Genomic DNA, 139,608 nt, shown 5'->3' with positions numbered 1-139,608 from the left:
CTAGATGAGATCTCGTTGTGAACAACGAGTGGGTCTTCCGTTCGATTCTTGATGAGATAAGATGAGATTATAATTGAGATTTTTTTTACAATGATAATTTTCTTAAAAAAACGATTGTGCTGCCATAATGGAATTTTTTTAAACATTGAACGTTGAATTGTCATTTATTAAAGTCTGGCCCCTCTTGGCCCTTTATTTAAGGGAGCAGCCCTTTTTTCTTCAAATAATCTTGAAGATCTCATGCTATTTAACACTTTTTGTTCAACAAGCGTTCAGAGATTCTTTTTCGTTTTCGAGTTATTCGCAAAAGAAATATTAGGGGCCAACCCTTTAACTCCCTAATGGGGACGTTTAGCGAAAAATGAAAGGTTGCATTTTGTTCAGAACATGATTTTGAACATCTTTTGTTCAATATTACTTATCAAAATATTTCTCACTCTCGAGATATAAAGCATCAAAGATTTCGCATTCCAGCCCCTTGTGGCCCCTAATTATGTACCATACGACATAAGAATCATAATATATAGTTGTAAATGGTTGAGATAAACATCTTTGCTTCAGTAATGTTTTACAAAATATTTAAAGATAAAGAGTTATCGATTGAAGACTTTTGGCCCCTCTTGGCCCCTAATTTGACTGTCCAGCCCCTTTTTCTTTATTTTGACTTAAAGCTCTTATGATTTTATGCACTTTTTGTTCAACAAGTACTCAGAGATTCTTTTTCGTTTTCGAGTTATTCGCAAAAGAAATATTTAGTGGCCAACCCTTCAACTCCTTAATGGGGACGTTTAGCAAAACATGAAAGGTTGCATAACGTTTATAACATGATTTTAAACATCTTTTGTTCAATATTGCTTCTCAAAATATCTCTCACTTACGAGATATAAAGCGTCAAAGATTTAGCATTCTGGCCCTTTTTGGCCCCTAATCATGTATTATACGACATTAAAATCATAATATACAGTGGTAGATTGTTGAGATGAACATTTTTGCTTCAAAAATGTATAACAAAATATTGACTGTTAAAGAGTTACCAAAAAAGACTTTAAGCCCCTTTTGGCCCCTAATTTGAGTGCCCAGCCCCTTTTTCTTGATTTCATCTTGAAGCTCGTAGGATTTTGAACACTTTTTGTTCAACAACTATTCAGAGATTCTTTTTCGTTTTCGAGTTATTTGTAAAAGAAATATTTAGGGGCCAACCCTTCAATTCCCTAATGGGGACTTTGAGTGAAAAATGAAAGGTTGCATATTGTTCAGAACATGATTTTGAACATCTTTTATTCAATATTACTTGTCAAAATATTTCTCACTTTCGAGATATAAAGCGTCAAAGATTTAGCATTCTGGCCCCTTTTGGCCCCTAATCGTGTATTATATGACATTAAAATCATAATTATTAGTGGTAGATTGTTGAAATAAACATTTTTGCTTCAGTAATGTATAACAAAATACTGACTATTAAAGAGTTATCGAAAAAAGACTTTAAGCCCCTTTTGGCCCCTAATTTGAGTACCCAGCCCCTTTTTCTTGATTTCATCTTGAAGCATTTAGGATTTTAAACACTTTGTGTTCAATAACTATTCAGAGATTCTTTTTCGTTTTCGAGTTATTTGTAAAAGAAATATTTAGGGGCCAACCCTTCAACTCCCTAATGGGGTCTTTGAGCGAAAAATGGAAGGTTGCATATTGTTCAGAACATGATTTTGAACATCTTTTGTTCAATATTACTTGTCAAAATATTTCTCACTTTCGAAATATAAAGCGTCAAATATTTAGCATTCTGGCCCCTTGTGGCCCCTAATCATGCATTATACGACATTAAAATCATAATATACAGTGGTAGGTTGTTTAGATAAACATTTTTGCTTCAGTAATGTATAACAAAAAATTGACTGTTAAAGAGTTATCGAAAAAAGATTTTAAGCCCCTTTTGGCCCCTAATGTGATGACTCAGCACTTTTTTCTTGATATCATTTTAAAGATCTTGTCATTTTGCACAAATTTTGTTCAATATGTTTTAACAAAATAATTATACTTTAAAAGATATGATGCAAAATGTCTTTAAAAATCAGTCATGATTCGTGTCCTAAATTTTGACCCCTACCGCTTCCATACTAGATACTTCCGGAAAAAATCCTGACCCAGGTGCACCATGGCAACATGTCCTCTATTATCACTGAAAATTTAAGCGCTCTAGCTTAAGCCATTATTGAGTTCTATCACAGACACGGAGGTCATTTGAATTTCAAGAAAAGGGCGATAACTCTAGACCGGAAGTGATTTTCAAAAAATCCTTCAGCCGGAATTAACTTCAGATAATTCTACACCAACCCTGAAAAATTGAAACAAATCGATCCAAAGATCTCTGAGAAATCGTCGGCACAAAATTTGTGCAGAAAAAAAGAATAATAATAATAACTAGAGCAAAGCTCGTTGCAAAGCAACGAGTAGGTCTTCCGTCCTGTTTTGACCGGAAGTGACGTCAACAAATGAGAGCAATGAGCTACGTCGTCTCCATTGACTCTATACTATCAATTTTGCGTCCAAACCTTTAAAAATTAGCCATTTTTTACTTCCGGTTTGACCGGAAGTGACCTCAACGGCCAAAAATCCAGTTTTATGCTTCCAGTGACATATGTTACCCAAAAACATATCAAGAACGGCAAAAATATGCATTTTCTGACTACTTCCGGTTTGACCGGAAGTGACGGCGCCGGACGTATTTTGATGACTCCAATAGATAAATCTTGACATTTTAAACTACTTTGCTTCTTTGACGTATTACAAATTCTCAATACTTTTTGAGATATCATGGAAAAACATTCGGCCCCTCTAGGCCCCTAATATAAGGGGCCAGCCCTTTTTTCGAGATATCAATTGAAAGATCTCTTAATTCTGTATAAAATTTGTTCTATATGTTTTAACAAAATATTTACAAGTAAAACGATATAATAGAAAAAGTGTTGGAAATTTTGAAACGCTCAATATGACTTTTTTCAGACCCTACCGAGAGTTAACGTGCAGTGCTTCCGGTGAAAGTTAACAACACAATGCAAATCTACATATGTTGCTATATCTTCCAGAAAAGGTTTCATCTTCCTGTGATGAGCAGTTTTATAGAAGAGCGACGGACAAACTGACCCTAAAAAATCAGTAAACTGCAAAAAACTTCAAACCGGAAGTGACGTCATCAAAATAAAAAAAAGGGTATCGAGATTTTTTAATGTTCTATCAGACCTGAAAGTTTCATAAAAATCTAACAAGCCGTTTCGAGAAATCGTGTGCACAAAATCGGTAAGAAAAAAAATAATAAGAAAAACAGTGGAAAAGAAACAAACGAATAACAAGAAGGTCTTCCGCTAAAGACGGAAGACCTTAATAATAACTAGATACGATCTCGTTGCGAGCAACGAGTGGGTCTTCCGTTCGATTCTTGATGAGATGAGATCAGATTTTGATTGAGATTTTCATTCCTAAGTAATGATTTTCCATATTCTGTAAAAAGACATTGAACAATAAAGACTTCTAAAATCGACTTTTGGCCCCTCACGGCCCCTTATATTAGGGATCAGCCCTTTTTTCTTCATAACATTTTAAAGCTCTCAGGATTATGAACACTTTTTGTTCAACAAGTATTCAGAGATTCTTTCTCGTTTTCGAGTTATTCGGAAAAGAATTATTAAAAGACTAGCCCTTCTACTCCCTAATGGGGACATTTAGCGAAAAATGAAAGGTTGCATATTGTTCAGAACATCATTTTGAACATCTTTTGTTCAATATTACTTATCAAAATATTTCTGACTTTTGAGATACAAAGCGTCAAAGATTTTGCCTTCTGGCCCCTTGTGGATCCTAATTATGTAATGTACGACTTAAAAATCATAATATACAGTTGTAGATTGTTGAGATAAACAGTTTTGCTTCAGTAATGTATTACAAATTATTGACTATTAAAGAGTTATCGAAAAAAGACTTTTGGCCCCTTTTGGCCCCTAATTTGAGGGCCCAGCCCCTTTTTCCTGATTTCATCTTGAAGCTCTTAGGATTTTAAACATTTTGTGTTCAATAACTATTCAGAGATTCTTTCTCGTTTTCGAGTTATTTGTAAAAGAAATATTTAGGGGTCAACCCTTCAACTCCCTAATGGGGACTTTGAGCGAAAAATGAAAGGTTGCATATTGTTCAAAACATGATTTTGAACATCTTTTGTTCAATATTACTTGTCAAAATATTTCTCACTTTCGAGATATAAAGCGTCAAAGATTTAGCATTCTAGCCCCTTTTGGCCCCTAATCGTGTATTATTTGACATTAAAATCATAATTATTAGTGGTAGATTGTTGAGATAAACATTTTTGCTTCAGTAATGTATAACAAAAAATTGACTATTAAAGAGTTATCGAAAAAAGACTTTAAGCCCCTTTTGGCCCCTAATTTGAGTGCCCAGCCCCTTTTTCTTGATTTCATCTGTAAGCTCTTAAGATTTTAAACACTTTGTGTTCAATAACTATTCAGTGATTCTTTCTCGTTTTCGAGTTATTTGTAAAAGAAATATTTAGGGGCCAACCCTTCAACTCCCTAATGGGGTCTTTGAGCGAAAAATGAAAGGTTGCATATTGTTCAGAACATGATTTTGAACATCTTTTGTTCAATATTACTTGTCAAAATATTTCTCACTTTCGAGATATAAAGCGTCAAATATTTAGCATTCTGGCCCCTTGTGGCCCCTAATCATGCATTATACGACACTAAAAACATAATATACAGTGGTAGATTGTTTAGATAAACATTTTTGCTTCAGTAATGTATAACAAAAAATTGACTGTTAAAGAGTTATCGAAAAAAGACTTTAAGCCCCTTTTGGCCCTTAATTTGAGTGCCCAGCCCCTTTTTCTTGATTTCATCTGTAAGCTCTTAGGATTTTAAACACTTTGTGTTCAATAACTATTCAGAGATTCTTTCTCGTTTTCGAGTTATTTGTAAAAGAAATATTTAGGGGCCAACCCCTCAACTCCCTAATGGGGTCTTTGAGCGAAAAATGAAAGGTTGCATATTGTTCAGAACATGATTTTGAACATCTTTTGTTCAATATTACTTGTCAAAATATTTCTCACTTTCGAGATATAAAGCGTCAAATATTTAGCATTCTGGCCCCTTGTGGCCCCTAATCATGCATTATACGACACTAAAATCATAATATACAGTGGTAGATTGTTTAGATAAACATTTTTGCTGCAGTAATGTATAACAAAAAATTGACTGTTAAAGAGTTATCGAAAAAAGACTTTAAGCCCCTTTTGGCCCTTAATGTGATGACTCAGCACTTTTTTCTTGATATCAATTTAAAGATCTTGTCATTTTGCACAAATTTTGTTCAATATGTTTTAACAAAATAATTATACTTTAAAAGATATGATGCAAAATGTCTTTAAAAATCAGTCGTGATTCGTGTCCTAAATTTTGACCCCTACCGAGCTTCCATACTAGATACTTCCTGAAAATATCCTGACCCAGGTGCACCATGGCAACATGTCCTCTATTATCACTGAAAATTTCAGCGCTCTAGCTTAAGCTATTATTGAGTTCTATCACAGACACGGAGGTCATATAAATTTTAAGAAAAGGGCGATAACTCTAGACCGGAAGTGATTTTCAAAAAATCCTTCAGCCGGAATTAACTTCAGATAATTCTACACCAACCCTGAAAATTTGAAACAAATCGATCCAAAGATCTCTGAGAAATCGTTGGCACAAAATTTGTGCAGAAAAAAAGAATAATAATAATAAGAAAATTGAAAAAGAAACATAAGAATAATAGAAGGGTCTTCCGCTGAAGACGGAAGACCCTAATAATCTTAATCATCCGAATCAGTAGAAGGTCTTCCGTTGGAAACGGAAGACCTTAATAACGAATTTAAGATTTCTCGTTAGTTTACTATTATTATAATTATAGCAGAGGAGAAGTGTCACTGAATAAAGATTTCAAGCTCATTAGTCATGTTAGTTTCGTACTCTGCTTTTAAATGTCTGAAGTTGTAAACAAATTACTGCTTGGATTCACATATACTATTTAGCCAATCAGGGTACGCTTTACAAAAGTTATTGGAAAAACACAACATAAATATTAAAGTCAAGGGGACTATTTACAAATGGCGAGCCCAGGTATTGATATTTTTGCGCTTATTTTCAGTAGTTATATACAAAGTTGCACACGAGTTACTGATAAGGCACATGCACACCATATTTACACATGACGTATATAAATATATTACTTTTTCTAAATTTGATACACTGTTAGCTGCAGAATTGTAGGCTGTGGTTTTGAATAAGTCTCCTTTGACTAAGCCACTAAGCAAATACATATATGTTAAAACAACGCAAATAAACAGTTCTGCAGATAGGTACATTTCATTTGTTACACCCGAACGTTTCCTAGCAGTTGTTTCCTATTGTCTTAATCATATCAATTTATCTGTTGTTGCATTTTCACTTATTTGTATGTATTAGTCTGACCTGTTCATGTTGCTTATTAAATCTTGCTTACTTTAGCTGCTGACCTACGTGACAGACAAATGCAGTATAAATTAAATATACTTGTATTATAATACAATATTGTTTCTGCAGCGACTGTAACCATTAACTTCTGCGTAAACGATGTAAACGAAGAAACAAATTTTCGTGTATCTGTTTCTTTGTCTGAAAACGCGTTCCTGCTATCATTTACACGATTAACGAAGAAACTACACTGCAAATGTAGCACTATCACAAACCAAATTAAACTATAGCATTGAAAATTGAATACTAACTGCATAGTAGATATACATGTACAAAGAATTGAAAAGTAGAAGAATTTCTTTTTTATATCTGCAATATAGTGATAGGATTAGGGAGAATGATTATCAATGATTATTTTAGGTAAAAACAACCATAATCAACGCCAAAGCATGATGGGAAATAGTTCATCATAAATTTTCACCTGAAAGTATATAATATTACAGGAATAATATAGAACAAAGACAAAATTATATATGCAAGTCATTGGCAAGGGAAACCGAATTGAGGATATTGCTGAAGAAGGTTGTGCTTGTTCTGTTTCATGATACAAGATGGCTTGCTCCTCTACTACAGTAAAGTTTATGAAAAGTGTTTCACTTATTCTGGACATAGGTACCTTAGCCCTTTCTTGCCGATTGAAAGTCGAAGTTCAAAAGTCAGGCTCAAATAATTTCCATCAGTATTTGAATACCCACAAACACAAGTTGTTTCACCTTCATGAAAAGAAGAATTGTTGTCGATGTGTAGGAGGGCAAACACAAAGAACTTATTTAACAAAGAACCAATGGAGTATGCTTTTTAACGCAAATTTAAAACCTTGCGTTAAGAATAAACCTTGCTTGTGTCAGTATGAACCGCAACCAAATGTATCTGAAGATGATTTAGACCTTACATTACTATGTTGCATTCTGCAAAATATATGCTCACTAAGCCCAGCGGAGTATCAAGATATTACAAATTTAAGGGACAGGAGAAATATCATTGCACATTCCAAAAATGCTCACATGAACGATGCAACTTATGTAAAGGAAATAACGGCAATTAAAGACGCCATCGAATCCATTGCAAATCGCTGTGGAAAAAGTGAACATGACAAAGTTAAAAGAGAAATAGAAAATGTTATGAAAAGCCAGCTAAACGACAACATGGGTCGATTTGTTTTGTCCTCACTTCATAATGTGGAGGAAACGACAGAAGAGATTCGGAAAGATTTACTCCGCTTCAGGAATCATTTGGGGATTCACAATAATAAAGATATGGATCCTAACAAAGTAATTATAGTTCTTAACAACCTTTACATTTGATTTATTTTAACGTAATTTTTTGGTTTTAAATTTGTAATACTTGTAGCCATGTTTCAATTGTCTGAAGCACATTTAAAACCAATGTAGAAAATCAGCTAAATTAATTTTCTCGATAAATGTTAGTTCAGCTGCAAAAATGTACGTACATTAATTTTGCACATTTCCGAGTTTAACAAAGATGTAAATATACATTTGAGCACTTGAATTAATTTCAAATGTTTTATTAAGGTCTTCCGTTTCCAACGGATTCTGTTGGTAAAGATTTTTATTCTTTTTTTTTTCTTCTACTTCCTAGACGCCAACTTTGAAAGCTCATATCTCACTCATTTCTTAATTGATTTCGCTCAAATTTTCAGAGGTACTAGAAGTTACTAAACTCTATCAGAATGCTGTCGAAAATTTCAAAAAGTCACTTCCGGTTTTGAGTTATTTCCCTTTAAACGAAAATTTACAGGCTTTCGTTTCCAGACAAAGGCTCGGAGACGGCTAAAGCTGGAGCAGAAATTCTACTGATTTTAGATAATAGAGGGATTGAAGTTGTGCACATCGGTTTTTGTTTTTCGATTTCTCTATTCAAAATGGCGCTATATAGGGGTCAAAAATTAGAACGCTTAAAAGAGCCAAAAATTACTCATATTTTGCTTTTTATCTTCTAAACTAAAAATATTTTGTTAAACTATATAGAACATAATTTGTGCAGAATTAGAAGATCTTTCAAATGATATCTCGGAAAAAGGGCTGGCCCCTAAAATTAAGTGCCAAGAGGGGCCAAAAGTTTTTCCTTTATATCTCAAAAAGTATTGAGAATTTGTAATACGTCAAAGAAGCAAAGTTGTTTAAAATGTCAAGCTTAATCTATTGAGGTCGTCAAAGTACGTCCGGCGACGTCACTTCCGGCCAAACCGGAAGTAGTCGGAAAACGCATATTTTGCCATTCTTGACAAGTTTTTGGGTAACATCTGTCACTGGGAGCATAAAAATTAATTTTCCGTCCGTCGTCGTCACTTCCGGTCAAACCGGAAGTAGCAAAAAATGGCTGATTTTTGCATTAAATAACATAGATTTAGAGGATTTAAACAATTTTAGGACGTTATTACTCATTTTTGTAAAAATAAAAGTTACTTCCGGTCAAACAGGACGGAAGACCTTCTCGTTGCTTTGCAACGAGCTTTGCTCTAGTTTTAACTACATTTATTATTTTACTCTTTTTTTATCATCCTAGGAAAGCCAGTCAGTGGACAAAAACCAAAAGGGACCGTTTGAAGCCGAATCCTGGGAGGTGGTTTTATTTTATGTCGACGGTATATTTTCTGTAGGATGTCTTATTGGAACAATTCTGTATTGTTATCTGTATATCATGCCAAAAAGATGATTAAATTATTCAAACATTTATACCTTGCGATCAGGTATTTTAAAGATGTATGAGTAAATACAGACCAGCTTTACTGCAATATACACATGAGTTGTAGTATAAAAAGGTATAGCGTAAATGAAAAAAAAACAACTTTTTATTTGATTTTTATTTCACGAAAGAACATTTGTATCCTTTTGAAAATTTGTTGAATATATTTTTCTTCGTGTTTTATATGAAATAAAAAACAATATCAACCATAAAAACATAAACAGCTTTGATGTGTTATACCAATAACCATTAAAGAAAATACTCGTTAAGAAATGGGAAGGATTGACTACATGTATTAAAATTTTGAAAACCTCTGATTTTGTGTTCAATGTAAAAGACCGTTCAAATAAATGCTCATTTTCTTTTTTTTCTTATATCTCTCAAATATTTATGTAATATGATATAATTATGAAAAACTGTGATTTTTTTGTTGTTCAGACATTTATACCTCATTTTGATTTTTACTTTAGTTTTTTAATGTATTGAATTTATGTGTTATATACGGTTTATTTTTGTTAAAACTTTTTTGGGATTATTTTACACTAATATCTATGAATATATAGTACTAGTTCACTATATATATATATATATATATATATATATATATATATATATATATATATATATATATATATATATATATATATATATATATATATATATATATATATATACTAAAAAACCAACAACACTGTATATCCTAATTAAATGTCGGATCTACCAAGTAAATACAAGGTCACGGATGGAAATTTATATAAAGCACAAAGCACTAAAAATGACCAACGACACGAACAATAAAAATTGTCAAATTTTCGGGACGCCCTGTCCCTTCCTCAGGACAAAGAAAAAAGTTAAAAAGTCATAAGAACAAAGGAAAAATAGAAAAAAAAACAACTAGCACTACTACTAAACTACTAAACACTAGATGTTTACATACTTAATTACATGTTGAATTCGAAATTTTTAAGAACAATAATAAAGAAAGAAATCCGGACCGCTATGAAATGCGTCCGGTCTATCGGGTATACCCGAGTATCGTATTGTAGAGCGAAATGAAACGTAAACAGTCATGGGGTACACTTAGGGGTAGGGTTCATGTAGCAGATGCAAAATCCGTATATAAATGTAGCTAAACTTCTACTATCAAGGTTAATTGTTCAATTAAAATAGAATTGAAGCTAAGGATTTTAAAACTGTATACATTGCATGTTTGACAAAACAACTTGTAAACATATATTGTATACCCCTTAAAGGTGCTCAAAGCTGGTTTTGTTGTCTTCCACACGGAGTTAAATTACCACTTACATGTAACATTGGAAAGTGTGCTGATTTAATCAAGATCTCTTCTGCGACACCCGAAATAAGTGCCAGATCAAAAAGTACAATAGAAGGTGCACAATAAAGCTATGAATAAAGAATCTGTGAACGTGTCATAGTTTATTTTGTGGTATAGAAAGTGTTGCGGACAAGAAATGGGTACCCTGTAATATTATAGAAAGAATGACAGTGTCCATATTTTGAAATCTCAAAATATGTGCCAGATCAAAAAGTAAAAGGGAGATGCAGAATGATACTGATGTAACAAATTATTCTATGAAGTGCCATTAAATTTCCCTCAGAGGTTTAAGAAGTCTTGCAGATACATGTAAGAGATGGACACCAGGAGTGGATAAAGAAATTTCGTAACGGGGGGGGGGGGGGGCGCAGTAGAAGGCAGGGGAGGGGGTTCAGGTGGCTGTACTGAAGCCCCCAGTGTGTCTAAGACAAGATCCTTTTTGCGCCCCCGGAAGCTGAAAAGTTCCTACAAGTAAGAGATGTTTTTCCTTGACTTTAGGATAATTGACATATAACTTTAACATACAAAAAACGGAGAGGTGGGGGGGGGGGCACGCACGGCACGCCGGCCCTGGATCCGCCTTTGGGCACCCCAAAGCGTAACAGATTGACGAACAGACAGTCGGTTGGAAGGATGGATGGACATTTCAACCATTTCATTGTCTTGCACAAGTCTCTATGTTTTTTTGTTTATTTTTTTTTATAAATATATTTTTTAATTCTTCGTTCTTATTTGTATTGCTGTCCTCTGCTCTATGTCATAGTTCAATGTTATCATTATCAAAAAGTCTGAAAGAAAGCACTAACACATAGAGACTTGAGCAAGACTAACCATTCCACTTTTCTACAAAAAATAAATTACAACCCCCTCCCTCATATTCAACTTCAAACTACACTAAATTTATTCTACAACTGAAACATGATATTTAAACTTTAGAGAACAGATAAGTGTCACAGATGGCTTGCTCTTCCACTGCAGTAAAGTTCCATAAGAGTAATTCTCTGGTTCAGGATGCAGGTACCCTAGCACTTTCCTGTCGATTAAAAGAAGAAGTTCAAAAATTGGGATTCAGTAGTTTCCATCTATTTCTAGAGGCCAAAAAGCACAAACTATTTCATCTTTACAAAAAGAGAAATTGTTGTCAATGCACTGGAGGACAAACGCATGGAAACCCAACATTGACAAAGCATCAATGGAATATGCTCTTCACTGCAGGTTCAAAACCCTGCAACAAGAAAAAACCGTGTTTATGTCAGTGTGAACCAGAAAAGAGTGTATCTGAAGATGATTTAGACCTAACTTTACTATGCAGCATTTTGCAAAATTTGTGTTCATTGACACCTGCAGAGACTCAAGATATCTTAAACCTGAGAGAAAGAAGAAATACAATTGCTCATTCAAAAAGTGCTCATATGGATAATGCCACGTATGAAAATGAAATAACAGTAATAAAAGACTCTATCGAATCCATTGCAAATAGTTGTGGTAGAGATGCACTCATGAAGATAAGGAGAGAAATAGAAAATATCATGAACAGTCCGTTAAACGACAACATGGGACGTACTGTTTTGTCCGCACTTCACAGTATAGAAGAAAAAACAGAGGAAATTCAACGAGACCCTGTATATATGAGGACATGTTTAGGAATCTATTCTAAACTTAGTATACTACACATAGCATGTCTCTGCAGACAAGAAGACATGTGTCAATATATTTTATCGAAGTTCCCAAATATAATTCATTTTGTAGCTGAGGGTGGATGGAGTGCAGCGCATTTTGCGGCACGTGGGGGAAATGTCAAAATTCTTAAGTTACTCACACAAAAAGGGGTACCAATCTATCACATCACAGACGATGGTTTCACTTTTCTTCATACAGCTTGTGAAAATGGTCGATTAGAAATGACCCAGTACATTTTATCTGAACATCCAGGAATGATGCACCAGGTTTCCAAAAATGGACGTACGGTTGCACATGTCTCTTCCATTGGAGGACATCTTGATGTCCTACAACTGCTTCTCAAAAATGGAATAAACATAAATCATTTTACAAATCACAAGTTTAATATCCTTCATATTGCGTGTGCAAGTGCCCATTTTAAAATTGTTCAATATGTTATATCAAACTTTTCAGATATGCTTCATGTTGTCAATACATATGGATGGAATGTAGCACATTGTGCTGCACATGGAGGTGATATCAGTATTCTACAGCTTGTTATAGAAAAGGGGTTGCAAGCATATCAAGTCACCAATGCAAACGAAAGTGTTCTTCATATAGCATGCTCAAAAGGGCACTTTGAAATGTGTCAGTACATTATTTCAAAATATCCAGACATGCTTCATTTGATAACTGATGAAGGAGAAAACGCTGTACACAAAGCTGCAATGGGAGGCAATGTAAAAATTTTACTTGCACTTGAAGAGCAAAAATGTCAAGTATTCAAGACCAATGAGAAAAAAAATGACAATTCTTCACATAGCACGTGCTTGTGCTCAGTATGAAATGTGCCAGCACATTTTAACAATGTATCCCAATATGCTTAACATGGTTGACAAAAATGGAAAGAGTGCTTTACATTTTGCGGCTGAAGGAGGAAACATAAAAATTTTACAATTCCTTATAGAAATGCAATTATCAGCAACACACTCCACGACCAACAAGTTCTCAATACTCCACTCAGCATGTTTTAGTGCAAGGTTTGAGATGTGTCGATATATTTTAGCAGAGTATCCAGACTTGTTGCATATAAAGACTATTCAAGGATGGAATGCAGCTCATTGTGCTGCTTTAGGAGGACATATGAAAATATTACGCCTGCTTATAAAGAAAGGAATTAAAGCTGATGAGATAACCAATGAAGGGGAAAATATTTTTACCCTTGCCTGTACCAAATCTGGACTTGAAATGTGCAAATATATATTATCGGTGTATCAAGAAATGCTTTATTCAGCTAACAACTGCGGCCATAATGCTGCACATTGTTCTGCAATCGGAGGAAACATCAAAGTTCTTAAATTTCTTAAAGAAACAAGATTTCCTGCCCATCTTACCGCTTTCTGCAATTTAACTATACTCCATTTAGCATGTGCCAACGGTCACAGCGAGATGTGCCAATATATTGTACATAGCAGAGTTTCCAGACATTTTGTGTCTGATCAGTGAAGATGGATGGAATGCTGCACATTTTGCCGCAGCTGGAGGAAATGTAAACACTCTAAAGGTACTCATTGAAAATGGTGTCCCAACAAATCGTTTGGATCATTGTGGAAAAGATATACTTGATATTGCATGTTTATGTTCGAACTTTGAAATGTGTAAATTTATTCTTTCGGAATATCCTTTTATGTTGTGTAAAATTTATGATGTTTGGTCTAATCTTTTATTTAATGCTGCCCGAGGAGGAAATGCCAGGATTATGCACCTTCTTACAGTGAAACATTTAGATCCAATATTTGGAAACAAAGAACAATGGAATTGTTCTGTACACGACACTTTAAATCTATGGAAACTCAAGCACGTCTTGATTCAATGGCCTCTAAAAATTCTCAAAATCTGAGTGAAATATTAGCCCAACTACTAATCGATGCTAATAATATTGAAGAAAACTCTTAAAAACATTGGTAAATGAGAGGAAATACGAATTAATATTAACGTTTCTCAAGACAATATATCATTTAGGTCATAAAAATCAAAATAATATGCTTTAAAATAAAGTTGATTTCATATATATTTGTATCTGATCTTATATTTAATTAATGTTCAAATAGCAGTAATCTCACTTTCATTCTCAATGATAATATGTTTGTAGGGCGACGCCATGAGAATTCCATATATTGAATATTTTATTTGCTCTTAAAAATATATGTTTATTATCATGTACATTTTGTATTAAAGGATTTTCTTATGTAATAAATTATGTAAATACCCGAGTGCATTATGAATTAACACATTGTTTTTTGTGATGCAGTTAGATAAATCATTTTTTTTCGATTCCATTGCAAATTCGATATAATGCAGATGAGCTTACTTTTACGACATTTATGTTATAATTAGGTGTCATAGTTGATAAAACTTGTGACAATATGAAACTTTATTGTTAAGACTGGCATGCAAGTTTCAAAGGATTTGCCTTGAAATGTAAACGAAAATATGAACAGGTTTTTGGAATTCTTGCCCTTTATTTCCCTTTCTGACTTTATTCAGGTCAGAGTATTTGCAAAGAATTCTTGTTATTTATATTAAAAAAAAACCAATGTATATGAAATAGTAAGACCGTTTTGATATTTGACCGTGAGTTTACTACTTACTTGCTTTTACACACCAAAGGATGATTCAGCGTACTTGTACCTCGTCTTAATAAGAACGTGCAGTCACGTAGCTAAAGAAATGATACTGAGTTTTGAGGAAGGAGTCAATTGAGCTTACTAGTATTTTAAGGCATATGTCATACTAAAGCTTTAAACAAACTTACCCATGTAAAAGTTCATTTATATTTTGTCTAAAGGCAATACTTCTTGCACAAATATAGCTTGTATTTACGTTGAATTTCATGGTTTAATAACGACCGTAGGTTCTACGAAATGATGACTTTTAATGGGGTTGTTGAAATTCTTGTATTAGTGGCTTGTTTGTCAGAAGCTGTCTTGGTTTAAAATCAATCTTACCCATGCATGCCCTTGCGTAACGATTGATTGACTGATTGTATATTGTTTAACGTCCCTCTCGAGAATTTTTCACTCATATGGATACGTCACCGTATGCCGGTGATGGGCTTCAAATTTTGACCTTTACTCGGCACTCAGGGCCATTGAGCAGTGAGGGATCTTTATCGTGCCAACGCCTGCCGCTGACACGGGGCCTCGGTTTTTAAGGTCTCATCCGAAGGACCCATAACGGAAGAAATAAACACTTTATGCAGGTTATGTTGAAAAATTACAACAAATAAGAAAAGGAATTTGTGAATATTAAATCCTTTCCGTTTATCATACACTTTCATTAGTGGTTGAATATCATTGTCTTTAGTCCGTTAGACACCCAAATAAGAAACAGAAATGGCAGACTCTGTAGTGTCTTCTATTTCAGGTTCACCGGATATGTCGTCTATGAATGAAGGTAGCAATTGTTATTAAGGGGGCCGACTATAGTTTCCATTGCGCAATATTCCGCGCATCATTGTAAAATGAAGCGTATTTACTGTTTTAATGCAACTTATTTTGCTTAATTATTAAAATTAAACAAAATTAAGAAATTATAGGTATAAAACATGTAATTACAATTTGATATAACTTATTTTTAAACCGATTTTGTAATTGATAGCTAGGTTGACGTCGTTGCAGTGTGTTTTTGACGTTATGATAATCTGTAGCTCTTAAAGAAAGGGGTAATAAAAATATTATTAAGGAAAAAGTAATGAACATATGCTCTTGAAATTTAAAACATAGAAATTTGAGAGTATCTACGATATTTTTATCATGTTTTCATGTGAATCCATTGTGTACGTCATGTTTTGTAATACTCTATAAAAATAGTAAAATTTGCTAATTTTTTGCATTTTCAGATGCCCCCTCTGGTAACAAGACGGTAGAATTTTGTGTTTCTTACATATATTGCATAATATAGTATTACGCATCAAATATTATAGTTTAAACAAAATGTCTATTGTAGTATTTGTATAATTTGCTTTAAAGTGCTAAAAATTGGCATTTTCCTATATAATCCTATAGTAAATGTACCTGTATTTTGAGACGGTCCCTCAAAAATACCTGGACGGTAGATTTCCCCCAAACTCTGCATGTACACTAAAGTTAATGTAAGTTATATATGGTATAAAAAATAAAGAGTTTTACTATTGTAGTTTTCACACAATAAAACTATAGTCGCCCCCCCCCCCCCCTAAATGTGCAAAAGTTGTCTGAATATTTAAATGTTGAGTTGAAGACCACATCAAGATTTCTTCTTCTCAAGTAGAAGTATTTGAATAATTCTACTTTATTGAAAAATAAAAAAAAAACAGTCGGCCAGTAACGGAGAACTAAAAGTGTCCCTGGTATTCCAAGAGATTGTTGGAAGATCCTGTCACCAAAGACTAAATATACATTGTCAATGAGGAACTGTAGCACCTCCTAATATCATATTCAGAGTATTTGTGTGCAGAATCACACTATTTTTTACAAAGCAGTTTCGTAGATGACCAGTAAAAAGATTTAAAAATTTTCGATCTCCAGTTTTATGGTGGAAGCAGTTGCCTATGATGTCCAAAGGTTTGCTCTGTAATCAATTTAAAGAATGTTTGCATAAAGCGTATTGAAAAGTGATATGTTTTGAATAGATGTTTGAAATGTTTTCAGATAATGATTTTTTCAAATGTTCAATGGCGTCTTTAACAATCTGCATTTAATTTACATCACTTTTTGAATATGGAGCTTCGTCGTCCAAACGAAGGAGTTTTTAGAGGGTTTGCTCAAAAATCTCGGCGTAAGGATGTGATCTTTACCTGGCAGGTTCGAATCTACTGTGCGATGTGAGGACCGGTCCTTCGGATGAGACCTTCTGTTCCGAGGTCCCTATCGCAATAGATGCTTGCACAAACTAAAAATCCCGTACTGTTCAAAGTTCATAGGTACCACATACAAGTCTAAATTTTTAGCCTTCACCTGCAAATGGTGGGATCTTAATATAAAGTACATAATTTCGTAGAGAAGTAAAACAACCAGTCAAGAATATGTTGTTTAAAATAATACATCTTATGTTTCTTCTTCAGAGCCGTTACATGTAATACTTTAGTGAGGAGTAAGTCAGAATATTATCTACTTAACCTTGTAATATTGTTTTTTGATTCTAAGAATTTTTATGAAGTTTGAATCTGGTTAAGGTACGATGTATCTTAAATTGACTGGAATGTTAAGAGTGTTTAAAAATGAAACGTAATGTAAGGGGACGAAGGACACACGGTCACATGACTAAGTTTAATTGCGTCATAATCTCCGGTGATATATGTACAAAACCTAATTAAAACCATAGTATTTGTATAATTTTTTGACAGTTTGACTTCACCATATTGTATGAAAATATTTGAAAAGTTTCAAACTTTCTTGTAATTATTAACAAATTACGGAATAGATTCATCCACTCTTCTGTTTCCCTACTCTGCGCGTCCAACCTGGTGTCCCTATCGAGAATTTTTTACTCAAATGGAGACGCCACCTCTTGCCGGTGGAGAATTAAAAATTTTATCCTATAGTCGGCACTAAGGGTCATTGAGCAAGGGGGGGGGGTATCTTTTTCGTGCCAGCCCCAACTGCTACGCGGGACCTCGGTTTATACGGTCTCATCCGAAGGCCGGTCCCCACGTCCCACAGTACTAGTAGGATTCAAACCCGCAACGTAGGGATCAACTCCTTATTCCGCGACTCTAGAGCAGACATTCTAACCACTGCGCCACGCGGGCGACAATTTTTATATTAGGAAAAGTAGGAGAGGAATAGTACTTTTAAGTAAACACTTATATCCCTTTTGAAGCCAATTTTGACTTGAGGGGCTATAATTTGGAAAACAATGTGCCGGTGTAAGCTATTGATTTAACAAGCGTAAAATCTGCTATTAAGTTAGAATTTTTGCACTATTCCAGATGAGTTCAAAATTCTAATTTTTCAATGAAAAGTCGTAAGAGACTTATTTCTAAGTAATATATATTCATGCATGATCATATTTCATTAAAATCAAACATTATAATTGTACATTCCCTGATTGTCTTAATTATTAGAAGCATTTCTTCTTGACTTTGGCGAATACTCAGAGAATACTAGTAGCTTAAACTGAGTAAATCATTCGTATATTAGGTTAATTAATAATAATCAACTTGTAGGTTGATTACCGATCACATGTAGCCATTTAGGGCTATAACAAAAAAGACAAACTGACTTTTCGTCTTCAAAAACTTTTCCATTGAAATGCCTTAAACTAGAATCTTATAAGAATTTTTGTCATTTTTGTACTGTCATAAAAGCATTTGAACGTATTTTAGGAGTTTAAACAAATTGTATGCAAAATCTGAAGAACTAAGTCAAAAGAAAATGTACAGTGGACCCTCATTTATCCGGACAGTTTGGTTCCCAGTCAATTTGTCCGGATATGTGAAGCATCCGGATATCTGAATCAGCAATTAAACAAGACAAAATAACATTTAAAAATTTTGTTCCGAAGAAAAATCGTCCGGATACTGAAGCATCCGGATATCTGGCGTCCGGATATCTGAAGGTCCACTGTATTTTCCTAACTTGAAATTTCTAATTGTAAAATGTGTTTTTAAGGGACTCCGACCCTCTGCCAGGAAGGACAACCCTTTTATCTATAATTTAAATCCAAAAGTCTTTAAATGAAGCTTGAAAATTAAATCCTTTCATGCAACAATTTTATTATAGGCCTCTCTATGTGTTTCATGGTTCTTTGCAAAGCTCCATTTAAAGACTTTTGAATTAAATTATAAATTAAAGAGTTGTCCTTCCTGGCTGAGGGTCGGAGTCCCTTAAGGTCAAGATCTAGTAAATGACTTTTGAATAACTTTTCAGTGCTAAATCCAATATGACGTCATAATCACTTTCAACTTTCTTTTTCCCGTACTTTACGGCTCTTAAAAAATTATGTACAAAATGATGCATTTTCATGGAATTCAATTTGAAATCACATGAAAAGAAGTCCCGATAGCTATTTAAAATTTGAAATTATTTTAAACTAAAGACTAAGAACATACAAATTACCGTTTTCTGAAAAACTGTAGGCAATCTAGATACATTTTCTTTGTCTGGTATGGTAAAAACTTCCATTTTTCTGACTGGTTTTCTTAATTTTTCATTGAAAATGACAATTTAAAAATGGTTTTTCATCTTTTTTTTCTACAATTTGTGCCCCGAAAAACCTTTTTTGACCAAGCTAATGTTATAAAGCACCATTAAAGAATTTTTTTCTTAAATGTGATAAATATGTAGGCACCTTCCATTTACTAGATCTTGACCTTAATTAATAAGGGAATATATACTGATTTTAACGCTAAAATTAGGAAAAAAGAATAATTTAATGATAAGAATGAGTATAGGTTATGCATATTTAAACAAAAGCCTTTGAGATTTCTAAGTCTTTTCTTCCCAATAAAAAACTATAGGTATTGTGAGCTATGAGTTCTCAAAAATGATTCTCCCACCTCACATATGATAATAATGGCAGAGGCTATGTTTTGTTATGGGAAACCCGAAAGTGTCAGATTAAAAAGTAAAATAGGAAATGCACAGTGGCACTTAGTAATAAAGAATCTGTGAAAGGATCATTACAACCATTTAGTGGTATAGGAGGAGCTGAGTATAAGGATGTCTGGTCTGTTTGAATAATTCCTAAATTATTAATGAGACGAAAACTGGAAAAAATGAAATGGAATAAGTTTATCTTTAACACGGCTACATCACACATTATCCAATAATTAACATCAATACATGTATATATTCTTTAATACGTAGTGTATAAAATAGAAAATTCAAATGTTTTCATTTGCTATATAATATTTTTGGTTCTCTTTGAAATATGTACCACAAAAATACATTTTCTATATTCATTTACGGGACAGTTGAAAATTCAATAATCATTTCAATTCTCAAAAAGAAGGTCAGATATATTGTAATGGCGAAAAGTATTTTGAAAACAATTTACAGAATATAATATAAGGCTATATTAAACATAGTACATTTGTGAATTTTTTGCTAAAATTGGATGGATAAGATGCACAAGCTTGTACACCAAACGAGTGGCAATATTCACCAATATAAGTTAAATAACTTCCTTATTGTATAGCTTCAAAATCTCCGATTGGTTTGTATTAATATTTCAATTAAATAAATCAAATAAACGGGATTTTTTTCAGTATCGATCTTTGAATCAAAGCCTGTCTTTTAAGTGTCCAATGTCGCATCAGACTATTTTAAATAGCTATGTAATATATCAGCAAAACACTAACGTGTCACAAGGATTCTTATTCCCTATTGCATGTTGTATTAAAAATATTGTTCTCCGCTAAAGATGTCTTAAGTCATACCTGCTTCACCTAACGTTTGAAATTTTAAACTAATTTGACAATGGAGTTAATTTGTACGATATTATTTATTCTAAATCTTCGTAATGATTTTCATTGCAGGGGATCCGCACAGCCTCATATTGCACCTTCTGTTGGTCTAACTCCATTCCTTCTGAAGGTTTGTTGTTTTGTCTATCTTGTTTGTGATCTGCTCTTACATTTACATACATCGATGAAGGTTTATCATAAATATCATTCTTCTTTGTTACACGAAATCTGCAGACAATATGGAAAAGATGGAAAATATTATAAGTATTTTCTATACGAACTCAAAACATCTTTCTGATTGAAATATATATATATATATATTTTATCAAACATTAAGATGAATCTTTTTAAAATTTTGATTTTCAACAATGGTTGTTAGAGAGGGAGAGAGATATACCTTATAATACACATTGCTGCGAATAGAATATTCACTAGCAAGGAAAGTGTCAGTGCAGACCCCATAGCATACACGGTCGTTTTGTTGAAGTCTGCAGAAGTAAGTTTACGGGTATTTGTCTCCTCTAATAAAATAAAACACTTTAATTATTGAACAGTCTTTGACTGTACATTATTTGGAAGAATAATTAAAAAAAGTTCAAACAATGAAATGAATGCTTTCTTTGGTTGTTAGTTCAGGAACTAATTTTGAAGCTGTTGCAGAAAAAAAATCCATAACATGCGTACTAAAATATCTTATTCATTTTTTTAAAAAAATGAAACAATTAAAAACTACATGGTTGTGTTGAATACTGCACTATTAATATGTAAGTCATTATAAGTATTATTTAAAGAACTCTACAGGTTCTGAATCGTATACAAATTTGGGTGTGGACGAGTGTGTCCCACGAGTCTCCACCGCCAAATTTGTATCTAATAAGGACCTGTTGAGTTCTCTAAACGATTTCCCTGGCACCTGATCCCACCTCTGAAGTTTCGGGGGTCCGTGTTTGCTCTGCTCTTATTTTAGTATTGTTTTATGGACTTTGAAATTGAATACTGTTCGTTATCTCCATATCCTTCTTTTTACACAATCTATCACAATAAGCACCTCCTACTTTTAGTTGGGCAGCATCCCCAGTATATATTTCCAAGATATAGTCAGATTAGGTTTCACATCACAGTAAATGTAATTGCCTTGATTTCAAAATAGATAACGTAGAAGTGGACAATTTTACTTTCTATGTAACTTTTTATGACACTATAGAGATTGATCCTGATATATTTGAGGGCTATTAAAATCTGTGTTTCAAAGAACAGACAGCTCTTCAGTGGACTTTGATGTCGCAGATGTTTTTTAATGGAAATTCAACATTAAAAACGGAGAGATGTGACTCAGTTGTCAGCGATGAGAATTTAAGAAGAAATTTTAAAAAATCAAAACGTCAAAAAACGGACTCGAAATGAATTGAAACAAGTTTGGCTTTCCAGAAAGCCTGAAATGTCATCTCTTTGGTATCAATAATTTCAAAGAAATAAAACAGAAAGGGAAATATTTTAATGCAATGAATAGATGGATTATTACACCCGAAGTTCCCAAATGACTTATTCAGCAAACAGAAAACTAAGCTGACAGGTATTTTATCATAAGCAAGAGCAATCCAAAGATTATTTCTACCCACGTAGCTCAAGTATTTAAACCTTCCGAAAGAAGCCACCTTTACCTACGTTTTGTTCACTTACATTTTAGGGAAAATGAGGGGCAGGGTAAAACGCAGTTATTAGATATGGATACTACCTATATATTTATTAATGCCTATAAAAGTGATTTTTCCTTCTTATTGTACATGCTGTACACTAATCACAGACTGCTTTTGATTCATTTTACCGATATTTATAAAAAATGTTCAAGGATTTCTAAGAGAGGTATGAAGGAAGTGTCTGACAATAATTATCATTTAAAAGCAGCTAATCATTAAAGTTTGACAGGAATTAAATTAATAAATCCAATTACAGACTAAAAAATTAACATAAAATTAGGCATAACGTTAGCGTTGACCACTCTTCATTCATTTTTTGCAGAATCTAATTTAATCTTTGAATGAAATGCTTTGCATATTTATTTGTATTTATTTCTACTGTAAAGCATGCATATAAATTTAAGCATCGCAGTCCCTGCTGTGAGGTTTATTTAACCTGGATTTGGTCTATTGATCGCACACCTGTAAGCTTGTTCTTTTGTGCGAGAAGCAGTTTTCCCTTTGCGTCAACAAATCTATATGTAAAAATCACGTCATTGTCAATTCTCCTTGTGTGGCTAACCAATTTAATAAGATCAATATATATACGACACACCGAAATATAGGTATTTATAAGCATCGTACTTCTTTTTTAAATTTTTCTTGCCTTTCAATAGGCCTAAACCGAAAGTAGATCACACACTTCTAAGCTAGTTCTTCTAAAATAAAACCAGTTTAAAGGCTACTTGGAACTCCTTGTGTAGATTCTCACTTTAGATATTGTAAAACATCGAGGATTCCCGAGAGATTAATGGAGGCTTACACTAGGACTTCACTCCCGAGGGAGATGACAAAAATAGGGGAGGAGGCGAATTTAACTAAAGAATGCCGCATTTTTTTTTTACCGTGAACCATTCTGCACAGGCAAAAGTGGGAGGTTGTCATTTTGATAGATTTTGTCAGAAATCCTTTAGAGATCTCGACAGGTTTTGTATCGTAAATATAAATTTGGCGGCGGAGTGCTACGCATTCGTCCGCCACAAAATTTGTATCTACGATACAGAACCTGCCTCGTCCTCATAATAATACTTATCGGATACAGTGTACAAACTAATAATGTTTTAATGAATATTGGGCCTAAGTTACACTTTTGGACTTGGTAATATACATAGATACAAAAACAAATCATTTTGAGAACTATTAAGTAATAATTTTCTTCCATGGGCTACCTGCGTTTCACCATTACTCTTACACTTGGTACGATCGTTGTGCTTGCTGAAATATAAAATGTACGAGGGGTTATCAAAAAGTCCGTAGACTAGCGGCATTAAATCAAAACCGCTTTAGGTACATCAATGAATTGTAAAAAAAATCGAGTTAGTATCTTCTTTCTATCTAAAGAATAAACAAAAATTCATAAATTTCATTTATTAATAGATTAGTAATATTTTTGTAAGCAATGGTACGTCCAGGCGGCGCAACCTCGAACACAACTTAAGTGTAACTAAGGAAAACTCTTCTGATTTGAACATTTGACATCCAAAAATTCCGTTAATTGATGTATGTGTTGGGACACAATTATTCTATAAAAATGGAACTTTGACTTTATTCTAACATTTCTAAGAAATTTCATCGTACATTTTACATCGCGTGTCCAAACAAAAGGGCCTTGACAATGACGTCAAAAAGGGAGAGGGGTTTCCTTTTTCAACATTTTATAAAGTTTTGATCCTACAAAAACTGTTTAAGACCTAGGAAATGTTTAAACTGGTTACAGATAAATAATATGCATCCAGAGTACTTTTCTTTTAATGCCAATATAGATTTAAATAGAAAAGGGATGCACAATAAATTCAATTTTGTAGTCATTGTGTAAAAAATCAGTCAAGTCAATGTGTAAAAATCAGTCAAGTCAAAAAATGACCTTGATCATCTGTTGTAGATTTTGAACTCCAAAAAGCAAAATATGCTGGCACAATGAAGCAAATGTCTTTCCAAATGTACAAATCTATTTGTATTATTAAATGCATGAAAAGTCGTTGTTCATGACATTCTAAAGTCATATAAATAAAGCTGGTTTAAGTAATTACTCAGCTCCAAGGAATCTCATCAAAATTAGTGTATGAGGTAGAAGAAGCGGGCATTGCAAAAAAAGAACGTTATTGGACGTCATGAGACTAAACGGCGACGGCGCCAGGTGATCATATAATGCCGTTTTTATTCTATAATAATTTGGCAAAAAATGAACGTATCAAGATAAATTTTTCAACATTTCTTTATTTGTTGTTGTTTTATGTTCCATATAGATTTTGAAAGCACAGGTTACTAATTCTATAGCCTCAGTCCACGAACTTTTTGATAACTCGTATTTGGTATAATTTATACAACCTGGTATACTTTGCTGTTCAGATTTATATCCACAGGTCATATTGCAACGGTCAGAACATTCTTTTCCGTAAAATCCATATGGGCATTCTGCAAAAATAAAATTAAAACAATGCAAAAGCTTAACATCCATGAAAAAAAAAAATTATAAATACAAAACAAAACTTTTAGACAGAAAATAAGTAAAAAAATACAAAAAAAGTGTAACATTTTAAAAACAGAACCTTTGTCACATTTCAATCCCATTGATCCCTCGGCACAGCCACCATTACAATATCCGGTCTCATGGTTACAATTCACAATGTCTTTGCAATTTCCACAAGATGAGTTACATTGGTATCCATAGGTTCCATTGGGACATTCTTTATTTGTCAAAGAAATTTTATATAAACTTATTAATTCAATTTATTTATTTTGTAGATTCCATCCCCGTTCTTGTCCAGCAATACTCACAAACTTTTATAGAAAACTGTTTGCACTAGGGAAATGGGAAATAAACGTGTACAAATAGATACCCTTGTGACGGTTCATATTATCGTCGGTGACAATATGTACCTAACCTCACTGCACATTTTGTCGTCAAGCAGTACATATTGTCGCCAGTGACAATATCTGTCAGGACTTGGCTTATTTTTTTCTACATAATTGTTGACAAAATGTACGGTAACGCATCAACGCATTTTGTTGTCGGCGATATATACATGTACACAGTAAAAATTTGCACACATTGTCATCGATATTATGTTTTGAAGAATAATTACTGAGGTAGAGAAGAGAGAGAGAGAGAGAGAGAGAGAGAGAGAGAGAGAGAGAGAGAGAGATGTGGTAAAGAAGTTCATATATTTATTCAGCATTATGTGCAAGTCGCAAATTTGTAGGAAGAAAAGGTGTTGATGTTGGACAGAAACTTGTATGTAGCGTTTGTTTATATCACTTTGATACATTTATGCCAAAAAAACGTTAAAAGTGATATATCTGCCTTTTCGTTTTCTCATTTGTTTTGCTCAGCTGTACATGTAATGATAGTCTAGAAATTATTTTTCGTTATTCTCATATTTGTGCCGCTATAATTGACGCTGGGTAGACTTTTTATCTCATCTAACCTGGAAGATCTAGTGGCCTTTTCGATCACATTTTGTCTTTTTTCCATCTGACCATCCACATACGCTACGGAGCATGTCACCTGACCCTGTCTATATCACGTGATCCGCGCATGGACAGAACGGTTGAAGACGCGCATTAAATTAAAATCAGAGAGGACTACTTTGAGACAAAAGTCAACACTTTAACCCTATATCACTTCTTTTATGGAAGTTATTTAATTATTTCGCGAACTTTTTGACCACCCCTCGTAACTATATGTAGCAACAAGAAGTAAAGCATTGCAAATTGCTTCGTTTCCTGATACTAGTATTATTAGGACTAGCTATTTTTTGTGTGATATCAAGGTTAACTTTTCCTGTATAACTTAAGCCACGCCGCTTTATGAAGCATTAACAATCCTGCGTATTGACATATTATTCTTGCATAAAACTATTGACCCTGAAATACTTATTTTATATATTTTGACAGCATTATTATACTAATGGACAATTAAGGATGACATAAACTTAGATAGAAAAGAAATAAATCCCATGAAGATCGATAGTGAAAAAAGTGAAAATTTGCGTATTGTACATAGTTGACTCAGACTATTTTTACTTTCCAATGTACATCTTACTGATCTATTTTTCATATCAATTTTAGTATTTCTAAAAAATCGTGGAAAATTCTGGAAAATCTTTAAATTTTACGATTCATACACAAAACATAAACATTAAATCTAACATACTTTGATTACAGTCCTCCCCTTGCCAACCATCTGAACAAATTCCGCTCGAACACTTCCCATCCAAAATGTCGCATGATTTTCCCAAACAGTTTTCTGAACAATTCCCGGTGCAGTTCTCACCAAACCTCCCATTTTCACATCCTGAAGCAAGGTAGTTATGTTTCAAAGGATATCAGCAAAATCATTTTTTATGATAATTTTTTTGCCCCAAATAGGGAATTCAATATATACTGTAGGAGAAGCATTAACTAGTACGTGTATATTACATTATTTGTTTTCAAAAAACCTTCACACATTTTAAATATGACAAAAAATTCTAATCAGAAGTTTTTAAAAAATAATACTAAAAAAATATTTGATAAATTTATCACACGCATGTGTGAAAAGGATTTCTGATTTAAACTTGAAAAGTGTTTTTCTACTTTGCTTTACTGAAATGCAAAAGAAATGCATCAAGCAGTAATCTACAAATATTTGAATTTTTATCAAATGATTTTCAAAAATGAACCCAGTAAGGCTAAACTTACTTTACAAAGCATTAGATATTAAATGATTATCTGTTAACTTTAAAAAGTCCCACATGACTGTTAAAACACCCCCTCTCAGATATTTAATTGAAGCGTGCAAGATTAACCTACACAACAATTGCAGCTTTATTTTTTCGATGCAATAGGTTCATCAATATAGAGATCTGAGCAAAGGAAATATTCTTTGGTATTTTTAAATGCCTATTTTTCAGGTGATAAGGTCGAATTTTCTCTAATCTAACGCAGTTAAGAAACACTTGAACTTACGGTCCACGGACTGTCATTAATGCATATGATACGCAAGAGCCTGCTGAGGCGTAATGTAGTGCATTTGTCAATCAGCAACTCTCCATTACCAATATATCTTGATGTGTATTAATGAAAAATATTAATACTATAATCCAGAAAATTCAGAGTAGACATGTTCGAAAGCAAAACAAACACACAATATTGTAAGTCCGTGCGTTTGTGGTGAACAGACTTTGGCGATTAAAAGCACCCGGTGAATCGTAAACATCAAACAATAACATGTTTACAAAAAACTGTACATAACACGAGTGTGATCGATTCGCAAAACTCTGTACACAACGGAATGACGATGCTTGTGAAGGAGTTCTGCTTTCTAACATTTCTACCCTGAATAAAAATATTTTTTTCTGGATTTAAGTTTTAATATTTCTCATTTAAACACAACAAGATTGCCATTTTTCCAAAGTATTAAGAATAAAGTTAAAATTTGTGAAAGTACAAGGATGTGTCAATCAAACCAGCCAAAAAATTTAAAGTTTTAATAACTTTTAAATGAAATAAGATTTTTAATTAATTTTTGTGTGAAATGCTATTAAAAAATATAATTCGTGATATTATACAGAAAATATTAACTTCAAATATGTGTCCAAGTACCTTTAAATTCACTCTTGCTGTATTACTTAAGATGTTATGAGGTAGTGTTATATATCGTTCCGTTTAAAAGGTATCAGTCTCTAAATACATATGGACTTCATTTAAAAAGACAAAAAAGCATGGCGTTGGAGGACGTCACGGAGCAGCGAGTAGCAATAAAATTTTGTTTTCCATTCGGGAAATCTCCTTAACAAACTTTAAAAAATATGTATAAACCAAGAAATGTATGAGAAATAAGTCGTGTATTCGTATAAAATGGAAAATACATTTTTTGAGTGGTAGCAAGTTTAAATCAAACGATGGAAGGTCTGCAAAGAAACAGGTTATAGTTGAAAATCTTGTCAAAAGAGTTAGGACGTCATTAAACGTGATGTGCGCTTCACTGCTACGGAAGTAATAGAGTTCCGCGGTAGGCCTAAGGAATTTGAAAACAATGACAATCTAGTTCAAGCTATTTGCACAGTTGTTATCTGGAGGAGACGCCACGCAGTCTAATTTTGAGAAACTTTCGCAATGTTGTTTTGACGTTACAATGTTGGTTAACCGTGCTCTGTGGTATCAAAACATGTTGCTTTAAAAAATGGCCAGCATGATTTAATTTAATGAAATTGAATGAAACTTCACACATCGACAAGTTAAATGTTTTTATTTACGAAAATGTGTTGATCTATAATCTTTTTATAATAATATGAATATAATCAGAACATTGTCTTCGTATTTTTCGAATGACCCTCGTATTACGCCACATAACATAATCACTGTTTACACATTAATCATATTTATAATTCTGTGATTTATTGATATGGATATTAGTAGCTCATTAATAATTATATAGATTTCCATGACCAATTATTACATATTAAATGTTTACCATTATTTTCAATAAATAAAGTCACATCAGTGGCAAAGTGCAGCATACTGATATTTTTTTTTTACGAGTTGATGGCATCAACTCAAGTTATGTTACTGGTAAGGGATTCCCCATGTATCGAAACTAATCACATTTTCGTTTGAGCATTTTGCCTACAGATTCTTGTATAATTTTGGCTTATTTACATATTCATGATCTACAGAATAAGAATATGTTTCCTGATATGATTTGAAGTGTTTATAAACTTAAATACTTATTATTTTATTTTTTGGAATTTGTGTCAATCCGCGAGAGAAAATAGTGCAAGGGGCATGCAGTCAAAAATTGTGACATGTCGTGCAAACAAAGTTTTGATTTTTAAGTCTATAAATACTAGTATTTTCAACTAATTCAACTTATTTTAAGTAATTTGAAAATAGATTTTGAAAGAAAATTTACGCAATTAGATATTGTACAAACCACGTTATTTTTACAAGACTGCATGACGTATTAGTGGTATATAAATAAACAAGCTAATCCTTGCGCTGATCCAGTATGCTAATGACCAGTGCAATTTTCCAGCGATAACTAGTGATGAAGTGTTTATATATAGAACACTACTTATGTTTGTAAACAAAGCGAGAAACACCTAGTTAGATAGTCGAAGTAAATCAAATATTAATCTGAAAGGGAAGAAATGAGCTGTACCAGTTGATAAAATATTTTTATGTAAATGCCATTACTTCTTGTGCAAACAGTAAAAGAACCACTGTCTTCCACAATTTAGATCTGCATCACAGCAAGTTTTAAGGAGGCTGGGGGGTCAACAAATTAATCATAAATTAACCACCAGATTTAACTTATTTTTTTACATATGGTATCTTAAGCTGTCAACTATCATTTGACAAAGAAAAAATTCATATATTTTAGTTTTAAAATTTGATCATTTTTTATATCTTTATATGGAGCTCTTCTTTTAAAGGAGATAAAAATAGCCTGAAAATGGCTGCCACACCCCAGCCTCGTTAAATACAGTAAAGGTCATTTAACATGCCTGTGATTCTTATCTCATTGTCTGCGCTACTCTGGAAAGAGAGTTCCTTTACTATATCCAGCTGTGTCTTACTATCAGATGCTGGCAATGTGATACAGTAAATTTAAAGTCAGAAGACAGTAAAAAAATAATAATAAAAAAAAAGAAATACAGAAAGATTAGATCGGATGTTATTCATAAATAAAATGAGAAATGTTTGTTTATAGATGTTAATCAAGAGACTGAAAAATCAAATATATTCAATAGTAAATAGATTATGTAAACGATTAATATACCATGCCATTGTGATAAAGTTTTAGTCTTCAGTCAAAAAGCCAAAAAGAATTGAAATATTAATCCTTCATGAATTTATCAAAAAAGTCATGTAATTGAATTAAAAAAGAGCTAAATTGATAGAAATGAAATATTACATGTGCAAATCAATGAATTGAAGTCAGGTAGATAAATTTCAAGACTGTCTAGACCAAACGAAAAAAAACATAAAATTAAAATGTTCATTTCAACTAAAAGTCAAAAAGCGTTGAATTTTAAGAGCAGCTAAATCGGGAGAATTGCCGTTTTTATTTTGCATATCAAAGACCATACAAGACAAGGAGTTGAATTTCACGAGTGGCTAAATTAGGAAAATACTATATCAAATATGCATGCACATTTTGAAAGACGAGGAGCCGAATTTCAATAACCATATTAAACAAATCAAAATTTTGAATTTTGTAATATGCAAATCAATGAAAATAGAGGATTTGAAATTTAAGAGTGGCTCAATCACGAGAAAAAACATATTGATGTGCACTGAAAATGTCAAATTATTTGTCAATTTATGAAAATAGTGAACATATTTGATGTGCATATTATTGTGCATATTAATGATTTTATTCATTTGCGCTCTTTGTAAGTTATAATTCCCTATTGAAGGTTGATCCTCTTAGTTTGAAATATATGTGTGAAAAGCTGCTTAATTTATTTTTTTCATCAGAGCACATAATACATAAAACCGAAATATGTATCAGTGACCTCAACTCATTTTAACAGTAAGTAGTTGATCCTTACATCGTGCGTTCGAATCCCACTATGGGACGTGGCGACCGGTCCTGGGCTAGTTTTAGCATAAATTTTGGATTTTTCAGTTGTAATACTTTGAAAATATATCATAGAAAAATATTTTATTAAAAAAAAGTCAAAGAATCCTTGGGGTACGGAACACGGGGGGGGGGTGTTCCTGTCCCCAAGCACCTGTGTGTTAAACAACGTACAAACAATACCATCAACTCGTAGCAGTACTTTCAGTACTTTGATTTTACGAAAATGGAGTATGAAGGCAGGTTTCTCGAAATTCTGTGAAAGTACAATAGCCGTGAGTTGGGTTAATGACAGTACTCAGAAATGTTAAGGACTCAGAAGTTCCACAAATTAGTTATTTTATCAAAATGAATTTGGATTGACAATTGTACAATGTACATAAATGTAGACATTTAATGTACAAATACAATTTAACAGGGCATTGCTTTAAGTAAAATGTATGTATCAAAATTGTTCAGTGCTTTCTACAATGATTATTAAATATTGGTTTGTAATGGTTTGCATCAAACTAATACAAGTGTAGAGAAAAGATAAGTTATAAAATCACCTTTACCTGTTATACTGATGTCACAAATGAAGAGTCGGTATTCACGTCCTCCATCCAACCAAATTTTCAACACGATAAAACGCCCTTGATCCATGCATTTTCTTTTCACAACATAAGATCTTCTGTGTGCAACGTCCACGTATTCTGAACCACACAGAGATCTATCCTTCACAGAAGTTGAATTACTTACATAAATTGATAATCGTATTATATACATGTCGTCGGGATACCATGAATCTAAAAAATCTAAAAAAAAAAAAAAAAAGATAATGAAGTAAGTCTTTTCACACCAATTCTTTAACCGTGTACAACAATAAATTGTTTACAGATTTTCCGTTCGTCCGATCATACAAGGAGCACACAGCGTGTGCAACCATTGGATCGAAGAAGGATATGGAGATAACGAACAGTAGGCAATCTTAAAGTCCATAAAACAATACAAAATAAGAGCAATGCAAACAGGGACCCCGAAACATCAGAGGTGGGATCAGGTGCCATGCAGAAGTGAGCATCCCCTGCCGACCGGTCACACCCGCTGTGTGCTCCTTGTCATACTGGTATAACATGTGCTCATTGTCATACTGGTATAACATGTCTTACTTTCTATATGGCACCTGATTAGTTTTTTCTCTTCTCCTTTATTGCATAGTTCCAAAAACTATCCAGTTTGATAACTTGTACTGTTCAACATTTCTGTATTTCTTGTAAGCATCACAAATGGCATTCTTCGGCGTTGCTTCTTTTGTGATTTGGTGATTTTCACAATAAAATTATCTCTCTTTGATTTCATACCCATTGAAGGAAAGAATTTTAGCTCTACATTTCATTCTACATATAAAATATTTAATTCAAAGAATTTTGTAACTTGAATGACTTTCTTAGCTTCGGTACATATCATAATTTTGCGTGTACAAAATAATAAATGCACCTGGGAACCTACACTGTGCGATGGGTTAGTTTGCATTGTTCACAGAACATGGAAAACATTCAATATAAAAATTAAAAGAACTTGTTACCAAGAGAGACAGCAACTTCGTAGAAACTCTGCACAATTGTGAAGTCAAAACACAATATCGATCTGTAGAATCGTTCAGTGTCTAGACATGTAGAAGGATTCCCATCTATGATATTCTCCGCTCCATAGACCGGTCGTCCCAGTTCAGTAATAACAAGCATTTTGCTATTTTCTAATAGATTATCTGCAAGAAAGATTTCTGAAGCTACTACTTTTGTCCACCACTTTCGCAAAAGTGGGGGGATAAAAAATCTTATTCGCTGTCTGTCTGTCTGTCTGTCACAAAAACTCATAATTTGAATGAGAACAGATTATAAAACTTTTATGTTTAACATGTACATAACCTATAACAAAACCTTTCCAAATTTGATAAAATTTTTGACCTTACTTTTCAACAATTTTACATTGCTTTAAATTGGCCATGCCTTTTGAAAGAAAAGATATAAGCCATTCATATTACACATGTATATTACTTGTCACTATTGGTATCATTTGAAGACAACATTATTATTCTAACAAAAAATTAGTAAATATTTCTTTAAGTAAAATATGTTGTACGTATCAATTAAATCTGTCAACATTTATTTTTTTTTTTTTGTGTGTGTGAGAGAGATAGTTTTGCGGGTTGCATCTGTATTCGAAGAAAATGAAATCAAAAGTTAAAGCTGTCCTCATTTGCTGACATTTTTATGTCATTAGCTATTTTATGCTGAATCTGATTCCATTCCATTCTTTCTCGTTTCTCTTTTCTCATTTCATGTTTTACCCAGTCTATAATTATTCGAGCCTGAAATAAATGTCCATATCTTTGGAAAATTAAAGTACAAAAATCTATGAAATGATTTAAGAGTCCTAAAATTTCATTCATAGGTCATCCGTTGACGGGTTCAGCATATTGCCCAAATTTCCTTTGGAAAACGCAATCTGCAAGTTGTCAATCGCCACCAAAAGAAAATCACAGAAGTTGAATATTGTACAAATATGCGATAAGAAAATAATAAAAAATATGGCAGTTCTCTTCAATTTTTAATTTTTTTAATACAATTAAATACATTGACCAAAATTAAATTTTTAAAGATATAAATCAGCAATTTTAAATTGTTCTGAATTTCTTTTTTGACAAAAAATATTATTAAAAACTTATATTTATTCCTTTTACGAAACATTTCCTTCTCAACAAAGAAATAATGTGTAGTAGAGCTTATACTACACAAGAGCGAAAGAGCAATTGCAGTCATATCAGGAGCAGTTGCTTCTATAGTGTTACGAATGCAGTTGAAGCCGGCAGGTTCATAGTGGGAGAGAGCAGTGGATATGCAAATATTATGAGATATATATTCGAGATATAATTATTGTAGATTGTGACGTCACAATGCCGCTGCACGCGCATTGATCTCCCAGTGAATTCGACTTCAAATCCACTTAATATGTTGTATAATGAACTATAAGTGTTTATATTAGATTATATTTGGTTGTCATTTTTGAGAGGAAATTCACTTTTCTAGTCATAAATAGTGAATTAGTGATTTTCTTTGGGGAGAAATTTACTCTGTAAAGTCTTGCTATCATCAGGATGGTTGGTTTGGTTTCGAAGGACTTTATTCGGTTATTACCAATATTTGCCCCCCAAAAATCAAACTCTGACGGAGAAATATTTAATTATGTTCTTAAACAGGGGGATACATGCTAAACTCAAAGCACTACATATTTTTATTTGCAATGACGTCATATGTTTGAAATGACGTCAGGAAAATGACGTTAATTTAAAATTTCCGTGATTTCTAAAGAAAATGTAAATATTACGTCAATATTTTGAATAAAAGTCACCGAGCGCAGGTATGCTCAGACTCAATATTTTATATAATGTGTAGAATGATAATATCAATCAAATATGCAAATATTGTTCCTGAGCAGACCTGCGCTCTATAAATTTTGTAGTTAAAATTGTAGAAAAATTTGTCCAATCTGTCCTCTTTCTAATCAATAATGCAAAATCCAACTATATTGTGACGCCATAAAAACAAAAAAATGTGAACAATCTACTTTGAAACTATAATATGTTTTGTTAATTTATATTTTTCATACAATTTATACAATTTAACACATTTTAAGAATTTTCCAAACTTTGACTATTGTGGGGGCAAAGATACTGAATATAGTTCTTTCTCTTTATATCAATGTCATTATTGAGAGGAAATTTACCCTAAAGATTTTTGCTATCAGTTTCAGAAATGGTCATAGACTGCGAAAATTACATGTATATATAATTGATATTTAACGGTAAAGAATATTCTAGTTCTAAAACATATATACATATTCAAATTTACTCCTGCCTTAACTATATATCTCATTTTCACTACCATATACTTACTATCCTTACCATGAGAGTCGCCCGTCTGTTGCAGATGTCGGAGCGTTTGATCTAGACTCACGTGGTAAGGAGTTGATTTTTATATCTGTGGGTTTTGATTACACGGCGGGACATAGAGACCGATAGTTCGAATGTAACTGCATCAACCGCTTGCACGAAGAAAGCACCGTCACTATTGAAAGTGCTGAGTACAGATTTACATATGCACCCCTTCACCGGGAAGGAGTGGTGTTCCAAAATGAGCGAAAAATGTTTTGATAGGACGTTATGAAACAAACAAACAAACAAACTTACCATAAGCCTTACTATTCGTTATTAGAAGAAGCCCGAGTAATGTACCAGACATAGATAGAAAAGATTCCATTTCAACAAGATGAACAGCTTACACTTCCTCAATTTTAACTTCTCTATCACGATTTGCTGCAACTTGTAAGAAATAAGAAGAAAATATGCCTGTAATTTTTGTAATCTTCTTTGTAAGCTTATTTCTTTTCGTGTTGCCATGAATGTGCTGTTTATGAAGAATACGTTTATAAGAACCAACTAATTTGATTCTTTATATAACAGCAGATGTCAATGTGTAATGGAATGGAATAAAATTTGCTTATACGGATGATTAATAATAAGTTATATTTATGGGAAAATTTCTTTTTAATCATTCCTGTTTCAAATTATATAAAAATGTATTAATGAAAACACATTGATAATTTTTACCAAAGCATTTTATTTAAATTTGTTAAGATTTGTGTAGCAGTGACAAATTACAATTAAATTCAATACAGGTATATGCATAGTAAAAACCAGAAAAATTATATAATAATGAAAACCGATGCAAATGCGTATCTTTCCAAAGCATAAAATAACACAATATCTGGAATTGTTATGCATCAAAGTTAATTGTATTTGCTCCACGACCATTAGTTAAAATTATATTTTTCAATCGTTCATAAAGGTACCCTGACATTGAAAATGATACGTAAAAGTAAAAGAATCATCTTACACTCACTCGATAAGACTTTTATATAAAGTTGCTCCTTTCGGCCTGGTTTTTTAAGCCCTAGGTTGGCTTTTCCAATTTTCACAAACCAAGATATCAAAATGTTGATACAGTATGTTTATTATGTTGCATTTCAACACATTTAAAACAACACAGAATATATATTACGAGACTCATTTTCTTATTTGATGTTAAAGCAAAAGGCAATAAAAATGAATGGGATTAACAAACAGGAAAATGTTCGATATGAATTAATTACCTTATTCATTGTGTGTGCATCGCTAAATAAATGTTTCTCATAGGTTTTTTGAATGAAGAAAAACTTCTCCTTTCTGATTGGTAAATTAAAAAGCATATAAAAGAAGAGAAAGAAACTGAGCAATAAAAGATTTTAGTTTACTTCCTTTTCAAATACATAATAAATACTTTGTCTAAAAGGTAGATTTTAATGTTGGATTCCCGCAGCAATACGTGTACACCATGCAATTTACAATACACTAGTACGAGGAGTTATTAAAAAGTCCGTGAACTGAGGCTCTAAAAATTAGTACTATGTAGTACTATGTAGTCTGTGCTTTTAAAATTTGTATGAAACATAAAACAACTAAAAATTTTAAAAAAAATTGAAAATTTTAGTTTGATAAGTTTATTATTTGCCAAATTATTATAAAATAAAAACGACATTACATGATCACCTGTTGAATCGCCGTTTAGTTTCATGACGTCCGACAACGTTATTGTTTTTCAATGTCCGCTTCTTCTATCTCATGCTCTTATTTTGATGAGATTCCCTGGAGGTAAGTAAGGACTTAAAACCGCCTTGTTTAAATGACTTTACAAGGCCAGGAACAGCGGTTTTCAATGAATATAATATAATATTCCGAACGGATTTATAAAGTGGGAGAGATCCTCGCTTGATTTTGCCAGTATATTTTGGGAGTTCAAAATCTACAACACATGATTAAATTCATTTTTTGACGTTATTGATTTTTCATACCTTGACTACAAATTGGAATGAACAGAACATCCCTTTTCTCTCTGATTCTATTTCACTTTAAAAAACAAGAACTCTGGATGAATAATAATTCTTTGTAGCCAGTCTAAACATTTCTTAGGTCTATATTAGTTTTTTTAAGGGCAGAACTTTATAGAATTTTGGAAAAGGAAACCCCTCTACCTTTTAACGCAATTTTCAGGGCCGTATTTGTTTGGACACTCCATGTAAAAATTTAGGATAAACTTTCATAGTACTTCCAGAATGAAGTAAAAATTTCATTTTTTATGCAACTAATTGTGTCCCAATACATACCTGAATTAACGGTTTTTTGGATGTCAAATGTTCCTATCAAATGATTTTTTTTTCTAAATTACACTTAGGTCGCAAAAACGTCCTGTTCGAGGTTGCGCCGCCTGGACATACTTACAAAAACATTACTAATTTATCAAATAATAAGATTTATAATTTATGTTTTTTTGTTTAGATAGGAAGGATGACACTAACTAAATATTTCAAAATTCATTGATGTACCTAAAGCGGTTTTAATTTGATGGCGCTAGTCCACGAACTTTTTGATTACCCCTCGTACACATGCATGAACACAAAGTAATACATATGTAATACATCAAAAAAGAAATTGATTAGCATGTAATTTAACAATCTTTTATTTTTTATGTGTCCTTTCATTTTAAGTCAGTCGCCCGTGTGGTGCAGTTTTAGACTTATTCGCAGTACTGTGCGAGTCTGATTAAAAAAAAAAAAAATTCTAGACTTTTCTAGTACATTTATTTTTATGTACTTTTAAAAAATATATATTTAGTGCTAGAATATTTTTTCAAAGTCTTACGAAATAATTCAGCAATAAATTCACGCATCTGATATGTACTACATATGAATGCATACGTACAAGAAACAAAAACGATCTAATATGAACAATTTGAAAGAACACGGTTAAAATTAAAATTGAAAGTAAAGGCATCCACGTAATTAATTTATGAACCTAATTTCATGTCTAATATAATTATTATTTCGAAACGTAATGTACACATTAAAGATGTTTTCCCCCTTTTTTAGGGCTGGACACGAGCATGTTGATATACATGTATATGTTAGGGTATCTTATTAGTTTAAACGACTGTATATTGATAAATTACGAATATTTATGGAAAAGTACAACAAATTTGTCAAATGGAAGATGATTTAATCAGCTAAAATGACGAAAATGAGAAAATTTTTTCTCAATTCCGAAATTGGGAACTGTGATACACCGTATTACACGGCCACGGAAACGCTGATTACCAAGAGGCCGACGTGATTCTAGGTCCACGCATATGCGTGGACTTTTGTTTCAAGGGCCCATATTTTGGGGTGAACTTGTGGCCTGTACTGAACGTACGTTCATTATTATCTCATAGGTCAGACTATATATCTAATACATACAACTTTGTATCTCGACTTATTTTTTTTGATTAGCAGCTATACTCTTCCGTAAAGTTTACAAATGAAACCTCAAAATTTAAAATTTTGCAGAATAGACAATTGAGTATGACCCTTCGTATACTGGAAAATGGCAGATCCTATGATTTGCTGTGCTTGCTTTTTTCTTTCTGAAAGGTGTTTTCCTAAGTTTGGGAAATGAAACAAGTCAAAGATTGAAAGATCTGGCGAATATTGTTGAAGTGATAAAACATAAACTTTCTGTTTACCCCAAAACTCCTTAAAATTTCATGGCCTGTGGGTTTGGACGCTGTCAGGAAGACATTTAATGTAGTGAATTCCTCATTCTGTTTCCTTCTTCTCATAAACCTTTCAATTTTTTGGCAAATATTTTGCTTACTAGACTCCTCCAGAAATTGAACTACCTCCCTATATATGTATTTGAACAACAAGACCGCTAATACGAGGGGTTATCAAAAAGTTCGTGGACTAGCACCATAAAATTAAAACCGCTCAAGGTACATCAATGAATTCTAAAATATCTAATTAGAATCATCTTTTCTATCCAAAGAATAAACCACAAATCATGAATTTTATTTTTTAATAAATTAGTAATGTTTTTGTAAGCAATGGTATGTCCAAGCGGCGCAACCTCGAAAACGACGTTTTTTCGACTTATGTGTAACTGAGAAAACCTCATTTGACATGATTATTTGACATCCAAAAATCCTGTTAATTCAGGTATGTGTCGAGACACAATTTTTCTATAAAATATGAAATTTTCACTTTAATCTGGAAGTTCTATGAAATTTTATCGTAAATTTTACATGGAATGTCCAAACAAATGAGGCCTTGAAAATGACGTCAAAAAGGGGGGAAGGGTTTCTGTTTCCAACATTATATAAAGTTTTGCCCCTGAAAAAAATAGTATAGACCTAAAATATGTTGAAACTGGCTACAGAGAAATAATATGCATCCAGAGTACTTGTCTTTCAATGTCAAAATAGATTCAGAGAGTAAAGGGATACACAGTTAATGTCGATTTGCAGTCAAGGTGTGAAAAATCAATCCCGTCAAAAATGACGTTGATCATGTGTTGTAGATATTGAACTCCCAAAAGCAAAATATGCCGGCACAATCAAGCGCGGATCTCTCCCAATGTATTAATCCATCTGGAATATTATATTCAGTGAAGGCCACTGTTAATGACATTGTAAAGTCATAAAACAAGGCGGGTTTAAGTCCTTAATCAGCTCCAGGGAATCTCCTCAAAAAAGTTTATGAGGTAGAAGAAGAGGACATTGAAAAAACAATGACGTTATCGGACGTCATGAAAATAAACGACGACAGCGCCGGGTGATCATATAATGTCGTTTTCATTTTATAATAATTTGGCAAATGAACGTATCAGGCTGAAATTTTCAACATTTCTCTATTTTGTGTTGTTTTATGATCCATATAAATTTTGATAGCACAGACTACATAGTACTAATTTTATAGCCTCAGTCCACGAACTTTTTGATAACCCCTCGTATTTAAGAAAATAGCGTATAAAACTGTTTTTGTGTTCTTGCAAATTTTTGCTCTTCGTAGGCCTTTGTAGTTTTGTCAAGGACTTCTTATTCTAAATTTGTTTTGAGGGTTCAACGAAAAATGGATTCAAATTTCATGATCTGTTTGAATTTCATAAAAACGTGGATAAGAACAATTTTTGGTTTTTTAAAAATAATTGTTTAGATTTTCTGCACGCTCTCGTTTTCACTCATATTTTTAAATATATGGTGACATTTGAGTATTAAACTTTTTTACAATTAAATGTTTCTTTAAAACAGTGTGAACTACCCCCGATATGATGTCTATCAAATTTGCTATGTAAGTTAAAGTCAATAAAACATAATCTGTGATAATTTGTTGAATTAACGCTAATATACATTGGTTGTTGAATGTCCTTGTTGACAAGGAGGATACCCATTTTTGATGACCATTATATAATTTTTGTTAATTGAAATCCACCTGTTAATGTGTGTATGAAACAGACATAAGTTGCTGTCAATTTCACATATTTCAGTTAATATATTGTTGTGAAATTAAGAAGGTTTACAGCAGCTTTAATGACGCGTTCAATTTTACTCTAATTTACTGATTCTTGACCATTCATTTTTAACGCAGTGTCTCGAGTAGCCCTTGTTTTCCAGCTTCTCACAATGAAACTACACTGTATTTAATGAAAAGTGGTCACATAAACTGTTATCTATTCATTACAGATTCAATCCTGAGAAGAAGTCAAGCTTAATGTCATATTATTTCTATGTTGTTTGTCATGGAGCTGATGACATTATTTATTGAACGCCCCTCGTACTTTGCTGCCTTTTAACGGAAAATGCCAGCAAGGGGTTACTGGTGGTACTGAAAAAGAGGGTGACAAGCACGGACACAGACAAACAAAGAAAGCTTTAATAGCAGACAACTTACATATAATCTGCATTAAAAACTTAAAATTATTTATTTTTTTTAGTTTTTGAGAGGATTTTAGTCAGAAACTATCCTCAGCCACCTTTAATTTTCAAAGTTTGTCTTGCATGTAACAAAACTTTATCCTTCACATGGAAATATAAATATTAATTCTGAAAACAATACAAGTTCAGAAGAGAGGAAAACACAATCTCTGAAACATCCTAAATAAGATCAGGTGCTTGAAACGAGTAAGCATCCCCTGTCGACATTTGCTTGAGCCTATGTCAAGATGATTGCATACCTTTAACCAGTAAAATTTTTAGATCTGTGGTTGCACCCCATAGACAAGGCTGAATGAAAGTCCTTATTATTTTCTTGAACTGTTTCCATAATATATCTAAATCGCCGACGACTTCTTGCACATGAAAAGTTCGTTTCCGGCAACGACATTGCTGGTGGTTTAGTACGTCTTGGTAGAGAAGCAGACAAGCTTAAAAGATACTTCGGGTTCAAATCAGCATACCAACGATCATTTTCAGGCTGTTCTTTTACTGATGGCTGTTAATGCAATAAAACATTTATCATTACTTGAATAAAGAAGGTCAAGGACTGATTTTATTGTTTAAATATACAGTGGCTTCCAGCAAATTTTATAAATAAATTTTAGAAATGGATGTCATAGTCAGAAACAAACAGAATTAAGACAATTTTAACCAGAAACGTGGATAATTTACGAGTTTTCCAAAATACATGTTTGCAAAACATTTTATGTCACTTTTAATATCAGTATAATTGCATTTAGTAAATATTTTCTATGAAAAAAGTATGTGTAATATCTGTATACATAAAATAGAGCTACTGCATACTCCAATCGAGATTGTCATATGGTCATTCTTATAAAAACTAGATACTGTGAAATTATAAAGTTTCATGGTGCAATTGATGGGTAACATTCATCAACGAATTTACATTATCAACGAATTTATATGATAAATTTTAAAAATGATCAGACACTTGTAAGTACAAGTCTAAACTAAAAATACATTCAATGAAAATAAATTTATTCGTCTGCGCACATGTCTCTAGTTATAGTTGTGCTCCCTACCTCTTGGGCTTATGATTTGAACAAACTTGAATTTACACTACCTGAAAATGTTTGTCTATAAGTTTCATCCTTCCTGGCACAATGGTTCTTGAGATCTTTATAGAATTTCCCTATATATTTCTATGTACAACTCTGATTGGTCATTGTGGTCCCGCCCTTACCCCGGGGATCATGATCTGAACAAACTTGATCTACACTACCTAAGGATGCTTCTCTATTAGTTTCATTCTTCCTGGCACAGTAGTTCTGGAGAAGATTTTTAAAACATACAACCAAATTCATTTTTTTCATTATTCTTAATTATCTCGACTCCCCCTTGAATAATATAAGGATGTGGCCATTCAATTGAACAAACTTGAAATCCCAAGGATGCTTTGTGCCAAGTTTGGTTGAAACTGGTCCAGCGGTCCTTGAGAAGAAGTCGAAAATGTGAAATGTTAATGACGACAAGAAGGTCGACGACGACAGACTACGGACACATTTTTATCAGAAAAGCTTCGGCTCAGGAGAGCTAAAAAGGTCTCTATTCTGCATAAGAGACTAGTACTTACTGGGGGTTTCGTAGGAGGCATTGTTTCCGTCAGTGATGGTTTCCGTGTTGCTGAGGATGGAATATTAACGGCATGTATACGGTGGTTGTCTTCCATCTCTTTCATGTTAGTTATAAGGTTTTCATCTATTCGCCTTTCACAAGTTTTGCACGAAAAATGATCCTCGTTGGCTTTACATTTTGTAAGATAGTGTTTCAACTTCGATGATCTGTGAAAACAAAATCAATCTTTTCGTTGAAAAAATCCAGTGCTGGTGTACTTCTTGTAATATTCAAAGATATTGGCACAGATGAATAAATTAAACACCAAATTAATCTAAAAGCAATTAGATAAATAGAACGTGAGAAAAAACATATCTAAAAATATACTTGTTTTCTTGTGTCTTGCACCCATTAATAGATAATAAATGTTTTACAAATATCAATACTTGAAAATAATACTTGTCTATAGCTACAGATTTTGTATTTTCTTACTTCTTTATTTTGTCCCCACATTTATCACATACAGTGATTGGACACACTTCTTTGTGTGACGAAGAACTAAATAAATGAATGTTTTTGCCACAGTCATCGCATTTGATTGGTTTATATATACAGTTTTCCATATGATATTCGATACTTGAGTTTGAGCCTCTATGATCACAATATAGGCATTGACATTGCCCGCTTTCAATATTGAAAAATTTCTTTGGATAACTCTGGCGCTTATAATAACAATTCTCATAATGATGTTGAAGGTCCTTCTTAAGAACTTCTTTATTACAAAATTGGCACTCTGTGGTGTCCATCGGACAGTCATGTATTTTTTTGTCTTTTCGCAATTCTGCACCACATTTTTTACAAAATGGCGGAGGCCATTGGCATGTTTTGAGATGTACATAAAGTTCTTTCAGCGGAACCTCTGTCTTGCACCCATAACACTTATTCATGCAAGGAACTATTCTGTTTGGACACTCACTTTTGTGAAATGTCATGTTTTTGCGCTCAATTTGAATGTTGCAGCCTTGACAATTATCGATAGAAAATTGACATTCATCTAAATGTTTCTTCATATCATTTCTACTTGTTTTAAATAAACAGAAATTGTTCGGGCATTGAACCGGTACGTACAAACACTCTTTAAGGTGTTCTGTAAACTGCTCTCTATTTGCGAAGCTGCAGGAAAATTTACACGCGCCGTGTTTGCATGTTAACAAACAGTTTTCGAGAATTTCCAAAGGCACCACTTCCCCTTGTTCCTCAGAAAATGTTTTATTTTCCATCATCTCACCGGATGTTAGTTTGCTCTCTTTTGACATCGGAAATTTTTTGTCCAAATATATCAGCAATGAACAATTCTCAATTATATTTTAGGCAAAAACCTATAAAATATAAATATTTAAATATGTGTTATAAAAATATTAGCATAAACAATTCAGACTAGAATTTACTATTATGTGAAAACTTCCTCTCCTATTTAGATTTTAAAAAATTTGATTACGTACTACGTCAGCTTGCAATAAGTTTAACTCCTGTTCATTTAATGCGTTAGTGTAATATTTTTAGATTTTAATATCTAAAAAAATAAACTCTTCAATACCGATGGGAATACAAAATGAAATCATGCTATTTTTTGATTTTGTAGAAAATAAAGTTAACGAAAAATGATCAGTCCATTCAAAATTACAAATAATGTTAAACTTCAAAGGTTTCATAAAAGAATTCTAAATAAGACGCTAGAAAAAGACTTTCATTTGTTTAAAGAAAGAAAGGAAATGACAAACTGCTCCGTGTGTAATGCGGTAGAAGAGATGAGAATTTGAATACTTTCTTTAAAATATTGAAGTATATTGTGAGCAAATTAAGGAAAGGGTTGCAACTTTCATTCTCAATTTATGATTTTTTTCATTTCTGAGGAAAAATGTATTTATTCAAAATTTGTTGGCTATGTGGATGAAAAGTTTTTTTTTCTATAGGTACGAGGGCTGTGGAGACAATGTGAAAATTCTTTTTTAAATGAAAGTTTTTCATTGAAAATCTGCATATATGTTTGACGAATGCTAAGAATTAATAAAAGCAAAAAATTTTTTTCTAGATATTTTATTTCTTTTTAATAGTGGTATATTAATGTATATGTATCAATAGTAGGGGTACCCGGCGCAGTCACAAAATCCGATAATGAAAAAAATTACACCAACATTCCTGGTTGACCAATAGTAAGAGCGAAAATAATTTAATTTATGTATATAATTTTTTCAATCTGATTTTTACTTGCTCAAGGTTGCTAGAATTTCGATCAGAAATACGGAGATCATAAAAATATTAAGCGAGGTATAGAAATCTGAGACTGACGACAAAATGGATTTGACGTAAAGGTGGCGCAACGACCATACCTATATTCTTGTGTAGCGTTATGAAGAGGTTTTTCTAAACTAAACCACCTGATAAAACAATAACAATAAAAAAGACATGCTTTAAAGTTTATTTATTGGTATAATTTTTCCTTGCAAAATATTCATTAAGTGTAAATACAAGAGCTTCGGACGACCGTCAATTATAACGGACTAAATAACATTAATCGGTAATGTCACTTCTTATATTGTTTTTACACTGGGGTAGCAAAAGCACACTCTTTAAAATTTTATTTTTAAAGCATTGTTTAAGAAAAGATACATTATTTGAAATGTTATATGCCATAAAAGAAAAAGAAGAGTCACGGCTTCCCGATCGTTTCACATGCAAAAACATCTCTGGCTGACGTGTCGTTAATATGACGTAGCGAGGCTGCACCAGGTCTATGCATGTTCATATTTTCACCGTAACATGTCTTATCATCCTATAGATTACAAAAATTTTCCACATTTGTTTTATTTCTTCTTCATAAGATGTTAACGACTTTTAATTATCTCTGGCCTTTATGGAATAAAGTAAATGTATCAATTATTTCCGAACAGCCCTCGTACATGTACATGTATGTAACTTTCAGAATATTGTATCTTATGTTATCCAGTTAATACATGCATGCAATTTTTATCATGCAAACATGCACACATTTAATATTAATTTTTACTTTTATTTTCAAATACAATTCCAAATTAACATAATAAATATTGAATTTAATTTTTTAAGGTCCAAAGTCCTAAAAAATAACTACAATCAGAATTCGAATTCCTTAAGGTACTTCCAACTAATTTTAATAACTTTCATACTTTAATTTTGCTCGTAACTCAAGGTTTTCCATTCTCAATCCTTAATTGTCCATCACATACATACAATGTAATACTCCAATATTATTTTAAAACATTTTAGAGTAGAAAAGGCATTACCAAGAGAAAGTTTCAAAAAGGATCACTTCATTATAAATAGGGATTTGACCTATAGGACCGGGCTTGGTTTTTTTCTCTACAAACAGCTTGTCGATTTCCGTTCTGATTAATGGCATTAGGCTGAATACGTATAACAATTTGTTTTTCCTAAATCTTTTTTTTTCAGCGAGTAGAGGTATGAGGAACCCTTTCATTGATTTTCTGAGTTTGTTATCTCAAATAGTAATAATTGATATTTGTCTTAACTTCTCAATATGCAAAATGGTAATGTTTACTGCCTCTGAAATTCTATTCTTTATGTCTAGGCAATGTTATCTGTGAATGAAGTAAAACATTCCATTTACATGATTAATGTGTGCAAATAGTATAGGCCTAAATCAAATCCGAGGAGGACAGTTACTGATTTGTATGTAGCCAAAAGCAATGTTATTAAATTCTAAGGAATATATACAATTGACATTCATCACAGCTCAATGCTGCCAAGAGTACCTGTATTGAGTAACACAGAGTGAGTTATTCTTGTCCTCGGAGAAAGTGTGCTTATACTGAGGTTTGTTCCGCCTGACTGACAACTTTACATTGGATTTCTACGATTTGATATCTCTTTAGTGTTCCTTATATCAAGAATGGGCATGCATAAAGGATAATTATATAATTGAAGGAAAATACACAAGGCTATAAAAAATATTTTAAAAGTCTTCGAAAAGGCGAAAATTTTAAACTTTAAAAGTGTGGTACTAGGCGGATTCGATCCCCCGACTGTAAAATGTTAGTTTGTACGGTATAAAAGTCAGCATGTATTTCAACTGAGCTAGTCTGACTATAAAATTTATAGGTATAAATTTGAAGCAGATTATCAAAATCAGATTTCCTTATTTTTTGTAAGTTTTTTGTGAATTTCGACCCTAGGGCAGGGGTGCCCCTAAAAAAATCCTATCTTAAATTCATCATTACATTCAAACCTATCAAAATATCACAATTTTATATAGGGGCAGGCCTGCCCCGAAGGACTTCTAGGCCAAAATTCATGCAAAAATCAACGCTTTATCGGACAAAATGGTGTTTAGGCCAAGTTTGGAGGTTTATTGTAAAGTTATAACTAATAAATTTAAGGTATAAAACACAAATTTTAAAAATTTAGACATATATACGGTAAAAAACAACAAATAAAGATTAATTTTTCAATGTCACTTTTTCCGGGAAATTGTTCTCTCCTATAGGTCAATTCTTTTGTTAAAGCGAATACATCCTTTAATTAAGTATTTAGAATTTCATACTTTATAAAGATTGCACTGAGGTCAATTGAGCAAATTGTTTTATTGGGTGTAATGGTACAGTGGCATTTGAGTAAAACGCATTAAAGACTTCACATATCGCGGATGGTATATCTTGAGAGATAGAATTTTAAAAAAAGATTTTTCCTTAATTTAAAATCTTGGAAAACATTGACCCCCCTTGTTGAGACCCTGCTCTAGGGCCGGGTCATGATTGGAATAATCTTGAATCTACACCACCTGAGGATACATGTACGACATTTCTTAAATATTCCCATGTAAAACTTTATCCCCTTTTTGTACATGTAGCCCCTCTCAACCCGCAGGTGTTATGATATGAACAAAATTAAATCTAGAGTACGTTACGTAAAGATTTTACTTAAGTTTTTTTTGAATAGTGGTTCTTGAGAAGAAGAGTTTTAAAAGATACAACCACAATTTTACGAATTCTATTACTGTGGTTTCATCAATATTCGTTGAGCACCAATTTTCGTGGATTTCGTTGTTGAGCAGATCCACGAATTCAAATGTTCATTGAATTACGAAATATGACATACATTTGTATAGGCAAAGCTTTTGTCCACGAAATTACGTATCCTCGAAAATGTATGTTTTACAAAATCAACGAAAATTGATGCCAACGAAAATTGATGAAACCACAGCTATAAGGATGATTTGGTGCAAGTTTTGTTGAGAAGAGGCCGAAAAAGTGAAAGGTTTACAGACGAGAGACGGATGCTGGACACTTTTTGATTAGAAAAGCTCACTTGAGCCTTCAGATCAGATGAGCTTAGAAATTTATGGGTTTTTTTTCAGCACAAAGATGACTGTCCTCATTCGATGGCTTTTTATCTTTTTAGATTAGGTTATTACGAAAAATGCGTGTACCGGTTTGAAAATGCCAGATATCATTGCCCTTGAAATTGTTGAAATTGTTGATCAATAGATAAACGAATTATTCGCTTTTACCCATCGCTTAATAATATATTTAGTCAGTATTCATAGCTTGTCGAATGCACTTGGCTTATTTAGATTCTATTAAGACATGTATGCAACTTACATACAATCCTATTTGAGGTCACAATTTAGAGTTTTAAGTTAAAATTGCAGATGGTAGCTTTGCTGCCTCAGACTGATCTCGATAAGACGGTGACACCGTTAAACATATTGTAATAATCTAATAGTAAGTATAAGCAAATATTTCCGACATTCACTTTTAAAAAAATTGAAATGAAGGTACAGTAAAAAATATCACATGATTTTTACATGCACATCATCTACACATTAGAACTAAACAAATTGTAGAAGATAAACCACGTTATATATAAAACATTGCTGTTAAGCAAACGAGCAAAAAAAAAAAAAAAAAAAAAAAAAAGAAAAACAAAACAAGATAAACAAAACAAAACAAAATTGAAAGGATCCAATACATGTTCTTTTAAATGTTAAATAACGCTTTATAGTTTGTATCAAGAAAAATGACATACCCGGTATTTGAAAAGGTACTTTAAAGGCTACAAATAAGATTTAAATCTGAATGTTTTTTTATATCTCGCATGACCTAATAATTTAAGTGTTTGATAATTTAAACTGATTGTTTCTTAGCTGTAATCTGTTGTGTGGCTAAATAGAAGTGACCGTGAAATGCATCATTCTTTCTGCCTTTAACTCCAAATTTGCATGCATTTTTACCAATACATACAACAGTCATTTCTGTGTGAGACTTTTCAATATCATTTTATAATTTATTTAATTTAAAAAATGGATTCAGTATTACGTAAATTGATTCTTACATAATCCAAGGTATTGGTATACCATATACATGATATACACGTACATTTTTAATGTGCATGTACTATGTATCCAAATGTAGGAAAATATATATTTATCGCATGCGTGAAAATTGCTAAACGGTATCCTTTCATATCCAAGGCTGTGATGTCATTATACCATCGTCTATTTTTACTTCAAGTACCAATCCTAATTTTTCTGCCACAATTTCCTCTGATCTGTTTTTTGTCAGAAATGATACATGTATCAACAAATATTTGAAATGAAAAGAGCATTTATTACAAATGCCTTTGATTGATTGATTGATTGTATATTGTTTAACGTCCCTCTCGAGAATTTTTCACTCATATGGAGACGTCACCGTATGCCGGTGAAGGGCTTCAAATTTTGACCTTTACTCGGCACTCAGGGCCATTGAGCAGTGAGGGATCTTTATCGTGCCAACGCCTGCCGCTGACACGGGGCCTCGGTTTTTAAGGTCTCATCTGAAGGACCCGCAACTTTCACTTCAAAGTGCCGAGCGCATGGCGAAGGAACAGTTGCTACCTATTTTAACGACTAGGTCAGTCGCGGCCGAGATACGAACTCACGACCTCCCGATCACGGAGCGAGCGCTCTACCGACTGAGCTACCGTGAACGGTCAAATGCCTTTGAAATATACAGCAGTATTGTTTGATATTGAATATATGTTACACCTGTCACAATAAAAAAATTAAAAACAACCTTAAAAGTCACATTTTACTTACAATTCTTGGTCTTGATCTTAAAACTTCAGCTGAAGAAAGTAAGTATATCAAAAGAAATCCTTAGAACACAACGAAAAAGTCCAACGAAATATAATCAAAATGTTCTCCCTTCTAAAATTACAATAAACAATGAACACGTGATCCGAGATAAAGGATTTTGTAAGACGAGAATCTTAACTATAGGCATGACAGAATCCGGAATATAGAAAATTAAAATATGAACTCACGACCTTCGGAATCTGTCTCCTAGTAGTGCAGGAACAGCGCGCTAGACCACTCGGCTTTCTAGGAAAGTCTAAAAACTATTTAAATCAAGTCCAATATACCTACTTTGTAATTTGGTTATTGAATATCCAAAGAATTTTGCAAGGAAGTTTTGAGAGTGAAGATAAATGTCATTTGATAGTTGGAACTTAAGTGTCACATGCAAATGGGATTTATTATCAATAAAATGCAGTGTAACTCTTGTTCCATAAATAGCAGAGGGCTGATATTTGGACACATCTACAAAGGTAAAGGTCATATAAAGAGGTCATAGGTCAAATATTGTGACGTCATCTACTGATTCTTTTAGTTTTTTTAGCCATTGAAATTTTTTAATAGCCAAAATATCTGAAACCACTGGTTCAATTTTCTTTATTTTTACACATGTTATTCTAGGACCCATTTGAATTATTCTGTTGATTTTTGTACAAAATGAATCATACATTTTCTCTTAAGAAAACTTAAACTGTCTGATATTCACATGTGAATTTTCAATTCCGACGTCACGTTTGTTCTATTCTTACTTAATATTTTACTCAAATTTAACAGTATCAATTTGACTTCCTGATTTAAATTAAAGTAACAAAAAGGTTATCTTTATTAAATTATTTACAAATATTCAATAGATCAATTGATAATTCTAAAATAAGGCTCATTCTCAAGTCGAATGTCTGATTTCACAATCTTCTCACAGGGGTCTGATAAGCCATATATATTTCAGACTATGTGGACAAAACATGTGTGGTTGCTTTCTTTTCATATGATATATAAAGAGAGATTTTGTATCCAGGAACAAAATATCAATGTGTCAGAAAAATTGAAGTTGAGGAAAAATTTGTGTCCTACCTTAAGATAATTGTTCCGTGTTCTTCTAGGACGATAAATAAATACAGGTATTAAATTGTTTGTATAAAATAAAGAAAAATCAATAATAAAAACACTTTATCTTAAATGATATCACAAATGGAGAGTTTGGTATCTGTTAATCGAGTTAAGGTTCAACACGATAAAATGCCCTTGTTCCATGTATTTTCTTTTAACAACATAAGATTTGCTGTACTATGCAACGTCTACATACTAGTATTCTGAAAAAAATAGGGATCCATCCTCCACAAAACCTGATTTACTTATATAAATTAATAATCGTAAATTTTCGGGATATTTTAAATCCTTCAAAACATATTAATGATTTTATTTAATTAAAAATTACACATTCCCTCTTCAGCGTTGCCACATTATATTTCTTAAATATTACATTATAACATTTATAAGGATATCAAGCTTTAAACAAATACAGTGGTTGTCCCAGAAAAAATGCGAACTTTTAAAATATCCCGTAAATTAACCGACCAGTTTTTCTTTTAATTCATCGGTAGGGTACAATTTTGTTATTTTGACTGTTGAAATAATATTATATTTTTCATTAGAGATTGCACAATTGATATTGATATTAAGTTATTGGTGACCTTGGATCTAAGTGTGGACACCAAATCATATATCATTAAGTACTGTATTGAACGAGGTATACCTCCTGTTCATACGGGACGTTCATTATAAGATGTAAACAAAGAAATGACTCACGAAGGTTTCTCGGATATCGGTTTTTTTCGTCAAACAACAGGTTCAAGGATGACTCATCTAGTTATTTGATGTTAGAGGTAATTGGAAGACCCCCCAAAAATGATAAACTGAAAGGTCACGAGCTTCTGGTCATACGGTCATGATGTGAAATGGTAAATTGTACATATCTATTCAAAGAATTAATTTTGCGATCATTCGATAATAAGAGTATGTCCAAAATGGATACTTTGCTATTCAATTGTTGTGCCGAATTTCTGCAACAGTAAAATCATAAAAATTTGAAAGAAAAAAACCCAAAAAAATTTCTTAATAAATTTACAAAAGAAGTCAATTGCTTTTTAGCTCTCCTGAGCCGAAGGCTCAAGTGAGCTTTACTGATCAAAATGTGTCCGCTATCTGTCGTCGTTGTCGGCGAAGAATCCTTATGTAGAAGGGATTCAAGTTTGCTCAAGTCCCTATTCCAAGGGGATGTAATTATGAATTATTGAAAATTAATGGCATTTTTAAAAAAAAATCTTCTCAAAATCCACTGGGCCAGGAAAGATGACACTTATGTGGAAGCATCCTTAGGTGGAGGAGATTCAAGTTTGTTCAAACTTTTACCCTTCGGGATAGGGTTGGGCCATAATGTATGACCAAAGTTTTTCATAAGAATGTAAATGGAGAATCTTGAAAAAAAATTAACTGCATTAATGATATCATATAAATCATTATTATGTCCATGAAAGCTTATACAGCAAGAAATACATAACGACAAGTTTAAAATAGAAAAAAGAAAAGAAGGGGCCTCTGCATCTTATCCGTTCGTGAATCTAGTAAATATCCTGAAAATAATGTGTATCCGTCATAAAGGAGATTTTCATATTGATCGAGCTTTCAAAAAGTATTTATTCATATGTACAATATTAATACATCTAAGGCAGTGACTTGTTCATCAAATATTCTTTCTTTTGCAGCTTGCCTGAGGTAATGATTTAACTCAATTGTATTTTAAGAATTCAAGTATTCCACATTCAATATTAATTTTTGGATGTTTATGTTATGTTTGTGCATTGTTGTTTTCTTAAATGGAAATATAACAAGGGCAAATGAAGTTTCTTAGTGAATCATCTTGTTCTTAGGGACCAGGCAAAATTTATCACAGTGATAGGACCGGTACAAACAGGCATGGCACGATGGGTTTTTTTTTATCGAAAAAAAAAAAAAACATGAGACAGATACATTTTTAGCATAAAGTATCCATGGGGCTTAACTTAAGAAACACATTTTCTCATTGTGAAACTTTTGTTCTCCAAGAATTTGCAAAAAAAAAGTATAATCACCTTTTAAAGTCATAAATAGTGCAACATATAACTTAAAATTAATGTTGCATGCAAAATTTTAAAAAAAGTAACAAACTCAATCAGTTAATATACATGCACTGGGTTAAAGTTAGTGTTCACATTGTGCTTTTGGTTATTTGTGTTGCTATATTCTCACAACCATCAAGATGTATTCATGGGACAATAACCTTTTAAGGACAGATGATACAAACAATTAAAAAAAAAGATTTAATATCATGTCAAAAGTTTAGAAAAGTGGATGGTTCTTAGAAATTTTCTCCTAAGAACTGGAAAATGAAATATACTTGCGAAATATTAGTAATATTTCAAAGATAGACAAATCACATTCAGTAAAGGTTTACAGGTGAAAACAAATTTTAGAATATGTTACCTTGGTGCTAAAAGTGTAATATAAACTTTAGAAAAATATACCAAGCCAGGTGAATTTAAAGAGGAAGATCAAAATGACAAAAAATTAGCACTATCACATAGGTTGATTTTAATCATTTAGCTTTTCCTGATAAAATTCACCTGGCTTGGTATATTTTTCTTAAGTTTATTTAACACTTTTAGCACCAATATAATATATTCTAAAATTTGTTTTCACCTGTAATCCTATACTGAATATAATTTTTCTATATTTGTTTTTTCAATGAAATATTACTAATATTTCCCAAGCCTTTTTCGTATTCCAGTACTAAGGAGAAAAAATTCTAAGAACCATCCACTTTTCTAAACTTGTGACATGATATTAAATCTTTTTCAAAGAAAAAAATTGTTTGTATCATCTGTCCTTAATGAATTAAAAAGACATGGGATAGATACTTTTCTTTAATTTGAAAGCCATGGGACATGCAGTTTTTTAATGAGAAATTTGTTTTGTACTGGTCCCATCATTGTGATAATTTTTGCCTGGTCCCTAATATAATGGTAAAATGCTTGAATTGTTTCTGAATGAATAAAAAGAAAATAAGAAAATGATATTATATATTAATCATTAGCTCACTGGGTGAAAAGTCCAGTTTCCGCAAAACTGAAACTATATGGAAACCTTGCTGAAACTTGGCGTTGAAGTTTCCTGTATGGTTTCCGCAATGCGGAAACTATATAATAGTTTCAGCAAGTTTCTGTAGGGTTTCCGCATGCTGAAACTATTAGATTTGTTTCCAAATAGTTTCCGCAAAACGGAAACCAATGTAAAATTTAATGAAATGTCAATTTAACGATACTTTTTAGTTTCAGTAGGTTTCAGTTTCCGGAAACTATTGATTTCGATTCCATATGGTTTCCGCATGCTGAAACCGAACTGAAACTTTTTCTTTTCTTTTTTTTCAAATGGGTAATAAAAAAATCAATTCAAATGATTTTTTTACTATTGATTTCGATTCCATATGGTTTCCGCATGCTGAAACCGAACTGAAACTTTTTCTATTATTTTTTTTTCAAAAGGGTAGAAAAATCAACTCATATTATCTTTACTATTGATTTTGATTCTGTATGGTTTTCGCATGCTGAAACCGAACTGAAACTGTTTTTTATTATATTTTTTTTTTTTCAAAAGGGTAGAAAAATCAACTCATATCATATCTTTATTTACGTATACATTTTAAAAAATGGTTTTATTTTTAAATACCAGGTATCTACTAGTTCATATTCAGATTTTGAGATGTGCTCTGTGTAAACTTACACATACCGATATTGATATCAATGATAAGCACTTTATACAAGATCCTTGCTTCATATTAATTTATTTCATATTGTGCTGGAATTAAAAAAATATCATTTTTAAACAAAATCGATTCCTCTCACCAGGATTTTCTACATTACCCGGCTCGAGACCCCCCCTCGGGAATTAATTCTTTTCATAACATACATTATTTTCACAAAATATTACTTCCGTATGAGAACAAATCAAGGGTTATATATGGAGGTTCCTCTGTCTACAATAACATTTAATGTTAATTTGTTTAAAAAAGAAAATTAGTGTGTCTTCATGGTGCATGAAATACAGATAATTACGAGGGCGAACGTTTACATTATCTGAGATAGCAAGTTTTGCATTTATATTCCTTATACATGTATCTATATTCCTGAATGGAAAATTATCATTTCAATACTAGTAATTCAATTTGTTAACAACACATACTGACTAGGAAGCCTTTTTTACTATTCAGTGTTCGACATAGATATATAATGCAATAGTTACAAGTTGTTTTTATAATTACATTGATTTAATATCTACATATATGTATTTTTATCTCCGTTCTCATGAATACATTTTATTCGTTTAACAGGCGTTAATCTTATTCGAACCCGCGGGTAAATATTGCAAGAAAACATGTCCTGAACATTTGATGCCATGGTTCTTAAGATCTGCAGCATATTATGTCAATCTAATTAAAATTAAATCGTCTCATTTGTTACCCAAATGCTTATTCGCACGAGGAAGACTTATTAATGTAAAAAGTCTGTTTTTGTGAAACAATACCCTGGGAGCGAATGGAAAATCTCATTTTAATTAGATTGCATATTATGTGTAGGCTTTTTTGTTTATTTATTTATTTTTTCAAATATCTTGCTTTCGTGATGTTAATTAATGCAATATTACTGAAAACGCGGTACCTATACTTTTTAGTAATATGTTCAATTATATTCGTATGGAGATGTATAATGTGCTAAATTTGTGATTTAGAAAAACTTTTTTTTTAATAAAAGTAGTATGTAAGTTGATCAAATTTTCAATCCTTTTCTTTGAACCCCACTCGCGGGCACCTGTCCTCACGTGCCACAGGTGGGGAGACACGTGTCGCGAAGACACCTGCTACCGTGTTGGGGTATTTTTTGTATATTCTATGTGGATTGAGACGTTTTTCTACCTTAGAGGAACAATGGGCTGTGACCAGGCGTAATGTATACATGCAGTACATGGTATACACAGTATAGTCACTAGTAATGACCCCAAGGTGTCTGAACATTCAAATTTTAAAAATTAAAAAAAAAATCCCACACACACTATACATATAAAACTTCACCTAAAATCAAACAAATAAGATTGTTTTATAAAATATTTTATATAAAATGTTTCATATAAGCTATTAAGTTTATTATGTGTTGGTGATTAAAAGGAAAAAAAAGGAAAAACCTCTCAGATATTTATCTATAGATCAATCTAATAAATAATAAAACTAATCTACAGGTAAGGAGAATATTTGCTAGTTCAATAGACTTTTTAAAAAAATTCAATATTATTTTACAATTTCTCCACAAAGAAATCGGCAATCCCCAAAATATCGACAATTAATGGTATTCCTTGTTTGCCACCATTGTAAACTTCAAATATTGAAAATATTTAGAGATCGATGACACGCAACCTAATGAAAACAAAGTCTATGAATTTTATTTCATAACTTTTTTCTGTAGGTTATTTCTAAGTACACAATAAAACAACGTTTTATTTCTAATTTAGAGTCCAAAACAAAAAAGTGTGCGGTTATTACAATAAAAAGGAAAAGATAAAAAAAGAAAGATAGATACATTTAGTAAACAACAATATACATGACATGTGTAAAGGACTATGACTACTATTACATGATATCATTTATAAATTTGCCCGCAAAATTAAGAGTTTCCGTATGTTCGGTATTGAGTAATAACCAATAATTTTTTGTTCATCATCTAATGCTGAGAAGTAGCGCTATTTACTATGAATGGAATGAATTTTTTTTTTCTTTGATGATCATCTATTTTACATGACAGTGTTATAAAAAATGTATTTTGATTATCATTTATACTGTTGGAATTACATCTACATAATCGATCTTCTCGAGAAATATTGATAAATCTGGCCACTTCAATTTTTTATCCTGTGACAGGAAATTCTTAGTTAACATATAGACTTAATTGTACATGTAGATATTTTCTGAGATGGAAATTTTTAACAATTGATTAATAATTCTTATAACCCCAATTTTGCTTTTGAGTTTCACAAAGGTATAAAAAGCAATACCAGAGAGAGAGAGAGAGAGAGAGAGAGAGACTCATACAACACATTCTAATATAGTTTGTAATTTTTTTCTTCGTTTTATTTTAGTTACGAAGGTCAAAATTAATCATTATATAACTCACTATATAACAATGATTATAAACTTACATGTACTTTGTTAATTTATCTATTCTATTTTAGGACACAAATAAAAATGTATCCCGTAGATTAAGATTTTAAAAAACATATAAACATAGATTTGCAGACTTGTGATAAGTTTTAACCAGCTAATTCGTATCGCTTACTAGAAGGGGTGGGTTGGGGGGGGGGGGGGTTAAAATCGCTATTTTATGTGGACAATATGCCATCAGCATAACTTTGTTGACTTGTTTACTTTTTTTTTTACACAATAATCTAAGTACATGTGCATATGATTTTCAATCTATTTGTAAAAATCTGGACAGTCCGTTTCAACAATTACCATAATCATAATAATCATGATAATAAGGGACTTAAAATACGGTTTTATACCAAAATTCGATTCCATGATCAATTTTATTTAAGCATTTAAAATTGACAGGTTTATTCTGTTGTCATAAATGCAAGGACGTCTGCAATTAAAACGTAAAAAAAAATATTGCCAAAAGAGAAATGCAAAAACTAAGGTGAATTTTCCGTAGAGACTGACATTCAATCACTAGGTGGCGTATCGCGATAGAATGCTTCTCTCTCATTGGTTAGATTTTTAGTAGAAGAAAGAGGGACAAAATGGCGAAGAAAACACCAAGAACTTGCTCAAGAAAAACAACAGAGATGAGAAGATCTTGTGACTCTACACAGAAGAAAGGCACCTCAAACGACAGATTAGATACAGGTAGTTATTTCTTACAGTTCAGAGCACCTTTATTTTTGTTTTTATTGTCTTCAATCGTAAGAATAAAGTTGGGTCAAAACGGCGCGTTCCAAAAATTCAAATTGACCATTGTACAGTTATAATTATTTTGAAAAAGCGCCTTGTAAATCATTCTCAGCTTAGGTTGTAATACGTATAATTAATTGTTGTTAAAACGGCCGCATGCATTTTGTACCATTGTATTTATCTTGCATGTTTTCGTATGATTATCAGAATATGTTTTTCTGCATCGTCCCGATCATGTTTAAAAAAAAACGTGTTTGTAGTATTCCGGAATTTTAAATGTAGGTTGGTTTTAGAGGATAATATCGTTATGAACTTGTATCCGGTGTTTACTTTTTCGGAAAATCGAAAGATTTGCCCCCACGCTTATGTTCTTTCAGAAAAGGTGAGCTTTGTTGTTCATTATAACTGCTGGATGTGTTCATTGTTATTCGCAGGAGTAGTTTCTTGAATCCTACATTTATTTTTTGCTGAATTGTTTTTATTATTGATGGAAGACTGTGCTGCACAGCCGAGGAAGGGGTTGAATATATTTTTAACATACATGCAGTCTAGAATCGTAAATATTAGACATGTTAGAGGGCATCATGTTGGGAGAATGCCATTGTGTAGTATTGTATCACTGTGAAATGCCAATTTGTACATGTTGTATAGTCATGAAAGTAAAATTCCTGAGAACTTGCAGATTTTGGGATATGAAAGTGACTTGATAATTTTCAGAATGCCTCACATTATTCAAGTTGAAGTATTTTATTAAGTTTCATACCATACATTATAATTTTGAAACATTGTCATACGTGAACAAAATAGTTATACACAAAGATACATAAACATCTTTTCTTACAAGGCATAATTATGATTAATTAAACGTAAAATGTTAAAATGATATTTATTTTAAATTAATAGATCAATTGTAATTTCATGCTGACACATGTGCATGTTTTGATCTATATGAAACAATTAACACTATTTTAGCAACCTAAAACTTGATTTACTGGTAGTGTGCATGGTGTAATTGTTCATTAGAAATACCATGTTTTTATTGTACCTTGTGTATTAAATGTGGTGCAGTTTTTAAATACATCAGAAATCACAACCATAAAAATGATTCTCTTGATATGAACAGAACAGTATTTACCTGAAGTGTGTATTATGATAGACTGGAGCTTGATGAAATGGGCAATTGGCCATTTTCAATTTCTTAAGTTACCGGTACATGTGTTGATTCATTATACAGTCATATACTTGTATTTATTTGTTACCCTTTAGAGAACTTTTTATTAATGTGGACACGTCACCAACACAGTCTCATCCGAGGGACCAGTTTCTATGTACTACATTGGATTCAGACCCGTGATGTAGGAATCAGCTCTTACTCCCCAACTCTATGCGTGTCGCTCTAACCACTGGCAATGTGACCCATTATGAAAATTTGACATAATACTTTTATGATCTCTAAATTTTATTGACTTGATAAAATGACTGATGTACACAAATAAGATTTTTGTAATCTCTCTGTTTATAGCTGTTTACCATTTGCCATATTTCTTTCACTAATTAAATCAGTTTTAAACAATTGCCACTGAAGAGTCCTAGTTCTGTCTTATTATACAAATGATCTTCCCTTGATGTAAAATAGAATATTAAATAAAATAAATTATCAAATGAATTATAATTTTGAATTGGAGAAGGCCTACATATCTTAAACAAACATAATTTAGATGTAGTCTTGCTTTTATGGAAAATTATAACTTATTTAATTTTTCTCACTCTCAGATATAATTGCATTTCAAGATCTTGTAAATTGAGGTTGTGATAGCCTGATAGGACTGCCACTTAGAATTAGACCAGAGTGTGACTGTGTCCATTTTAAAATGATACAATTTCCAATCATTTTTTTTCTTTGTCATGTGTCCACTAGAATTTTCACTGCATGTCAGGTGCAAGAAAATGGACATGCAAGTGGTTTTTGGGACTTTTCTGAGCTCATGCTAAAAACAAAGAAAGTTATTACTGCACAGTACTGTACTAACTCGATCTATTTTAATTTCAGATATCCATGGAACAAATCATCTGAAAACAAAGAGAGGATGAAGAATACTTCTGTTAAAAAGTATGTTTTAGTAGTAAGAACTTATGTAACTGTATTTTAGGAAATTAAGGACTAAAGCACAAAGTTTATGTTTTTATTTTCTATTGTTTTCTTAATCTCACTGTATAATTTAAAGCTCTCTATTTATCATAGTCAGTGGTTGTCAGTATGTGTGTTGTGGGGGAGGGGGGGTGTAAGCTGCTTTCCTCTACTTTTTAAGCTTTATATAATATCTTTACATGTTCGGCATTTCCATCAAATTAACAGATGTTAACATTTTCTTAGAAAGTCTCATTTTGTGAGCTACCTACTAAAATTCTCTGATTTATTTAAAATAAGTATTTATAAACAGGCCTATTTTTAGGTCACCTTAGTAAACTCAGGTGACCTATTACTATCTGTTTTTGTCTGTTGTGTGTTAACATTTGAACATTTTCAGCTTGTTCCTTGCAACCGCTCAACCAATTCAACCAATTTTGGTACAAAGCATCTACGGGTGAAGGGGAACAAAATTTGTAAATTTTATGATACCCCCCCTTCTTTTTTACTCCTGGACATCAAGCAGTCAAACTGTTGGCATGATTGTAATGAGCACTGATTCATCTACCATAATTATGAAATTCATGGCCCCAAGGTCAGGGGTTCTAGTACTAGGGTTGGTCCATATAGCTCTTTGGAATTATCAACCATTTATGATGAAATAAAACTTAAGATAACATTTAGAAAATTTTGAAATGTGTGGCCCCAGGGTAAGTGGTTCCTGTGGAGTGAGGTACACAACTGGTGGTTTTAAAATGGTATTACATTTTATCTTTATTACTCTGATCCACCTTTGGGTATTGAGTAACCAAAGTAAGCATGCTAAGTGTATAATTATGATAAAAAATGGTGCGTCTTTTCAAAATTTGGAATTTCATGGCTTTTTGTTTAAAACACGAACCAAATTCAATTGAGTGAAAGTTGTTACATGAAACCTATTAGGTCTATGGGCCTCTAGTTGTTATTCAAATAAAAAATATTTTGATGAACAAGTAGAATGAAAGAAAATTCCTTAATTTATTCTGAAAATCAGGAACAAATCTATGCATACATATTCAGGTACATTTAAATAAATTCAAGTTTGTTTATTTCATTATCCCTAGTCAAGTGTTTAAAAAGAGGCAACTTTAATAAACTAATGATATTTTACACTTAATAAATTTTTAGATTTCATTTTAAATCATTCTGATAAAAAAAAAATGCTTAAAATGTGAAATTAATCAAACAAAAGCTTGTACTAGAACAGCATTAGGGACTTTGTCAATCCAATTAATATTAAATGTTAGATACTGCCTAAATCTAACAACATCCTGTAGAGTGTCACGTCAGAGGTCAAATTTTATTAACCAATCAAATAGTCAACTGCAAAATTATTGTATTTCATATATTGGAACGAATAAGTCTAGAGTTATTTGACATCTGACGTGACCTTCTATGAGATGTTGTGTAGCGAGTATGCAAGAGGATCTAACATGTTGTTTTATTTAGATTGGGATTTTGTTAAACTATATTTATATATATTTTCAATAGGTTGAAGTAACTGATGAGCAGATCAATCCAACTTGAACATGATATCATTTCTCCAATGATGAAAACAAGTCTCTCTATACTCAAGCATGGATGTTTTTAAAGTCAACTGAAACTGGAACAGGTCATACATGCAGACTACAGTGATGTGTTGCACAGTTCGGAAAACATGCAGCCACCACTAGCATAAGCATGATAAGTGTAAGTGGGTCATCACAAAATGAGAACCACTCAAGGACTTTTCTGTTGGTTGATGATGGACTACAAACTGAATTTTAAACAAAGGAATCCACCTTGGTGCTTATTGGCTACTTATGATGTGAACTTGTGCATTTATTATACCAAGTAATTTTACATTTCCTTGATAATACTAGACTTGCGTAAACCGAATTCAGGTTTAGTTGATTGATTGCAGTAATGCAGTTCTAAGTTCCTCTCGCAAGACTGTATCTCTTATGTATGAGACCTCATTAAATGCAGACATTTTCTCTGTCCTCCTGTCGTGACATGAGGACTCGGACTTAGCTGTAAAAATATTTATGATGCAAGAGAAAATAAATGTTCAACCCGATGTATGTAAATGTTGATAATAACATTAAATATTCTTTGATAACTAGTGTTAGTGTGTTGTTGTTTTTTCCAGTATGAGAATTCAGGGGGAAAATGACTTTTGGTTGAAAACCAGGGCTAAATTGTGTAGTCAATACTACAGTTTCCGTTGCGGAAACCTATAGTATACCCTATGTATATCAATATTGTAAACGCATACTGAAATCTTGCGTATACCTCTAGTTTCTGTTGCGGAAACCATTGGTAAACCATATGTATTTCAACCGTATACGCATACTGAAACCTTGCGTTTACCTCAAGTTTCAGCAAGTTTCTGTTGCGGAAACCATTGGTAAACCATATGTATTTCAACCGTATACGCATACTGAAACCTTGCGTATACCTCAAGTTTCAGTTGCGGAAACCTATGGTACACCATATGTATTTCAACAGTATACGCATGCTGAAACCTTGCGTATACCTCAAGTTTCAGCAAGTTTCAGTTGCGGAAACTATTTGGATTCGTGGACACCTTTGGTTTCCGCACTGCGGAAACTTGATGAAACTTGAAGTTTCCGCACTGAAACTTTGCAGAAACTATTAGTAACCTTAAGTTTCCGCAGAGTTTCAGTAGAGTTTCAGCCATGCGGAAACTGTATTTTTCATAGGCGATCTTTTTAAAGATTTCAAATTTTAGATTTTACATTTTTTGAAGGAAAAAAAATTCATTTTTTTAGTGTTTTTTTCAGATAATCAGAACATTTAATTTTTTGTGAATTATAACAGTAGTGAATATAGCTCAAATGACGTTTTCTCAAATAATTTTTTTCTCCTTTTCTTTTTGTTCATTCTTTTTAAACATAACATTTCAGCGTTGTCATAATTAAAATCATAAGAATTGACACAAAAACGAATTTACACATAACAGTGCTATGGAAGAAAAAAAACCTCTCTTCTTGCCAAACATTATGCTTTAATCAAATAAAAAAAATATATTTTCTAAACTTTATTCTTTCTTAGGATAGAAAATTTATCCTCTGTAAATATAAAGAAACATTTTCAATTTTATGAATTGCAATTCTACCATTTCTAGAAAGTGCTGCTACTTTAAATAGAATTTGCTTTTAATTAGTTAAGTCATTGGGATCATGTCGAAATCTCACGTCGTTTGACTATCAAGTATTTTATGTCCATATTAAGTCATACTCTCGATTTAAAGAATTGAGCAGCAGCGCTTTTCAAATAAAGGAAAACATCCTTTATTTCTATTCAAAGACTGGCCAACAACTAAGTGTGTGCCTTTGCGAAAAGGCGATTTGATAAGCCACCTAGATGTTAATTATGCCAAACCTGTACACATAAACATGATAAAAATTAACAATTACCTTACATTGTCTCGCTATTTATTGAATAATTGCACTTAACAAAAGTTTTACATTTGCATATCTAAAATCTGTATATAATATTGTCTCCCGCTTTCGCTAAAGCGTGGGGACATTAAATCTCATTTGTCTGTCCGTCAGACTGTCTAGCTGTCCCTCTGTCAGTCTGTCAGTCCGTCACAAAAACTTCAACCTTGCTCATAACTTTTGATCTAGTGGAGATATGAGTTTCATATTGTACATGTGAATTCCTTGTAATAAGACCTTTCTTTTGTTACCACCAAATTTGACCTTTTGACATTGACCTTGGAGTTTGACCCAATTTTACACAAAAATTCCAAACTTTTACTTTGGTCATAACTTCTGGATGGTAGATATTTGGACTTTTATATTACACATATATATATTCTTTGTGAAAAAAACCTTTTATTAGATACCAACAAATTTGAACTTTTGACCTTGACCTTGGAGATTTCCGTACTTATGAAAATTTTTTAACATTGACCATAGCTTTTGAACGGTAAGGACTAGGGCTTTCATACTTCATATATGTAATTCTTGTGAGAAGAGCTTTTATTGGATACCAATAACTTTAATTTGACCCTTTGACCTTGACCTTGGAATTTGACCTACTTTTCAAAAACATTGACTTGGCCACAACTTTTGAACAATAGATACTAGGACTTTCATATTTCACATATTTATTCTTTGTGGCAAGACCTTTCATTTGATTTAAACAACCTTGACCTTTTCATTAGGCTTTTGTCATTGACCTTGGAAATTTTTCGTACTTATGAAAAAACTTTAATCTGGACCATAACTTTTCAACGGTAAAGGCTAGAGCTTTCATACTTCATACTTCACATATGTAATCCTTGTGAGAAAACTTTTCATTGGATACCTAGAACTTTAATCTTTGACCAAGACCTTGGAGTTCAGTGATGATTTCTTAATAAATGACATATGATAGGATGTTCATAATACACACAATATTCATAAATGATGACATCTCATCCAAAAAGACACCGAAAGCGGGGGACCTTAATTCCTTAAATATGCTTGTTCTGTTTAATAATAAAATGCGTTTTTCACTGTAAAATATATTTTATCTGCCTTTCAGAGCACATAAAATTCGTAATGTTTACCAAAATGTCGTCATGTCGACAAAATTGCTTCGATGATTGATTTGTTTATAAATTGTTGTCTGTGATTTAAGAAGCAACTATTTTTAATCCATTGATAATTTTGGATGTTGTTGATAATGCTAATACAGTTAAAATTGCAAAATATTTGATTTTATTATTATGGATTATGAGAAATAATTATTTTTGTGTGATTTCACAGTAAACATTTCCCATATATATAAATTAGGCCTGTCTCCTTTTTCCAGCCTTTACAATGCTGCGTAGGTATTTAATTATTTTATTCAACAATAATCAAGTTTACAGGTCAATGTAACAATACGCAATTGAGAGCATGAAAAAAACGAATCCTGAAAACACCAGTAGTGGGATCACGTACCTACATGTACGAGGAGCATTAACCACCTGAATTAAAAAGGTCGTGTCGGGAAAATATAACTATTGATTTATGACAACTCATTCACTAAAGAGTGCACTTCCTTTCACTAAATCAGGCATGGACGTAATAGTTTTTTTTTATATTTCATTTCCTTGGTCAACAGTAACAAGTGAAGTTGCACGAAGTGTACTGTATAGTCCACAAGGTACATTTTTCAAGATATAGATGCAAAAAATGCAAAACAATACACAAATTAGGCGCAAAAAATAATCATTAATTTAACGCTAAATAGCTTTAAGGTCATTGGCAAGGCAGGGTTTTCGGAGAAAAAAAGTTTAATACATAGGTTTTACGATTTATAAAAACAGTTATTGAGAGCGACCTCCCGTTTGGAATTCTCTAAGCGGTGGAAATAAATAAAGAGTTTATAAAGGTAAACAAAAGCACCTTTTTCTTAACGGATAGAATCAACTATAATGCAAGAAAGAAAAGCAGTAATAGCTTTGTTGTACATTGTGTAAAGTAAAAGGACAGGTAATCATTAGGTCGGTATTTACCATAGCTATGCTGGGAAGGGCAAAGATGTGACATATGCTGAAAGTCAGAAAGCTTAAGATAACCGGATGAGGAAGTTCTATAGGTCATGTGAATCAAGCACCGCTTAGTAACTACGAATAAAAAGATATAATTTCATGCAAATATATTTATGACAATTTGTTTCCAATAACGTAAAATGCTTGATAAAAACGCTTGATCATTATGATTTATAATTAGAAACTCAAAATCAAAGAACAGTGCTGGAATCTCTGTGTCTTGTTTCAATATTTGCATTTTCAGCCAAAATATGTACATGTCATCGGATATAAGGATAAAACAATGTAGTTTATTCAGAACGCGTACGTCTATGAAATAAATAGGTTATAGAAAAAACGCATGGTTAAAAATAATGTATGTCCTTTTTATCAACATTGAAAATCGTGAAAGCATAGATTCGACAAAGTCTAAAAAGGAAGGCTTGCATGGTGGGTTAAATGGACCAGAATTAAAGATGATTAAACCTGTTGAAAATTTCTTGAAATGTCCTTAATAAATGTTCGTTGTGTGGTTTCGTAGAAGTTGCACAGAGTTTTTCTAAAATTTAAAACTCGATCTTAAAGTAAGAAAAGTGCAAAATAAAAATATTGTACACATAATGTTTACTGAATAAGTTAGGTTCCTATCAAGATATGGTGCTTGTTAATTGAGTTTTCATACAGATTCTAAAATTAGGAAGTTGGAAAGACTTTACGGAAAATAAACATATTGAAACATTAGATTTTTGTGATTTTCTATAAATACTGAAAAATAATGGAGAAAAATTAAATTTAAGGACAAAGGTAACGTAGTTTTGAACTTTATTTTTTAATTCAGTGTATAATTAAAGAGTTCCAATAAAGGACATCTTTGAAAGATTTTGTGATGTCCTGTTATTCTGTACACCTTTTCAGAATAAACCGATTTAAAAAAGTGCTCTGAAAATACAGAGATTTGCATCATTTGCTATCTATCAAAAATCCTAGAAATGCATGCTGGATTTTGAGGATAAGAATATGTGATGATAATTTGACTAAAGCATGTTCAAAGTAAGATTATAAGAGGACAAGGTACATCATGAAGTAAGTGTACGTTTGTTATGACATAAAGTGAAAAAAATGAAATGTTTTGACAAGAAAGCAATAGAAATCTAAAGAAAATTCAATTTTGTTGTTCGAAGTTGTCAAAGGTATTTTTAAAAGCAAATTACAAACAACATGTTTTATTTACTTTTATCCATTATGGCAAAGTGAAGCAAAAGGACTATAATTCCGGTTATTGTTGTTTTTTAAGTCTTGCACGAGATAGGTGTATCAATAACATTCATAAACCCCGCCTAATCAGTTTTTGATATATATAAGATTTTGAAATGGTATTGTCATCATATAATTATTCTTCATTGTAGAGCATCGTAATGAGTTTCAGAGGAAGGGACTCCAAGAACCTCGTACGTAACGTTGCTTTTGTCTAACTGTTCTCCGTCTGGTGGCCTATTGTATTTTTTGTTTTCATTACTTATATTAAGATACACCGGTGATTGATTTCCATGACTTTCATTCTTCCGTGTTTTAAGAAACCTAATTAACAGAATGGAAATTAGTAAAGCTGAAAGAAAAATCTATTTCAAACATATTCTGCACGATTTCATGATTATAAAAATGGGAAACATTTGAAGATAGTCATCAGAAGCATTTCTTTTACCGGTATTTGTAAAGAAAATTGAAATCTACGTTACTTTGTGAGGAAATGTAAATAAGTACCTTCTAATGTACATCACCAGAAGAACAAAATTCACGATAGTTATTATTGTGATTAAAACCCATAAAGCATACTCTGTTGTTTTGTCTTCTTTTGTTTTGAGTGCATATTGATTTTCCTGATCTGTCATAAAAAAAATCAACATCAATGATTTTTATATCATATATATTTTTTACTTATAGCTACGAATATTTCAACCATGAAAAACTACAACATACAAATACGAGCATATAAGTTAAACATAAAGTAAGAGATCAAAGTTTTTAAAATTAATTTTTTTACTGTTTTTTTAATATATGAATCCTTTTTTGTTTTTGTGTGTTTCTTTTTTTTGCGTCTGTGTTTTTTCTGCTCTTATTTTATATTGTTTTATGGACTTTGAGACTGAATACGGTTCGTTATCTCCATATCCTTTTATAACGTTCCATTAGGTATTATAACAAGAGGTTAAGGATAACATTTGTTGAACCTTTCATGCATTAGTTATCATTTTTTTCACAATGAATTGTATACAGATTTTCACCGGTCGTGAGTTGTTTTCTTCTTTTATTATTGATTTTAATTAGGAAGGAATGAGTACTTTAAAACCGTTTTTATAAATATTTGATTACCCAGATAATGTTATTTCTTAATTGATCTTTATTATAATTATAATTAAATTAATAGTTTTTGATTTGGAGTATGCAAATAAAATGGAGGATTTTAATCAAGTTATATGTATATTATTCAAAATGCATACTTTGTTGTAAGTCTTTTCTTTGCAAGCCATCTGAAGACAGTCCACTCAAACACTTCACTTCCAAAATGTCACACTTTTTTTCAACACAGTTATCTGGGCAATTCCTGCTGCAATTCGTACCAAATGTACCATTTCTACATCCTAACGAAAAGAAATTATTCACTACTTCAAAATAAAACAGCTTAAAACTATGAATAAACATGTGTAAGTTGTTTTCCTCAAATAAAGAAACAAATATTGTAGCTTTATCTTTCGCAGATTTTGCTAATTATCATATCGAGGTATTTGGAAAAAAATTGATTTTGTTTAGAATTCTCAGACATTTATTTTTTCAGCTTATAATAAAGACCGTTTCTACAAAAATATTTTTTTCAAATAAAAATTGAATTTCGTCGTACATTAGAGAAGATGGAAATATTTTAAATATGGACAGTAAATCTTGACTTAGACGTTCTTTATATAAACACTGTTATCATGCTTTAAACTCGAAAAGGAATCACATGTAAGATTATAGCCTAGAATGAACTTTTTATAGTTTCATTTCAAATAATATTAAATAATAATAAATGTTAAACTTTTATTTTCATAAATACTTAGATGATTTTTTACATTTAAATTATATACAGTCATTATAACAGTTATTTTTATATTAGGAATCACCTTAGTTTTTCATTTTGACTGCAAATGATTGGATAAGCAGGTTTACAGTTGGTTGATTGAAATTTTAGGAAAGCAAAATTATATAATCAGGTATTTTTAGAATTCAATTTGAAATCATGCCAAAAGTTAACCGCAACTATATCAAATTTGTGATTATTTTAAGGGAGGCCATAAACATACAAATCAGTTTTCTAATTGATTGCAAGTATGTCTACATGTGTATTTGTATGTGTGAACGGGTTTATTTGTATGTGTGAATACAATTAAAAAGCTTAGAACATGCAAAGAAAAAAATATTTCATTTATTTTAACATTCATGCCTGTTACAATGACTTCACAAATTGATAACGATCTATATTTTTTCTGGCCCTCATCCGTAATATAACAAGGCGCCCAAGAGTAGTGCACTTCATTTTAACGATAAAAGATTTGCTGTAGCCCTCATTCATAACCTCTGTAGCACACAGATATTCAGCCTCTTCCAAGCTCGAATTACTTACAAAGATTGATACATCTATCTAGTCCCCGTAATCTGAATTTGAAAGAAAACAATCATTTCATCTTAGAATTGATAATTGGCAATTTTTCTACCAGAGTTTCCATAAATTCCGCAATACAACCGTGCTTGCATAAACGTGCCGCATTGCTTTTTTAAAATTATAAAATACAGTTTAATGCATGCAGGAAATTGATTTTTTGAATACATGTATCTATGTCTTTTGTAAATACTCTGAACTATTAATGTCGGCTTTTAATAGTGCATTTATATTTGATACATGTTTCTGCTTTATGATTCGTTTTGAACATTATTAGGTTTAAACTTTACGATGTATATATTATATGTCCGGTTACACAGAACAAAGCTTTTTTATATAAAAAGTAATGACAACTAAAGTGTATATTAAAATGTATTTTTTCATATTTAAGTGCATTTTTATTTTTTTTTGTATAAAATATAAATAAAAATAAAGATTGAATTATGCTAAAATGTGCACAGAGAACGGTCCTACGGCGCACGATCATAAAATCAAGGATTTACTAGAGAACAAACGAGTATTATTTCGAAATAAAAGTATTAGATGGAGAACATTTGGGTACAAATTATCCTATTTTTAATCCAGTATCTATTGTTTGGTCTTTTGGAAAATTTCAAAGAATTTGCTTATTTTTTGGTAGATTCTCGAGCATTTGAATTGGGAAAGTGGTAAACACAACACATAAAAAATTGCGACGTTCGATGGCGTAAGGGCGCACCGGAAAGCAGTTCAATTTGATTAAGATGCTGTTATGACGTCGTAAAAGATTTTAAATGAATACAGGAGAAAAAAAATATATAAATATATCATCAAATTTGTAGTATACAAGTGAAAGGGAGTTTTCTTAGCGAAATCGTATTAAATCGAATCCCAAGGTAAAACAAAGAACTATAGGAATAGAGAAGGACGGACGTTGCAACAATTGACCCTCAATATAAGATTATCTAAGTGAATGATAGTAAAGATACTGTCGATAACTTAGTAGTAAATCTTCCGAAGGTTCCTTGTTTGACCAATTTTGTTCCTCCACTGTTAATGGGGGGAATAAAGAGAAACTCAAGCATGTGCATCAATAGCATTCTTAAATTTAAGTTGGACTGCTTTTGACAGGTACTTTGACGGTATCATCTGTGCGTCGTAAGGCGATACAACACATCATATAAAATCTAAGAATTTGTTTAATAATGCATATCTTTTTTTTGGATTTGGTATGTTTATTTATAAAAAAAAATTACTAAAGAATAGGGAAAATTTTATAATGCAATGATGATTTTTTTTTCAACCTGAACAACATGTCCACGATTTTTCCAGACAACCCTCGTAGTTGATAGTATTTTATGCCACCGTTACGTATACTGCAAGATAAAGGACCTAAGAGAAAATCAAAATGATAATTAGATGCTGTTCTAAGACAGTTATACACGTTTATAAGTGGTCCAATCAAAATGCACACCCCTTTATATTTTGCGTAATTAAGGAAAATGCCACAATTAGTCTATGATTTAGAGAGTAACTTGATCTGTCAAATATAGCATAACATGATTACCAGTCTGAGATTACAGAATTGAATTTATGATGTAAATTATTCTTTTCAGAAACATGTTTCTGTAAAGTTTTGGCCTATTTTTGGAACTTTTTAAATTTATTTACTGAACAAAAAATATGTTTTTAGTACTTAGTGTTTTTTATGAAATTAAAAAAAGTTTGTATGCCAACTTTCAGAAATTTTCAAATTGCACAATCTTTATTCAGTACTTGGGTAGATGAAACCATCTCAATTTTGTCAAAATCATCCCCCTTTTTTAAATAGATAGCAAAGTCATATTAAAAATCTTGTACTTTTTGTAAAATTTCTCAATATTTATTGCATCAATTTATTAAACTTGTCGTAAAAAATGTTGCGCAGTGGAGTGAGCTTTTTTACCTGAAATATTCGTATTCAAACTAAAATGAAAGACTTACACGGAAATAATCATTATGAAAATACAGTACCTAAATAAACGATTATTTCAAAGAGGCTCTGGACATCCCTGAAGTTCACATACCATGAACTATCACCATCGCCTTTATAAAATCCGCCAATATCTAAACATGTTGACGTGTTACCATCTATTGTGTCCTTGGCTCCAATGGGTGCTTTGTTTCCGTTAATAAAAATGACTGCATCATTGTTTTCCAACAAATTATCTACGAAATAAAACTATGAAATGAAGACCTTTGTACAGTCTGAAGCTTTCATTTACAATTTCAATAAATTAAGATTAGGCCATAATGTCTCTGTAAGTAAGCATAAAATATTTATGAATATTAATTTTTTGTTTGTAAACCTTAACTATTAAATGCCATTTTTTCATTAGTTTTAATCATCAGTTTTAATGGGATAGGTTCGGGTTTAGCAGATGGCGAATGTTATTCATTTTGAATTCAAAGACCAAAATTTCACCTTGGGAGAGGTAAGAAATGCTAAAACATTCTCTTAGTTCATAAGTAAACTATAACTATAAATTATTGATAAAAGTTGCTTTAAAATGAAATGAAATTAAATATACCTGGATACATATGTTCATATTCTCTGCAAGTTACTTCAAAGGGAAGCCTTCCATTCAAACAACAGTTTAGAAGAGATAAATACATTCTTTATTATCAATACACATAGAACACACTTGAATCTTTGTCATGAAATATTCATTAATTGCTAAAAGTATTTTAGATTACAGTTGAAAAAGAAATATAATCCTAGTATATTTTGACGGTTTTGTTTAGAAACAAATTAAATAAAAAGTGAAGATATATTTCGAAGATTTTTTCATTTCTATACTATGAGGCGCCACCATACCTGAACAATGCTATAATGAAACAAGAATACGTGTACTATACTTACCATAAGATATGGTGATCATTGCCACACAAATCAAAATAAACGTTATTGGCAATAATCGAAAGAAATCCATTTTAGTTTTAAGAACAGCTTCCCTTCCTAAATATTAACTCCTCTACCAAAAATTTCCTTTTACCTCTGTAATCATTAAATTTTAAAGACAACGAGGACGCATTTTCATGGTTGCCACATTAATGTTTTTTAACAACTTTCCAGTTTGCTAGAACATTTAATAGATCAACTTTGTTTCCTTTTTCGTTTTCGCAGGGTATGAATGATGAATACATTATTGAAATACAATGAATTTCATTACCGTTAAATCCTTGAGGCGTTTGACAAAATTCCGGCTTAACCGGACTCTAAATCTAACTTAAAGTGTTCTTTAAAAATATGTACATGAATATACATGTATTTTTAAAACCCATTCAAATCTGACTATCCCTTCTCTGAAGAAGAAAAAAGAAAAAGTAGAAAAAAAGAAGATGTAAAAATCATATCAGGGATGTGTATTTATTTCATTTGAGTTTACATACACCAAGGATATTTACATTACAATTCTTAAAACAAAATATCAATTATTCAATTCTTATTCTTGCTTTAAGAACAGCCACGTTAAAAACTTCCCTTGTATTGTAAGACCCAAAGCAAAATTGTTTTTCACACAAATCTTTATTGTATTTCCATGTCCAGTATACCTTTTATAAAAAAAATTCTCCTTAAACACAAACCCATACGAAAATGTGTAGTTGACCGTCAACTACATGTAGTCGTCAACTAGCAGTCAACTAGTCGTCAACTGATAATGCGAAAACAGTTGACCACTAGGAGTTGAATTCTTTTCTGAAATGTGTTCAACTGATTTGCATAAAATGGCTAGTTGACCATTAGTTGAATGCTAATACTTTGAAATTTTCATGCAAAACAAGAGTTGACAACTAGTTGAACACTCCGACTTGTTAGAAAATTTCACCTCGCTACATTTATGTTGGGTTCAAAATTACATTAATATTCATAGATCGGGTTTGTTATACCATAATTACAACAACCAAGATTTGAATCAGTGCATGTGTGTTTTCTGTAAAAGGTGGGAAATTTGATTTGAAACATTATTATCTTCGTGATGATTCAGCATGTGAAATATCTCATGTTCTATTGCGAGTATAAAATTCAAAGGCCGAGAGTGACCTAGAAAAATTTACACCCCTACAGCAATTAAGCATATAATGCTTGAGGGGCAGGGCTTAGCGCTGTTATCAGAGCAGCAGCAGAATTGATGTCTGTTTCAACACGTGCTCTGTAGCAGACGATATTTGTAGAGTAGAGGTACATGCACCATCGCGATTTTATTAGTTTTGTTGAGGATTATAATTATAATTGTATCAATTATATATAAATGTAATAGGTAAAACAAGAAATACACAAGTTATAAGCTATTAGATAAGTTGTCTTATAAATCTTATATTCTCACACTGAATTTCAACTAAGCTTACAAAAAATAGTCAACTTTCAGTCCAGCTTTCATTGTTTTCATTGTTTGATTTTTACTCAAAATTAGTATTTGAAATATTTAGGAAAAATTTACAATATTTATAGATGATGTTGTTAAAAACTTAATTAAAAATAGTAATTCATAGCAGGCCATTTTATTTAGTGTTGAATTAGTTTGCTTTAATTTATAGCTCAAATGTTTTTAAACCTTTTTTGTCAAACAACACAATACTGTTCCCCAAGAATTTGGCACTGACATGTAGGTACTAAAACAAATTTCCTGACAAAAAATGAGGTACATGTACCTTACCAGGCATTTGGACAAGAGGCAAGAGGGTGAAGTTTCTTATGTAATCCTTATGGGTAATCTTCTGGATAGCCAAAATCAGAATTCTTTAGGTGTATTTATATTAAAAAACATACCGAAAACAGTGTAGAAATCACAAAATGATGACAATACTGAATATTTCTTTATCCTATATTAAGAGATCCAGAACACAAAGAGGAATGTGTCGTATGACCTTAATGTAATTCACCTGTAATAGTTAACTTGAATGATGGTGGACGTTTTTTGGGATCAGAATCCATGTTAGATTTTAGAAGGAAGTACAAAGTAGTTCTGGACAGTCAAATCTAATTTGAAGAATCCTGGTTAGTGTCCATTTTTTAATAGGAGGGCATGCAGGACAATAATTTATGCAATAGATCTGTACTTTTTCAAAGCATTTGTTCATTTGTGAATCCTATTTAAAAAAAAGTTCTGAGATTTACTCTTATTTGCAACTTACCAATAGAATGATTAATGATTAAAAATTCTTTCATAGAACTTAGTATCCCCCTACAGACCAAGTGATGCAGTCCTGATATTTGAAACTTTGGTGAATATATAAGGCTTATCCATGCTGTCTCCCCTTGGTTTCTGGGGAGAACTGGGGAATTTCAGAAAATCCAATTGCAATCAACTTCAAGCAATTTTCAAATGACATTTAACATAAATATTTATGCATGTAATTCCTCCACTTTCTGATCCTTCTGCATGGATAAAGCGTAAAATGCATGGCAAAAAAAAAAAAAAAAAAAAATTAAAAAATTTATTCACTAATTAAATTATTAGCTGTTAATTTTATTTTTCCCCTATGTCCACCTCCCGTATTATTGTTCGGCATCTGCACTGGCTGAAGTTGCTAATAGGCATTAAATCAGAGTAACTTGACAATTACCCGCGAAAACTTTGACAAATCTAAAATCTTAAAATGGCAAGCAAGCAGAAGGTTGTAATGGAATTGAGTGATGATCAGTTAGAAAATATAAGAGGTGTTTTCAATCACTTTGATTGGGATTTTGATTCAGCAGTAATTTCTGATGGTAACTCTTTAGTGAATGCTGAGACTCAGACTGATTCACCAGAAAATGACGACGAAACAAATGATATCGATGAGTTTGTAAATGAACCATTCAGATCACAACCTTATCCGAATAGTTCAGAGTGCATATATTGTTTCTGTAGACCTTGTATCACTGATGAAGTAAATAGGCAGATGTGGTGGGAAACTGACCCTCACCCAAAGCATAAAAGAAACAGAAATTTGCGTAAGGAAAAGTATAAAAGATTTTGGACTATGATGTATCATAGAGATATCTGGGATCACCCTAGGTATGTTGAGAAAAAAAGAAGGGCATTAGAGCAAGACCCAAGATTCAGAAATTTAGTGTGGCATCGCAGGGACATAATGCCAGATTGTGTAATAAAATGTGTGAGAGGCTGGTTCCCCAATCCTGACAACATTCCATACGTAGGCCACCTAGGGGAGTAAATATCTTCTGAAGCTCAAGGTGATGATTTGGGGATGTTTTCCCGCACTTTTCTACCAATGTGCTCTGCCTCAGACTGCCTGTGAGGCACACACAGGGTATTGATATTAACATTAACAATAACTTACTATAAAACAATATAATTTATTGTACTCATCATTATTTTTTTTAAATATTGAAGTTTATAGTTTTTATATAAATTAAATAGTTATATGCCTTGCTTACACATGTATAACTAATTCAATATTTATTCAGATGATCCTTTCTGTACCTTTCAACTGCTTATCGAGCAGGCCAGAGTGCAGTGAAACTGGCGAACAACATGTGTAACATTCAGGAGACATTATATCTGTAATAGTACCGAATTTTCAGTTTTGACATAATGTAATGAACACCTTGGAGTGATTTTTTTTGTTTTGGATCTCAGAGGGATGAGTTATTTCAGGACTAACACTGGGATGGTTACCTAAACAAGCTGAGTTTTCTCTCTCACTCTGTGAACAATATTTTGATTATGGGAGTTATTTTTCTTCACTAACTATTTATTCTAAATGGAACATGTTGAAATACAATGGATTTACTAATAAATGTGAGTAAATCTAAATATTTTGTTACTTTTAACAGAGAATAACATATATACAAGCAGGAATGGTTGGTACATTTTTGCGCCATCACTACACAGACAGTGAGTGAGTCAACATCCGGTGTAAACAATAACAAATAGAAATCACGCCCACAAACTGCTAATCTCTAGTTTGAAATACAAAATCAGCCCTGCTTCAATTTTTTGAAGCCAGAATTATAATCTAATAAATTTTTTTTGTATAAAACAAATCTGACAAATAAATGCTCACTGATGAGAGGAACTAGCATAACAATTTTGAACTTATAATAAAATTGTTGAATCTTGTTTTTTGCAAAATAAGTGCTGCAATCTGAATGTGACCAGAAAATTCATATTCTTTACCATTTTTACCGATTGGTTGCTTTTATACCCAATTGCTGGCCTTTAAAGATTTGTTTTAGTAAGCTTGTTATTTTTTAAAACAGATATAGTTATACAAAAATTGTAGCCAGTATAGGTCCCTATACTTTTTAAAAATATTAAAAGAATTCTGAAAACTTGTCATGCATCAAGTGTTTTGTTGTGTTTCTTGTTGTGTTGTTAAAGATATGCTATTGCTTTAGACCAATTCTATATTATATAACATTTTCTGCACAGAAAATAAAGAAAGCATATGACAACTCATGAGAGTGTGCCGTCTCCATTCATTTATAATTGCATTTAGATTTACATGTACATTATGTCAATTTAGAAACTCCATTGTTTTGACTTTTTATATTTTCAAGAACACTGCTGGTCTTAGATTTCAAATCTTCCTTTATTTTTTTTTCAAGTAATGTATGCAACCTACGTGCACTGACTAATGGAGTATTCAACTAGCGGTCAACTTCAGTGTAGTATTCAACTAACGGTCAACTGCAAAGGAAATAGAGGAGTAATCAACTAGCAGTCAGCTGTAAAAGAAATAGAGAAGTATTTAACTAGCGGTCAACTATAAAGGAAATAGAGGAGTATTCAACTAGCGATCAACTGTAAAGGAAAAATAGAAGTATTCAACTAGCGGTCAACTGCAAAGAATATATAGGAGCATTCAACAGTGGTCCACTCTATGCAAATGAGTTGAATGCTCCCTCATTTGCAAAGCAAACATTCAACTAATGGTCAATTGACGGTCAGTTGACCATCAATTAGTCAACTGAATACTCCGATTGAATTCTAATAGTAATTTTTCATATGGGCTTTCACATAAAGACAGCCCCTACACACAAATAGAAAGAGAGAGAAAGATCTACCCCTAGAAGGTTCAGACTTCAGCTTTATGCAAGAAATGTCCTCTCTATCTTGCATTTGAATAACTGAAATCTTATACTTATAAAGTATACTTGTAAAGGAAGAAAATCCAAGTGTCCAGTAATTACAACTTAAACTTAACTTAATGAAAATGGGTCTGAAAATCTAAAAACATAAATTTACAACAAAACAAAATTTTGCGGAGGCGGGGGGGAGGTAAATAATAAACTTTGAAAAAACCTTCGTCCGCCAAGGCACTGCGTGGCCAGAGTTGTAATTATTAGATTTTGATTGGTCAATATCTGCCTCTCCTAAGACATGAAACATTATAATACATTGCTATACAATATTTAAGACTTTAACATTCAAGGATTATACTTATCGATTACAATAAAAAGTTTTAAGTTAACTTAAATCTATTTATCTACATGATCGAAAACTATGCAAGGTGGTCAGAGGAGGTTCTTAGTTACATACTTGTTATAAAAATTCATCAAAATTGATACGTATGTAATCTGTTGAGTAAAGGGGTAAAAGGTCAAAACAAAAGGCACATAGCTGATATGGCAAAGGAATCACCAGGAAATATCCCTGGTTTTACAACACCATTTGTTGTTTCTGCAATAAAACAAAGAAAATTGTTTAAATCATGACCTCCTTGGAGAGGGAGGGGCCATATTGGTCGACCGATGTTTGACATAGAAATGTATATAAAAAAAAGTATATTAAAATCTTCTGGTGAAAAAATATAATCGTTTCGTTTTTCACAGTCAATTTGAATTTTTAGCAACCATGGTACGCATTGCAGATGTACAAAGATTGATTAATTAATTGATTGTATATTGTTAAATGTCCCTCTCGAGAACTTTTCTCTCAAATGGGCATACTACCACATGCCGGTAGAAAGAGCTGCAACTTTTGTCCTATACTCGGCACTCAGTGCAATTGAGTAGGGAGGGATCTTTTTTTGTACCAGCACCTAATGCGACATAGTCTGACATAAAGTGAAAACTCTGTAGAATGAAGAACGAGGTAATATTTTAATTTTCAACAAAAAGTTGTAAGAGACATTCTGCTTATAATCAATATACATGCATGATCATTTTAACTGATTGTTCTGTATATTCCATGACTGGCTTACTGTAATCCTTTCTATATGTTACCATAAGCAATGCCAGATGTAGGACGCCACGTATGTAATTAATTTACCTTTTTTTATTGTACATGTATCATGTTTATATAAATTTTTGTTTGAAATTAAGAGACAGAGACAGAGAGAGAGAGAGAGAGAAAGAGGAGAGAGAGAGTGAGAGGAATTCCAATCATAAACAAGACATATTGCTCTTTAAAAGTATAAAGATTTGAAACACTAAATTGATATTTTTATTGATACAAACTTACACACTGTTACATGTACAATTATACCTGCTTGAACTTGTTCGAATGTCTTTGCCACACGAGTTTTACTTGTACGGAGCAAATGTCAAGAATGTAAAAAAATTTCAACAGACTTACAAAGCTAACCAGAAGAATACACATTGAACTATTATGTCCAGTGTTGATTCCTTCTGTAATGTTCCTATACTGATCTGTTGTAAATATAAATATCCCATTCAATAATCATAAATTTTGTAGCACTTTCCTCTTGCTTTTGGAGAATGGTAGCTTAAAAAAGATTAAAACGTAAATCATTCGTATTCTTTTTATTAGCGAACAATTCAAGTCATTTAGGACTATAGCAAAAAGGACATACTAATATTTCTTCTTCAATGATATTGACAAAGATCTTCCGACTTTACATTCTCACACCAGCATATATACATTGAAAGTATTTTTAGTAGAGCGTAACCTTGCATTTAAAATCTAAAGAAAAACTACTTGTAAGTCACAGGGCTTACAGATGAATGTAGAGTCGGACAAACAGACACCACTTACATGATGCATGTGTATTACTGTAGACCCTCTGTTTTTCAAGCGAGAATATCAATTTATCAATAAATTGAATGCAATATTTTATTGATATAAACGCGTCGAATTCTTAATCCTTTTTATTAACAGTGAATACGTGTTACCATACAAAAACTACCAAACATCCACCATTCATATTGACAATGGTAAAGAAAATCATTGGGAATAATAAAAGTGTCGTAAATTTAAGATATTGGTTTATTGGTCAATAAACGACTTAAGAGTATTGTTCCTTTTATTAAATCCTGAATGTTCATCATGTTCCTTATAATTTCACTTCCTGATCCAAAAATAAGAATGCATGTGCTATGGTATGTTGCGCATCCATACAAAAACTGCCAACCATCCGTCTCTCAAATGATAACAGTTATTAAAATTATCATAAATAATAAACGCTTTGGAAATTGAAAAGAAAAGGTTTTGATGTCATTTTATCACAACACAAAAAGTATGGTTCTTTTCATTATAGCCTAAACATACGCTTTCTGTTACATGTGTGTATCACACAATTTGGTCGCATTATAAGGTTTTGTTTATCTTCCGTATACAAATCGGTGTACCTACAAATCAAGTCCTTTTGTTTATTTAGTGCATCCCAGGTGCGAATCTCTCGTTTGAATGCCCGCAAACCCGGTATTATAAACAGGTGATGAGTATAGAAGAAAAACAAGACTTGAATTACAAAAGTCTCATATTGAAAGAAACACAATGTCAAAAAATATTGTTAATGAATTAATGGATTAATAAATTCTAATTATAATTCGATAAAGTAATGAACATGCTCTGTTTAAATGATTTTACACCCGTTGACGTTTTCACAAAGTCAAGTCTCAAACTTGTCTTCCATTCCTGATTATAAGATATCATTAATGAAATGGGATGATAATAGGGGTTATATTCTATTAGAAACATGTACATAATTTTATATGATTCATTAATGAAGATAATTATTTGGTGCATATTCTTCTCAATTAACATTGATGGGTATTTCATTATGATTTGATTTATTTCGTAAAATTTATATTTTTCAAACTATTTAGGTATTTTGTAGTTCCTTTTCCACTTTTTGACGAAGATAGGTTAGCCTGAAACCATAATAATTATTATGTTAATAATTACTATTCTGCGATACATTACTGAGCGCATTTTTATCTTACCGTTTTTGCTACTTTGTTATTCATTTGCCACCTTATGTCGAAGGTAAGTTATCCCGGAACCAATATTATGGTCATACTTCATATTCCGGTTTAAAATTAAAAGACACATTTTAACCATTTGTGCTACTTTGTAGATTCTTTCCGGTGTCTTTGCGGGTGAAATGTTATTTTCATAGCATATTTGTAAAATATGAACGCCTTATCATATACCAGTCAAAAGTTACCACCAAACTTATTGCATTTTTGAAAATTAGGCCTAGGTCAATCGAGAAGGTCAAGGAGTCAGAAATCATAGCATCCTCGGAAATATCCCGTCACAGGTAATGCACATTTCAAATATAAAGGCTTGATCTTTTCTCATTCAAACATTATAAGGAAAAATATCATTTTTGAAAAGTAAGTCAACCTTCATGGTAAAGGTTATGGATAACATGGTCAATGTACCCCCACTCCCCTTAGCTTATAATAGCAAAGTCCATGATTTGCTCTGGAAGACACGATATAAGGATCAGATCAAAAAGTAAAAACAGGAGAGGTAAAACGGCACTACATAATAAAGAGTCTATGAAGGTATCAATAACTTGTATTCAGTGCCATAAGAGGAATTATGAATTAGAGATGAATATTTTTCCAGATTAAAGAAAAATAGCAGTGTCCATGTATTGCAATGGAGAAATTCAAAATATGTGCATTAAAATGTAAAGTAGGAGGTGCACTATGACACTATGTAATAAAAAATTTGTGAAAGTATCATTAAATTGCATTCAGTAGTATAAGAGGAGTTGCAAATAATATAAGGGTATCTGAACGGACGGGCATAAAGATGGACAAAAGGACACACCCAGCAATCACTAAATACTCCCTGTTTTTCGAGCGGAGGTATAAATATATCAAGCTCTTCAATATTTTTGGTCTGATTCAATTTTTTTCATTAATAGTGAACAGGTATGGGTGTTACCTTACAAAAACTGTCAAACATCTGTCTCTCATATTTTGATATAGTGGCTATTTAAACCATTGAGGATAATAAACGTGTCGGAAATTAAAGATATTGGTTAATGATGTCAATAAACCAATAAAGATTTCAGTTCCTTTCTTTAAAAAATACATGGACATGATGTCCTTTAAAGTTCCACTTCTTTGTTTATAAATAAGAATGATCAATGATATGTTGCCCATCCGTATAAGAAACTGCCTCTCATATAGAAAATACATATTACATTTGTTGTGAATAATTAACGTGTCGGATATTAGAGACATTAATTTATTTATGATTAAAAAAAGAATTAACTGTAATATTTTCCACACGTACAGAAATTTAAATAATTAGGTAATTTGAAATACTTATTATTCATTGATTAATCTGTTTGGGTGATACGTTAAAATGAATTAGAAAAAAATAGAGAAAATGGAATAAATTAGATCTTTGATTTGCTTACATAAAATGTACATCGCACATTCTGCAATAATTAACATCGATGCTTGACTGTATATATTCATTTATAGACAACTGTACATAGTATTTTCATTTCATGTTTTGAAATACTATGATTCTGTAATTTTTGTGCGTGCGTGGGAGTCAATGGGGAGGGGGAGATTTTCGTTAACTTCAAGGTATGGAGAGATTCTCGAATGCATGACTATTTCGAAATGTATAATTTTATGTGCATATATACGCAGCAATTTCCAATTAGAAATCAAATCCCCACAAACTAATATTTCCTTTGCTACCCTAAAAAATTTTGCCTCACGAAAATATGTGATTTTACGATTTATAGTACATCGTAATGAGTTTCCTTAATATTCAGTTTTATTGTAATGACAAAATTATTTTCCCAAAACAAAAATGCTATTCATAATCAGGTGAGTTATACATATAAACATTAATATTAACATTTCTGTTTCAATCTTCTCTCCCTTCTGAAGGTTGACTGTCTTCTCTAAGTCTTCTGCTTACGTTTACATACATCGGCGATGGTTTGCCGTTTATTTCATCCTTTCTTTTTAAACGAAATCTACAGACAAGAAAATAAAATATACATGATGGAAACATACTCTAAACATTTCTTACAAGATTTTACACATTTTTAATAAAATATATTCGTAAATGCTTTTAAAAAGATTCTTTAAAAGATATGATTTTCTACAATGTTTTCGAGAGCAATATACCTAATAAAGCACATTGCAGCAAGTATAATATGCACTAGCAAGGAAATTGTCAGTGCCGCCCCCAAAGCATACACGGTGGTTTTGTTTTCATCTGCAGCAGTAAGTTTACATGAATGTGTCTCCTCTGATAAAAAAAAAATAATACAATTTGATTATTAAAGAATTCTTAAAAATTTCTCCGCAATATGTTAGAGCAATTCAGTAAAAATTTAAACAATGGAATCACCCTATTGTTGTTTGTACAAGGAATCAATTTTTCAGCTGTTGCAGAAAAAAAGTCTAATAACGATTCCAGTAAACTAAAATATCTTATTGTTCAAATTGTATTAAAAAATAATACAAGCAAAACAATTGTGTAAAATATTGCGCTCTCAATTTTTATATCATTGTAAGTTTCGTTGTTGAAAGAGTCAACAATAAAAATAAAACCAAAATTATTCAGGTGGCACACATAGTAGCGTTAACGAGTAGATGAGTGAGTTTCTTAAAAATAATAAAAATTAATAAAATAAAATTCAGATGAGGTAAATGTTTAAAAAATTAAATTCATGCGTAAAACCTTTTATGATATCAATTAATCAATATTTCAAATGTTTACATTTTTTGTTAGATACAAATATAAGTACTTTTTTTTAAAAAATGATTTTACATATAAGACACAAAATAATTTGCCATGCCTGACCTTAAGTAAAAATCGAGAGATTTAGCAACATTCATTAACAGCAATAGAATAATATGCAGTTAATTTACTGTTTTATCTTTATGATCCTCCATCTCACATATTACAAACAAACTATTCATGTTTTTCCGGATTTCTCTCACTGGGCCTATATTACAACTTTTAACCGATTTATATACTGGAATACTGAACAAAACAATTACGGACTAAAGACAAACATTTTTTTCTGCATGGGTTACATGTACATGCGTTTGACCAATATACGAATAGTGTCCAAGAACACAATCTATACAGTCTGGCAATGTTTATTACGATTTCACTAGTCAATTCTGTTAAAGAATCTTAGCAATATTTCTTGAAATGGATTTCCTGCTTTCAATGAATGACCGATGTATTTCTTTAAATGAAGACTACAGTGAACCTATTCTTATTGAAAACGGGTTCTAACATAAAATTTATATTAAGAAGATAAAAAAATAATAACTATAATAACAAAATAAACTTTCGTACACCCGGTAGGATCTTTGTGCTTTATGAAATATAAAATGTAATCGGTATAATTTTTACAACCTGATATACTTTGCTGTCCAGATTTATAACCACAAGACAGATTGCAACGCTCAGAACATTCCGTGCCGTAAAATCCAAAGGGACATTCTGGAAGATTACGGTTTGATGCAAAAAATTAAAATCCTTGGGAAAACGATAATGTAAAATCTTTCAAATAGCAAATACAAAAAAATTATAACAAATCGTGTAACATTCATAAAACAGAACCTTCGTCACATTTCACTCCCATTGATCCTGCAGCACAACCGCCATTACAATATCCGGTTTCATGGTTACAATTCCTTATGTCTTTGCAATTTCCACAGGATGAGTTACACTGGTATCCATATGTTCCATTGGGACATTCTTCACATGAAAAAATAAATGAATTTTACCAATCATGTTGCAACTTTCCTCTCCTTTCCCGTCAAGGGATACCCACACACTTTTAAAGAAAAGTTTTATTCATTATTGACATTTTTTATCGACTTGCTTGAAATGATTTGCCCTGAAATGTTGATTACATATTTATTAATATCATTGAATCAACTTGCGATTTTAAAAGTAAATTAAATTATTTACGAAATATGCATTTTTCTCCAAAATATCCATTCTCACAGCCATTCAAACAAAACCCCGACGCCTTGTCACAACTCTTGGATCCTCTGCACTTCCCACATTTTTCTTTACAGTTCGAACCATAGGTGCCATCAAGACAAGCTGTGTTTGTACACACCAACATAAAGATATTTCAAAATGTGATAATGAAGTTTTAAACAATGTAAACAATGTAAACTTAATCATTTAATGGTAATGTATATTCATAATTGAATCATGGATATTAATAAACAATAGTCATTTAGACTGTGCTGATATATTAAACGATTTATGAGGATGTTTTTGAATGATTGTTTTATCGCACCTGTGTCACATTTATTTCCCTTTGATCCATCTTTACAACCTCCTTTACAATATCCGGTCACGTGATCACAGTACTCCATATCTGTACAGTTTCCACAGTGTGATTTACAACGAGGTCCATATGTCCCATTGTAACATTCTGATTTAAAAAAAAAAAGAATTGAGGATTGAAAAAGACTTACATATATACTTAAAAAAACTGAGGGTATTATGAAAATGGTGATTATCATAGGAAGTATTGCTTTCTCTTGATCCATTACTTTGGCATTATCTACTCTTTCCTTATTTTGTTCAATGACCTACTTTTTATTATGGCCAAGTATTTATTTCTGAAACAATCCTAGTACCCGTTATTCTTAGATTATAATTGTAAATATATTTTTATAACAAATTTATTTATCAACATCTTTGCATAACCCAATGACCACCAAAGAAAAGGAAAAGAGTTAGTATATTAATCTCTGTTTGCAAGTTAAGTCCTTTGTCAAAACCTCTCACTGTTTATCAGCATATTAGCTCATATTGTGCTATTTGTGAATTTACCTCCTCAGTAAAATTTGAAAGAAATACCTATAAAAGTTTGATTTGGAATTTGATTCTGTCAAATCTGTATCGTAAATCATTAAATATTATGCAATTAATACATTGAGGTTGGGAAGAAAAATAATAATACCTTTTTAAGTAAATGACAAAAAAGGATTAAGTTACCGGGTATTTTCTATTTATCAGCAATGTTCCACATATATACTACATTTAACTGGAAAGGGTAACTTAATTAAGTGTAAAACTTTTAAATTCACTTTCTGGACACAAAATAGTTTTAAAAATAAATTGCTCAATTTCAAAAAATTTACAAAAGGCAGATGTGGTGAAATCACTAATAAAAGAACTGTAAATTCAACATACTTTGATTGCAGTCTTCTTCTTGCCATCCATCTGAACAAATTCCACTCAAACACTTCCCATTCAAAATGTCACATGATTTTCCAACACAGTTTTGGGAGCAATTTTTGGTGCAATTTTCACCAAACATTCCATCATCACACCCTGAAGCAAATTAATAAAGTTTTTAATTATAGCATCATTTGAAAGTAGAACAGTTAAAATATTTATGGTCAATTCAAATACTGAAGAAATACAAGCACTTGTATTCTTCTTTATGTAAGTTTTTATTGACAACAAGGTTGATGGCAAAAGCGTGTAAAACCATTTTTCTCAACTGTTTTATTTAATCTATGTATTATTCAGTTAAAAGAGGAGTTTCTAGATCAATTTTTCTTTACTAAATTCTTTTTTTTTAAATCTAGTATTTTTGCTCATGGCTATTGAAGCCTGTGAATGCTTTTAATACATATAACTGCACAGGGTTATCATTATATAAAAAAAATTAAAATAAGATTTTTATTATAAAATCAAATTTTTTCTGCCAATTTTTAGCAGGCAATTGAAAACGTCAGAATTTGCTATTTTAATCAGGCAAAATAAATCAAAAGTTATATCAATATAATCGTTCAGTGCTCTTCTTTGAAATTTTTAAATATAGGAATGAAAAAGTAACTGTTATCATTAATGCTAGATTCACGTGCATACTAATTGTTTGTCCATCATTTATACAATGAATTGAAGAATCCTTTATTTCCCGATAATGACGAGGAGCATTCGGCGGATTTCACCAGGGGATAACTTCCATATTTCCCAATATGTTTTGGATCCGTGTTTGCTCTGCTTCTGATTTGTTAATTTTATGGACTTTTGAATTAAAATGTTTGTTATTTCCAATGTTTCATAAAGAAATAACTTTACTTTACCTGTTACAGTAATGTCGCAAATGAGAGAGAACGTTTCTTGAATGGTGACATCGTGATAAAACGCCCATGGTCTCTGCATTGTACTTTAACCATTATATATCTCTCTTTAGAAACTTTCATATCTGTTGAATTACATAACGATCCATCCTCCAAAGAATTTGAATTAGCGATAATTGAAAACTGTTCTTCATAGTTGAAATACTTTGTTTCTTTAAAAAAAATCAATGAAAACAATCATTTTTATACTAGTAGCCAAATGCAAATTCCTTCTTCTGATCTAAGGTATTTCATTAAACACCTGCATTATTTATGTACTATACAAATTGCAACTACATCAATGACATGTATATAAGATTTGAACTGACTTTTTTAATGAATTATGTTTAACATCTTGATGCATGATAGTATTTATCTCTCTGTGACGGTACATATTGGTGTTTTGTACATATTGCAGTCGGCTAAAAAGTTCACATTTTGTCCTTGCAGAACATAATGCCGCCAACAAATATTTTTGCTGAACAAATTTTCCTGTAGATTTGTGAAAGTAATTGGTGTATAAATCACACTACCACCTTCTGTTTGCTAAATCATGCGTCGCAATTAAAATTGTGACTTTACATGTAATATGCATTTTTTTAGTCTTGAACAATATGTTGCTGACTAGAGTGTTTTCTCTGTTGTTCTTGAGAAAAAGATTTAAAAAAAAAAGATTACTATACATTTTTTGAATATAAGCTGACTGAGGATGCTTCTATAATATAATCATTAGTAATAGTGGTCTTCTTGCTCTGGAAAATTAAACATTATACCTGTATATTTTTCTATATAAACTTTAAATAGCTATTGTAGCACTCTCTATTATATGTCTACAAATCATTTTCTCTCCCATCTCTCTCCCTCCTTTTCCTTTATTTTCTTAGTCTTTTACATTGAACTTATTGAATTTTCTTCAACACAATGTATACGGGACGAATTGTAAAAAATATTAATTTACAGTAAAAAAAAAATGCCTACGACATTATGTGTCAGTGAATTGACTGTAAACTTTGTCAATCATTATGCAAGAGAAAAAGTATCTCTCACTACAAATTATCGCGGGCGACAATATGTTAAAAAATGAGAGTGGGTAAATGTTGTCGCTGACGACAATGTGCAGAGAATGCCAATATGTACCGTCACACTCCACTCAGATACGAATCTCGAACTTTGTGTTAGACTGTATCATCTTGAATGGACTTTTTGAGCTTTTCGAAGAAATAATTATTTATACATAAATCAAGGAAATTCAAAGAATTATGGTTTCCCGCTTTCGATGTCTCTCTGTATGAAATGCCATTTTTATGGCATATTGTGTCAAATATGAATATTCTTATATAAGTCATTCAGAAGTTATCATCGAGGTTGATTTTAGTTTTAAAAAGTAGGTCAATGTTAAGGTCAAGGACAAGGGGTCAGAAATCAAAGCATGCTTGGAGATATCTTGTCACAGGAAATGCATAATTATGTCCAATGTATAAGCCCTGTCTCTTTATATTCAAATGTTATATAGGAAAATTATTTTTTTAAATTAGGTAGGACTTCAAGGACAAGGTCACAAGATAAATAATCATGGTGTATTTAGAAAGGTCTTCTCAAAAGCAGTAAAAGGCTTTAATATGAAAGCCGTGTTTGCTCTGCTCCCGTTTTGTATTGTTTAATGGACTTTGAGATTGAATACTGTTCGTTATCTCCATATCCTTATGCATTCTCATTCAAAAGTTATGACCAAGATTAAAGTTTTTGAAAAGTATGTCAAACGCTGAGGTCAAAGTCACGAGGATAAAAAAAAACATAGTGTATTCAGAAAGGTCTTATCACAGGTTTTATACATCTTAAATATGAAAGCCCTATCTCTTCTCATTCACAAGTCATAGCCAATTCAAAGCAATGTTTAATTTTTAAAAGCAGGTCAAACTTTAAGGTTAAAGCCACGGGATCATAAATCATAGTGTATTTAGAAAGATCTTTATTATGCATGTATAATGTTAACGTCTTATCCCTTCTCATTTAAAAGATAAGACCAAGATTTTGTGACGGACGGACATACTGACAGCCGGAAAGACAGACAGATGAAATAGATTTAATGCCCCTTCACTTTTGCAAATGCAGGGACAATAAATACATTTAAGGTCCAAGGCCGTACAGTGAGCTTGCTTTTTGTTTTTCTTCTCATTGTTTATCAAACATGAAAAACTTGATAAAAACATAAACAAGAGGTTCATGGGCCATATCGCATTGAACACATTGGCTAGGAAATAAAAGCAGTAACACTTCAGTATTGAGAAGTTTTCATTGGGGGATTTTAAACTACCAACTACCTGATAATGCTTTCATACAATTAATGCCTTAGCTGTGTTTTAGCAAATGATTTTTTTTTTTACCTTTTTGTACATTTAACACCCCCCCCTCCTTGTGGCCCATCCCTACAACTGGGAGCCCTCATTTGAACAGTATGACTTTTGTACTACCCGAGGATGCCTACATCTTAAGACGATTAAACATGTCTTTTCTGTCTTTGGAGAAAATTTTTTTGTTAATATTTCTAGGCAAAACTTTGATCCCCAATTATGGCCCACTCTACCCAATCCCTTCTTCCCATTCATGACTTGAACAAACTTGAATCAACACTACGTGAGAATTTGTACAACATGAAGATATGACCGATCATGGCTTAGTGATTCTTAAAAAGAAGATTTTAAAAAAAAATTCCGATCCATTCATACCTATGTAAAACTTTAATCGTCCATTATGGCCCCGCTCTAACCCTGGAAGTCATGATTTGAACAACTTTGAATCTACCGGTACACTACAATGTACCTGAGGATGTTTTCACATACGTTTCATCTTTCCTGGCCCAGTGGTTCTGGAGATTTAAAAAAAATCCGATTTTTTCCTATGTTAAACTTTGATCAGCCCTACCCCCGGGGTCACGATTTGTAAAATGAAATTGAATCTACTCTACACGAGGATGCTTCCATATAAGTTTCATATTTCCTGGCCCAGTGGTTCTAGAGAAGAATATTTTAAAAGTTTTTTTCGTATATATTCCTACTTTAACCTGTTATTGGCCATTGTTGCCTCGCCCTTCCCCCGGGCGTCATGATGTGAACAAACTTAAATCTACACTATTTGAGGATGCTTCAACATAATTTTCAACTTTTCTGGCTCAGCGTTTCTTGAAAAGAAGATTTTTAATAAATGCCATTAATTTTTCATTCATTCATAATTATCTCCCATTGGAAAAGGGCTTGGCTTTTTATTTGCACAAACTTCAATTCCCTTCACTTAAGGATACTTTGTGGCAAGTTTGATTGAAATTGGCCCAGTGGTTCTTGAGAACAAATGAAAATGGAATTAAAAATGTGAAAAGTTTACCATGACGACGACGCCGACGACGACAACGAGAGACAACGGACAAAGTTTGATCAGAAAAAGCTCACATGAGCCTTCGGTGATACCAAGATAAACAACAACTTCGTAGACACTCTTCACAGTTGGGAAGTCAATGTACAATGCTGTTCTATAGAAACGACCAATGTATAGACATGTAGAAGTATCCCCGTCTATGATAATCTTCGTTCCGTTGACTCTTTGCCCGTTTTCAATAAGAACAATTTCATCAGGGTCTTCTAACAAATTATCTGCAAAAAAGCGATAGTCAACTTCAGTTGTTTTAGCTTTTATCGAAAATCAAAAAGAATTGATTCTGCATACTTAATTGGTGTTTTTATTCTAGACTTGAAAAATATATCTGAACTAAATGCTTTTAATTAGCGTTTATTTTTTTCTAATAAGTGAACTTTAAAAACTCAATTTTTTTACCGTACGGTTACCTGAGGAGGGGTAGTGGTCGAAGTAACAGTGGTGTTATTTACATGGAGACCCCCAATACCCAAGATATCAAAAATCTGTGTATACGTAGCATTACACAGGAAGTCTGTGTTTGGTAATCAGGTCAACATTACGTGTTTTGTGTCTGGCTTTGAGTGAAACTACGCAAAATAATTATTTTAATATGAAATTTATTTGTAAACTAAACGCATTCATCGTAATCGTGGTAATGTTTTGAAGGAAAAAAATAATAAGATACATGTATATCGTTTTAGATTTTTTTTCCTTACTTAAAAAAAAAAAAAAAAAAAAAATTATGAGTAAAAACTACAGATTAATAATATTTATCTTTTTAAATCTTCAATAAAAGAAATTACTTGATTAAATAAGTCTGAATATTGAAATTAAAAAAAAAATGTTAATCCACCTATCCGTCGTGCAGGTGAACATGCATTTACCGCGATCTGAATGTTTTTTTTTTCCTGGCCGACAATGTTGTCCAAAATATTCCATATTTTTTATTCTTCGTGTGTTAACAAAATTTTATTGTTAGAAAGATTTCTTTAAGAATCGATCACTATTAATTATCTTCATATTTTCATTACCTATACATACAGACGCTAGAGAAAATTCGAGCATTAATTCTGACATCAATTTCTGTACAACATCGTGCGAATTGTAGCTATAGTACAAAATAAAACGTCTTTTAAAAACTATGTTATGCCGTTTATTAGCGCTGAATATTTTTCTTATATCCCATTTCTTAAAAAATAATTTAAATCGTCGAACTTCCAATTACAGCAAATAGAGCCGGTTTCTGTGGACGCTGTCTTTTTCCTACAAATAACGTGGACGATAAAACACTTACAAGTATTGAAGTAGCAAACAGCAGTGAAGATAGAAAAGAAATATTTTATCATGTCAATGTTTAAATAATCTACTTTCAATTATTTTTGAAATAAAATTCAAACACATTGGAGTTTTCTAACCCGCGTGTATACTATGCGGGTACATGAAAGCGTTTGACGCGTAACCAGATAATTGTTTTCAAAACATGCAAACTCTGATTATCACGAAGCACAGGTAGCTGACCTGTCAATCAAATAAGAAGCTATTGTTTTTTAAATGAATGACAGGCGGTAAATTATTGATATTGAATCGGGTAGATTTTAAGGGCGTTAACATAAAATTGGGTGTTTAATTGTCATTGCTTTGCCGAAGTAGGAATACACCTATGAACTAAAAAAATCGTAGTGCTTACATTTCACAAGCTTTGGTCACAAGGGAAGGTTGAAGTTTATTGAAAGTGGGTGATCTCTTGTGTCAATGTAGAAAGGTCAAAATATTTGTACTCATTCAAAGGTCTAGTTTAAATGTATAACATGTGATGTATGAAAGTCAAAATCACCAATTGTTCAAAGGTTATGGCCAATTGTAGAATTTTTTGTAAAAGAAGGTGAAACTCCAAAGTTAATGGGTCATATTTGGTGGTACCAAAAGAAAAAATACATTTATCTGTTAAATATGAAAGCCTTATCCTCACTCATTCAAAAGTTAAAGACAAAGTTAAAGATTTTGTGTACAGACAAACAGACAAAGAGGCAGACAGACGGACGGCGCAAACACTATGTACCCCTAAATTTTTTATCATGGGGGACATAAAAATAAAAACTAGAGGTACTGTGAGCGATGAGCTCACTAAATGATACCCCCCGCCTCCCATATGGTTATAACTGGTGAAAAAGTCCATATTTTCTTGTGGCCGGGAAACTCAAAAAATGTGTCAGATCAAAAAATAAAATAGGAGGTGCACAATGGCAATATGTAATAAAGATTCTGTGAAAGTTTCATCAAATTTCATTCAGTGGTATGAGAGGAGTTGCGGATAAGAGATGGGTACCCCAAAGCGTAACAGACGGACGGACGGACAGACGGACAGACAGACGGACGGACGGACGGACAGACGTACAGACGGACGGAATTAACGATTACTATATACCCTCCCGCTTTTCAAGCGGGGGGTATAAAAAAAGATTCAGGCAATGTACAGAATATGAACAATTGTAAGTAAAAGTATTCATCATTAAATTATAGTTGTTAGATGTTTATATGAGAGTAACTATTAGACAAATAATGCATTCATTTTTATTCATTTTTAAGAAAAGTTTTCAGATTATAAGGCTCTAATTAAAAAAAAATCTCTTAACGACTAAGTTTGTAGTCAATTGCTTTAAAATAACGCAGAGCAAACAGCTGCCTTATATATTTATTCTATTCTCATATTGACAGTAAATATATTTCATAATATGGAATATCATAGCTTTTTTAAAATTGATTAACAGATTTGTAATTTTTTTTAAATATATACGATGCATGTCCACTTAGAATCTCAGTCTTTCGACAATATTTATTTTAATTAAAACATGATGAGAATACACATCTTATAAGGAAATGTTCATAAACTTCAAAAATATATTTAAATACAGTTATTCGACGTACAAAAACTGTCTGCTAATAGTTTGAATTGCTCAAAATATGTTTGAAAACTCTACTCCTAGAAATAATTTCCATTTAAAAATGACGAAACAGTATGTACATCTGTTTACGTCAATGGTTTGTATTGCACTGAGAGACATAAAACCTGTCACTTGGATGCGAAGGCTCGCATCGCAAAAGCCGCTTGTACGATAAAAGATCTCCTACTTTCAAAGCGGCGATCACAGATTTAAAATAGTTATTATATACTAGCAATTGCAGTTGTATTGCAAAGTGAGTTAAACTGGAGCTTTGGAGTTCAATAAACTTACCGTAAGCCATGTTATTCGTTATCGAAAGAAGCAAAAGAAATGTCATAAAAACAAATAAGGAAGACTCCATTTTTTCACATTAAAATGGACAGCTTATACATCCCCAATTTTATTTCTTCCAGCAGGTTTTATCGATTAAAGTTGAGAGGTCATGGCGCATTTTTATATGCTAAATAGGAAATGATACTTTACAACAAAGAACATATGTTCCTGTTGTTTTTATATCGTCTTTGTTTGCTGATTCCTTTTCATATTTATTCATGAATATGGAGCATATGAAGTGTTTTCTTATTGAAAACTAGCTACTCTACTTCCTGAAATAACCAGCAAGGGTCTAATACAAAGGCTGTTTTTTTTATTTATAAATAATAATAAGTATCACGTTTTCAGTATTGACAAACAAATTGATACATGCAGAATATCAGCAGTCTAGATTAAAGCCATAATTAAATTTCATGGTCGATACAACGAGTTTGTCAGCAAATACATTTTATCGTTAAATACAAACCGTTAGGTCATAATTCACACAACAAAGTATCGACGGATTTTTCCATTATTCCCCAACCGTGACAGTAGAACATGGTAGATGTGACCGGTCATCAGGGGATGCTCACTTCTTCATGGCACCTGATCCCCCTCAGATGTTTTATAGGTCCATGTTTGATATGCTCCTGAATTGTATTGTGAGAACAAATACTGTTCGTAATTTACATATATTCACAATTTTATGTTTTGGAATTATAGTAAACGAACAAAAAAAGAAAACTCTCAAAACTTATATTATTCATAGCAGAAAACAAATCCTGCGAAAAATGTCCTTTGTTAATTAGAAATATAATTGGCACATCAGAGATATCTGTAGTTTTCAGACCCATTTCATGATTATTCTGTTAACTCTTAGTGGTATTTACTGTAAATTTGGATTATCTCCCTTTACAAAATTGGTTTATTTCTCATCTTGATATTTTGTGTATTCTAATAATTATATGTCATTAGGAATAATACTTTTGAGAATTTCAAACAAATTATTAAATGTCACAAAGGTGGAAACACACGACAAACTGTATTACAGACTTTTTATTCATTGAAGGAGGATAAGAGAACGTGTTTTAGCGTTGAAAGGATTATGGAAATAAGTTAGCCAGTTGATGGGTAACCGGGCTACAACTGTATCAAAATACTTATTGCATTAGAATAAATCTTTAAATCGATTCCACCTATTGAACAGTCTTTGAGGACATTTAGTTTCATAGAAAGGGTTAGAGTTCGGGCTTGAAGAAAAATGTAAGAATAATCACTTTTTTTCATTTTTATTCAAAACAGTTTGTATTGTACACACATGGAAATGAAAAAAAAAAGTTCTGCCTAATACATGGATGACAGTATTATTAAAGAAGATGGGCCGATAAGGCGGACGAAGTGCCTATAGTGCGACAAATAAGAGGTGAAAAATTTTATCTCAATTATATCCAAATTTTATCTGATATTTCATCTAATATTAAAGTATACTTAATGAAAAATCTCTACAATTTACAAAAGTCTCGGCAATACTGAAAATATTTTTCTACGAAAAAGCATACACACACTAAAAAGAAAAAAAAATCGATAATTCCCTCATACTATAACAAAATTTATCAATATAAGTGGGTCTTCCCTCCATTTTTGAAAGATAATCATAAAGTTTGCAATAAAATATACATTTTTTGGTTTACAAAAACATGGAGCGAAGACCCACTATACCTTAAAAGTACAGTTTTATTACAAAACATTTGCATCTTTCTGAAAAATACTTCAAGTCCATTAATTCAAGGGTCATATCACAAACATGATTTAAATGTCCGAAATTTTCATGAGACACGTAGCATAGTAGTTAGCGTGTTAGTCTCAAAGCAGTATAATACGTCGGATTTTTATTGCTAGGGGTTCGAATCCCACGAATGTCATCTTATTACTTTTATAAAATAAAATTTTTTAACGAGATTTTTTCTCTCAGATGAGTTTTTTTTCCATAATTTTGATAATGAGAAGTTAATTTAAATACTCAATTCATATGTAGAATGTGATTTCTTAATATCCGACGCTATAGGCATTCTGCCCGCATTATTCACCCATCTTCTTTTTTTTCAACAAACAGCGCTTTAAATCATTTATAAAAAACAATTCAAATTTGTAAGTCAATGCAACAATACACAATTTACAGGAAGATAAAATGGATCCCAAAACACTGGAAGATGGAACACATACAATTGAGGCACAGATAAAGAAAATGTCATGTGGCGAATTAACCGATTTATGACAGGCCATTAACTTAAGAGTGTACTTCCTTTCATAAAATCATTTTCATACTTCCTTATTTGAACAGCAAAAATGCAAGTATTTGATATAATGAACAGCGTGAGAATACTATAAAATTTCTTTGGACCCCTTTGACCTGACCTGGCGTTTATTTCCACCACTTATGTGACGCCAAATCTTTTTTTTTTTTGCCTGACATAAAATGTTTGCTTCGTCTCAAATAAAAAACTGAAAATTTTACCTGATTCAAAATTTGATTGAAATTTTATTTTTATAAGGATTTCATTCTTAAAAATTAAAGCAGATGAATAATATTTCTCTGTTGATTACGAAAGCCCAAAAGGCTCATTCGAGATTCGTGTTTCAAAATACGAGATTCGAAATTCGATATTTGAAATTCGAAATGCTAAAATGATAATGCAAGAAAAAATATTTTATGTATTAAAATGAAATAAAAATAAAATATGGATTACATTTTGAAAAAAAAAAAATTCTAATTAATCAAAACAGTAAATACGTATAATATTGAATATTATATGCTCTTATCGTTGATTTTCGGATTAAGTAATTTTTTATTAGATCAATGATGAGGGAGGAAATTATTACTGATTAGATATGAAAGATTAATTAAGAATCTCTCTACAATGCACAGTAATTAAAGGGTATATATTTCATTGAATTTATAAAGGGTACACTTGTGCAGTGAGACTTGACAGCTGAATCGAACCGTAGAGTTATAAGGTTTTACTAGTACAATTTAGTCTTTGACCATAACGCAATGGTAGGAGATTAAAATATAAAACCATAACGCTATAGTTCTCCGGCTAATTAAGACTCATCTACTTATTTGATATCAGATAAAATAAATAACGTATTTATTTTATTTCATATTGCCAATCTGTATAATGTTTAATGAATTCAAGAAATCAAAACCTAAGGCCAAGATAAGTAATTGAAAACTAATTTTTACGTATTTCCTCTATTAGGAAAACGAACGGGATTTTTGTTTAACAATACTACGTTGCCTTTCAAGTTTTACACAGTCACATTTTCATTAAATATTGTGTTTAATTTGGAATAATAGGCAGATAGGGTGGGTAGGGTTGGTGTTATTGTTAATCTTCAGACACTTGTCACTCATGTATATGTTTATTAATACGTCATCAACCCTTTAAACATAGTAGACAATACAAATATATATATACTCCTGATATATATAATAGATTTAATATTTAAGACGCTTTAACACGAATTGAAATATATCTTGCTGATCAAAAATCCTATAAGTATTTAAATTTCCTTCTAATTAATATATAAAACACTCATTCTTGCATTGTTATTTAATCAAATGACCCATTTGTTATAAATATATTTAACGATTTCTTGATAATAGAAACATAATAAAGGGGAGTAATCAAATGTTGAACCCGCTTTTGATTGGTTAGTCTTGATCTTGAATCTCGAAACTCGAATTTTGAATCTCAATTTCGAATCTCGTATTTTGAAACTCGAATCTCGAATCAGCCTTCTGGTCTTTCGTAGTTGATGGGTAATTGTTCAAATCATAAATAATCATGAATTACTTTCAATCTGATTAAATCTTATTTTTTCTCTTAATTAATCTGTTCTTAGTTTTTTTTATGTTTCTTGATAAAATATTAGAAAATGGGGATAATTTCATAAAATTTTCTTTATCGTTTAGTATCGTAAAAAGTATTAGTGAAAGATTATCATCACCAAGAACCTCGTCTGTACTGTTTTTATTGTCAGTCTGGTCTTCATGTGATAGTTGATTGTCTTTATTGTTTCCGTACCTTACATTTAAATACACAGGTGAATGTTTACCAGTACGTTTATCCGTCAGTGCTAAAGGCAACCCTAACAAAATAGGAAAATTCTTACAGATACTAGAGAAATATATTCAAAACCAACACGAATTCATTATTACTCAGAATGAAAAGTATTATATTAAAGAATTCAAGAAAAACATTCGTTTTCTATAGAGAAGGTCGCAAAAGGGGTTATAGTTCTTGTATAGAAAATATGAATATACGATACCTTCTAATACAGACTGCTAGAAGAATAAGATTCACTAGAATTCAAACTAGAAGTAAAAACATCGAAAGCAAACGCCTTTGTCTTGTTATTATCTTCTATTTTAAGCGCACACTTATTGGCCTCCTGTGTCATAATAAAAAGATTTTTTATCGATAATCATTAAAATCACTATACCTTGGGGTGGGGGGGGGGGGGAGGCAACCAAACAGGTGGAAAGTACTTAATAAGTCATATGATCATATCACATAAATTCATTACATTCAATTAATGATTAAGATCGAGCAATCGTTTCTATCCAAAATTTTTACATATTTAAAGACGTTGGACAATATCTTTAAATTTAAGAGCTTGAGTTTCTAAACCACATATCGTCCTACACTGAATTAAGTTCAAAGTTCTATATTATTCAACATCCTGTATATTGCATTGTTAATAGAATGGATTTTGCAATTAAACTCTTTTATTTGGTCAATTATTGGCTGTTGTCAAACTTTTTTCATACTGAATTGTACAATGTTTTTTTTTTCTGTTTATTTGCGATGAAACGAAAAGTGATGCATATTCCTTCTTAGTACAAGATCCCTCCTCTATTCGTAGAGGCACCTGTCGATTCTGCTTTTAATTTGTAATGTTTAATTTATTGTTTTATAATTTGTCTAATTTGAACTAATATTATCACTCATTAGCTTTACATTTATCTTAAAAAACATCATTTTCAAATTAAAGCCATGAAAGAGACAAGAAAATGAATGAAGACCCTCGATACATGTAACCCGTGTTATGATATAGAGATGCTTAATTATCAATGTAATACATGTAAATAAAAGTATTATTGATGATATTTCTACAACCTGATATCTTTTGTTGACTAAATCTATGATAACAAGAGATATTACAACGTTCAGACCATGGACTCCATATAAATCAAAACGGACATACTGCAATAATGTAAGAGGAATATATGGGAATCATTGCAATAAATGTTTTCAAGAAGACAAAAAAGGTGAATTTTCTAATTCTATATTGAAACAAACCCATGCCACATTTATCGCCTATCAACTCTGCTGCACAGCCTCCATCACAACTTCCGGTCATATGATCGCAATCTTTCATGTCTTTTCTCCCTCTGCACTGGCCACATTTGCTTTTACAATTTGAACCATACGCACATGTACGTACATGTACATGTACCATCAAGAAAAAATGTTTTTGAAAAAAAGGCTAGATGTAAAGACATTTTGAAAGTAAGATTTGATATTGGTGCCAAGTAAGACATAAATTAAAAAAAAACCTCAAAATCGTCAAAGTGTTCTGAAACGTGATTCGAGTTTTTTTTAAAAATATCATTTCAAACTTTTGTCACATTTATCTCCCTTCGATTACTAGTATCTCAGATACTAGTTTTACTAAAAAAGAGCGTCTGGAGTCGCGAAGCAAGGAGTTGTTTTTTACATCGCGGGATCGAATTCCACTGTGGGCGTGGGACGTGGAGACCGATCCTTCGGATGAGATCGTATAGACGAGGTCCTGTGCCGAAGTAGGTGCTGGAAAAGAATTGTCTTACGCCGACCACCGATATTAAACATCCTTTAAATGCTACTTTATATGCCCATTACATCGCAGGCTTATAATATTATGTCAAAATATCAAAAAAGATGATAATTCATCAGCATGCAAAATAGTATTAGTTTTGGTTGAATAATATTTGGAACATTCAAAAAGATCTCTTTTTTCTGGACAATCCTCGTATATATGCACTATGGGAATATTCCTTTTCTAAAAACTGTAAAAAAAAAAATGACACAAATCACAATTAATTGAAAAAAAAATCAACACGATCAAAATATCACGTACACATGTATCACAGAGTCCACAGCTATGAACATATCATGCTTTATAAGTTATAACACATCTATGACTTCTGTTTCTCATTTTCCCAATGACGCATAATTATGTATATCCTGAGCACTTGCACTGTTCTGTAATGATTCATAATAAATGTTAATTTCCGCTGTTGATTGCTCTTCCTGATTCAGATGTTCAACTGATGACTCCGCGATCTTAAATTTAACATACATTGGAGTTGTCCCCGATAAGATGTCCTTCTTATTTAGCCTTAATCTGCAATTGTGTTGAAATTGATTTGAACTTGACAATCTTCCTTTCATTACTGATAATGCACAAACGGAATAAATCGTGAAAATTTAACATACCTTAGGAAATACATAATAAAGACTCCAAAATGTATCAGAAGTGACACTTTTAGTGCAGCCAACAAGCCATACACTTCTAAACTGCATTTCCCACTAGAATGAGGGGCTTTGGTCACTATAAAAGAAAACAAACGTAATTTTTAATGGCAAATTATTCAATATGAAAGAGCTCGCGATCGGTTTACTTCATGCATAAAACGGCATTGTAGATGAAACATATGGAGATAACGAACAGTGGTCCAGATCAAAACTCCGCAAAACAATACAAAATAGGAGCAGATCAAGCACGGACCTCCAAAACATCAGAGGTGGGATCAGGTGCCTTCAGGAGTGAGCATTCCCTGCCGACCGGTCACGCCTACCGTGTGCTCCTAGTCATGATCGGGAAATAACGAAAAATCCGTCGTCAATTCAGGAAATAAATAATTGACTAACAATAAGTATGAAAAACATCAGTCAGCATTTGATTCAATGACAAACTGCATTTGCTGATAAGGTCATTATATCGACCACTGAACCCACGAAACGATGACCCCAAAACGAGACTGCTGACACCTCTGCCTCATCAACCTAGATATACCAAATTATTGACTGACACTTCACGTCTCTTTTTGAACATCAAAATAAAGTAGAGATGTACTATACTTTTCCAATGATTTTTCTTCTTCTTAAACCCAAGGTCTTGAAACACAGGCTTTATGAAATTGATATGTTCTTGAACTATACTGTAAACAGGCATATTTGAGTACTTTCAGAGAAGAAAATAATATGACGTGTTTTGTAATTCTCAGAATCAGTTATATCATTTACTATTTGCTTATTTCAGATCAGAAATGAAACTTAAAAATTTGCTGGGTTTTTTTTTTTTTGTAGACTTTTTCAGAATATGAAAAATTTGACATATATACTACGTCATAATGCATTAACCTTCTAGACATTTTTATAGGCATGCAATCAACAAAGACAAAGGTCTACTTGATATTTAATGCATTATTAACTAACATTAAGCAGTTTCAAATTTTTCAGTTATTCACAGGACCATAAATGAATCTTGTTCTTCATGATATTTCGTACATGTAACCATCTTAACTATTATACATGAATGTATACATATAAAAGTATGTAATATTACGTTAATTTATCGTGTAGAATATTTGTACCTTCCAATTCTTCACTATCTGTTAAGCAGAGAGCACAACACTCATCACAATGCTGGCTTTGATTATTCCTAGTGGAGGTCATTTCCCTGCAAATTTCTGTACAGTTTGTTCCACAAATCCCTTCGGGACATTCTAAATGAAGGATATGGAGGTAACGAACAGTATTCAATATCAAATAAATTATGCGGAAATGAATGTGTTTTAAAATACTTATTCTTTCAACAAAGATACCTTTATCCAAGACGAGATAAATGAACATTATGTTCAAATAATTTGCTTTTTATAACTGATTTTTTTTCTTTAAAAAAAGGGTATTTTTTTTTAATATTATTTTGGTGTTATTCATTATTGATGAATTCTTGTGATTTCATGCATAGTCATAGATGTAAAGGTTTTGCAACATATTGAATGAATAGAATCTGTAGATTATAAATACACACTAACTAATGTCACAGTTATTGCCAATATACCAATCGTCACAGCCTTTCGAGCATACACCAGTCACGTGATCACAATTTCCGACGCCATCTTTACACTGCCCACAAAGTTTAGTGCAGTTTGTACCATATCCACATTCTATATATAAAAAACAGATCAATTCACACATTGCATTCATATATTTAAAAAGCTAAATCAATTAACATTCATTTGATGTAAAAAAAAAGATTATTGTTCTAACAAAATTTTGCAACGTCAGCATTTAAATATTGTGAAGAATTTTATGTATAAAATAACTTTTTATCCAATCAAATACATCGTTACATCCAGAATTAAATTATATGTAGATGAAGAAACATATAGAGTAAGGAATGACTCCAAGGGGATTATAAAACAGCATAAACTGGCCAAAACCAGGCTATACTCGAATAATTAGGTCAAGGGGTATGTATTTTTTGTTAAAAAATCAAATGATATATCTTGTTTTTAAAAACATCTTTTAAAACAGTTTTAGCTTACCAAATTCACATAGGTTTCCATGGTATCCAGAAAAACAGCTGCACGTAAAGGACACACAATTGTTTGTACATGTTCCATTTCCACAAGGACGGTTTACGCACAATCCTAGACTATCTGTAACAATGTCTTCAAATTAAAATATCCAGACTTCAAGCACATAAAAGCTGTTATTTTATCTAATAAATACATATAAACCCATCTCAGTCTTGGTCGTTTAGAATATTGAATTAACAATTAAGAATTGTAAACAATGTAACAATGAAACAATTAACAAAGTAAAAAAAAAATTACATTAGAAAATTTTCGTAAAAAGTACATTACTGTACAATTTCAAAAACAACATTTTGATTTGTTATCCAGAAAATGAGACATTGTAAATTTAAAACAAAACTGACAAGACCTACCTTCACACGTCATATTCCATCTCAATGTCTTGGGACGGCCAACGTGGGGGTCAATCCCAAGAAAGGTATTTGTTGCTTTTATTAAGCACGATCTAATGTTGCAACAGTTAATTTGAAGAGCTCTTGTAACATCTGCTGAGAATTCATTGGTGAAATATTCTCCTCGTGTGAACCCTACATACTGACCTTCGGGACATTCAAGAACAGTTTGACTTCTTTCCCTCAGAGTTCCTATCAAAATATTCTCTGATGAAATGCGTTAGAAAAATTGTGAATTGTACAATTACTTTACATTTATATATATTTAAATTAAGGTTTTAAAATCATGAAGCCTCTTCTATTATACAGTAGCACAAAGACGTTGAAACACCAAAATTTATTATGCTAACTAACTTTGCTCTTATTTTGTTGGACTATATGTTGGAAAATAAAGACAATAAATTAATCAAACCGATACAAATCATGAACAGGGTACATTATAAGCACGGGCATCTTAAACATCAGATATCGGATCATGTACCATGGAAGAGCGAAATGTCCAGATCGTCCGTCATGCATGATTTGAAGTAATATCCTTAGTTATAAAAAAGCTATTAATTTAACATAGGTTAATTAACGATTAATGAAATTAGGACTAGATTCCTTATACATACAAACCCTACATTTGAATTATTTCATAAAAATTAGGTTTAATACATGTAGAATGAGAATAATTACAATTGAAATAAAAGTATTAAATTTTTAAAATTAATCTTTTCATCTGGCCAATTAAGGCAGGGTTTTTTATTTATTGAAAATTACCAAAAAACGATCTAAAAGGAAAGTTTTATACTATATATAGAAAGACATAGCTTGAGGCAATTACATATTTGTAATACTTTGTAAAAATAAAGTTGAATATGTAAAATATTTGATCAATTACAGTAATGCAGTGTAATTATTTAACTTTAGAGAGGGATTTTTTTTTATTTTTATTTTACCTAAAGTAGGTCAGACGACAACGAAGAAGAAAACTTTAATTATCATGGAATTCCTTTTAATCAAAATATGGAACTAAAATCTATACATCATGAAATCAAGTTGTTAATATGACACGCACTTATATATAACCATTACTGAACATCCAATAATACACTAGCAAGGCCAAATATTCCACAAAAGATATTGTAAACAAAACCTAACTGAATTAATAAAAAAAATTAACGTACCATATGAATCTCCATACACCATTGAAAGGGAAACGAAAATTGTTTTTATAATTAAGGACGCCATTTTCGTTGTAAGACAGAGTATATTTTTAGATAGGTATTCAAGTTACCGGATTTTCCAGTTGATCTCTCTCTCTCTCTCTCTCTCTCTCTCTCTCTTACAAATTATTATATAAGTACTTATCCTACAGGATGTTTCTTTCTTTAAAAAAGACATTGTCTCTGAAAAACTCGGTTATAAGGATACACAAAATGGAAGACGCCCACCCCCTTGTAACCAAGTTTACCTGCATTGGATATAGGGTCCAAAATTTAATCAATATATTACACAGAAATCGCCTCATATGTATGAATTATCATTAATATATATATTGATTCCGAAGCTAAAAGCATCATTTAATACAATTCAAAATTAGAATTATAGATTTTGCAGGACATTTGCATTTTATACGGTATTATGTTTTGTGTTTATGTTGATCATATTTCACAAAATGGAAGTCCAAAGTAGCCAAGTTAAACTGCATTGGATAGGGTCCAAAATTTTAATTTATACATTACACAGAAATCACCTTGTTTATATGAATTATCACTATTATATATAGATTCCAATAGCTAAAACATAATTCAAAACATTTCAAAATTAGAAATACTTTTATCAAGAATATTTCAAAAGTGGAAATTGGTGTAATGAAACTGTGCTAATATAGATTTAGCAGGACATTTGCATTTTATACAGGATTGTGTTTTGAGTTTATGTAAATCATATTTTATTTAAGCAAATATGAATCATTTTTTTCTAGGATATAGTCTTATAACTACAAAGGTGTGTGCAATCAAATCGAGTAAAGCGTGTTAGCGCGTTATGAAAATTTCTTTGCGCGCACCGTTGCAGTTATGAGACTATATTTTTCAAAAAAAGATTCATTGCCTATATATTCATTTTTAAACTCTCTTCATTGACTGCAAATGTGATTTATATTTAAAAACTTTTGTATTTTTCTTCATGTAAACTTCAGTTAATGGTACAGCCAACGCAGCAGCTTCTGGTCAACGTAAGCGTGATTTTTTTTATTGTTTTGCTTATGACGTTGCATTTCCTCGGTGTTTAACGATTGTGACATCAAACTAAAATGCTATGACCTATTGGTACTCAGTCCGTGTTATGGTGTTTTGAATGCAATAGATTTCCATTCACTTTATATGCAAAAGACATATGTAATGTAAATATAGACGATTAACACTCAAATGACTGATTCAAGTTTAGTCTTAATTATTTAGTTATTGATTAAAAAACTATCAAAAACATTTAGAAGAAAATATATATCAAAGATACGTACAAAAAGGTTAAATTTTGTAAAAATCACACCCAAGTGTATACAATGTCAGAAAGTGGACATGCTTTTTATGAATTATTGACCCCGAGCGAAAGATGAATATTACATTTAACATTACTAAGCGGATATGGATGTAAAATTAGAATAATAAGTAGATGAATTTCATGACTACGGAAATCATACAGCAAGACAAGGTACTTTAGAGATAAGTGCGGTATAGTGATAAATAAGTGCTTTGATCATGTTTTATATACTTTTCATAATACAAAAAGACGGAAGTAAATGGATGCAGGAAAAATACTCAGATAAACTTGAGGATATGAAAATGAAATTAAAATTATCGACAAGTACCATTAACTGTACAAAAATCTATTCATAAATAATATTTGTTAATCAATCATCTCTATTGCTTTCTTATCATATTGGATTTATATTGGTTTTTTATACATTGTATTTGTAATTTAAAATTTTCCAAATAGCTATTTTTTTTTTATTTTGTAGTTTTTTAAAATTATCATTGTAATGATTGTCAATTGCATTTTTGTATTCTATAAATTCCATTTGTTTTGCATTGCCTTCGTTTAAATAATAATTTTCGATCTGTATTTTATAATTTAGTTTTGTATTCGACAAATCTTAAAAATACATACTATGCAAATAAGCAAACTGTTTTTATAGATTACCATAATATCTTTATTTGCAATGACACGTTTTATCCTCAATTTCCGTGTTACGCTTCCTCTAGAATGCTTATCTGATTGCTTGAAGAAGATTTTTTTTAATAAATGTCATTGCAAAATGAAAAATTTACGAGCTCTGGCTTGTACAAACTCATTTCCATATGAATTTAAGTAAAAATACATATTTTACAAAAACATATATCTGTTACCTATCACAATTTTGAAATGAGTACTTAGGATTCTACCAAAAAATGAAAAGGATTTCAAGGTACACGATCTCATGTTTGAAAACTACTTGCAGAGATCAAAGATCTCCATATATATGTAAAATAGTCATGTTTTTTCACAATTAAGTATATCTTTTCTTTACTTCATTGTCATTAACAACAATACATTTGTATTCATTCGGTGCAATGTGTGATGATGCAAAACGTTATTGTTTCTACGCTATATAATAAAAGCAGCTAGTTTAGTATGTTAATTTGATCTTACAAAATCATAATAAAGACAACTATGCTTTCCTCATCACGTAGGATAAACTTATAGTTAAAAGCAGCATTGATTTATATTGGAAAACTGTGGTTTAATTTCAATATTTTGGAACAGTCCTCATAACCCGGAGCATCACTTCCATATAGAATGACTTTAAAAGGACTATCTTGTCACACTAAAAACTTATATTTCAACAAATCTTTATTTCTAAAGTATGAAATTTTCATTTCTCACAATGTTTGAAATATTGCTCTTATTTCACAATACAAAAAATATTGAAAGGCCATTTTAAAAGTTCATATTTCTCTTTTAATTAGGTTGTAGAAATAGGTTGTTTAATTTCAAGAACAGAAACAAAATGTCATAAAAATTATGTGAGTTTCTTGAATGTTGAATTGAGGATTGCATTTCATCAAGTGACCCCATAATAATGCAGATTGTTTCATTAAAAACATATTTAAGACCTTACGTCAAAGAAAGGTTTGGAAAACAAACAATTCCAATAAGAAAAAGCTTTTTTATTCAATCCTGAGTGGAATCGATTCTGACTTACATATCTTTACATGGCATATAATATAGATAACAATAATTATAAGGCCTAAGCATGAACATATATATTATATATTTGCATCCATGTAAGGATGCTTGTAAAATACTCATGTAAAAATACTGTTAATCTTAGAAATCTAATACCTAAATAGCACAATATGCAAAATAATCAGTATTGATCAAAAGATATAGACTTATGAAAGCAATGAACAGATACTAAATATATTGTAGATAAGATAGTAACTAACAAGTGTTTTCTAAAATATTAATATTAAGAATCACATATTTATATAATAGGACATGTGCAGAATTCTTAGTTATCTTATCAGAAGTAATAAGCATTTTTACATGTAGGAATGTAAATGAAAAAAAAACTCAGGATGTGTCAACTGAAAGATGTAAAAATGTGGCAAAAGTGTTTGTTTCTAGTATATTTACAGTAGGCTTTTGTTTGTTTTGCAAATTAGATATATATTATACATTTTTCCCTCTTTTAACTTCTTAATGAGTCATAATCGTGTTTCTCCGCTTCACTGGAGCTGACATTTATTCTTTCATAATATATTTTCCCTTCTCTTGATTCTTGTTCTTGCGCAGCCTGTTCGTTTCTTGTTTCTGCAATTGGTATTGCATTAGCATACATCGGTGTGTCTTGAACTGTAGCCTTCTTCCCTCTTCTAAATATGATTCTGCTAATTGTATCAAAAATCAAATCAAATCATTTTATACATTAACTTTTATATATTTTTAAAACTTATTATGATTTTGTATTACAATAACTCTTCATATTGTATTCTAACCTTTTACAATATAACGTAATGAACACACAGTTTATCAGAATAGAAACTGTAAGTGTTGCCACCAAGCCATAAACGTCTGATTTAGCGTCGACGAGTCTTTCACCTTTTGAAAAAAAATACAATCAACAAAAAGATAAAGTTTGGAATTGCCATATGTGACTGAGAGCGACTTGTATTGTAAATGACCATGCAGACTTTTATTTCTGATTTATCATTTAATTTTACGTATGTTAACTGATAAAAGCAAAAATGAATTGCTCAGTTTAAATCAATATTCCCGTCATTTTTGAAGGTCTTACTTTATAAAAACATTGAATACTTTCTAACATCTTAGTTTAATTAACACCTTGTGTCAAGGAATACCCACCTTCTTTCTTCTCACTCATGTTACTGTTGATAAATCCTTTAGTACACAACTCATCAGTCACGTTGAAACATTTTTTGGCACTATTTTTTAAGTCTTCATATGTTCTTGTCAAGTTTGTTCTAGCTACATCTTTGCAATTCTCTACATATATGTTTAATAGAAAATAAATTTTACGTGCAAGCGTACAGATGTATCAACATAAAATGAAATCAAATATATTTATTGCATAATATATTTAATAAGGTACATAATACATGTACATGAATTGCATTTTTCATAAACATTATAAGAACAGTTCTCGATCTTACTTTAAAAGAATCCAAAACTCGTTCAAAGAGTGTGCACACTCAGGAACACAAAAAATAGGCTAGTGGCAGTGCTAGAATTTTGTTCTCTCTAAATATTATGATTATATGAATGGTAAAGATAATAACGAACAGTGTTCAATCACGGAAAAGTCGAGGAACAATACAAAACCGTCATAAACACGAACTTCTAGGAACTCAAGATATTGGATTAGGAGCTTAGGAGGAGTAAGCATCCCCTGACGTGAGTCTTTGTATTTAACTTGAATTGTAGACAAAAAGTATAAGGCTAAAAAATTGTATATGAAACAAGTCAGCTAAAAATATGACCTTTTGATAGGTTATATTTGCTTACAAGGTCATATTTGCCTCCATAACATTTATGAGATGATTATTTTAAACGAGATCGGTAAAATCTCTGATATAGGTATTTATTTGCATCATGTAACAGTTTATCGGAGCACACAAAATACCATAAAAAATGTTTACTCCTCCATGGTACCTGATCCCACCTCTGATGTTTCGGGAGTCCGTGTTTGCTCTGCTCTTATTTTGTATTGTTTTATGGACTTTTAGATTGAATACTGTTCGTTATCTCCATATCCTTCTAAATTTAAAAAGGCAGAAAGGGTTATTGTACTCAAAGCATTCTCTTTAGTATCGAATTTATTTGCGAGATGTCATCAGCATAATTTAATATTACTGCATAAATAAGGAATTTTAAAGTTTACGATAAAAATTTTAACATTTTAATTGTGTACAGTTGTGTTGACCCTAATCGTCTTAAGTTAGTAAACTATCAAATTATGAAACTGACAAGGCAGCATACATTGTGGCACTGTAGTTTAAGATCCAGCAGTATGTCGAATGGTCATATGAAAATAAACATGTAGTAAATTGATTGCAAATCGTTTGTTTCTGAAAGTCAAGTTAAAAAGCACAGCAAGTATTTTTTTTTTCTGGCAGTGGGTACAAACATTGCATGCAGTTTTTATCTGCCACCATTTTTGCTCATTGTTATTTTTTGGATACTGGATTGTTAATTTGGATATTCTAAATGTAGTTTGATATATTTGGGGAGATCAAATAATGTTTTGTATTCACACTTAACTTTTTTTGGTGATGTATTGCGTAAGATTGATCTCCCCTTTATCTGATTTATCTTTTAATTTTCTGTCATCATTTATATATATGCATAATAAATGACAAATCAAATCTGGCGTTTGTGTTACTTTAATATTGATAGATATAAATTTTTAGAGTCATGAGCAAAAAACTAGCTGCAGTGAACCTGTACAATTACAAAGGAGGACATAAAGAATTTATTTAAGTGTTTATCCTCTACTATAAGATTTTAAATGGTACCATTTCGAAACTTCTTTTTGCTCTAACATTGCTTTTTTCGGTCATTCATTGCAATGGTTAAAAAAATAAATGTCATTTCTTTGATTTCAGTGTTCAATTCAGAAGATATTTACTCAGAGTATTGTTGATTCTTTGTTCATTTATATTACATTTCTCAGTCAGACATCTTCCGTCTATAATGTCACATGATTTCCCTATACAGTTCTTCGAACAGTTAAATTCGCAGTTTCTTCCAAACACACCAGTTTTACATCCTACAAAAAGACACATAGCTATTAATTCCTTTATTACAAAGCAATAAATAATGAATGTAAAAATAGGTTAATTTTAAGGAAATCCGCTTATGTAAATGCTTGAAGGTGTCAACAAGTGAAATACAAGTAAAATACCATATAAGTGGAAATTTTAGCAAGACGCAAATTTAGCGATTTCTACCTAAGAACTGATATTTTACTTTTGGCGAGAAGTAATTTTAGCAATTTTTAACTGTTAACGAAAGAATCTATTACAAATAATATGCAGTTAATTTTTTTAACGATATTCAATTTTAGTGATGACAGCACACTCGCTAAAAATGCAAAAATTAAATCCTCGCTAAAAATTCTTCTTATACGGTAATCAAATTAAAAGTAACTAGAGATAGGTACACGTATTATGTATTTTCATAAAAGGTTTCGCTTCATTTTTCTACAATATAGTAAAAAGAAATCACTGAAAATATAGTTATCGGTAAGGTCATATATGAGCCAAATTACGTACTATATGTCGACAGAAACGTGGAAGACATGTTTGTATACACTTAAAAAATTACATTTTCATTGAATTGATAAGAAACACAACAATAGTGAATTGTGGAAAAATGAAGCCTAACTGCATTTGTTATGGAATTTTTCCAATATGCTCAAGAGAGACAAAAAAAATGTAAATAATAGAAGACATTTAATTATGGGGATTTTTTCATATATGATTAGTTGTTGTTTAGATCAGAGTGACCCATATGTTCGTGGACAGATGGGATAAGTATCATAAGCAATACATAATATAAATTCTACGGACTCTTTTATCAGGCCAAAGTACCCTGGCACACTTTATTACCTAACATTAATTGAAACTTGTGAAAAAAAATATTTAGCAGTAACTGAATAGTCCTGAAAAAATAAAATTGTGAATGCAGAGGACATTTGGTGTTGCCATTGGTTTAATCCAACAGCAAACTATAAATAAACAAGCTAATTCAGAGAATTCGTGTCCCCCACTTAGGGAAAAAGTGGGACCCCCCTGACTGAATTTGTAAAATTATTAAATGTATACATATATACTGAAGCAAATAAAATACATGTATGTCAATATGCGTATAAAGATTTGATTGCTTATTCTTTATTATTTGTATAGAATATTCTTTTGATATGGAATATCTATCACACTGTAATGATTATTTCATAACCTCATAAATTATTCTTTTCACATGCTGAATACTATCATTTAAAAAAAAGAAAAGTTAAAAAAAGGGGGATCGACCTCTCACATGTGCAGCGAGAGACATACCACTAGAGTACGGAATCGCTATAAATGTTCGGTATTGGTAAAATTTTACACAATCCATGGTGTTTGATTTATTTAGCCTTTATAAAACAGTTCTAATAGATTATAAGAACAATCCGACCAGAAGCTGTTTTATAAATAACTCTCTGTATGCCCCTATAAAAATAGCGACATGTAATACTATAAATACTAATAAAACAAACGGCGCGGTGCACTTTGAGAGGGGTGAGAGAGGTCCTAGGGAGTTTTTGTATAAAATTACATTGCATAAAAGTTCTTTAAATATCAAATGATAGTGTTACACACAGATAGAATTATAGAAAGTAAAACGAAATTGAACTTTGAACTTTTGATAGGTCTCTTCCTTAAGGCCACAGGGAGTTGTTAGGTAAAATTTCATTGCAATAGCTCAAATGGTTGAATATCGTGTGGAAACGAAATAAAATTGTTATAACAGACAGAATTTGCTTATTTATAACCTTAACCTTTGACCTTTTGACCTCAAAATCAATAGGGGTCTTCCTTAGGTCACAGGGAGTTGCTATGCTAAATTTCATTGCAAAAGCTCAAAGGGTTTTTGAGATATCGTGTGGAAACGAAAGCGTTAATTTCAAATAAAGAAATAAGTATTTTGTAACCCAAATTGTCCCCCACTTTTCAAGCGGGGGAAATAATGATTGCAATGCTTATTTGTACTAAATTTGATGTCATTTACTTTTCTAATATTAATTACCAGAGACACTGTTTAAATATCATATAATGAAAATTTTATTTGGTATAAAATAAAAAAGTGTGTATATATGCCTCCAAAATGCTACAGGACTTTAAAGTAATTGGCCATTTTGATTTTTTTACAAAAATATTTGGCGTATGACTTTATCAGTACAATGAATCACCCAAAATTCACCTTTCACTGTTTTTTGTATTTTTTTTGGGGGGGGGTTGTTTTTGGTTTATAAATGATTTATGGAATATAAAGCAAAAAATAAAAGAGCAAATTATTAATAAAATCAGGATCTTTATAATTGAGATTATTTCATATATATATAACAAAGTAAAGTTATTTAAGTAAAAAGAATCTATATTATTTTAGAATCTTACCTAATATTTTGACATCACAGATTTTAATACTTTGATTTCGATTATCGGCCTCGTAATCAAAAACCACATAGCGGCCATGATAATTTTTGTTTACAAAAACAGTTGTTTGTTTGGTCTTGAAGGTTCTTGATGAAGCATATATGATCCCTTTGTCACTTGAACTCGAATTAGAAATGAATAACGACCATAGTCCCGTCAATTCTGATAAAGAGAAAAAAACAGATGATCGAACTAAAATTGAAGAGATATCTGTAAAAAAAAAAAAACACACAGTTTACATTTGTCATCTACAAAAATATTTTTTTTGAACACTCTTAAAATTGTCCAAAAATATTTTATGAAATCAGAAAGATCTGTAAATAGTCACCTTTATTCTCCTTATACTTCATTTTGTTTCTTTCTGTTACATGAGCCTATAAAGGTTCCTGATCTCGTTCGGATTATTTTTATTTTTTTTAATAAAAAAACTACTACAATTATTGATATTTTCAGCAAAGAATTTTCTATTGAAATGTGTCTGTTAAATGAAACGATATTTTACCATTATGTTCATGTAATAAAATGTAAAATAGGCATGAATCTCGTGATTTCTTGCGTCCATTTAAGGTATTAGCGTACAGTTGACCAGGTTTGCATACTTATTTGAATGTCAAACAGTTTGCCTCGGGAAAAACAATGAACAATAACTGACATCCAAAAGGACTATAGTATTAAGATTATCATGTCACTTCATATCCATAGGAACAAAATTATTTTGTTTACCATATGAGATCAAACCAAAGAATCTTGTCGGTGAGTCTGTAAAGAAAAGAAACCACACTTGTTATCATAAAGTACACAAAAATACTTTTACACTTACTATACTTTGATAATTCGATTAACTTTGAAACTGTACTTAAACTTTTTTTCTGAATTTGAAAAGCCTAATGCTCTAAAATTCAATTAGCTATTACAACTAAATTTTGAACTTTTATATAAAACGCGACTTCATGGCTTTTTAAAATTCATCTTTTATGTTTATTAAGATAGAAAATGTTTGAATTTTTTTCTTCTTTTTTTTTAATAATTTCATATTTAATCGAAATAGTGTCATTACCTAATGTAAATTCAATCTGGTACACACTTCGGACATCTTGAAGATCGACAATCCATGTCAAATTTTCAAAGTGTTCAACAGAAAAACATGAAAATGCATCATATGTGCTTGTTCCAATTGATAACTTGGTTCTATTATAAACGAATATGGAACGTCCTTGGGATAAGTTATCTATTAAAGATATTCAGTAATATATATTAATATATTTGAACTCACTATGTGAAAAGTTTGGTCCATGTTTCAATTGTAGAGACTCTGCAGCCTATCGAAATTCACAATAGTAAACTTTAAAAAAAAATACCGTTACATGTACATGTATCTTATACTCTTTTATATCTTATACTCTTTTTATATCCTGTGTTCGATCCTTCGGATGAGACCGTATAAACCCCGGTCCCGTGTCGCAGAAGGTGCTGGCACGAAAAAGATCCTTCCTGCTCAATGACCCTGAGTGCCGAGTATAGGAAAAAAATTGCAGCTCTCGACCGGCAAGTGGTGGCGTCTCCATATGAGTGAAAAATTCTCGAGAGGGACGTTACACAATATACAATCAATCTATCATATATCTTGTGTACCATGGGTTTTTTTTAATTATGAAGTGAAGACAAGTTTATATGAACCCTTGGAACATGAATCCTTGTATTGTAGACTTCAACATAAACATTTTAGACCAGTCACGGTATCTAAGTCGGTAAAATGCTTGCTCCGTGATCGGGGGTTGTGAGTTTGAATCTATGCCGCGACTGACCTAACTCGAAAAAATAGGTAGCAACTGTTCCTTTGTCATACTCTTGGCACTTAAAGTGAAAGTTATGGGTCCTTCGGATAAGACCTTAAAAACCGATCCCTTGTCACGGCAGGCATTGACATGATAATGATCACTGAAAGCTCAATGGCTCTGAGTGTTGTGAAAAGGTCTAAAGAAGCCCTTTATCAGTATATGTCTATAAATGAATGATACAATCTTGCATGTGCATGTAACTTAAAACAATATAGAATCTACCAATAAATTATATTATACTTTTTTTTATAAATCTATATCAACATATTTATGGTTTCACAACAGAACCTTTTTTCATTGGTTGAGCGCTTTCAAATATAAATTAATGTTTTTTTGTGAATATAAATAATTAAAGCGAATAGATATGTGTATAACATAATTATATCGTCCAACTTACCGTATGCATAAGCACGAAATATTACAAAGAAAAGTGTTGATATCCCTTTAAGAAAAATTCCCATGCTATATTAGAGTAACTGCAGCTTTTATTTATTAAGATTTTAATCCATATGATTTTTAATACATTACAGAGGAAGTTGTTTTTCCGCTGGGTTGTTTCATTATCTGTTAAATACGGAAGATTGTCTTCGTTAAATAGAAAATCAACTGTTACAATCATGATGATCCCAATGACGGTTTCCGCTAACTAAAGTGAATGCTTTGTTAGTTTTTGTTGAAGAAATATTCTTATTGTACACTGTATATTGATACTTAAAAGGTCAGAGTACAGCTCACCGCACTTCATAAGAGGCAGTCCACCGAAAAACCAGGCAATTGGTGACACATCGCATGTCATGGATTTTAATTATTTTTGCATGTAAACTTATTAAAGTGTTTACACATTACAACAACAACAAAAAAAAACATTAAATGCTCCTCTAGTCCTATTTTAGGTAAATGCCTAATTCTAAGTGCAAAAAGGTCAACATGAGGGTAAAAAATCGACTACGTTTTTATTTTTGTCTTATGTGTAACAGATATTCAATTTGCTGGATTTGTTGATAAATTCTATTTGGCATAGACTTTTAACTTTTATTTTATTAATGAATAAGAATCCAATTTATATTTATTTTGAAAAAATAATAAGGTACAAATTTTAGTTTAGCAAATGAATTCCGTATGCAATTTTCATTACGTTATAAAACCAAATACATTAAATGGACATGATTTTCTCTGATGTTATTATGAATACAAAGTACAAACTTTGAGATACTCAATTAAATCAGTGGGAACAGGTATGTTGAAAGAAATATATGTCAGGGTTTTTTTCCTCAATTTTAAACGTACCGCAGATTGTTTAGTTTGATTTGATTGCATAGATATTCCACGCATATCCTAGAAAACATGATCAGCTTTAAAAAAAATTGTACTGTTCTCAGACATGAATAAAATAACTTATCAAATCGGACTTGTTTTAATACATCTAACTGAGTCGCTGCCCGTGTATAAGGTACATTTTGATAATCTTTTTCTCTACACTTTTACGCAAAGAATTTACAAAAGTTCTCTGGAAAACAGGTAACGATTGCAATGTGACGCAATATTAGTCAGGTATATGACGTCACTGATACATCAGTAATGGTTCGGGCCGTGGATATCGGCATGAATAACTCAATCGATAGAGCACATGACTAGAGATGTCCCGGGGTCCCGGGTTCGATTCCCGGCCCAGCCATACATTTTCTTCTTTCCTGTTACAGATTTGTACCGTGGCCTACTGAGATTCTCACTTCTGTCTCTCAGTGCAAGGTGTATTTGTGCAGGAGAGATACTTAAACTCTCTGTTGCTCTCACTCTAGCTAAGGAAGTCACTGTCTGATTTGCTTGCCTGTCCCTATCATTACCTACAGCAAATGACACACGACGTTTGCGTCTAAGAGTCTTCTACAACTCATGTATACATTTCTCAAAGTCTGTACTGAGGTCCTGCAACAATTGTTCTATATCTGAAACCTGAAAACTCATGCTACAAGTGTAGTATATAATTCATTCTCACTCACAGGAGAGGACAAAGAGTCTGTTTGACTCGACATAAGCTTACTTCTAGCACCTTGACTAGCATATAACCTATCAACTAGGGGTTGACGTAGCTCTTCCTTCTCTATCAGAACCTGAATTTATGGTTTCATGGTTTCTATTCAGAAATCCTAGTCACGGCTTCAAAAAAGTATGTAACCGGAAGTAGAACACTTAAGCGAATAATTACCAAAGTTACTTGCCAACTTGGCTTAAAGGAGTAAACTATCTCCAGTTATCAATAATCAACTCAGGTAGGGGGATTTTTTTTTTATCTATGATCAACGCTAAATGAAAACACAGTTGTAAGTTTTATAAATTTATAAAGTGAGAATTAATCTTTGTAAATGATAAGAAATAATAAATAATGATAAAAATTTTACAAGTAGAAAAGTCTTTGAAAATTGCACAGGATTAATAGAGCTTTATCAAAAATGTAATTTAATCTGGTACGTGAATCACATTTATCTCAATGATAATCTCAAAATATAATAAGTAGTTAAAAAATGTAAGGAAAAATGTGGAACAACTATAAAAATAATATTTATGTCCTTACCGAGCTTCCATACTGATAAAAATGATAACAAATCCTATAAAAATCAATGAGTTCGAAAATGTAGGGGGACTAAACTAAGCACCCAATATGACTACTATCAACACTCTAGAGCTGAACTAAAAATAACAATGCTAATTTCAGGCTGTAAATTTTTAAAGATAAAATTGGATTTTTTTTTTCTCTGGGCTTTAAAAATAAAAAAAAGATACATTTATCACATGATGACGACAGTGTACGTAAAGCTAATTATGAATATTTCAGGATCAGCATAAAACATTTTACACATCTTAAGCATTCTTATTTTAACACACGTGGTTGACGATAACAGTACTGTAAAATACTTTGAATTAGAAAAAAAAATCATTATCTCCCAAAAAAATTATAAAAACTTAAAAACTTGTTTTCAAATCAATTTTTGCTTTTCGCCCGAAATAAATCAATAAAAATCTTAATTAAAAAGAACTAAACTGAATTGTAGAATTCAAATTTGACATAATAACTGATATATGATGCAGAAATCAAGAAAATAAAAGTCTAGAGAAAAATCCATGCAATCCTAACCTTTGAACAAATTTAATTCGTCACAAGTTTAAAAAAGAAAATCTTTTAAATTAATTAAAAACATGTTTGATATACTCATTTGAAAAAAAAAGAAATTTAATTAGATATTTTTTTTTAATGCGCCACAGGTCAATTTCGAATTCACCCCGGTCAAACTGACTGACCGAGGAGGAAATGTTAAGGTTAAGCTATGTACACTTTTGTATTCTGTATTTCTGGAAAAATTTAGCTTTACATCACGCAAACCTTATTGCTATTTGATACAGTGTCATTACGACTCTTTTTCTTTTCACTTTTTACAAGACTTCACACAAAATGATGGATAAAAAAATTAAGTTATTTTAGACTGAAAAATGTATTTTTTTTCTATTTTCTAATCTTCGATTTGATTTCTCGTACTTCTCAGTGATTGTATTATAAAGTACATGTAGTAAATTTTCAGACCTTAGATGCAGGGATTTATACAGGAAAAATGAAATCTTGATTTAGTCATGTTAACTTGAAATGATAATCGCATTAAAAAGACTAAATCCTTATTTGATTTATCAAGAAAATATTTATAACTCTTCCTTGTATTTTTTTTTTATTGAACACATGTATTTGATTTCAACCATTGCATTAAAATAAATGGTATCACATATTCAAATAAAATTATTAAAAATTATTACAGTATACATAGAGCCCGAGGGTGATAGCACTGCTCATACCAGTTCTTTGTAATGTTTTTCTTCTGAACAGTCTTTAAGCATCATTTAAGCCAGTGTCATCCAGTTACGGCTTATAAATACTTGGAATTGACTGTTTCAAAAACTTTATTCTGGTCCTTCATCTTCAAAATGTAGGACAGATCCAAATCCGAAGCAAGTTAGGTAGTATCCATCCCTAGATGTATCATCCAGTAAAGTTTGGTCCGGGTGGGGTTTATAGTTACTTAAGAAATGCATTTGCTCCTAAAACATGAACGAGAATAACGACGCTAACGCCAACTCCGGGGATCAAGCATAAGCACATCTCGACATTGTCGAAGGTTAGCTAAAATGTTGATGTACACTCTCAAAGCAGGATGAAAATTTATTCATAGTGCGTATTTCCCCCCAAAATTTGACGCTTTTCAAAGTGCTTTGATTTTGTCTCGATTTTAAAACATTTGGTTATCTTTTTTCAAGGTGCGCATTTTTTTTTCAAAGTGTGTTGCCACAGAAGATGCTCCTGCCAATCGAATCAATTGAAGAATAAAAACCTCAGACAGTGTATGTAGGTGATAGGATTACACTTATTAATGAGTTAAGGAATCCGAGGTCGACGATCAATTTCAAAGACCAGGTCATCATAACGCTTTGCTGTAAGATGTCCTTTAACCTCTTTTTAATGAGGTATATGTCAAGAATCATATATTCCTTTGTAATACAACCCAATTAAGCTCGGATACCATTTCAGTAAAAATTATAACGATAGATTTAGCTTAAGAGAAGATAGAAAGAAGGTAAGCCTGTCAGAAAACACGCATCACCTGTGTTTTAATGGTTAATACTATTCATTTAATTGGGTTTTTTTTTAAACAAAACTGTTGTTTTATACCAAGTCCCCCCCTTCTTTTATCAAAGGATGTAGCTATATTTGCAGCCTTCGGAGAGTAGTCAGGCTATAACATTAAGGTAATTTATTAATGACTAGTTTTCTTCCCTTTTGTGTATTTTTCAATTTTATTATTTTTGGGGAGGGGATTCAATGTAGAAAATTTTGCTCATATTTTGTTCAAACAATATTCAAGCAAGCAGAATACGTAATTTTATGCAGATTATTGAGGATACCCCACAGTCCGATATAATACATATTGGAGGGACGATTATAATCAAATTTCAGCTGTAAATTAACATTTAATTTCACATTTCTTTATTTTCAACTAAAATATACCTCAAAAGAGACTGATTAATGAATATAATTAAATTTCGTTAAAGCGTTCATTCCTATATATGCAACGACAAAGTAATGTTATGCATGCCTATGACATTCACATTGTAAATTGATATTGAAAATGTATATGCATTTCTGCATATAAGTAAAATTTGTTGTTTGCCTCCTCTAGATCTGATAATCATTAACGTGCCTAACTGAGCGCCTTGGAAAATTATATTATTCGTGTATTTCTAATCACTATCATTTTCGAGTCGAACATGGCAACACAGCAGTGCCTTACATGGGACTAATTTACTCTCAAAAGAAGAGTGACTTTGAAAGCAATCTTAAAATTATGTATCTTTTAGTTTGCTCTCGTCTTATTCAGGGTAAAATTTTTGGGTCAGAAGGAAGGTAGAATTTTTTCCCAGAAGTTTAAACATATATGTCGAAGTGATGAAGAAAATAAAGTACTTCGTGTCCTGGAATGTGAAACGAAAGGTTTTGAGTCAGTCCATCTCTGGACACCCTTTCGGGTAATGGAAACCAAGCATTTTTCTTTTAAAGATGGCTCATTTAATTTTATTAAGTTAAGTATATTTGATTCGTCTTTCTAAAATTCATGAAATTGTCATAAACAATTATATTATAATCTTGAAAGATCCGTTTATCTATCTTTTTATAACTGACATGCAATCTACAAAGAATAATAATAATTGATAAATTGACAAGAACAAAATGCGTTTTATTAATAAATATAGATAATCAAAATATAATGACTTTTACAATGTAGTTACAGAAATATTCAGTGTAATACATAATAAAACGATGATTGGACTTTGGTGTGTATAACATTTACATCTATATAGATTATCTGTAAAAACTGAAAAGAACAAAATGAGTTTTTTTATTAATATTTTTTGCATTGGTAAAATATGTCGCAATTTCAATTTTGTTTTTATTCTTAAAAGGTTGGATCCTTTTATCATCAGTACTATTTTTGTCCAAGCGTCAAAATATAATGATGACTCTTAGTTGCATGTTAATTCAATGTAATAAATAATAACAGTGATGATGAGACTTTCGAATACCTATTATTTACATGAATAATCAACATTTTAAATATCTTTTTCAGATATTGTAAAACTCGAAGAATCAGGAGCTTATTCTCGACCCTCTAAAAAATATCGATCGATCATTCACAGCAGAGACAAAAGATGTCGCTCAATGAATCCTTTTTAACTCAACTTAGAAAATACCAAAATAAGTTCTTAAACAGAATGACAAAAGCCAACATTGATGAGGAAAATGCCATCATTTGTCGACATGTACGGGGAATGGGGTGTACAAATGACCTATTACGTCACACCATACCCATGCATATTGCCTGTTATAGCAACAGCGTTGCTTTTGATTTTTTTCCGAAGAAGACGGCTTTATGGACCTACACAGAAATGTTTGATCTCTATCATTGTTTTAGACATGTCATTTACCTTATTAACAGGCATCAGAGATGGGATTTTGAATATTTTGAAACTGAATTACGGTTTCATAGAATGCAAGGTTTGTTGGGTTTTAACTATTTCAATTCGAATACAGTTCATGATTCATGCAACCTCTCTGTGGATAAAGTCCGGCATGCTTTTTCACCAGGTCATGTTAATTCAGTTTCCTATTAGAGTAAGGCTGTGGAATTTCAAACCCAATATAGTTTTCTTCATTCTTTTCAATATCCTTTTAGTTAGTGTGTATGCTTTGGAAGTTTCTCTTGCACCCCTTACTAACGTACCAATGATCCAAGAGTTCGAATTGGGGTTGCCACTAAAAAAAATAGACGCATGTTTGATACAAACAGACCATGAATATTTCAGCAAGAATATCTCATTGATACTCTACTGGTACAAAGTGTTTGTACAACTTTTATATTTCACAACCCTTCCCATTGTGTTGCATTTTGCATGCACAATCCATCTTGTTTACTTGCTTAGAAAAGAAATACAAAGAATTTCGCTTTTAACGAATGTCGCAAAGACAAGAAATATAAACTATCTGGTGCTCATGAAAGTAAATATACTGTTAGGTTTGTTATTCATGCTCCAGGAAATTCCCATAATTGCCTCTTTCTTCTACGCGTTAATTAAAAATAGCACGGAACGTACACAAGCATATGTAGTAAAAGATGCCCAAGCAACGATATTCATGTACATGTATTTCACTTTTTCACTGGGCAAACCATTAGACGTCATTCTATATGCCAGCCTTAGCCGCGCGGTCAAGTCAGAGATTTAAACACTAATACGATGTACAAAATCGACATAATAAAAAGGCAATCCTTTTAATGACAATGTTTGAAATAAAATAAAATGATTCTTGATTCTATTCATTTCTATAAAAGCTCGAACAAGAAAATGAAATATGTGGGGATATGAATAATATTCAGGTTTTATATTCAATTAAACACTACAAAATTAGAGCGGAACTAATAAGGAGTTCAAAACATAAGGGGTGGGATCGGGTACCATGAAAGAGTGAGCATTTCCTGGCGACCAGTTACACTAGCAGTATGCTACTTGTGATTATTGGCAAATAACAGAAAAGTCTGTAGACAGTTCAGTGGGTAAATAGTGGCCTAATATTTTGTAGAAAAACGTTTATCAGCGGTCGTCTTAATGGTATATTGTATTTGCTGAAAAGGTCATTGAATTAAAACCTACAAAACAGATGGCTTTCAACGACTCTACTTATATTAATTTTTCATCATCTTGCTTAATGTAATGCTTTTACGGATTGAATCAACTGAGAGATATAAACCCCATATGCAGACGATGAAAGTAAATTCAAATAGCAGCGATTTGTGTAACATTAGGCAACAAAATAAAATGCTTTAGCTAACAGACTTTACTATTCTACAAAGTATATGGCAAGGGTTTTCTACATAAATTACTCGGTATACTTTCATCTACAAATACAAATAAACATACATTAAACCAGGTTTATTCATACAAGATCAAAGAATTTGCTCTATAGATATTTAATTTGTGAAAATAATCAACCGATACTGGCATAGAAAGAAATATGTATATCTATATAATTTTCACTGGTTTATTCCTGACATTTCTTTAAAGCAAAGATTGTATTTTATTTTAATTACGAATTAAGATGAAACCTGCTTTAGCCATATACGAAAACAGAAAAAAGTTGTCTTCTCATTGGCTGTTAACTGAATTATTAATGTCTTTTTGATATTTTCATGATATTTTCATGAAATTTTATTTTGCACAGAGCTTGAGTTTATTTATAACTCACTGTTATTATAAAGTATTTTTGGTATTAGTTAAAAACTTAAAGCAATATGAGCTGTACCTTTGATGTCGTAATTTTTTGTTGCAAAATTGTAATTAACTATTTCTGTGAGAAAAAAGAAAAAGACTTTGAGACTTCCATTGTTCGTATGTATAATGGAAGAACTATTGAAGCTTTGATTGAAGTAATATTACATTATCATCGTCCTAAACAACATTTTATTTCTTATATAATACTATTAATCAGATTGTACATAAGTTTTTCTTTTTAAACAATTTTATTCCTTGTTTTAGTCTAATTGATCATAAAAATATGAATTACATTTCTCATAATAGCAAATTTTAACAGCAAAATAAATTGCTCAAAAATGCAGCCCATCTTGCTTTAAATTGTATGCGATCTGACTGAGGTAACACAAGGATTTTTTCTTTTTGTAATAGCAAGAGAAGAGTAACAATGATTTAACTATCTTCTGGTTTATCTATCTTGTGGTTTTTTTCTTGTATTTGGGATTACAACAGTTTAACTTTGCTTGATTGTATATTGACGACTTTGCATTTCCTATTCTTATAGCTGTATATGTAATATGATTCACTGTGTGTCGTTACCTGTCGTGTGAATTTGTTTAATTTTTTTAGATAAAAAATAAATCTATACCTATTCAATCAATACACTGTACTTTACCATTGCTAGAATAACATATTTTTTGATAGCCTACATGTCTGGTATAAAGATTTTGAAATATGTTCAACTTTGAATTTTTATATCCAGTCAATGTGAGGTCTTATTGGATTATGGAAAGGCTGAAGTATTACAAAATTTACAAAGTTAAAATAAAAAATGCTGATTAGATACAGTGTACGACGATAATACTGAATACAGGTTCCTTGTTCACATGAATCAAAATTGAACCAACAATATCATGTGCCACTGTCATGATTTTGACATGTACATGTACCCGTAGTAGATTTTACGTCACATAATCAATAAAAAAAGGAGGCGGGGAAATATATCAGTGTTACATATGTACATTTCTATTTCTTTGACTCATCCTAGAAATTCGAATATGCGTCTGGTACATTACAGTGATGTAATTATGAAATAACAAAAAAATGCGAGTGCATTCAAAACTAAAACAGAATTTAATTTGCTAAACTGTTAAATGAAAATGGCAATCAGACACGTTACAAGTCAATATTTAGATGTAGTTCAGGTTGAAGTATACATTGTAATTCTTTTCACGAGTACACTCGCAGGTGGACAACACGTAAAGAATGGTAATACTCAAGAAGTGAATTGAAGTGAGATCAAGGTTAAACGCTGTCGTAGCAATTGAACCGAAAAGTTGTTTTTGTTAAATTAAGTGTGAGCCCACATCTTTTCTATTTAAAAGAAGACATTTTTTTTGAAAATATACAACTACAATTTTTCCTCCAATAATAACCGACATCAGTACCATTTGAAACTGTTTTCAAGCAAAACAAGTTCTCCGTACTATTTTTGTGTCGGCTGCCGAGCAGAGCAGCACGAAGAGATCATTTTACCCGGCGTCTGTCTGTCATTCCTCCTTGCTGTCTGTCTGCCCGTCTAGCCTTCTGTCCATCTGTCACACCTTATATCTCAAGAATTGTAAGAGATATGGACTTACCGACTGGTTACCGACTTCGTCATCCTTGACCTTGTACTTTGACATACTTAACTTTAAGTTGAAAGTGCCAATACATAGCATATTTTTGACATTTAAGGGGTAATTCTATTCAATTTAGCATGTGCACTGGTTATCATAATACATTATGAAAAATAAAAGCGTTAAAATAACAAATTCACCTGGCTTTGATCTACTTTACAAATAATACCACCAATGAATGAAACGTTTTGAAAGCAGGGTCCTATCTCTTTCAAATATCAAATAGTTCCATGGTATGCCGAACCTTAATTTTCTCTGGGTCTTTTTTTCTACAAAAGTAAGGTTTGGCATACAAAGGAACTATTTTATATTTGAAGGAGAATAGATACATGTATTTTTAATTTTTTACTAAAATCTTTTTTTATCTAAATATATCATTGGGAAAAAATATACTAGTACCTAAAAGTACATGTGAAAAAACACATGCGACCAAGGAAAACCTTTTAAACGCATTAGTTTATCAATAAAAATATCTTTCGCACAAAAAAACCGTTAGAATTAAGCCATATTTATCTTTATTTTATCAGAAAGCGATAAAAAAAATTTGCAGTTTATTGATGCTAATGTTTAAAGATTTGTGAAAGAAAAATATATTTAAAGATGAAAGTGAATTACTATTATTATTTTTTTTTTTAACTTTAAAAATAAAAATTTAATACATTTATCACAACATGACGATAGTGTTCATGAAGCTAATTTTGAATATTTCAGGATCAGCATTAAACATTTCACTGCTCTAAAGCATTTTTATTTAAACACACAAGGTTGAACATAACAGTACTATAAATACTTTGAAGGAGAAAAAGCTATAATTATCTCAAAAATAAATTCTGTCACCCAAAAACTTTCTCAATTTTTTTTACAGGTCGCAGTAGCCTAGTGGTAGAGCGTTAACTTCGTGATCAAGAGGCCCGGGTTCGATTCTCGTTCGCGGCGTGGCGTCATACCTAAGACGTTAACATTGGTAGTGACTATTGCTTTGCTCGGCACTAGATGTGAAATTCCTGGGTCTTTTGGATACAAACATAGGTTTCGTATCACGGTAGGAGTTGGCACGATAAAGAACCCGAACTGCTTAATGGCCCTGAGTGCTAAATATAGGTCTAAATTTAAGGCCCTTCACCGCCATACGCTGACGTCTCCATATCAGTGATAAGAGGGACGTTAAATACTATACAATCAATCAAGCAAATCATTTAATATTTCTGCTAGAAATTAAATCATAAGAAATGTCAATTGAAAATAAATAAACTTGAATAGTAGAATTCAAATATGACATACGAACTTATATATTAGGAAACAAGTATGATAAAGAATTCTAGAAAATAAAAGCCTAGAGAAAAATCCATGCACATGAAAACTTTAAATCCATACCTTTTAACACATAAATTCGTTTTTTTTTTTTTTTTTTTTTTTTCTTTTAAATTAAAAACTTAATTCATATACCCTAATGCCAAAAAAAAAAAAAAAAAAAAAAAAAAAAAAGAAAAAAAAAAAAAAAAAAAAAAAAAAGAAAACAAAAGAAAACAAACAACAAAACAAAAAAAAATAGAAAGTATTTTTTTAATGCGCCATAGATCAATTTCGAATTCGTCCGCGGTCAAACTGACCGACTGATGTGGAAGTGTTAAGGTTAAGGTTAACGTTGAACGTTTTTGTATTCTTATTTTCTCGACAAGTAAAGCTTTACATCACGCAAACCTTAGTGCTATTTGACACAGTCTTATTAAGACTTTTTTCTTTTCATTTTTTATAAGATTTCACACAGTATGATGGACAAAACATCAAGTTATTTTAGTCTTCAAAATGTATCACTTATTCTTGTTTTTCTTACCTTTAATTTGATTTCTTGTATTTTTTTAGCGATTGTATTTTAAATCACATGTACATGTAGTAATTTTGCAGACTATAGATGCAGGGATTTATTCTGGAAAATGTAATCTTGATTTACATATAGCAGTTATTTTAACTTGAAAATGATAATTGCATAGAAAAGACTAAATGTACATTTGATTTCTAAATAAAACATTTTCTATTCTACCTTGAATTTTTTCCCTAAATTTATGAAACATATATATTTGATTTCAACTATTGAATTAAGATAGATTGTATCAGATTTCCAAACAAAATTATTCAAGACAATGTATGCAGCTGATAAGATTATATTGATTAATAAGTCACATAATTTGATGTCGACGAACAATTTGAAAGGCAAAGTCATCACATAACGCTTTATTGTAAGATTAACTTTAACGTCTTTTTTATGATGTATCTGTCAAGAATCATATATTCCTTTGTAATACAATCTAACTAAGCTCGGATACTGTTTCAGTAAAAATTATAACGATAAATTCAGCTTAGGAGTATTTAAAGAAATGGCACTTGTCTCAAAACACACACCACTTGTGTTTTCTGAGTCTTTATTTAATTCAGTTGGTTTGTTACACAAAACGTCTGTTATATTAGTCCCTCCTGTGCATTTATCATAGGATGTAGCTGTACTTGCAGCCTTCTGATAGTATTCTAACTATATCATTCAGGTAACTTGTTCATTCCTAGTTTTCTTCTTTTTTTGTATTTTTTTTCTTCTATTCGGTGTAAAATATTTTTGCTCATATGTTGTTAAAATATTTAAGCAAGCATGATACGTAATTTTATGCAAATTGTTGAAGATACATCACCGTCCTCTATAATACGTATGCGGGGGACGATTATAATCAAATTTCAACTATAAGTTAAAGCTTAATTTCATATTTCTTTATTTGTAACTAAAATAATTATCATCTGATGACAGATTATACATTAAATATTTCATTAAAGCGCTTATTTCCTTTTTTGCTGAGAAAAAAAATAAAGTAATGTTACTTTACATCTATTTGTGCTTATGACTTTTTCGTTCTAAATTGATATGGAATATGTTACTAATTATTTCTGTAAAGTAAAAATTGTTGCTTGTTTCTCTTGAGCTGATAAGCATACATTAAAGTGATTACTAGTCACTGATCATTAACTCCTTAAGAAATGTTATTATATATGTATTTCTAATCATTATCATTTTAGAGATAATTAATAACTTTACCGAAATTGCAACTTTGTAGTTGTTTTACTCTCTTTTTTAGGATTGGTTGTTCTTATATATACACCGAGCACTTTTTTTGACTTTGAGCAATCTTTAAAATAACGATTGTCGCTTTCAAAGAATACCTATTTTGATTTCTATAACCAATAAATAAAATATAATTTTTAAAAAGTCGTGCCCCGTAATGTAAAACAGAAGATTTTGAGTGGAGCCATCTTTTGACCCTTGTTCGAGAAAGTCCCAATATTTTCTTAAGATTTGATTAAATAAATTAACATCGTCTTCATTGTAACACAATTGACATCCACCCTATTTAATTACTTTGATTTTTAAAGTATTAGTACTCTCTAATTTAAAATATAAAGTTTTATAAGAACCAATCTATGAAAATCTGTAGTTCTTTATTAATTATAGATACAGGGAGTACACAACTTTCCGCTTAGTGTACTACACAATGTGTTTGCACACAAGCGCTTTTTGAGATAAAGATAAGACATACAAACATTCCAATCATGTAAACACCTGTAATGATAACACATGTAATTTTAAAAACTTTTAGCACAAAAACACACATTACTAAAATCAACGTTTGGAGATAAAAAGGCATTTTTTGTGAACTAATTAGTAGAAAAAATGCTTTAAGTTTCAATCAATCAGTAAGCAGAACTGCCCGTTGTATGGGTCTTTGAAATTTGTCTAGCGCCACCTGGTGTACCCATTTACTTTCTATGTTAAATTGAAATCAGGCCATACATGTTTTTCTCTTAAAATGGTAAGATACTTTTTATGAAATTTTGAAGGTAAAATTATGGGGCCACTCACAACATCATTGTATCCCCCAGTCCTGATTAAATTATAAAAATAAAACATTGAAAAATTTACAGGTTCTCTTGATTTGTAGAGCAGACCAACATATTAAGGTAAACCTCAAGACTTTTTGACAAATGGGTACCATCATGCCTTTAACAATTTTTTATTTTAATGGTTGATTCATTGTTTATGTAACAGATTTTCAGTAGTTATAAACTTTTTGATAGACTTGTTAACTTTGAGTCGTTATTTTTGCAGAATAAAAAGGAGGTAACATTGAGGAAAAGATTAAAGTGGAACTTGGAAGAAGTATGTTATAGCGATACAGGTTGCACTGTTTTGATGAATCACTTGTTAAATCTGGTGTTGTTAAATATTAGCATTTTTCAATAGAAATTTGTGTAGAATATTTCTGAAGTAAATAATATCCCTTTGTCCACTGATACCAATGCATGCTGTGTATGTTTCAATTTTGGCATAAATTAAGGTACTTCCGGTTGCAGCATGATTGCCCTTTAAATTGTGATCGCATTATCCAAATTTCTTGTTAAATCTTTGAAAGTCATGTGCTACAATCAAGGGGACAGCTTTATGTCTCAAAAGTAAATATGCAAGCATTTCTAGTGATTTTATCATTGAATATTGAGAGGCTTGTTGCAAGCTCCAGGTGGATGCCGATGTCATGAAATTAAAAATCCCCGGTGAAAAGAATGAATTGTATTGCTTTTTGTAAAATGAGAAAATGATTTCTCTGTTGTAACTATAAATTCTAATGTGTCAAAAGCTTGTCATTTCTTTGTTAAACATCAAAAGCAAAAAAAAAATTTTTAAATATTGGACTGTTTTTTGTGTGTGTGTGTGTGTGTGTCCTGAAAGCCATGTATTTTGTGTATGTTTTAGAGACCTTAAAATATTATGCATTTTTAAGTCTTGAGGGAGAAAATTTTTAAAGACTGTTGCAGTTATGGCCAAATAATTTGGAAATTAAATTCTTGAAAGGTTTTGAAATGCTGTTGAATATGCTATGTTTCAATTTTGTAATAATTGATCTGCTTCAAGAATATTTCCCAGATATGACTGGGTAGTGGGGTGGGCCCTAAGTCTCCTGCGGTGCCAGTCGCCTTTATGAAATCCTTAATAGGAGTATGGTTTTTTTATGTTAAATTAAATCACAATTTTGACTTTATCATATAAACACAAGCTTGCGAAGGAATTCATGAATCAGATTCATATGGAAACTGATTTGTCTTCATCTAGAATTGGCAAGGTGGCTCTCCATAATATAATAGCGACTACGGAAAGGTCATGAAAGTCATGTCCCTAAAAATCCCCCAAAGGCTTGAAGGGATTTTAAGCCCATTTCCCCCTAGACATTTGCTAAAGTTTTTCCAATAGTTCCTTTTGTAAAAGTTTTATGCATCCAGGGCTTTAAACTAATATACCATTGTAAAATTGCAAAAAAGTTTTCCATATGTGAAGTCATTTTAGTGTTACCCTTCTTCTGTGAAATTAAGAAAAAAAGGGGGGGCGCAACCGTTTTAATGCTAGTTCTTTTTGAATTTTACTTTCATCTATTTGTATTAGCCTTGAGGCTAGGAGGTTATAGTTGTGGGTTGAAAAATATTAAAGATTAAAACATACTTTGGAATATGTGTTTAATAACCAACTAAATGTTTTAAATTTTGTACTCAAACGTTTGATTAGTGTTGTACAAAAAGAATATATTGATATTCAACCATTAAATATTGAACACCTGATACTTTTGGTTATTGCACTTATATGATTTTTTATTGGGAAAATTTTGAACTTTCTTGTTAAAATGATTACAATAAAAGCCAGAGTACGTTTTTGTTGAACTTTGACAAAAAGAGGTAGATTATATATGTATTGAATAGTAATCATTATCATTTTAGCCAAAATTCCTGATAATTTGACCCCATGAAATTGGGGCTGGTTGGCCATTTTTAAACGAAATTGCCGTCATATTTAAACCAATTATTTGAACCTAGTAGCAGCGATTCTGACTTACTGAGTAGTTCTTGAGCCCGGTTGTTGATTTCTCCAACATTATTTGTATATAATAAAAGCCGGCAATTTTTTGTGAGAATGTTTTGTTTTTGGTTTCACTTTGCAAGGCCCTCTTTAATTTGTATAACCCCTTGTTTCATAATCTTGTAATTCACAAGCTGTTTGCTAGTACTCAGGAGAGATCTATAAATTTGCACTCGGTATTTGTTTTTTAATTTTCTGAAAGTGTGAAAACTAACAACTATATCTTGTAGTGGTTGACTTGAAAAATTTGAATTTGACTCACCGCTTCCACTGGGGATTCCAGAGATATTTGTTCTATTTGTAAAATGTAATTTTTAAAAAGTCAGTTCCATCTGTAATGTAAAACAGAAGTGTTGGCGAGAGATTTGTCCTGGGCCTAGTCTTTTGCACCGGTGCCCTCTGCCTCTCGATGAAAGTTCCCAAAATTTTCTTCCTAGATTTTTTTCACTAACGTTAACTCGTGGCATAATTGTAACACCTTTGATTCTTACAGCCGTGTTTAAACAATTACTTTGATATCCATTGCACATTTATGAGTATCGTACGCAGTTTGTCGTAATACTTTTGTATATTTGAAGTAATACAAGTACAGGCCCAATTCCAAACATTAAAAACCCTCCCTAAATTAATAATTTACTATTTGATATAAAATCAAATAATCTTGATTATAAATAATATTTACGATGTATACTCTTGATGTATTTACAAATACTGTATGTTTGTCTCAAATCAGTTTATAGGTCAGTACTGTACATAGTAAAGTTAAAATGTTAGATAGTAATTGAATCGGACAAATCAGGGACTATTGCAAAATGACTTTATTACATAATTCTTGGAGGAATTCAAACACTTTCTATCTCCGCCAAGGGAACAAGAAGAAGGAACCAAATAAACATATTCCCGTTGATGGGTGTTTCCAATTATTAGGAGATAAAGACCAAAATAATGGACAAACAACTCCGAATAATGGACAAACAACTTTGGTATAAAAAGGAGGAACCGGGAGAGCCCAGAGAGACGGCTACTGAGATACCAAGAGAGTCACTGGACCTAGTAATTCCTCCCCTGGACTGGACTAGACACTTGGGATATGTTTACGAAAATTCCGAACTTTTAACTTTGAAAAGACTTTAATTTTAATTCCGAACTGTTAACTTCGAAAAGACTTTAATTTTTTTTATTCTACATACTTTATTAAAAAAACTATACGATCTCTGTTGTTTCGAAGACTATATGTAACTTAATAAAATTTGGTAGAGAGTTTAATCATCTTGTCTTGATTCTAGCTCTGCTCCGTTACATCATTAAAGGATAGATAAATTGAATTTGCAAAATTAATAATATTGTAATCCAAAAAGATCCGTTCATTTTTTATAGATGGCTTGCAATCTACATAGATTACTGCGAAATCACAAATTTTCGTGGGGGTTTAATTTTCGTTGGAGGTATAAAGAGACCAACGAATTCATGTCCACCACGAAATGTAACACGTGACATGCATAACTTAGTAACATAAATCATGATTAGTCTTCGTGTGCCTATTACATGTATTAACATGAATAATCAACATTTTTATTTTTTACAGATATTGTAAAACTCGAAGAATCAGGATCTTATTCTCAACCCTCAAAGAAACATTGATCAATTATCCACAGCAAAGATAAAACATGTCGCTCAATGAATCCTTTCTAACTCAACTTAGAAAATACCAAAACAAGGTTTTTAACAGAATGACAAAAGCCAACCTTGATGTAGAAAATGCCATCAGATTTGTCGACATGTACGGGGAATGGGGTGTACAAATGACCTATTTCGTCACACCATACCTCTGCATATTAACTGTTATAGCAGCAACGTTGCTTTTGATTGTATTCCAAAGAAGACGGCTTTATGGGCCAACACAAAAGTGTTTGATTTCTATCATTGTTTTGGACATGTCCTTTGTCTTATTCATTGGCATCAGAGATGGAATTTTGAATATTTTGAAACTGAATTACGGTTTCATAGAATACAAGGTTTGTTGGGTTATAACTATTTCAATTCGCATACAGTTCATTATACATGCAGCGTCACTATGGATAAAGTCCGGCATGCTCCTTCACCAGGTCGTGATAATTCAGTTTCCTATCAGAGTAAGGCAGTGGAATTTCAAACCCATTTTAGTTTTCTTCATCCTTTTCAGTATTCTTTTAGTTAGCGTGTATGGTTTGGAAGTTTCTCGTGCACCCCTTACGAGCGTACCAATGATCCAAGAATTCGCAATGGGGTTGCCACTAAAAAGAATAGACGCATGTTTGATACAAACAGACCATGAATATTTCAACAAGAATATCTTACTTATACTTTACTGGTTCAAAGTATTTGTACAACTTTTATATTTAACAACCCTTCCCATTTTGTTACATTTTGTATGTACAATTCTTCTCGTTTACTTGCTTAGAAAAGAAAGTCAAAGAATTTCGCTTTTAACGAATGTCGTAAAGACAAGAAATATTAATTATCTGGTGCTCATGAAAGTAAATGTACTGTTAGGTTTATCATTCATGCTCCAGGAAATCCCCATAGTCGTCTCTCTCTTCTACGCAATGATTAAAAGTAGCATGGCACTTCAACATGCGTATGACGGAAAAGATACCCAACCTACAATATTCATGTACATGTATTTAACCCTTTCACTGGGCAAACCATTAGACGTCATTCTATATGCAAGCCTAAGCCGAACGGTCAAGTCAGAACTTCTATCTCTTATACGTTGTAGGAATTCAACACAAGGGAAAAAGTCCTCTTCAGGCAAGATTTCAATGAATAAAATATAATTCCTGTTTTTTTTCCGGCTTCAAGAATTAGTATTCATTTATTCTTGTAGAAATGCATTTATAGCACCAGACCTAATTATTCTACATGTATAAAGCAGTTATCATTACATATTAGACAAACTACTAGCTAATATTAAAAAAAAATAGGCATCAAAACTAAGATTATGTTTGGAAGAAAAAGAACTTATCTACAGACATTCAAAATTCTTATTGCCATTATTTTAAACCAATGCATTCATATTAAACAATTCATGTATGTATATTTGTTTATATTTTCACGCAAGTATTAATTTTAGTATGTATCACCATATTCTCGTTACTTTAAATGTGATTTATTTTGCGCAGCAAATTTTTCATATGTACGTATTTTAATGTAATTTTTTTGTAAAACATGTTTTGATTGGCTAATGTACTGATGTTTGTAGCAGTAAAACGAGCATTAAGGTCAAGATCCAGTAAATAAAAGGTGTCTACAGATTTATCAAATTTGAGAAATAAATTCCTATATTGATGCTTGACAACTTTAGCTTGGTAAAATAAGGTGTTTCGTGGGCATAATTTGTAGGTAAACAAGATGAAAAAGTGTATTTTAAACTGTCATTTTCGATGAAAAATTAAGAAAACCAGACATGAATATGGGAGTTTTTTTCATATTCGACAAAGGAAATGTATCCAGATTGCCTATAGTCTCACAGAAACGGTAATAAGTATGTTCATGGCTTCTTCTTTAAACCAATATCATCAAATTTAATATTGGTGTCCGGTTTACTTTTCATATGATTTCAAATTGAATGTCATGAAAATACCCTATTTCCTACATAACTCTGCTAAAGCTGTAAAGTACGGGGGAAAAAAGTTGAAATTGATTATGACGTCATAATGGATCTAGTACCAAAAAATTAGTCTTAAGTTATTTACTAGATCTTGACCTTAACGTGAGTGAAAACTTTTCATTGTGACGTTATAATAAAAGCGACGCAAATCACAATGTTCCGTGACTTATTTTATGTAACGAAACACAACGAAATAAGACGTAAACAACGAACAAAACGCATGGAGTGCATTAGAATGGGAATTACTATCTTCCAATTTAATATTTGCGACCGTTAATGCTGATTTAACGGTCGCAAACTGAGTTTTACCGGCGACGCGTATTTACGTATTTAAGACTAAAGGCGAATCCTGCTTAAGATTCACATAACGTACATTTTGGTCCGTTGTTAATGTCTAACTATATGTGTACGAATCTCCTAAATATAACTTACTGATATCTTCCTGAGCATATTATGTGTGTAAAATGAGAGTTTGTTTTTTTTTTTAAATACGTATACTGTATTTGTCACTTTGAATTTTTGCTTGTTATGGTACATATGTTATATTGAAATAAATGTTTTTTGCCATCGTTAAGTCATTTTCAGTTTTTTTTTTTTTTAACTTTAAATGTATGTTATGCAAAGTCATCATAAAAATCTCCCTCCATATTTTTTATTCGAGCAACAGAAGATCAAAATTAACTTAATGTGTGTTTAATTTTTATTTTAAATTACAACAGTTTGAATCTGTCTTTCTTATATACATGTATTAAAAAAAAAAACTTTAAACCCGTAAAAAATGCTATGTTTTTAGAAATTATCAGTGATGTGTTTAAAGTAAAATAACAAGACTATTTATTAAAACAGGTATGATATTAATTACCGTATAAGTGGAAATTTTAGTGAGACGCAGATTTAATGATTTGACCTTAAATATCGTATTTTAATTTTAGCGAGAAGCAATTTTATCGATTTTAAAATGCTCACTTAAGAAGATATAACTACTACAACACAATTAATTTTTAGCGATATTTAATTTTAGCGATCTCAGGACCCTCGCTAATAATGCCAAAATTAAATCCTTGCTAAAAATTTTACTTAGGGTGAATTCACCATGCATCGGACACATACCTTGCTTCGGAGAACTTTAGACAATAAATTCTCTTTCAACTTAAGAGATCCGTATATTTATTTGTTTCTGTCTTAAAGCTGAAGATTTATTTTTTTTAATGATACCGATTGTTATTATCATGTTGTGATAAAAATATCCCGAGAATGGCCTTGAAGTTACGTCATATTTTACATCATCAAAGGGGAATAACCAGAAATTTATGATTTTGCGATTTTTAGAGTTATCGTTCTTAGAATTCGACTTCAACGGAACGAGTCAGGCTTTGTTGAATAAAGTCAAAGATTGGTACTTTTACATAAATTTTAAAGAAATTTCACTTCAATGTTCGTATAATTCTTTTTAGAGCTGTTTTTCACGAGTATGTTCATTTCTCCGTACATCGGACACAAATTAATCATGCATTGGATACTTTTCCGATGCAAAGATAAGCGCTACCATTTTCATACGGAACCCAGTTGATAGCTGTTTTTTGCGGAAAAGGAAAATAAAAAATTATATTTTCAGTCAAAATACAAGTTGTCGATATATAACGTCTGGAATTTGACTCAATTTATTTCTACAAACCAGAGTATAATAAACCATGAAAAAAGGCGCGAATTACCGCATTATAAGCATTTTAAAGCATTTCTAAGGCAAAGTGAGGTCTCTTGAATCGTTCTACATTTGTGCAACGATATCGTCAATTAAATTTAAGTTGAGGGTTATTTCTTAGATAAAAGATAAAAATATATTCATATCAAGCATTTTAAAGCACTTAAGTAAAGGTATGATATTTTTCCGGTCAAAATACCGTCTGTCCGATGCATGGTAAACAATGTCCGATCCATGGTGAATTTTGAGTTATTCCTAAAAATTCGATTTTTGAGGATATTTTCTGAATAAAGGGCATATAATTGTGTCCCAAATTTATATTTTAATCACAAACTAAATGTTAAACTCCATTTTGATATTTTTCCGTCGGTAGCGATATCGCTAGAACTTGTTGAAGTACAAGGGTATCCGATGCATGGTGAATTCACCCTGTACGGTATTATGTTTTCTTAGATTTTGGTTTTAAGTGGTTATCTTAATTCCTGTCTCTTGATCGCTCGTTTGAGAGAGAGAGAGAGAGAGAGAGAGAGAGAGAGAGAAAGAGAGAAAGAGAGAGAGAGAGTAACTTAAAATGAAAGTAATGACAACGCTGCGTCCTATTAATTCAGAAAAAAAAATTGCAATACGGTCATGGTGAAAAGACCCCACTACTATAGACACCAGAGGTGTAATCAAATGCCTGTCTAGGAGAAATATCCTCTTTTGACAGGTCCATTTGCCATGAGTCAACAAAAATGGTGAAAATTATCATAAAAGCAATGGTCTAACTATTTGTACAAAAACAGCAGCCATAGAACCTCCAAAGGATAGGTTATTTTTGCAGACAAAGTTATTATGTGATATACCAAATTATTTGGACGCAAAAACATGCATGTATAATGCCAGAGATAGCTCAAAATAGTACATGTGCATTAGAAATTGAAATTTGATATGGAAAAGCAGAAGCCGTCCAGATTGTCATATATATTTGTTAATAGCTCAACGTGACGCCTATAGTCAACGAAACGCCCGAAGATGAAACAATATTATAAAAAGCTGTGGTGTCTTTTACTTTAATTTGCGTCCATTGTGCCAAATGCATACTGACAAATTCAAACATTTTATGTAAAGCATACTTCTAGCCAACTGTGGAATTAAATTAGGTTAGTTATATCAATATCATAAGTTAAGTTGACGGTCCGACAAATAAGTCCATCGCAGATACCTTTTCAGTGAACTGATTATAAACTGTATTTAGACCCTTCTCTTTGAACGGCACGTAATATCTGGTGCAGCTAGCCTCCAACGTCATTTAGCGTCGTATGTAAGCTGAATTACCAAACAGAAGCCTGAAAAGTGCAAATTTTTATGAAAATTCTGTTTAATTTACTGTTTTTCTGCAATTTATCCATTAAATCTAATCTAGTTTATTCTTAGCTAAACTGTTATTGTTAACATCGCAATTATGTAGCTTTATCAAAAACGAGGCATTGTGGTTCTCAAGTTACTGAGGGAAAAATCATTTGGAGAAGTGCGCATTGTCCAAAAACTGTTTCGCCCAGGCGTTGTTTTGATAGCTGTCTGTCAAGTTTAAGTGACATCCTATTGAATTGCAAATAATTATGATGATCTTTAGGTTAAACTACATACAAATAATCAATAAATGATAATGATTTCCGAACCTTCCCTTTACAGGCAAGGATTTTCATCCACATTTGTCTCTAAAGGTGTTTTCAAGTTAGACTCTGCACACGATAATCTGTCCTTGATACTATTAATTTCTCTTTTTATCGTTTGGCTATCCTCTTTTGTTGCCATTTTCTTTAAAATATTATCAGGTTTAAATGACATATCAGAAATCATATCCATCTTTGTAAATTTCAATGGGCAATTGTATGGGAGATAAATTGCCTCAAATACCCTATCAATGGGTGTCATCAACCAGGTTCCATAGGACGTTTTGGTAACAGCTAGTCCGACACATTTAAGAATTACAGGATTTTCTTGAGATTTAAAATAGACCAAAGTCCAGAATCTCCGAAATCTAAAAATGGTTCCCTTGAATCAGAAGTTTGCGAGGGATCAAACTGAGGAAGTACTTCCATTTGTTTGTAAAATGTTGGAGAATAATTGTTTCCCACTTGTACATCGTAATCCTGTATCATTGCACAGCTTCTTTCGATTTTCAAAGAACCTATTGTTAATCCACTTTTGGCTTCCATTTTTAACACTTGTTTTCGAAAATTAGATTTTCGTACTTTTTCAATCTGCCCATTATTAAACCGCGGCATATTGTTTTCTGAAGATCCTGTAAAAAAGAAATTATATCATGAAATAAAGCTAATTTTATTAAGTTACATTATATTATATCATTAACACGTGATATACTTGCCTGTGTTAATTATTTGCTTGGAAGTGAAAACCGATGCATAATTTCCATCACAAGGATATCGATGCGGATCTGTTATTTTAACTAATGCGGCATCTACGCTAATTTCGTTTCTTTCTCCGTGTTTGAATGCAACTTTGTTAAAATTCCAAACTGTAGCCCATTTTTGTCCACAATATCTATCCCAGCAGGCACGCAACGTTGTTTCAACGTTGAAAGGAGGTAAAATATAGGTTGAAACGTTGATCAACTATATTTCAACGTTGTTTCAACGTTGAGGTTTCAACGTTGAATCCTCAACCTTTTTTCAACGTTGAAACAGCGTTGAAGCTGCAACATATTTTCAACGTTGAATGTTCGTCGATATTTCAACGTTGAAACAACGTTGAAGCTGCAACGTATTCTCAACGTTTGATGTTCGTTGATATTTCAACGTTGAAACAACGTTGAAGCTGCAACATATTTTCAACATTGAATGCTCGTCGATATTCAACGTTGAAACAACGTTGAAGATTCAACATGGTTTCAACGTTGAGTTTTTTCTATTGTAGAGTTGACACAAGATTTGAAAATGCAAAGTTGATTGTTTGTTGATTTCAACGTTGAAACAACGTGGAAAATGCAACATATTTTCAACTTTAGGAAAATTAGGAAAATTTAACGTCGAAACAATAGGTATTGAGTATTGAGCACTTTAGTTTTTTAGGTCAAAATATAAAGTGTCTTTAACTCCTAATACATGCGATTTTTCGCAACATACACACAGCTGTGTGCATTGTTAGAAAATATTATATATATAATTATACATAATAAATGAAACGCATGCATTATGAACTGATTTACTCAAAAGAGTTGTGCCAACAGGTAGGAACATTATAAAATTTTAAATATGAGTTTATATGAAGCATGGCATGTACATTTAACACTTCATTATAACTATGTTTCAAAAAAGGTTTTTTTTTTTTTTTTTAATAAATTGTGAATGCAGTTTTTTTTTCTTAACATATTTATGAAATATGTTAGATATAAGCTTTTAATCAATAATGACATCTTTATCCAACATATCTTACTGTAATTTCATGTTACTATAGAATTATTAAAAATAATTATTCCGAATTAATGTTCTTAAAATTAGACTCATATAGATCCGTGCCGTACACTCTTGCGCAGATTGCACGTATAGAGAGCGAATCTAAGAAATCTTATTTTATTAGATTGTGCTTTTGTTTTGTGTATTAATTCTATAATCTTTCTTTTCACAAAATATAAAAAAAAATCAAATAAACATGTAAGAATTTTCACACTAACAATTAACACCGGTCAAGTAGCATTACTTAAGATCCACTCCCCAAAAACCTTCGAGATATCAGATAAGGAGTGTCTCTCGCTTAGTTGGTCAGTTTCAGTGTCAGGATAACCTTATTATGCAATTTTCTTGCTGGGCAGTGTATAGCTATTTGCGGCTTATCTAGGTCAAAATTTGAATTCAACTGATGAACAAGAAGTGCACGTCTCCTTGCTGTTCATATTTAATGTGTTTTCAAGCTACATACACAAGGCTTAAGGCTGGAATATCAATTTCTGCTCAATAAGTATTATTTCCTTTTCATGGATTTAAGAAATTAAGTTTTTTGTTAGTATCTGTACATCAGTTAATTCTTGTTTTATAAGTATATTTCAAATCTGCGTGAAATGCACATCCTTGGTTTGTGTATTATGTGTTTTGTTGATTTTGGTTATGAAATATAAGAATACTTATATATTATACAATTTAATTAATTGTAGTTCGTCTTAAGGTTCAATCAACCAGTGGTGCAGGGAATTGATTGTATGGTCAGCCTTGATTGCATCAGATTCTTCGCCCGTGACAATTATACAAAGGTATGCAACATTTTGCAAGTACACCATGTCTATGTATGTCTATAACATTTTTCTTTAGTAATAAATATTTATACATGTTATAAGCATACTCATACGAATTTTAACATGAAGTCAACTATAATTCTTTTAATCATGTTAATTAAATCCAAGTAACAGAATATATTCCTTTGTCTGATTTTTTAAAATCATTCATGTATATTTATTTTTATTGTTTGAAATAACGTGTTACGTACATTGTATCGAACAAATGGCTTAAACATCTTTATTTCTTTTATTAATAGGCTTTTGCTTTATAATTAGAGGGTGGATTCTCCTGATCATTTCTTTCATTCATGGGAC

General features: G+C 31.6%; 4 protein-coding genes across 17 annotated transcripts; all 4 read right to left on the bottom strand.

The window, feature by feature from the left end:
* Positions 1-20,177: 20,177 nt before the first annotated feature.
* Positions 20,178-93,125, bottom strand: LOC134277369 (cell death abnormality protein 1-like). 4 transcript variants are annotated; one of them, XM_062759711.1, is made up of 9 exons: positions 93,003-93,125; positions 89,823-90,005; positions 85,424-85,564; positions 84,519-84,656; positions 84,179-84,316; positions 83,825-83,962; positions 83,618-83,704; positions 21,102-21,225; positions 20,567-20,932 (listed from the first exon to the last, which is right to left on the bottom strand). In XM_062759711.1, exons 1-9 carry the CDS (start codon positions 93,070-93,072, stop codon positions 20,743-20,745), a joined length of 1,209 nt encoding a protein of 402 aa, XP_062615695.1. In that variant the 5' UTR covers positions 93,073-93,125; the 3' UTR covers positions 20,567-20,742. The 4 variants fall into 4 exon arrangements, with proteins under 4 accessions (XP_062615696.1, XP_062615698.1, XP_062615695.1 ...); XM_062759715.1 differs by lacking the exon at positions 93,003-93,125 and adding an exon at positions 86,326-86,534 and having other exon boundaries at positions 20,583-20,932; positions 89,823-89,903; XM_062759712.1 differs by lacking the exons at positions 83,618-83,704; positions 83,825-83,962; positions 84,179-84,316; ... (2 more) ...; positions 89,823-90,005; positions 93,003-93,125 and adding exons at positions 24,769-24,855; positions 24,990-25,127; positions 26,597-26,737; ... (1 more) ...; positions 32,574-32,756; positions 35,238-35,357 and having other exon boundaries at positions 20,178-20,932.
* LOC134277357 (TNF receptor-associated factor family protein DDB_G0290965-like) lies at positions 40,919-50,159 on the bottom strand. Of its 3 annotated transcripts, none has more exons than XR_009994228.1 (3): positions 49,931-50,159; positions 42,485-42,692; positions 40,919-41,386 (listed from the first exon to the last, which is right to left on the bottom strand). XR_009994228.1 is itself a non-coding variant. In XM_062759694.1 (3 exons), exons 1-3 carry the CDS (start codon positions 43,779-43,781, stop codon positions 41,132-41,134), a joined length of 1,287 nt encoding a protein of 428 aa, XP_062615678.1. In that variant the 5' UTR covers positions 43,782-43,838; the 3' UTR covers positions 40,919-41,131. The 3 variants fall into 3 exon arrangements, 1 of the variants encoding a protein (XP_062615678.1); XR_009994227.1 differs by lacking the exon at positions 49,931-50,159 and adding an exon at positions 49,601-49,856; XM_062759694.1 differs by lacking the exon at positions 49,931-50,159 and adding an exon at positions 42,958-43,838.
* A 6,012-nt stretch (positions 93,126-99,137) lies between the features above and the next one.
* On the bottom strand, positions 99,138-102,102 carry LOC134277365 (multiple epidermal growth factor-like domains protein 10). Its single transcript, XM_062759700.1, has 6 exons — positions 102,090-102,102; positions 101,686-101,811; positions 101,173-101,304; positions 100,729-100,860; positions 99,569-99,683; positions 99,138-99,476 (listed from the first exon to the last, which is right to left on the bottom strand). The coding sequence occupies exons 1-6, from the start codon at positions 102,100-102,102 to the stop codon at positions 99,284-99,286; spliced, it is 711 nt and encodes a 236-aa protein (XP_062615684.1). The 3' UTR covers positions 99,138-99,283.
* Positions 102,103-106,599: 4,497 nt separating this feature from the next.
* Positions 106,600-114,349, bottom strand: LOC134277367 (uncharacterized). 9 transcript variants are annotated; one of them, XM_062759702.1, is made up of 8 exons: positions 114,107-114,347; positions 112,929-113,099; positions 112,595-112,630; positions 111,833-112,033; positions 109,303-109,443; positions 107,499-107,660; positions 107,153-107,255; positions 106,601-107,044 (listed from the first exon to the last, which is right to left on the bottom strand). In XM_062759702.1, the coding sequence occupies exons 1-8, from the start codon at positions 114,168-114,170 to the stop codon at positions 106,846-106,848; spliced, it is 1,077 nt and encodes a 358-aa protein (XP_062615686.1). In that variant the 5' UTR covers positions 114,171-114,347; the 3' UTR covers positions 106,601-106,845. The 9 variants fall into 9 exon arrangements, with proteins under 9 accessions (XP_062615693.1, XP_062615686.1, XP_062615691.1 ...); XM_062759703.1 differs by having other exon boundaries at positions 106,602-107,041; positions 114,107-114,346; XM_062759704.1 differs by having other exon boundaries at positions 106,604-107,044; positions 107,520-107,660; positions 114,107-114,345.
* Between the last annotated feature and the right edge of the window lie 25,259 nt (positions 114,350-139,608).

The sequence above is a fragment of the Saccostrea cucullata genome, unplaced genomic scaffold (genome assembly GCF_032062105.1).
Source record: "Saccostrea cucullata isolate Sc308-1 unplaced genomic scaffold, CSIRO_AGI_Scuc_v1 ctg697, whole genome shotgun sequence".
NCBI lineage: Eukaryota > Metazoa > Mollusca > Bivalvia > Ostreida > Ostreidae > Saccostrea > Saccostrea cuccullata.
This window is presented reverse-complemented; position numbering and strand designations above follow the sequence as displayed.

Excerpts from the sequence above, each read along its gene's own strand:
- LOC134277357 (XM_062759694.1), bottom strand. The coding sequence starts at position 43,781 with ATGTCAAAAGAGAGCAAACTAACATCCGGTGAGATGATGGAAAATAAA. Across the intron at positions 42,693-42,957 it reads TGTGGGGACAAAATAAAGAA|ATCATCGAAGTTGAAACACT; the intron begins GTAAGAAAATAC and ends TTGTTTTCACAG. Across the intron at positions 41,387-42,484 it reads TGCCTCCTACGAAACCCCCA|CCATCAGTAAAAGAACAGCC; the intron begins GTAAGTACTAGT and ends TTGCATTAACAG.
- LOC134277365 (XM_062759700.1), bottom strand. Across the intron at positions 101,305-101,685 it reads TGGAAACCTATGTGAATTTG|AATGTGGATATGGTACAAAC; the intron begins GTAAGCTAAAAC and ends TTTTATATATAG. Across the intron at positions 100,861-101,172 it reads TGGCAATAACTGTGACATTA|AATGTCCCGAAGGGATTTGT; the intron begins GTTAGTGTGTAT and ends TCCTTCATTTAG.
- LOC134277369 (XM_062759711.1), bottom strand. The coding sequence starts at position 93,072 with ATGGAGTCTTCCTTATTTGTTTTTATGACATTTCTTTTGCTTCTTTCG. Across the intron at positions 84,317-84,518 it reads GGGAAATAAATGTGACACAG|CTTGTCTTGATGGCACCTAT; the intron begins GTGCGATAAAAC and ends GTACAAACACAG. Across the intron at positions 21,226-83,617 it reads TGGACAGCAAAGTATATCAG|AGGAGACAAATACCCGTAAA; the intron begins GTTGTAAAAATT and ends TTATTTTATTAG.
- LOC134277367 (XM_062759702.1), bottom strand. The coding sequence starts at position 114,170 with ATGGGAATTTTTCTTAAAGGGATATCAACACTTTTCTTTGTAATATTT. Across the intron at positions 113,100-114,106 it reads ATTTCGTGCTTATGCATACG|ATAACTTATCCCAAGGACGT; the intron begins GTAAGTTGGACG and ends TATCTTTAATAG. Across the intron at positions 112,034-112,594 it reads CTTTGGTTTGATCTCATATG|AATTGACGGGACTATGGTCG; the intron begins GTAAACAAAATA and ends TCTCTTTATCAG.